The sequence below is a fragment of the Leptodactylus fuscus genome, chromosome 5, assembly GCF_031893055.1.
Source record: "Leptodactylus fuscus isolate aLepFus1 chromosome 5, aLepFus1.hap2, whole genome shotgun sequence".
Lineage (NCBI taxonomy): Eukaryota > Metazoa > Chordata > Amphibia > Anura > Leptodactylidae > Leptodactylus > Leptodactylus fuscus.
Genome location: NC_134269.1, coordinates 148,696,598 through 148,840,776, shown reverse-complemented (window position 1 = coordinate 148,840,776; position 144,179 = coordinate 148,696,598). Strand labels below are relative to the sequence as shown.

General features: G+C 41.5%; 3 protein-coding genes across 4 annotated transcripts; all 3 read right to left on the bottom strand.

Moving 5' to 3' along the window:
- Positions 1-29,144: 29,144 nt before the first annotated feature.
- NDUFA12 (NADH:ubiquinone oxidoreductase subunit A12) lies at positions 29,145-41,016 on the bottom strand. Its single transcript, XM_075276323.1, has 4 exons — positions 40,884-41,016; positions 34,719-34,801; positions 32,941-33,028; positions 29,145-29,377 (listed from the first exon to the last, which is right to left on the bottom strand). The coding sequence occupies exons 1-4, from the start codon at positions 40,970-40,972 to the stop codon at positions 29,197-29,199; spliced, it is 441 nt and encodes a 146-aa protein (XP_075132424.1). The 5' UTR covers positions 40,973-41,016; the 3' UTR covers positions 29,145-29,196.
- Positions 41,017-53,152: 12,136 nt separating this feature from the next.
- On the bottom strand, positions 53,153-77,016 carry NR2C1 (nuclear receptor subfamily 2 group C member 1). 2 transcript variants are annotated; one of them, XM_075274491.1, is made up of 15 exons: positions 76,816-77,016; positions 72,881-73,007; positions 71,618-71,713; positions 70,304-70,534; positions 70,050-70,134; positions 68,329-68,508; positions 68,060-68,207; positions 67,734-67,821; positions 66,554-66,741; positions 66,016-66,169; positions 63,922-64,043; positions 60,114-60,250; positions 56,536-56,673; positions 55,003-55,108; positions 53,153-53,718 (listed from the first exon to the last, which is right to left on the bottom strand). In XM_075274491.1, the coding sequence occupies exons 2-15, from the start codon at positions 72,935-72,937 to the stop codon at positions 53,544-53,546; spliced, it is 1,905 nt and encodes a 634-aa protein (XP_075130592.1). In that variant the 5' UTR covers positions 72,938-73,007; positions 76,816-77,016; the 3' UTR covers positions 53,153-53,543. The 2 variants fall into 2 exon arrangements, with proteins under 2 accessions (XP_075130592.1, XP_075130591.1); XM_075274490.1 differs by having other exon boundaries at positions 71,618-71,728; positions 76,816-77,015.
- A 4,920-nt stretch (positions 77,017-81,936) lies between these two features.
- FGD6 (FYVE, RhoGEF and PH domain containing 6) lies at positions 81,937-143,621 on the bottom strand. Its single transcript, XM_075274480.1, has 21 exons — positions 143,503-143,621; positions 122,860-124,954; positions 114,476-114,614; positions 112,544-112,611; positions 112,433-112,463; positions 105,296-105,447; positions 104,252-104,408; positions 102,831-102,918; positions 100,751-100,801; positions 99,835-99,893; positions 98,857-98,928; positions 94,717-94,785; positions 94,302-94,385; positions 94,131-94,210; positions 92,634-92,736; positions 91,630-91,773; positions 90,754-90,856; positions 88,908-89,032; positions 87,801-87,929; positions 83,527-83,675; positions 81,937-82,096 (listed from the first exon to the last, which is right to left on the bottom strand). The coding sequence occupies exons 1-21, from the start codon at positions 143,510-143,512 to the stop codon at positions 82,060-82,062; spliced, it is 3,945 nt and encodes a 1,314-aa protein (XP_075130581.1). The 5' UTR covers positions 143,513-143,621; the 3' UTR covers positions 81,937-82,059.
- Between the last annotated feature and the right edge of the window lie 558 nt (positions 143,622-144,179).

Genomic DNA, 144,179 nt, shown 5'->3' with positions numbered 1-144,179 from the left:
TCCAGGGTCTGTGGAGGAATCCAGAGGTAGGAACCTCCAACCTGAAGGAGCTAAAAGCAGTGTATCTGGCGCTGAAGTACTTCGCCCCCTTTCTCGAAGGGAAGGCAATCAAGGTCCGGTCAGACAATATGACGACGGTAATATACTTGAACAAACAGGGCGGCACCAGGGTTCCAGCCCTACTGAGAGAGGCGAACTTGATCTTCACGTGGGCAGAGAAGAATCTGACCCACCTATCCGCTGTTCACATCAAGGGCTCCCTGAACATAGTAGCGGATCAGTTGAGTCGGGGTATCCCTGTATCAGGAGAATGGTCTCTCAATCAAGACATATTCCATCAGATTGTCCAAACATGGGGCCTTCCGGATGTCGACCTCATGGCAACCCGACTCAACGCCAAGGTGGAAACCTTCTGCTCTCTGTACCAGGAGGACAATGCCTTGGCAGTGGATGCCCTGTCCATCCCATGGAGGTTCAGGCTGATATACATTTTCCCTCCAGTTTCCATCATACCCAAGGTATTGATGAAAATCAGACAGGACCAAGTCTCGGGAATTGCCATAATCCCGTTCTGGCCGAAAAGGACTTGGTTTGCCCAGCTCATGTGGATGAGTCAAGGCAGGTATTGGAGGCTTCCCCCCCTCCCAGATCTGGTGACACAAGGAGAGCTGAGACACCACGATCTGAGGAGATTCAATCTGACAGCCTGGAGGTTGACCAGTCCCTATTAAGGAATAGAGGACTGTCTCAAGGCGTCCTAAGGACTTTAGCCAGCGCCAGAGCCACCTCGACCAATAAGAATTACCGTAGGATCGGTAATATTTTCCAGGCCTGGTGCACGGAACACGAAGTGGACTCCTCCGATCCCCCTGTGAGGGCGATCCTGGATTTCCTTCAGGACGGCCTAGACAGAGGGCTTGCAGCTTCTACCCTGAAGGTACATGTAGCCGCTTTGTCCGCCTATCTGGGGAGGCGGTTGTCTCAGGATCCTTTAGTGAGCACCTTTATCAAAGGGGCAACTAGGCTGAGACCAGCAGTTTCTGCTCCTGTCCACCAATGGGACCTCAGCAAGGTCCTAACGGCACTTTGTGTTGCTCCATTCGAACCTCTGGAGGAGGTGGATCTAAAGTGGCTGACCTATAAGGTGTCTTTTCTCCTCGCTATCACCTTGGCAAAAAGAGTAGGGGAGCTTCAAGCACTCTCATCGGAAGCTCCTTACATTGCCTTCTTTGAAGACCGTGTTCAGTTGAGATTTCTGCCAGGATTCAGGCCGAAAGTTTCTTCTAGGGCGAATGTGAGTCAGCTCATTTGCTTGCCAACCTTTTTTCCCGTGCCCACTTCCCCTGAGGAGGAGAAGTGGCATACCCTAGATTTAGTCCGGAACCTGCAGATTTACCTTCAGCGCACACGCGCTTTCAGGAGATCTGAGAACTTGTTAATAAATTATGTAGGGGGCCATAAAGGCCGCAAGGCTTCTAAGGCCACCATCTCTCGCTGGGTGAAGGAAGCAATCAAGTTGGCGTTTGTGAGTCAGAACTTACCTCCGCCGACCGTCCTAAGGGCCCATTCGACGCGGGCAGTATCGACCTCTTGGGCAGAGGTCAAGGCTCTCACCTTGGACCAGATTTGTGCAGCAGCATCCTGGTCTTCAGAATTGACCTTTGTGAAGCACTACCGACTTGATCGGTATGGCTCAGAAGCTACTGCCTTCGGGCGTACTGTATTACATTCTGCTTGTGTTTAATCTCCCACCCTTATGGGGATTACTTGCTATTTCCCCACATTGTGCCGCTGGTAGGGACGACAGGGAACAAAGGATTATGTAGATAATCTTGTTTCCCTTAGTCCTAACAGCGGCACAAGGATTCCCCCCCTATTGTTGTTTATTTTGGAATGTATGTATTATTACTTGTTATTTACGCACAGGGGGGAGGTATCTGTGCCCTCTTAAAGGGAACAAGCCATGTGAAATTAATACATGGCTAATTAAAATTCCGCCTGTCCTACCAGCACACAGGGGCACGAAATACCCCACATTGTGCCGCTGTTAGGACTAAGGGAAACAAGATTATCTACATAATCCTTTGTTCATTTCAAGTATTTGACCGGTGGTTGCTCCCGAGCCCTTCCTAACTGGCTGTGGTATGTTGACCTGACGAGCGCTCTCGCTGGTTTCCTGACTGCTCACACTCACCCCTACCTACCCTTTCACCCTCTATGTTTAATCCTCTCCCCCACCCACCTGTCCCACTAACCCACTCCCTCCTCCCCCCCCCCTTTTTGTTTTGTTTTTTCTCTATGTTGCTTTCTTTGTTTTTATTTTTTCTTGTGTTGCACTGTGTGCTTTTTTGTTCGCAGGGCGGGTGTTCGCCTTGTTACTTGTAATTGTCTTTTCTTATTGTATAAAACTGAAAAATTTTTCAATAAAAATTTGAGTTACAAAAAAAAAAAAAAAAAACTACTGAAGACTCTCAAGCTTTTTGTTTTTTATATAGCTATTTAGGCATAGAAATGTCAATTTAGTATCTATTAGTATAAATTAGAGTAGGAAAATAAATTTAAAAAAATATATTTATGTATCGGATCTTGGGCCGGGATCGCTAAGTGACACCACGGGTCCCACAAATACTATCATTATACTCGGGGGTCTTTGCAGACCCCGAGTATATTGATCGGCGGACCAGAAGAGGTAGGGGAACATAACAAACACTGTTACTTACCTCTCCACGATCCTGCCAGGCCTCCTTCCTACTTGTCTGATGTCACATGAACCCGGCCTGCTTCCCGACGTCATAAAAGAAGGACAGCAGCGGAGAAGATAGCGTAGGAGCCGGGGGGACAGATAAGAAACAGTAATTTTTTTATGTTTTTATTCCCCCAGGTCTCCGATTATTATACTCTGGGGTCTTTTCAGACCCCAGAGTATAATAATTGTTTATGGGTGTCCACTATGGGCTATTATACTGTGTGCAGGGGGCACTCTGGGGGATAATACTGTGTGCAGGGGCCACTAAGGGACATAATACTGTGTGCAGGGGCCACTAAGGGACATAATACAGTGTGTAGGGGCCACTAATGGGCATAATACTGTGTGCAGGGGCCACTAATGGACATAATACTGTGTGCAGGGCTTACTAAGGGACATAATAGAGTGCGGAGGAGGGGGTCAGTTGAGGTCTTCGGTGTCGGTTGGTGGTGGGGGGGGGGGCATGTCAAAAGTTCGCCACGGGGCCCCGCCATTCCTAGTTACACCACTGCACAATAGTATATATATATAGCTCTGCACATACATTACAAATAATATATGGAATAAAACATACAAATAAAACTGTTAGGGTTAGTTCACACATAGTTTTTTTTGGTCTGGGTCTAAAAAAACGCCTCCCATTGAATTAAAAAAAGAAAGCGACCTGCCCTATCTTGACACAGATTCCGCAGTGGAAACTGCCGTGGCGCCCGCGTCAAGACAATCCCTCCGGATTAGGCCCATTCATTTGGGCCTAAACCGGAGCAGAAAGCCGCGACAGTCGCGGCCAGCTGTGGCAAGCTCATTTTGGTCCAGATTCTGACGCGACTTCCCCCATCAAAATCCGGACCAAAAAACTACGTGTGAACTAACCCTAACGTTAATATATAATTCTGCTCGTGAAGCATAAGTGCATTGCTCATGATAGTCAAAAATACATCACTTAACTGGACCATGTACTATGTAAAGCTACATACTAGATGGGCAAATAAGTGGATAGAACTTGCCACACAAAGGTGTATATATGCTCATCATGAAAATGGTGAGGATGGATGAAATGACTTATAAATCCAATACATCTTGTACTTCCTTAGTTTCCCAAAGCGGTCATTGGTGTTATTGGAGATTTGATCAATAGGCATTAATGTAAAGCCATTATAACTGGAGTGCTGATGTAACGGCGCATGTTTGGAGACACCGTGTATCAGATAACCTTTAAGAACATTAGACCAATGTTTATTGACTCTTTCACAAAAGGGTCTAATAGTTCTACCTATATATTGTAGGCCACATGGCATTCTAAAATATAAATAACATATGAAGAGGAACACTTAAAGAATTGTTTGGTAAAGAAATCCTGTAGTGCAGCTCGTAACACTATCCGTGCGATGGCAAATGGGTAGACTGTGCACTTGCTGTGGTTACAACAGAAAACACCCTTTATACCAGGGGTAGGGAACCTTTGGCTCTCCAGCTGCTGTGAAACTACAACTCCCAGCATGCTCCATTCACTTCCATGGGAGTTCCCAGAACAGCAGAGCCAGTATGCATGCTGGGAGTTGTAGTTTTGCAACAGCTGGAGAGCCGTACGTTCCCTACCCCTGCTTTATACCATTACTGGTACAGGTCAGAGTTGATATATTATGAGCATTTCTTAATCTACCAGGAGCTTAGATATATGTGAGGGATTGGCCCTTCTGAGTGTAACACCCGGTTGATGTGGTAGTACTGTTTTCAGAAGTGGATCATTCAGAAGGACGGGACGTTAAAGTAGGATACCTTGAATTTGATTATGGGTTGTGTTGAAACTGGTGAAAAATGGTGTCGAATGTTGGCATTGTCTCCTTTTTTCTCGAGGAGGAAGTAATCCTGCTGTTTAAGAGCGCCAACTTGTACCTGAGTTGTCTGGATGATTCTTTTCAGTAAACCGCTGTCCCAGGACATGGCTTTAGATGTTGAAATCTTCATTGTTTGTACAAGACCATTAGAAATGGATACATTTTTTTGCGTAACCCCCAGATGTATTTTAACAATTGCCAAGCAGATGCAAAGCCATTTTGACAGTCTTAAAAACAGCCTTCAATGGAGGCCGTACAGTCACTAAAACAGTCAAAGATAAGCTATGTCTGTTGTTTAATAGAGATGAGCGAACACTAAAATGTTCGAGGTTCGAAATTCGATTCGAACAGCCGCTCAATGTTCGTGTGTTCGAACGGGTTTCGAACCCCATTATAGTCTATGGGGAACAGATACTCGTTAAGGGGGAAACCCAAATCCGTGTCTGGAGGGTCACCAAGTCCACTATGACACCCCAGGAAATGATGCCAACACCTCTGGAATGACACTGGGACAGCAGGGGAAGCATGTCTGGGGGCATCTAACACACCAAAGACCCTCTATTACCCCAACATCACTGCCTAACAACTACACACTTTCCACATTCAAAAAAACCTCTATCAAAGTGGGAAAATACCTGGAAACCTTCTTTACTCCCCAAATGGATGGACACAAACCCCAATTTAAGCTCAACAAACAGTAACAACCACCCCTTTAAATCACGTTCCCCATGACAACCACAAATGGAATAGGCAATGGGAATTCCAAAAGCCCTCACCCTTAACTGTCATTTTGAGTGTGTGTGTGTGTGTGTGTGTGTGTGTGTGTGTGTGTGTGTGTGATGTGGTAAGACCTTCCAAAATTCACTTTTCTAGCCCTTAACATGAGCCCTTCCAAACAAAGTTACATGACCTTAAGCTGAGCTACCAGCAGAGATTGAGGCCCTTGGCATGAGTAGAGCCTTGCACCAGCAGTGTTTTTGGCACTTAGGGTGAGTTGAGCCTTGTACCAGCGTGTGTCCCTTAACATCAGGCGGGCCCTAAGTTCTGCGCTTTGCACAAAAGTTCCACATTAACTAGGCTGAATGGTACAAAGATTAGTAGGCCCGAGAACCAGGAACAGGTCTTGCAATGGCTGTCGGATAACGCTTAAAGCACATTGTCCACCAGCCAGTCAGCCTCTACCTCCTCTTACCCAACAGTCTTGTCCTCCTTCCACCCAAAATTCCCAATCTTCTCAGAACAATAACCCCAACTGTCCCTGCTCCCCAGAGCTGTTCTCCCTTCCTTTGACTGTACCGCAACCTGCCCCTCCATTTCGCGATTCCACGGACCTAACAGACGAGTATCTGTGTCCAGATGCTCAAACACTAGAGTCTCCTCCATTCCATCTCCGGTCGATTTGGTGGCGGATGACCAGCAACCCACCCTCATCGACGACGATGAGACGCAGTTGCTGTCAGGGCAGCCAGTTGACATGCGCATTGTGCAGGAGGAGGAGGCGAGACAGGAGTTGGAAGAGGAGGTGGTGGACGACGAGGACACCGACCCCACCTGGACAAGGCAGATGTCAAGCTGGGAAAGTAGTGTGGATGTTGAGGCAGGTGCAGCACCAAAAAGGGTAGCTAGAGGCAGAGACATGTCCAGAGGCAGAGGTCAGCTGCTTTGCCGAAGCCAGGCCAGACCCGGAATGTCCGAAGATGTTCCCTTTTGTACCCAGCCCAGAAAAACTCCCCCATCGAGGGCACGTTTCTTGAAGGTGTAGAGTTTTTTCAAGGAATGCGCCGAGGACAGATATAGTGTCGTCTACACAATTTGCCTCTCGAAATCGAGTAGGGGCCCTGAGAAGAGCAACCTGTCCACCACTTCAATGCACCGTCATTTGGAATCCAAGCAATGGAATCAGTGGCAGGCAGCAACGGCAGGACAAACGTCGCCCGCCGTTCATGCCACTGCCTCTGCTCACAGTGCTACCGATGCACTCCAGAGGACGAGCCAGGACATCACTTCATCTGCCTCCGCCACTTTGTTGACTTCTCCCTCATCCTCCCCTGTTTCTGTCTTATCTCCTTCTCCTGCACCATCAAAGGCACCATCAGGCGCTTCTTTACAACAACCCACCATCTCTCAGACATTGGAGCGCCGGCAGAAATACACCGCTAACCACCCACCCACGCAAGCCTAGAACGCCAACATCGCTAAACTGCTGGCCCAGGAGAGGTTGGCGTTCCGGCTTGTTGAAACTCCCGCCTTCCCGGACCTGATGGCAACTGTGGCACCTCACTATGCCGTCCCTAGCCGTCTCAACTTCTCCCGGTGTGGCGTCCCCGCCTTGCACCAGCACGTGTCACTCAACATCAGGTGGGCCCTTAGTTCCGCGCTTTGCTGCAAGGTCCACTTGACCACCGACACTTGGACAAGCGCCTGTGGTCAGGGATGCTGCAGTGCTTATCTTTAATGACAGGCAGGGTGAATGTGGTGGAGTCTGTTCCCCGGGTGCAAACTGGGGTGGCCTATCTCCTCTCCCAGGCCAAAATTCATGGCAGGAGTAGACTGAAACCCTACGACGCTGCAACCTCCACCACAGCTACTAGCGGCAAACGCTAAAACACTGGTGTGGGGAGACGTCAGCAGGCGGTGCTGAAGCTCATCAGCTTGGGGGACAGACAGCACAGTGCCTCCGAGGTCAGGGATGCCATCCTGGCTGAGATGGCATTTTGTTTTCCCTGCTACACCTGGGGCCTGGCATTTTTACGCCTGTGATAATGGCTGGAACCTGGTAGCGGCTCTGGAGCTTGCCAGCCTCCAACACGTTCCATGTTTGGCCCACGTCTAACCTAGTGGTGCAAAGTTTTTTAAAAACATACCCAAATGTACCGAAGCTACTGTTGAAAATGCGGCGCTTGTGCGCCCACTTTTGCAAGTGCACAGGAGTCGCTGCTAGCCTAAAAACACTCTAGCAAGGCCTACATCTGTCCAAACACAGGCTGTTGTCCGTCATTCACACACGCTGAAACCCTACAATACCATATCTTGAGCAGGGTGTGTGAGCTGCACAGACCTTTGATGGAGTTCCATCTACAAAACCCAAGGGTTCCTCAAAGTCAGCAACCAAAGTTTCTGCACCATGAGTTTCCAGGGGTGGCAGAGTTATGGCTAGGGGAAGAGGCATGGATAGGGATGATGTCTAGGGGCAAAAGCAGTGTGGATGTGGAGGCAAGCTAAGCAGGAAAAACTGGGGGTACAAGCTAAGGCATGGACTGGGGTGATGTCTAGGGGCAAAAGCAGTGTGGATGTGGAGGCAAGCTAAGCAGGAAAAACTGGGGATACAAGCTAAGGCATGGACTGGGGTGATGTCTAGGGGCAAAAGCAGTGTGGATGTGGAGGCAAGCTAAGCAGGAAAAACTGGGGGTACAAGCTAAGGCATGGACTGGGGTGATGTCTAGGGGCAAAAGCAGTGTGGATGTGGAGGCAAGCTAAGCAGGAAAAACTGGGGGTACAAGCTAAGGCATGGACTGGGGTGATGTCTAGGGGCAAAAGCAGTGTGGATGTGGAGGCAAGCTAAGCAGGAAAAACTGGGGGTACAAGCTAAGGCATGGACTGGGGTGATGTCTAGGGGCAAAAGCAGTGTGGATGTGGAGGCAAGCAAAGCAGGGAAAATGGTGGCTAGAGGCAAAGGGATGTCCATAGGCAGCAAGGGCAAAGATGCAAAACTCTCCCGTTTCAAGAATTTTCCTGACTTGTTTCCCCACAAAACATTCCTGGGAGGAGGGCTGAAACACCACCCTCCTCCTCCTCCGCTGTTAGATTTACCCCAGCTACGAGCTGAAAACGCTGCAACACTGGTGTGGGGAGACGTCAGCAGGCTGGGCTGAAGCTCATCAGCTTGGGAGACGGACAGCACACTGCCTCTGAGGTCAGGGATGCCATCCTGGATGAGATGGCAATTTGTTTATCCCCGCTGCCCCTGGGGCCAGGTTTTTTAGCTTGTTGGAGGGCTCTGGAGCTTGCCAGCCTCCAACACGTTCCATGCCTGGCCCACATGTTCAATGTAGTGGTGCAATGATTTTTAAAAACATACCCCAAATTAGCTGAGCTAAGGGTGAAAGTGCGGCACTTGGACACCCACTTTCCCAAGTCTACAGTACCTGGAGCTAGCCGCAATACACTCCAGCAAGGCCTACATCTGCCTGAAGCACCTACTGTTGTGCGAGGTCACCACACGCTCTAACCCTAGATACCGTATGTTCAGCAGGGTGTGTGAGCAGCAGAGACCTTTGATGGAGTACCAGCTACAAAACCCAAGGGTTCCTCAGAGTCAGCTCCCTCACTTTCTGCACCATGAGTTTCCATGGGTGGCAGACTTATGGCTAGAGGCACAGGCATGGATAGGGGTGATGTGTAGGGGCAAAAGCAGTGTGGATGTGGAGGCAAGCTAAGCAGCAAAAACTGGGGGTACAAGCAGCCGGTGACATCATCACTGACAAGCACAGCTGTCTGTCAGCTGACAGGCTGACTTTCACCAAAATGAACAGACAATGGATAGACTCATCATATACATGTCAGTTACATGACAAATTTAGTGCAATTTGCAAGTCCAAGATGGTTTGGAGATCTGCGGAGAGGAATCTCACCACCTCTTGCGGGTGCCATCATTTGGAAGGCAAGCCCTGGGCTCAGTGGGTGAGAGCAAGCGCAGGATAATCGTCGTTTGGCCTGGCGGCCACTGCCTCTTCCACTGTTGACAGGGCTGGCGCTGCAGTCCAGACCAGGAGCCAGGACACCTCCACATCTGCCTCTGACACTTTGGGGAGTTCACCCTTATCCTCACCTTTTCCTGCCATTTCTCCTTTTGCCCGCGCCATCATGCGCCTCTTCCCAGCAACTCCCCATCTCCCAAGCCTTTCATTTCATGCTAAAGTACAGCGCAACCCACCCACATGCCCAAGGCTTCAACGGCCTCATCTCAAGAAATCTGGCCCAGGAGATGTTGGAATCCCGGCTGGGGGACACTCTGCCCTTTTTGGGCAGAGTGTCTACTGCGCCACCGCACTGTGCCGTCCACACCAGCACTTTCCCCCAAACATGAGGCGGTCCCTAAATTCAGCGCTTAGCCCTAAAGTTCCATGTGACCAGTTACGAATGGACAAGTGCATGCGGACAGGGACGCTACCTTTCAATTTGGGCACAGTGGTTGAATGTAGTTGAGGCGTGGACCGGGTCGCAAAATGTGGTGGCCTGACTTGTCTCCCCACACAACATTCCTGGGAGGAGGGCTGAAACACCACCCTCCTCCGCTGTTAAATTGACCCCAGCTACGAGCTGGAAACGCTGCAACACTGGTGTGGGGAGACGTCAGCGGGCCGTGCTGAAGCTCATCAGCTTGGGGGCCAGACAGCACACTGCCTACAAAGTGAGTCATGCCATCCTCGATGAGACGGCAATGTGGTTTTTGCCACTGCACCTGGGCCCAGGCATGTTGTCATGTGTGATAATGGCCGTAACCTGGGATTGGCTCTGTAGCTTGGCAGCCTGCAACATATTCCATGCCTGGGCCACGTTTTTAACTCATTGCTGCTAATCTTTTGAAAAAGGTACCCCAATGTTCCTGAGCTACTGGTGAAAGTGTGGCGCTTGTGCGGATAGTTTTTAAAGTGTATAGTTGCCGCTGCTAGCCTCTATGCACTCCTACAACGCCTGTACCTGCTGGAACAACGGCTGTTGTGCGACGTCTCCACACTGCTGGCACTAAACATATCATGTGTTGAGCAGAGTGTGTGAGCAGCACAGACCTTTGATGTAGTTCCAACTCCAAAACCCTCGGGTTCGTCAAAGTCAACTCCCTCAGTTGCTCAACCATGAGTGGCCATGGGTGGCAGACTTATGTGAAATCCCATCCCATCCATTGCACTGGACACGAAACATTAGCATGCGCTCAGCACAACTTCGGATATGGCAGATGCGTTAAGCAGGGTGCAGGGTACAACACAGACCAGGCCCGAGCACCAGGAACAGGTGTTAGAAATACTGCAGCATCTGCCATTTCCTTCCAATTTTGGGGTTTTGGACCCGCCACCGACTTGTCTGGACCTAAGTGGGGATCATGAGACACAGTTGCCATCAAGGCAAGCTGTGGTCATGTGCGGTTTGCAGTAAGGGGGCAGTGCGCAATTGGAAGAGGAGTTGGTGGATGACGAGGCCACCGACCCCACATGGACAGGGGTGATGTCTAGGGGCTAAAGCAGTGTAGATGTAGAGGGAAGCTAAATCAACAAAAAACCTGGGTAGAAGCAAAGGCATAAACTGGGGTGATGTTTAGGGGTGAAAGCAGAGTAGATGTGGAGGGAAGCTAAGCAGCAAAAACAGTGGGTAGAAGCAAAGGCATGCAAAACTCTACCCTGTTGGAAGACTTATTCCTAGGTCTGGAACACGTTAATGGCCCCCCTGGACAAATTACTGCCACTCAGGGGCCTAGTGTCACCAGGAGGGACAAGTATAGGCGCATGTTGTGGGAATACCTGGCCGACACCAGCTCTGTCCTCTCCGATCCCTCTGTGCTCTACAGCCTAAACTTATTTTCTCATCTTTTTTTCTGAACTGCACATCTCTTGCCTGCTTCCTTTGGGATCTTAGAAATGGTGGTCCACTTCCACAGATGGTAACTTCAATAGACAGTGTAACGGGAGTAGCTGAGGGATCGCTGTCTTAACCACTTTTTGGCACAAAATTAACTTCCAAAGCCAAATATGGTGCAAGTATATGATGCAAGGACACCTACACACCTATCTCTGACACATTGGGGAGTTCACCCTCATGCGCCCTTTTGGCCTGCACCATCATGCGCCTCTTCCCAGCCACTCCACATTTCCCAAGCTTTTCATTGCAGGCAGAAGTACAATACAACCCACCCCCATGCCCAAGCCTGTAACAGCCTCATCGATAAACTGCTGGCCCTGGAGATGTTGGTGTTTGTTTATGCTTCTGGAGACCCAGGCCTTCCGTCAGCAGATGGCAGCTGGGGCACCTCCCTATGCTGGGCCTAGCCGTTACTACTTCTCTTGGTGTGCTGTCTCTGCCTTGCGCCTGCATGTGTCCCATAACATCAGTCGGGCCCAGAGCTCTGCGCTTTGCTGCAAGGTCCACTTGACCACCGACACATGGACAAGCGCCTGTGGTCAGGGATGCTGCAGTGCTTATCTTTAATGACAGGCAGGGTGAATGTGGTGGAGTCTGTTCCCCGGGTGCAAACTGGGGTGGCCTATCTCCTCTCCCAGGCCAAAATTCATGGCAGGAGTAGACTGAAACCCTACGAAGCTGCAACCTCCACCCCAGCTACTAGCGGAAAACACTGTAACACTGGCATGGGGAGATGTCAGTAGGCCGTGCTGAAACTGATCAGCTTGGGGGACAGACAGCACAGTGCCTCCGAGGTCAGGGATGCCATCCTGGCTGAGATGGCATTTTTTTTTCCCTGCTACACCTGGGGCCTGGCATTTTTGCGCCTGTGATAATGGCTGGAACCTGGTAGCAGATCTGGAGCTTGCCAGACTCAAACACGGTCCACGCATGGCCCACGTTTTCCAACTTGTTGGTGCCATGTTTCTTTGAAACCTACACCATTGTGCCTGATATACAGGTCAAAGTGGGGCCATTTTCGTAAGTGAGAACTAGCCTCTGCTAGGCAGAAAACATTCAGAGCACACTCCTCTCATCTTCGCACCGTTGGCTGGCGGAGGAAGACGAGGGGGTTGGAGTGGCATCTGATGTCCCTATCCCACACGAGGCTAGAGGGTGCACTTCAGTGCATCCCATTGCTTCACCACAAATGGTGTGAAGGGGAGTGGAAAATGGAGGAAATGGAGAGTGACCCTTACAGTTGGGGCCAGCAAAGGCATGCCAAGTAACACACTGGCACACATGGCTGACTTCATCTTGGGTTGCTTTTCAACACATATTTCACATCATGAAGAACAAATAATACTGGATTTTTTCAAGCCTCGAACCCCGGTCTAGGTCTAATGTCTGTTCCTTTCTTATATTAGGGGAGAGGGAAAAAAAATTACTTCAGTGATACGTTTAGCGTACATAGACTGACTATTAATGTGTATCCCACTTAGTGTTGTTAGGGTTACACACCGTCACAACCTGGCTAAAGCTTCTATAGCTGTTAATAAAGTCAACATAACTTTACGGTATCCAAAAAGACAGCTGGTACCGACAGAGAGCAAGACAAATGTCACCCAAAGTTGTGAGCTCTGAACACCCACAGTGACTTTGGCGTCATCATCATTATAAGGGAGCGGGTGGTAATAAATAACTTGGCAGTGCCTAAAACCCAAAAAGCTTATACAACTATATTTACATTAAGATACACAAATGAAACTTTTCAGTAGCATGTCATGAGACAAGCTGATAAGCTCTTCCTTTGTGCAGTGCTATTTGAAAGTTAAACGCTGCCTTTATTTTAATTCTGGAGAAGGTGCAGACATTAGATTTAGAACATGTTGTCTTCATTGTCCAAATCCTCTATATAGGTAACGTGTTTTTCGGGCCGAGCTGTCTGGGAACGAGCTGGTGCAGCACTGACAACCTGGGTGAATATGGCAAGAGCCTGAGATGTAGGGTGAATGAATCCCCAAATTATTTGTGGAATTCCCAGTGAGACAATGGCACTGTATACCAGTATTAAAAATTGTGGGTGCACATAACCCCCATATATTCTTTGAATTCCCAGTGAGACAATGGCACTGTATACCAGTATTAAAAATTGTGGGTGCACATAACCCCCATATATTCTTTGAATTCCCAGTGAGACAATGGCACTGTATACCAGTAGTAAAAATTGTGGATTCACATAACCCCCATATATTCTTTGAATTCCCAGTGAGACAATGGAACTGTATAGCAGTAGCAAAAATTGTGGGTGCACGTAACCCCCATATATTCTTTGAATTCCCAGTCAGACAATGGCACTGTATACCAGTAGTAAAAATTGTGGGTGCACATAACCCCCATATATTCTTTGAATTCCCAGTGAGACAAAGGAACTGTATAGCAGTATTAAAAATTGTGGGTGCACGTAACCCCCATATATTCTTTGAATTCCCAGTCAGACAATGGCACTGTATAGCAGTATTAAAAATTGTGGGTGCACGTAACCCCCATATATTCTTTGAATTCCCAGTCAGACAATGGCACTGTATACCAGTAGTAAAAATTGTGGGTGCACATAACCCCCATATATTCTTTGAATTCCCAGTCAGACAATGGCACTATATACCAGTAGTAAAAATTGTGGGTGCACATAACCCCCATATATTCTTTGAATTCCCAGTCAGACAATGGCACTATATACCAGTAGTAAAAATTGTGGGTGCACATAACCCCAATATATTCTTTGAATTCCCAGTCAGACAATGGCACTGTATACCAGTATTAAAAATTGTGGGTGCACATAACCCCCATATATTCTTTGAATTCCCAGTCAGACAATGGCACTATATACCAGTAGTAAAAATTGTGGGTGCACATAACCCCAATATATTCTTTGAATTCCCAGTCAGACAATGGAACTGTATAGCAGTATTAAAAATTGTGGGTGCACGTAACCCCCATATATTCTTTGAATTCCCAGTCAGACAATGGCACTGTATACCAGTAGTAAAAATTGTGGGTGCACATAACCCCCATATATTCTTTGAATTCCCAGTGAGACAAAGGAACTGTATAGCAGTATTAAAAATTGTGGGTGCACGTAACCCCCATATATTCTTTGAATTCCCAGTCAGACAATGGCACTGTATAGCAGTATTAAAAATTGTGGGTGCACGTAACCCCCATATATTCTTTGAATTCCCAGTCAGACAATGGCACTGTATACCAGTAGTAAAAATTGTGGGTGCACATAACCCCAATATATTCTTTGAATTCCCAGTCAGACAATGGCACTGTATACCAGTATTAAAAATTGTGGGTGCACATAACCCCCATATATTCTTTGAATTCCCAGTGAGACAATGGAACTGTATAGCAGTAGCAAAAATTGTGGGTGCACGTAACCCCCATATATTCTTTGAATTCCCAGTCAGACAATGGCACTATATACCAGTAGTAAAAATTGTGGGTGCACATAACCCCAATATATTCTTTGAATTCCCAGTCAGACAATGGCACTGTATACCAGTATTAAAAATTGTGGGTGCACATAACCCCCATATATTCTTTGAATTCCCAGTCAGACAATGGCACTATATACCAGTAGTAAAAATTGTGGGTGCACATAACCCCAATATATTCTTTGAATTCCCAGTCAGACAATGGAACTGTATAGCAGTATTAAAAATTGTGGGTGCACGTAACCCCCATATATTCTTTGAATTCCCAGTCAGACAATGGCACTGTATACCAGTAGTAAAAATTGTGGGTGCACATAACCCCAATATATTCTTTGAATTCCCAGTCAGACAATGGCACTGTATACCAGTATTAAAAATTGTGGGTGCACATAACCCCCATATATTCTTTGAATTCCCAGTCAGACAATGGCACTGTATACCAGTATTAAAAATTGTGGGTGCACATAACCCCCATATATTCTTTGAATTCCCAGTCAGACAATGGCACTGTATACCAGTATTAAAAATTGTGGGTGCACATAACCCCCATATATTCTTTGAATTCCCAGTCAGACAATGGCACTGTATACCAGTATTAAAAATTGTGGGTGCACATAACCCCCATATATTCTTTGAATTCCCAGTCAGACAATGGTACTGTATACCAGTAGTAAAAATTGTGGGTGCACATAACCCCCATATATTCTTTGAATTCCCAGTGAGACAAAGGAACTGTATAGCAGTATTAAAAATTGTGGGTGCACGTAACCCCCATATATTCTTTGAATTCCCAGTCAGACAATGGCACTGTATACCAGTATTAAAAATTGTGGGTGCACATAACCCCCATATATTCTTTGAATTCCCAGTCAGACAATGGCACTGTATACCAGTAGTAAAAATTGTGGGTGCACATAACCCCCATATATTCTTTGAATTCCCAGTCAGACAATGGCACTGTATACCAGTATTAAAAATTGTGGGTGCACATAACCCCCATATATTCTTTGAATTCCCAGTCAGACAATGGCACTGTATAGCAGTAGCAAAAATTGTGGGTGCACGTCACCCCAATATATTCTTTGAATTCCCAGTCAGACAATGGCACTGTATACCAGTAGTAAAAATTGTGGGTGCACATAACCCCCATATATTCTTTGAATTCCCAGTCAGACAATGGCACTGTATACCAGTATTAAAAATTGTGGGTGCACATAACCCCCATATATTCTTTGAATTCCCAGTCAGACAATGGCACTGTATACCAGTATTAAAAATTGTGGGTGCACATAACCCCCATATATTCTTTGAATTCCCAGTCAGACAATGGCACTGTATACCAGTAGTAAAAATTGTGGGTGCACATAACCCCCATATATTCTTTGAATTCCCAGTCAGACAATGGCACTGTATACCAGTATTAAAAATTGTGGGTGCACATAACCCCCATATATTCTTTGAATTCCCAGTCAGACAATGGCACTGTATACCAGTATTAAAAATTGTGGGTGCACATAACCCCCATATATTCTTTGAATTCCCAGTGAGACAAAGGAACTGTATAGCAGTATTAAAAATTGTGGGTGCACGTAACCCCCATATATTCTTTGAATTCCCAGTCAGACAATGGCACTGTATACCAGTATTAAAAATTGTGGGTGCACATAACCCCCATATATTCTTTGAATTCCCAGTGAGACAATGGCACTGTATAGCAGTAGCAAAAATTGTGGGTGCACGTCACCCCAATATATTCTTTGAATTCCCAGTCAGACAATGGCACTATATACCAGTAGCAAAAATTGTGGGTGTATATAGCCCCAATTCTATTGCTAGGGGACTTGCAGGGTATTTCTGAGGTGAAGGTGGGGGGGCACACCGTTGGAACGGGGATTTGGGGTGTATATATGGGGTATACGGGAATACACTGTCAGTGTGTTCCATTCAGGATCCTGGGAAAGCTGGGTTGCGGCGATTGAGCCCGTCAGTGCCACGTTACACTGACAAGCTTCTCCCTGGAATTGAAGTTATATGTAAGCCCAATATATTCTTTGAATTCCCAGTGAGACAATGGCACTATATGGCAGTAGCAAAAATAGTGGGTGTATATAGCCCCAATCCTATTGCTAGGGGACTTGCAGGGTATTTCTGGGGTGAAGGTGGGGGGGCACACCGTTGGAACGGGTATCGGGGGTATATATCGGGTATACGGGAATACACTGACAGTGTATTCCATTCAGGATCCTGGGAAAGCTGGGTTGCGGCGATTGAGCCCGTCAGTGCCACGTTACACTGACAAGCTTCTCCCTGGAATTTAGCTCTTATAAGAGCTGTTGGTTGTCTTCTCCTTCCTATCTAGCCTGTCCCTGCCTACCCAGAATCTAACCCCTAGCTAACTGGACGGAAACCTCCGTCCTCGGTGAATTGCAAGCTCAGAATGACGCGAACCTGGGCGTCGCTGTTCTTTTAAATTAGAGGTCACATGTTTTCGGCAGCCAATGGGTTTTGCCTACTTTTTTCAACGTCACCGGTGTCGTAGTTCCTGTCCCACCTACCCTGTGCTGTTATTGGAGCAAAAAAGGCGCCAGGGAAGGTGGGAGGGGAATCGAGTAATGGCGCACTTTACCACGCGGTGTTCGATTCGATTCGAACATGCCGAACAGCCTAATATCCGATCGAACATGAGTTCGATAGAACACTGTTCGCTCATCTCTATTGTTTAACAATTATTTTTTTATCATTTTTAAGACGGCTTTGTGGCGAGTGCACGGCCATTTTTTTGCTGGCTTGTGAATAAGACCTAGATATAGAAACTTTCAGAACTCCATCAGTATATAGAAAGGAGTTCTTCACTATTATAGTAGTAAGACTTTTAAATACCTTTCTATAAGGCTGGATATACACAAAAGTGGTGAAACCAGCTGTGAAAAACATCTATTTTTATGGCTGCTTTGCCAGTCCCTTGTTGGCATAATTTATGCCAGAAAATGGCATAAATGATGATAAATCTAGCGGACTGGCCCCATCCCACAACACCCCTTCTTTTTTTGTTTTTGCTGAGCACAAAACGTAAAAAGTAGCAATTTTTATGTAAAAATTCTGAATTGCAGCAAACATTGCAAATCTTTTTTATGGTTAGTACGCCATGGTGCCTCTTGTTTGGCCCTCTATTTATGGGTAGACATATATGTGAGGGCTAAGATGTTGAAGGTGTGTAAGGTTATGCATTCATATGAAGTCTATTCTACTACATCTGTCTCATGAACCCCCATTTGATAGGTGTAGGTAACCAGAAATAGAGATGTAGTATACTGGTAGATACAAGGTGGAGTCTCATGAAGAATATGTCCCCCTCTCCACCGTGTACCCCAGAATAACAACTGGCTCAGCTTAATAGATTGCGTCTTATCCTCAACCCCCAAGATGACAGGGAGAGAGGAGAGGTATACATAGAGGGCAAAGCCCACCAGCTGACCAAGTAAATTCCACCCAATAAAAAAGGGGAACTACCCCCAGTAGCTGAGGAGGGATACGCTGTAAGTGGTCGTCACCCTCTATGAATTTAGCCTCCTATATTTTGTTGTGTGATATTATCATACTAGCGCGTTGCATTTGGTTGTCCTTTAATGTCAGAAATGAGCATCGCAGGCAGTAATTAGCATAAGCAGCGCTTACAGGATCTAACAGAAGCTCTGACTCACATGTCAAGAGGTTTTTACTAACTGAATGTGCAAGAGGATATGCTTAGATATCAAATATAGAAATATGTCTGCACAGCTCTGTTGGAACCATCCAAGCTGAATATAAATGGAGGAAGTCATTTGCTTTGCTTACTAAGCCTAACTTTTCATGTCACACAAGGCAAACCCCTGCAAAATATGTCAATGCATATGAGTGCATCTCTCTCCTGAAAAGCACAGGGGGTATAAAATCAGAATATATCTCCATATGATGATATAGCTGCAAATATACTTCCCTGTTCTGAGAAGGCTTTACTTTAGATTGTAGTGTACGTTCATACCAAATGACCTCATATTGTGCAAGGGCACGCTGCCATCCTAAAACAAGGAAGACCCCTCTCCAAACAGCTGCCTCCATATTGTAAAGACATGCAGCATTTTTCTGAACCCCAAAGCTTCCCCACTAAGCTGCCTTGTCTGCTATAGTTCAGGTCAGGAATTTTGCTTACGGACAATGGAGCACTATAAATCACATGGAGAACATGTTTTGACTGATCCAAAATCCAAAAGGTGATTTATACAATTTCATTGAGGAGTCTTCAGTAGTTTTTTTTTAGATTTCATATCCACTGGCTAACACGGTACAAAGATATTTTTCCTTATACAATTTCAGTCATTGGAAGGTTATTTCATGTATGGATACAAGTTGATCGGTTATTTTGCTTTTGGAATGTGGTAGTGATGTTGCAACCACAGTTTTTCTTTACTGCCATATGTGTTCTGCTAATACATGTGTAAGGCAGCGTTGCTCCTATTTGCTGTCAAGAGTTTCTCATGTGGCGTCTTTCTTCAAGATTTGTTAAAATGGTTAAATCATTTTAGTGTTCAACGTACCCACTAAATGTGCACTTAAAGGGAGCCTGTCCTGTCCAAAAGCCTCCCAAACCAATAATCGGTTCATGTGTGGGTTAGTTAATTCAAAGATTATCATAAATCCATCATATGGATATACAAATAGGTCCTGCAAGCGTAGCAGGGGCGAGGCTTGATTTACCAGATATGCCTATAGACTAACTGCAATACAGACAGAGGCGGAAAATGTCAGTGACCGTTTAAGGGGAGACTCTGGACACTAATTTCAGGGGAGAGCTGAAGCATTTACACATCACTACTATCCATCCCAAATTCACAGACTTAGGCGACATGTACAATGACTGTGTGCATGTTGCCAGGCTGTGATTTAATGGCACTTGGATGACATCTGTGTGCCACCACAGCCAATTCATTGAGGCCAGTGAGCACGGTCCACAAAACGTACAAGAATAAGACCTGTCCTGAGTTTTACTCAATGCCCCATAAATCTGACTGTGAAGATACATGGTTGTGGATACGGGGCCATAGAAATTAATTGATCAGTGTGCTAGTCATGAGCAGGAGACCTTAATTTCTGCTTATGTATGTTAAAATACCAATAATTTTAGGAGTTAATGTATACTGTATACTGTATAATATAAAAATAATCAAATACAATATATAAAAGAGGCAAATCTATTCTCCAGGATGTAATTAGGAGAACAGTGCACTCTGCACGCCGTCCTCTAGAGGGCAGCATCCTTAACATCATGCATAACTCAGTTATAAAGCCTAATTAATCATGATGTGGATTTAATTGCCAAATTAGTATTTCTATTCCAAAAGGAACTGAGTCATGCATGATGTTAAGGATGCTGCCCTCTAGAGGACGGCGTACAGAGTGCACTGTTCTCCTAATTACATCCTGGAGAATAGATTTGCATATTTTTTTCCCAGAATCCCTAGCGGAGCAGGAATGACGTAAGTCTCCGTATGCCTGTGTAGGCAAACAATCTCCCTGATGTGTACGATTATCCCCTGACCCTGGAATATATAAAAGAGACATGCTCAGGGAGAGAGATCCTGCTCATGAGGCCTTACAATCTAAAAGAGAATGAAAGCTTTGCTATTTGTATGGATACCCTGTATGCATTATACTAGCAGCATATCATTCCTCTGTGCCGTTTAAACTTTTATGGGTTATTAGCAATTATATCAATTTAGCATAATGGAATCTAAACAAGGATAGCATTACAATAAATCCCTAATTTGCAAACTTGCCATATTAAGAGTGCCAGAATGTCTTCTATATTATTAGGAGTGAATTCCTTCCTAAGCACCTCAGTAACTCATTGTGGAGTGCCGTGATACCCTAATGTGAATTATCAATTACATATTCATCAGAATTTACAGTTCTATTTCAAGTGTGTGGGATGAATGTATTTGGAGAGCCTAAGAACACTCTACAGCCCCAGAACTTTTTACAATGGATGCTTCTACCTCCTAATATGTTAACAATCATGGGTAATACAGAAGATTCTAGACTTTTTCTAGCTAAATAAGTTAACCAATGTCCATATGCCTTATTATGGACATCCCAGAAGGGGTTCCCGGTCACTGTGGCAGACCCAGCCCATCCATACATCCCATGCAGGGGAACTTATTGGATTGGCATTTGTTACCTATCAACAATTATATATTGCAAAAGTGAATTTAGAATTTCCATTAACAAACATTACATTGTTAAAATGCCATGGAGTTCTCTTCCCTGAAAATGAAGATTATATATCAGCAGGCATGATTTATAAAATATACCATTAAATGAGTACTGTGGCACTCTCCATTGTATGCAGAGTCAGAAAGCCATTGCTGAACACAAAAGCATTCGCACTGTTTGTTTTGTGGAATAAGCGGAAACTGTGTGTGGTTCATTTCAGCTCTGTGCGCAGAGGGGTAATTAGATCCGTCACATACAGTGGGCTGTTGTGATTCACGCTGGCACATGGAACACAATGCCACTCTGCATCTGTCTCACACCAAGCCTTACCCCTAGAAGAAAAGCTTTACTCAGCACATTATACTTCAAGGCATTGGCCAGGATGACAAAAAATGTGCTAAAAGGTTAGGGAATGGTCTAAAATAAAGACAGTAACAAACTCTTCCCATTCAGTTCCCTGCAGCTCCTTAAGCAATAATGTCACTTACATCACTTATGACTGTTACTGCCAATCCCTGATCTCAGCAGTCGCAAGAATAATGTGCATGATATTATTGCTGCAGGATCAAAAACGAGAATCGGTGATGGCGGATTGATGGGATGAGTACGAGTATCATTTATTTTTTTTTTAATTCTGGGGCAGTTGTCCCCTCCCCCACACACTACCATAATTTGTTGCATTCAAAAAAAATAAAATTCAGCTATATTTAGCCTATTCTACATCCTCCTTCACACACAGTTCTGCTGCCTCTATGTTCTCCCCACACACAGGCCTGCCAAATTCATGTTCTCCAACACAAACAGCTCTGCTGCCTCCAAGTTTTCCCATTCCACACAAACACATAACACTACTGCCCACATTTTCCTCCCTGTAGCCATGACTAAACTACTTTAGAGTGTTTTCCTTTCCTATATACTGTCTACTACCTCTACTTTCCCTCCAAATACTCAGTTGTTACCCAGACCTTCTCCCCACCATTCAAATATGCTACCTCCATTCCCCCCCCCCCCACAGACACACAGTCCTGCTTCCTCTACTTTCCCCACACACTTAACTCTGTTACATCTATGTTCTTCCCCCTATAGGTAACCCTGCGAAGAATCTACTGTAGATCAAACTATGGTACAACAAGCTCCATTCCGTCATGTGACTAGTCACAAGACTGTGACATCATGAAAGTTCCTTTTGCAGTACTAGCAAAATACCAGCAATTAGTGTTGCTAGCAGAATAGATGCTAGAATGGATGGGGTAAAATCAAGTACTACCTGCTATGCAATGGATCCAGTAGGTGGCACTGCCTCCTGTGTGTTAGTATAAGACACCACCTGTTGCATACACATCAAACCCAGTGGGTTAGGGTTGCATATAGGAGAGACATAGTTATCATCTGCCTCAACAATGCCAACACCAGAAAATGATGAGGCTCTGGGTGTGTTAGTTGTGAGCTAACACATATGGGGTCAAGGAGGCAGCAGCACCACCAACTGGATCCACAACACAACTGATTTAAAAAAAACTCCATTCTAGCCTCAACCTTGCTTGCAGTTTGCAGTCCTGTTCACACTTACAATATCAAACCCAAAGCAATCTCAATACTAGATAAAAAACAGATACCCGCAAAAACTCAAAGCACCAACTAAGTATCAATGTATAAATAACACAAAAAATTCTTTTGATTTTAAATCTAAATTTATTGTTACAAAAATGTTTTTAATTGTAAAAAATATTGGTTTCAGGAAAACACAAACACACAACAAGAGTGGAGGTCGCACTGGACTGAGCAGCTCCAGCAGGTGTATAATCTGCTAGTGGTGTAGGGGATGAGAACAGCCACAATAAATGTGTGTATAGAGAGGCCCAGTATTTTGTATATATAAATGTAAATAGGCTCCTATTGCCCACAATATCACAAGATCAGGGCACTTAATTGAAAAAATATATCTGTAGCATTGCAAAGATCATACCCATATCACCACTATATAGTAAGAGCATATAAGGTAACAGAACCAATGTAAAGTTACACACACATGCCAGTATTACATAAGCCAACCTACATAGGACAAAATGTGAAGCATATACATAAATCACTGCTCACCAGGGGCTGAAGAAGCAGGGGCGAAACGGTCCATCGGGGCTCAGAGTGGAGGTCGCAGCTGGTGAGCAGTGATTTATGTATATGCTTCACATTTTGTCCTATGTAGGTTGGCATAGAGGCATCGTAGGTTGGCATTAGAGGCATCGTCTAATAGAAGTGCTGCGATTTTCCTATTCACTGCAATACTGTAGTATTGCAGTGAATAGTATGAGCGATCAGACTCCCTAGGTTTCAAGGTACCTAAGGGGTCTGATCATAAATGTAACAGAAGAAAAAAAAAAAGTTTTTAAAAGTATTAAAAAAATAAAAAAAATATAAAAGTTCAAATCACCCCCCTTTCCCTAGATCAGCTATAAAAGTAATTAAAGAACATTAAACATAAACATATTAGGTATCCCTGCGCTCCAAAATGCCTGAACTATTAGAATATTAAAACATTTATCCCGTACTGCGAACGGCGTAGCGGCAAAAAAAATAAAAACAGCCAAAAAGCGTTTTTTTCAACACTTTGCCTCCTATAAAAAATTGAATAAAAAGTGATCAAACCATCGGATCTTTCCCCAAATGGTATCAATAGAAACGTCATCTTGTCCCGCATAAAAAGACACCACAACCAGCTCCATACATGGAAATATGAAAAAGTTACAGGTGTTAGAACATGATGACACAAATTTTTTTTTCTATTTTGCAAAGTTTATCATTTTTTTAAAAGTATCAAAAAATTTCAAATACTATATAAATTTGGTATCACCGCGTTTGTACTGACACGTAGAACACAGGTAACATGTCATTTGTACCAAACAGTGAATGCTGTAAAAATTAAACCCATAAGAAAATGGCGCAAATGCATTTTTTCTCCAATTGCGCCTCATTCTGATTTTTTTTCCAGCTTCCCAGTACATTGCACAGCATATTGAATGGTGCCATTACAAAGTACAATTTGTCCCGCAAACAATAAGCTATCATATGACTCTGTGAACTGAAAAATGAAAAAGTTATGGCTCTTGAAATGTGAGGAGGGAAAAACGAAAATGCGAAACCAAAAAATGGCCTGGTCCTTAAGGGGTTAAAATCAAAAGAATTTTTTGTGTTATTTATACTGTTCACACTTACAGCTTTTGATACAATGTACTAGGCATTATGTAGCCTTGAAGTGAGTGCCATTGTAGAATGTCACTGTGAGCTCTGGGCACATCCTATACTGCTTTATTACACCATATTCAATATACTACTCTTGGTGGTCACACATGCACATGTATTTTATCTAGAGACTAAAAAAAAAAAGTTACATTTTAGAAAATCTGAATCCGTTCCCTCCTAGTTTACTTACCTCACACAAAGGTTTTGAAAGAGAGAGGAATCCAGCTCTCTCTGCATAGATTGTCGCTTTAGTTATTTATTTTTTTTTACTGTTACCTGTCTGTTTGTAACAGAATAAGAATGCAGAATTTCATGGTTAGTATAAGGAACAGGAACAAAACTCTGAAAATAAATTTGTCTTACACAGCAACCAGATATTGGCGCTATATTTTAGATTTCAATTTAATGGCTGGAATCAGATTTGTAGCTATGTACAACAGTATCACATAATACCAATATGCAGAGCTGACTCACATTTTCAGAACAAAATATTTCAATATGTTATGTTTTCCACAGATAAATGTTAAGATGCAAAAATATGGTAATTATGACAATGTTTAATGTGACACGGCTGAAAATAGCTTCAAATAAGAGTCTACACATTCATTTCCATGCAACCCATATTCCCTTCATTTACCACCCAGTCAAGCTCTAGCCAAACCCGTGTCATCCTGAAAATAGATGAGACGCAAGAGGCAATCTTGTGTAAATTAACTTCCAATCTTGGTTCACTGCATGCCATTTTGGAAATATATTCTGACCTGCCCAACCATAACTAAGTAGCAGAGAAATTACTTTGTAAGACGGAGTCATTAACAATTAACACTTTGTTCATGCTATGCAATAGGATATTATAGGATTAGCAGCAGTCGGTATGCATTACAGAATAATCCACTTAACAAATGTGTAGAAGTTACCTTTCATTTAACATATTCTACAATATTGTAATAGAGCTTACATGTAGCAAGCTCAATGTGAATATGACTTGTAACATCAGTACAGACAGCACATACTAGTTTGCCATTTGCTTTCTTCTGTACTCCACAAAACAAAATAAGTGTCTGTGAAGAACCAGTTACAGCAATGTAATAAGTAGAGTCACTGGGAGTCGGCCTCATTCCACACAAATAGATTCAGCCTATCAACCATAGGGCAATTTGCTGCTACATTTCAGCACTCGGGACAGCGTATGAGGAAATTTGTAGAAAGCTGCAAAAAATTTGAGACTGATAACAATCGGAGGCTTCTTTCATAAAATGTCGTAAATACCTTTCTCCACATCCTGGATGTAAACACAGCATGAAATGTGCAGGATCAGGGAAAGTTGTCTGCTGGCTGTGCTGATCTATACCGATGCACATGCGTGTGCTGCCAGATGTGCCCAAATACTCAATCTGGCTTTATTTTCTGTAAACACTGAGTCACAGCTCTTACAGGGCTTTCTGTACATGAGAAATTCATTTGGGGGGGGAATGGAAACAAAAAGAAAGAAAAGAGTAAGGACATTCAGAAAATCCACTATGAGCTCTGAAAGCTGTTAACATTCCAGTAGGGTGCACAGCAATAATACCAGCAATCTACAACACAGACAAAGATCTGGCCCTGATCCAACAAGTATTGGGATGATGGTCATGTAATATTAACATGTGCAGGCATATCCATCTATGGGAATTGATTTATATGTACATTTTAATGTACATTGCTGCATGTTTGTTTCTGATTATTAAAGTTTATGAAATGGGGTAAAAAGAATAATTTAAAGGGAACGTCGAAGCAATATGGACAAAATAAAAATAACAACGCTCGCCTAGCCCTAAACCTCCATCACTGCTAATATGCCACCGAAACCCATTTCCTGGCCTCAGTGATCAGATGAGCTGCCTCACTTACAGTGGGATGGAACAGAAAAAACAGGGATAGGGGAGTATGGCTTCTTTGTTTTAACTTACCACCCAACACACCTCCTTCCCACTGTTACACCTACATCAATATTTAGTGAGTAAATACAAATAATTCAGAGCTCAATTCATATAATCCAGGGATTCCCACCATTGCAATCAGGGGAACCCCCAACTCACATTTCTCACTTAAACATGCATGCGGTAGTACGTGTAGGTTTTAATCATTATTTGCTGACTGTCAAGGGTCTTTGAGCTGAAATCAATTTGCCATCCCTATGGTATAAGTAACAAGTCTTCCATGCTGTGTGCAGGAAAACACCTGGCCAGAAAATCCAGTTTGGAAACAATTCAATATATAAAGCAGAGCAGCTCATTTATAAGAGACATGCCCTGGCTCAGCAATGTTCAGTTTTTACAGTCCTGCTACACAGAGAACCAGGGAAGCTTGCATAAAGCCCTTCTACAACCCTAGATCACCAGAAAAACTTGCATTACACAATTCACTACCCTAGAAGCAGAGAACAACCCTTCACAAATCTCCTCCACGTCCTTTTCAGGTGACCTGAATTGTGTATTGTGACTGTTGCACACCACCTCATAAAAAGGTCACAACTTCCACGGGGTCCAATTGTCTTCAGTGAAATCTATGGCAGATCATAGCTGGTGTTGATTTCAGGTGTATTTTCTGCTATTCTTCTGGCATAATTGATGATAAATCTGACTGATCCCAGTACATCCTCTATTCAGAAAGTTTTAGCATTTAAAAAGTCACAAACCTAATGTAATATTTAATTTTTTTTAGCTTCCCAAAAGTAGCCCAATGTGTATTATCTGGCACAAGGCGTATTGATAAAAGCAGTCCAAATTCCTATAGCTATAAATATATTTTGCATAACTCTCTCGTCAAGAGCTCTAAAGGTACATTGTGCAGCTTTATTTAGATTGGTGTTTCCTATAACAGTCCTAATAAAGAGGAAGGGGGGAGGGGGACAAAAACAAAACACATCTTTGAAGTCAAACTTGGTCCTAGCTAGGTGATAAGGAGTTGGACTTTCACAGAATAGAAAGAAGGCCAGACTCCAAGAGTGTGCAGATGCCATCCAAAGTTTGGTTCATGTTTTCTACAGACTAGTATCATTTGGAAGTTTGCCAGGGGAGTCAGTGACTATGTTATATTGAGGATGCAGCTCCAACATATCCTATAACAGGCACTTCACTCGTGTTCAGGTAACAAGGAAAAAGACAGGACTATATACTGTATATATTATAGACAGAGAGAAGAATAAAGAAAATGATTTGGATATAAGGAGGAGAAGCCTGACCAAGAATATCAGACCTGTAGGACATTGAAGTTTATGAGACAGCGCTATAGTACCTAAAGCCACCACTATCCTTTTATGGCTCCCCACATGTACACAGCAGTATCCCAGAGCAGCTGTGTGTGGGCCCAAGGTGTTGGACCACACAGATCTAATATTGATGGACTATTCTGAGCAGCAGCCATCAATATTAGAAAGTGGATAACCAATTTAAGGGCTCGTTGACATCTGCGGCCCGGCACTCCGTAGTTCAGGTTTCCGTTTCCTGCCTAAAACAGATGCAGGAGATGGAAACCTGCAGGAGTCTTTCTCACCTATTCATTTGAATGGGTGAGAAAGCTGTCCGGTCGTGAGCGGCGGTGAGCGTTTTAGGCTCTCCGCCGCGAAACCGGGTTTTATAATCCGGACACAGAGTCGGACATGCAGTACTCTGTGTCCGGATTAAAAAATCCGGTTTCGCGGCGGAGAGCATAAAACGCTCACCGCCGCTCACGGCCGGACCCGGTCTGAGCTTTCCGACTTCTGGCATGCAGAAGACGGAAAGCTCAGAACGGACAGATGAACGCAGGTGTGAACCTAGCGTCAACAGTGAACTGAACAGATTTCTCATACTATACAATCTGCTCTCCTTTATTGCAAAGATCATTGTAGAAGTAAACAAATGTATCTAAAATGAAATCTGTCTCCTTTAGTTGTAGAGAGGGAAGCAATGCCCTGCAAAGAACAAGGTTGGTATAAGCGTTTTCTCACAGATTCGTCTCTGAGGTAATTACACCTCTAGTCTATGGTAACCATGGTGACAAATCTGGAGGCCATCACTGTTGTTGCTTTGATCGCTACTTTACATTCTTTAAATATTTATTTAACATTTTAAGTCCTATACATGTTCTCCTATAAGGAAAAACATACCGTACAGTAGGGCTGTACACAAAACACTGCCCTATGGTAGAAATGTCTGATGCCCAGTTCTGGGGCAGGTCCTGGAGCAAACACAGGTCAATGGTGGCATCACCTACACCAGTGCTGGGAATCACAGCAGCAGAATAATCCAAGCTGTGCATTAAATATTACATGGTGGTCAAGTCTTATTCTCTGTTACTATTTAGTTGCTAAAATTATCACAATGGAAAAATAATATGCAATTTGTTAAGTGAAAATATTGAAGATCCTCAGTAGTCAACACCCAGTATGTGAGAAGCCTCCAAGCAGGACTCTGCTTACTACCATCACTTTTACACATAGTAGCCCACATATATCTAGGCAGATGTGCCTCTACTTGCACATTTTGGGCACACTGTTGCACATCTCAACTTCTGTGCCTTGCTTGCCACTTTTTTAGACAGTGGGCAGAAATCTAGGCAGGCCAGGGGTGCCCTAGTTTGCCACATTTACTGTAGGGTCAAAAAAGTGGCATGTATGTTCTCTATGAGGAAACAATAAAAAGCACTGTATTCTGCCATAGACACTATTCTAGACTCTTAAAGGGTTTGATTGACCTTACAATGGTTGAATATTTAGACTCCCAGCATAGACATCAACCAGTTGTGGGAGAACAGAAAACAACTAGCATATTTGCTGAAAGAGTTAAATAGTAAATATCAACTCCTGACATTTGTCCACCACAGACATGTGTCAGCCAGGCTTCTACTGAGAGGCTTGAAAGAAATAGCCATACAGGGTTTATAAAGCAGATCTTTCCTTTAGACATGATCTTTTTCTTATAATTGAAGAGAAGTACTACATTAATGTTGAAAGGAGTTTTTTTTATTAAATACAGTAGGTCACTACAAAGTGTTAATTCTTAGAAGGTGCAGGAGGAACCCATTCCTCGATCTTCTTGCGAGTGGTAGAATATGGTACATACTGGCCGGGAGTGGCACTCAGATTGAATTGATGGTTCTGCCATACATACTTATGAACTGTAGGAGGATGAGTGCTTGGTGGATCTTCTGTCATGCAATGCAGCCAGCGATGCCTAGAATGATGTAAAGTCATAACATAACTCAAACAATACACAAATTTCTCATCGTTCCTTTTAAAGAAGCATTAATGGGGTTGTCTGGGTTAATTTGAAATCTCTACACTAATCTAAACACCCTCCCCCTCCTACTTTTTGAATAACATTAATATAAAAAAAAAATAATGTATATTTACCCATATCTCTGGGGTGGTCATGTGAACGCCCCACTGCCATTTTCTGATAATCCAGTGACTATCCATTTCCGCAAACGGATCGTTACTACTACTACCCCCATCCACTTCACTTATACTTACCCATCCAACGGCTTCTTACGGCGAAACGGGTCCTCCTTCTGTACTGGCAGGGTGTGCACTCTTCTCTTAGTAGTGTGCACGCACTGTTGCCAGTAAATCTACGCATGCGCAGTGGAGGTGACTCGTCGTCGGAGCACACACACAGTACAGGAGGAGAAGAGACCATCTCACAGGAAGAAGCCATGAAGGGTAAGTATGTACCGTATTTTTCGGACTATAAGACGCACCCAGGTTTTAGAGGAGAAAAATAGGGAAAAAAAATTTTCAGGCAAAAAATGGTAAAATATTTAATATATGGGAGTTGTAGTTTTGGAACAGCTGCAAGGCCACATTGACAGGTGACCCTGCAGCTGTACGGGGATGTATAGGGCGTTTTTTTTGTGGGGCCAGGTGTAGACCGGGCATTTTCAGACACAGGGATACCTAATGTATATGTTTCACAGTAATGTTATACTTTTATATGTATTCTAGGGAAAGGAGGTGAACTTTTATTTATTTTTTATTATATTTTTTTTTAAGTGTTTTTTTTTTTTTTTTTACTATTTTAATATCCCCCGCCTAGGGGGCTTGAACCTGCAATCATTTGATTGCAAGTCCCATAGACGGCAATACAAGTGTATTGCCGTCTATGGGAGATTCTATACATTACTATCGCGGAGGGTCATAGACCAGCCGCGATAGTAATATATAGCTATGACAGGCCTGCGAGCCTTCATTAGGCTCCCGGCTGTCATCGGAACAGGTCGGCTCCTGCGGCCTCGCCGTGCAGGTGCCGGCCTGCATCACTAAAGGTATGAGGCCGGGGGGGGGGGGGGGGGGGGCTAACTAACTGTCGGGACCTGCGGAGGAGCAGTGGGTTTGCAGCATGGCCGTGCTACTGCCACCGCTGGTTTTCTTCAGCGGCAGTAGCGCGGCAATCTGCAGGCCCCGGCAGCTAAGACAGTCCCCGGCATCTGCTGTAATAGACCGGCGGATGCCGAGGAGTGTCTTAGCTGCCGGGGCCTGCAGTATTGTCACACTTCTGCCGCTGAAGAAAACCAGCGGTGGCAGTAGCGCGGCAATCTGCAGGCCCCGGCAGCTAAGACACTCCCCGGCATCCGCCGGTCTATTACAGCAGATGCCGGGGACTGTCTTAGCTGCCGGGGCCTGCGGATTGCCGCGCTACTGCCGCTGAAGAAAACCAGCGGTGGCAGTAGCGCGGCCATGCTGCAAACCCACATTCAGACTATAAGACGCACCCTCATTTTCCTCTGAAATTTTGGGGAAAAAAAGTGCGTCTTATAGTCCGAAAAATACGGTAATATGGGTCGGGGGTTGGGCTGAGTAGGTAGGGTAGGACATATAGGATAGCTAGACAGGGAAGGGGGTAGTGAGGTGAGAGGGATTAGGAAGTTACATAGCAGGAAGCAGAAGAATGTAAACAAAAGTAGGAGACACTAAGAGCTTCCAGAGACACCCAGAAATCACTCAAAACACACTAAGAAGTATATAGGTACATTCAATAACCCATTTTTTTTTTTTTTATAAAACATTTTTTTGCCCAGAAAACCCCTTTAACACATTTTTTTTATATATATAATGCAAATCCAAGAGCCACGTCAGTCATATGTTAGAGCCAAATAGGACTACCCTTATGGATCACAACAAAACCCCATTTTGGTATTAAGTGGTTCTTGTCACCGGCAATGTGAATAAGTTCAATAAAAAGCATGCCACATCCTATGTATATGTTGGAGACATGTAGTAGAGGAATATCCCTGGCCCACTGACATAAAAAGTAAATGCTGAAGGGTGATGAAACAAATACACTCCTACAAAACATTGTTTGTTTTTTTTTATAATATCATTCATGTACTGTGCAAGTATTCATAGGAAATGGCAAACATTTAGTACATTATTGTTGGCTAGAATATCACCATATGGTTCCTGTATGGAACAGTGTCAAGAAGTGCTCAGTGACTGGCTATTGTTCTGGAAGAGCTGGTGAATATTGTGAGAAAACAAACTTGGCAGGGCAAAAACCATCTCCTCAGATATTTTCCAAAGAAAATAAAAAAATGTAACTTTGCCCTAGAAGTTGACAAAAACTTATGTCTTATATTAAATGCAATTTCCTGAAATGTTCAGGTTTTGTTGTTGTAGTTTTGAAGCCAAAACCAGGAGTGGATTGAAGAGAAGAATTATCTGTCCTTTATAGGTCAACCCCCTTTATAATCTACTCCTTGGCGTCAGAAACTGCATCAACAAAATCTGAACACACGTCCTTACCTTTACATGGAGAGTTAACTAACAGAAGACATATGCTTATTATCAGTCAGTTATGTATGCAAGCTATAGAGAAGACAAAACAATCGGTGATGATAAAAGATTGCATTATTTTCAGCAGCACGACCCCTCCTTACATGTCAATTTTAATTTTCACATAGAAGATGTGATTCACAAAAAAACCCAAATACCTTTATCAGCGTTTTGAATGATTTCTGGGTTTCTCTGGGAGCTCCTGGCAACCTCTACATTTGTTTACACGTGTAGTTTCCTGCTGTATTAGCCTACAATTACCATGATGCATTGCTGTTCACGCAGATCCCTCCTCTCATTCCCTCTCAGTGTTTGAGGGCAATGAGAAAATGTGCCTAGAGTGGTCACATGACTACCCCAGGAATATGGGTAAATATCGTAACTTGCTTTATGCTATGGCAAGCATAGAATCTTCCTCAACAGAGCGTAGACTTCAGGCTATTGAAATTCCGCAGTCTTATAGTAGACAGACATAAAACATCACATACCTTCACGAGTTGAGAATTAATCAGTAAAAAATGTAATTCTCCTGTAGAATTCCCACAAAAATGGTTATTCTCTGAGCCATTAGAAAGGCACATGATGTAAAATTATAGATAATTTTCTTAATAGCAGCTGCATCTGAGAGTTATACTCTCTCTTCTGGTTCTTACTTGTGTCCAGTTACGTGCAATTTGAGTCTCCAACTGATACCGCTTCTTATGTGTGGATAGGAAGTCAGCTTTTCCAATCATTCCTATAAGGGCCTTGATGCGAGTCTCATAAAAATGAATGCAGAAAGAGACTTGCTGTCCATACATGAGAAGCTGTGACAGTTGGGGAGTCTGATTGTTGGTCACAAGACCAGAAGAGTGGGTAAGAAGATTACCTGCAGATCAGAGAATAAAATAAAAAGTTTGTGGGAGTTCTCCTTCACTATACATTTACATAATGATCTGGCTAGCATTATAAATAAGTTGTACTCACCACTCAGGGGGTACCATACTTCCATCCAGTTCCCAGTAGGTGTATTTCCCATTCATCTCAACTGTATATTCTACCCATCGGTGACGTCCTGCACAAGAGACATGATATATAAACATACTTTGGATTTATTACGCCTCCCAACAAAATAATATTTCAAGCGCCAATTAACTTTTTTTTTTTCTTGGAAATCCGAAAATCTGATTGTCCCAGTGCTAGTAAACGTGTGAAAATAAAAGCAGCGAACCAGTTTTCTCACCAGCCAATTCAGGCTGTGTTCTAGTTCCTCCTGTTGGCGAGTGCTTACATGGATGCAAAGGTGAAATGCCGAAACAAACTATGTCACAATTGTGTCACCACTGCAATTTCTGCCCTTTGCAGACACATGATGTATACAGCAGAGGCCAGTGACATGGTGTATGCAGGCACATCAGTGCTGCAGCCAAGAACTTGTCTCTGCACAGTCAGAGCACAGTGCTAGAAGCAGTGGGAGATAAAACTAGTTAACCCTAGAACGCATGACGTTAAAAATACATAAATTTTAACGTATTGGGGGCCTTTTATCCCCCATGCAAATAATATAGAAAAACACACTTAAATTACTTTCACAAGTTTATTTCAAAATTGTAAATTGAAATCTGAATAGTGGGCAAAATTTTTATTATAATGGAGCAAAAAGTTAAGCATGCAGGCCTAAAAGGCCCCAGGTATGCGTTCTAGGGTTAAGGGCTCGTTCACATCTGCGCCCAGTCTCCGTTTATGCAGGTTTCCGTTTCCTGCCTGAAACTGGGCAGGAGACGGAAACCTGCAGTCAGTTTTCAAACCCATTCATGAGCGCCGGTGAGCTTTTTATGCTTTTTTTTTTTTTAACCGGACACAAAGTCAGACATGCAGGACTTTGTGTCCGGTTAAAAAAAAGAAAACGGATTCGCCACGGAGAGCATAAGACGCTCACGGCTGGACACGGTCTAACAGGTTTCCGTCTTCTGTCTGCAGAAGACAGAAACCTGAAAACAGAGATCGGGCGCTAGTGTGAACTCAGCGTAAGTATTGTTATTTTTATTTTATTGTATTTCCTAGCACTTGTAAAGTTTTTTTCTATAAATGGGAAAATCTGAAAACCCTTGCCCTGATTCAACTGTCAGGTAGGTAAAAAAAAAAATATTCCTTACGCTGGGTTCACACCTGCGTTCAGGGTCTCCGTACTATGGTTTCCGTCTTCTGCATGGCAGAAGACGGAAACCATAGACCGGGTCCGGCCGTGCGCGGCGGTGAGCGTTTTAGGCTCTCCGCCGCGAAACCGGATTTTTTTATCCGGACACAGAGTACTGCAAGTCCGACTCTGTGTCCGGATTAAAAAACCCGGTTTTGCGGCGGAGAGCGCAAAACGCTCACCGCCGGGCACGGCCGGACAGCTTTCTCACCCATTCAAATGAATGGGTGAGAGAGTCTCCTGCAGGCTTCCGTCTCCTGCATCTGTTTTATGCAGGAAACGGAAACCTGCAATAAGGACCGAACAACGCAGATGTGAACGAGCCCTTATTCTTATTAAATACCATCACTTAAAAAGCCAATTGTTGCTACATGTGGTTTCTCCTGATTATTCTTCTGTAACAAATTTAATGGGGCGGAAGGGGGGGGAAGTAAAGCTACAAAATACACTAAGACCTCCAGCACTGGTTATTATATAATTTATTAATACTAATACAAAACATGTTCAGCAAATTTGGGAACAGGGTATCTTGTATCTACATTAGTCTACATCTAAAGAGTAGTCTTACCAAAGAAGTAACGCTTATCTTCAAAATATTTGTTGCCATACTTGTCAATTCCAACAAGTGTGCCAGTTTTCAAGTCACCAGACCTACAAGACAAGAGAAAAAAAAAAAATGTAAAATACATTTCTTATTAAACTGTTGCCAGATCAGAGGTACTACAGTATACAGTATAGCTCCTATAGCTCTGCACTTATATTTACATCTGAGCCTGACATTCGTGTACGGACTGCTGACAAACGTAGCTGAAAAGCATTTGATTTCCTAACTGAATTCCATTCTCCTTTTCCCATGCTTAGACGGATGTATCTTTAACGGTGTAGTTAGAAGAAATAACCATCACATGTGGGGTCAGCCTTACAAACGCAGTCCCGTAAAAACACTGATTTCCACCCCTGCACTACTCCTCTTTAATATTCTGAACTTTTATGTACATTGCAGAAAATATCTCTGCACTTCCACATTGTCTAAGATCAAGCAAGTAATGGTGAGCCCACTGACAACATAGAATGACCTGTTATTCTCAGAGGATCATCATAATTAAATAAGGTAATTCTCACTGAAGATAAAGAAAAATATATAAAATACACACAAACACGTCATCCATGGGCGCACCATCAGATGTGTGACATATTGTTAAGGAGAAGGGGCAATAGTGATCATTTTGAAAGCTGTCATTTTGTAACCAAGTTGATTTTTTCAAATGAGACGTGTATATTATACAGAATTTGATGTAAAATCCTAATCTCTGTTCTGACCTTTTCTCGCATGTTAATCTCAAAGCCATATTTGTGTCTGTAACAAAGAGAAAATGAATAATAAAGGTCCAGCATCCAGAAGCCAGGTGTATACATACCAGGAGCCATGCTACTCACTCACCATATGATTTATAGTGCTGAGTTTTGGTACTGCAGCACTGGTACATTGAAGTCTATGGGAGCTGCAGTACCTACACCTATTGCTAAAGTTTATATGGCGAGTGAGCAGCATGTCTCCCAATATATAAATATTACCAGGAACAACACTGTTTAAGTACAGGTGATCTACAGGGAGTTCTGAGTGCCAGACCACTGCAAATCTAGTATTGATGGCCCAACCCCACAATCATAGGAGGTACTTGGAAAATAGCAGCGAATTTGGTGTACCCAATGTATGCTGCACAGCTTGCATATTCATTTTCACTATCCACTGTACATTCATGTTTGGGATACTAATGCTCACTGCACCCCTTTATAAATTATTTGATTTGAAGGATGCAGTTTTCAATCCCCTAGGGCCATGTTGGTGAACCTATGGCATGCGTGCCAGAAGGGGCAAATGGAGCCCACTTTGTAGACAAGCGCGGTGTTGCCCCAACCAGGCTTCTGGATAACTCACTAAGGCTGGTTTAGGAAACTGCAGAATGTCAATTATATCTACGGAAACACTGGCGGAGAATAACTCCACAAACTTCCTGTTTAAAGCGCTGCGGTAAGAACCGTGTCACGCTCCTGCTGCAGTTTTTCCCACAGCGCTTTATACCTGTGCATCATCTCTTGGGGCCTTAGCCTAATGGGGAATCTGGGACAGCTGCCCCAGATTTCCCAGTGAGCGATCGCTTCTTTCAGGTGTATGTGCAAATGTACATACACTGCCAGAAAATGGTAACCTCTTCCCCATCGCAGACGTGATGACATCATTCATTAACATCTGCTTTGTGGTGGAAGGAGGCCACTCAACTGCTGCTCATGGGGATGTAGGAAAGTACAGGAGCATGTTATACTGTGTGGGGGCCACTGTGGAGTATATTACACTGTGTTGGGGGCCCACTGTGGGGCAGACTATTCTGTGTGGGGGCCCTCCACTATATATCACACAGGATCTGTTTTATAGCAGACGTGATATTATTACAGGCTGTAATAACATTGCACGATCACTATAAAACAGATCCTGTGCGATGTAAATATATAGGCCTTTAAAAGCCTTCTAAAGTCCAAAATAAATTAAAGGACGATAAAAAGGATGAGCTATGGTAGATAATATTTATTAATATATTTGGAGGGTATGACTGTCTGAAAAGCACATTTGACATTTTGAAAATTGCAAATTTTTCCAAATTTCCATCAATTTCCTATAAATTTTTTATATAAATACAAAAATATTGATCAATATTTACCACTAAAATGAAGTACAATGTGTCACGAAAGCAGAATCTCAAAATCACTTGTGCAAGCATCTCAAAGTAATTGCCATATAAAGTGACATATTTTTGGAAAAAAATAATTTGTACAGAAAATATAGAATATGACGGTGCTGTATGAACAAATAATATAAGAACACATGCTCCCCCTAGTGGCAACTACATGCAACAAGAATGATTTAAAAGCTATGTCAACATAACACAGGTCATTTCCCTAACAATCCTCCCAATGATACCATCAATGACATAGGAACTGAATTTTTTATTTTTTTTTTACATATCTACATAACATTGATGCAAGAAAAATAAACCCAAACTCCTATCCTTTTGTACATAGTTGTGTATTTAGTATAAGACAAATAAACAACTATTTAGTCAATCAGAAACCAATCTTGCACAGCAGAAGCTCTTGAAGCATAAATAAGCTTTGGGATAACTTTTGATTTTCTGGCAGTATTTATGTCATTAATAAATGTTGTAATATAGTTTATTAATAGATGCTGGATCCTTTCTATGAAATCCTGCAATTTCACTCTTTCCCTTGCTTCTGTGTCGAGATCTGTTCCTGCCTCTCACCGAAAATTACTGTGTACAAGAGTAAGGGCTGTGTAACATGTAGAGAAAATTAGGGTGGGGTAGGGTCACTCCAAACAGTTATTTCTCGGACATTATAAAACATACAAACCTGCTTTCGGTGTCATATGTAAGAGGAGATTCTGGTCCTTCATAAGACACTGAGGTTGCAATGCTAAATTATTTCCAGATATCTCACTGGTTGAAAACACTGTCGGGATTAGGAATTTTATACCATATATTATACCAACTGCATAGAACGTATTTTTCAGACTATAGGATGCACTTTTGTTCCATCTAATTTGGGAGGAAAAAGGGTCTTATAGTTTGAATGCATTGCGCGGTTCATACAGTGGGGTTTCCTGAGTTGGCAGGAGTGGGGCATCCGGGCAGTGCGAACCCATACCAGCATCTGCTGTGCAATTATGGTGGATGCTGGGTCTGTATAGTTGATGACGACCGCTCTGCTGCAGAGCGGTCACCATAGCTACTGAGTCTCTGCTGTAATGTAGTTCACTGATCGTGGGCATTACTACCTGTAAGCCCCCACCCCCTGCCCTGGGCCTGTGCCTTGATCATTGCAGGCCAGTTCCTGTGCGGCGAGAACGCTGGAGCCAACCTGTTTATGTGACAGCCGGGAGCATTATAAAGAATCCCAGGCCTGTTATAGTAATATTACTGTTGAGGCTGATCGAAATATTTTTCCGTAGGGTGAATGTCGTGGCAGAAAAAAAAGAATCAAAAGTGCTGAACTGCCGTTTTTTTCAACGTTTCACCTCTGATTGGAACAAAAAGTGATGAAAGCAATAGACATTTCCCAAAATGGTATAACAAAGAAGAACACCTGGCCCAGCAAAAAAAAAAAAAAAAAAAAAAATCATATATAAAATTTAAGATATGGGGTGACAAAAGGTTAAGTGCTTGAACAATGTGTGACCAACAATATAATATGTTTGTGTGAATATGTGTTCAATACTCTTTTTAAAGCTTAATAGGGCTGCTATGGATCAAAGAACAAAAGAAAAACTTCACTCACCTCCTCTCCACTGTCCTCTTTTTACAGGTCTCAGGGTTGATTTCTGAAATTTGCCATTTGGAAGGAGGTCACCATGGAGGCCTATGATTGGCCATAGCGGTCACCTGGCACAAACAGTCCAGAGACATATAAACTGAAAACAGGACCTGCTGCAAATGAGGAACTGTGGAGAGGGGTTTTGTTTTTTAAACATTCATGGCCCTTTCTGCAGCCCTATTAAAGGGGTTGTGCAGTAATGGACACTTATCCCCTATCCACTGGAAAGGGAATAAGGTTCCATAACTGCACAAGCCCTTTAAAGATTTTAAAAAAAAAAAAAAAAGTTGGACAAACTCTATGGGAGTTTTCTGGGACTAAAAATGTGACGTCGCTGGTCTGTGACGTGCAAGTGACATTTACTGCATCACTGTTGCCAATTCAATCAGTGGGTCCCAGATATGGGAGTCCTACCAATCTGATGGCCTATTCTAAGGGTATGTCATCAGTATTTCTATCCTGAGAAACCCTTTTAGGCTACGGCCCCACGGGCTAGAAACACTATGCTAAACGCGTTGCGGTTAGAGATGAGCGAGTACTGTTCGGATCAGCCGATCCGAACAGCACGCTCGCATAGAAACGAATGGACGTAGCCGGCACGCGGTGCATCCATTCATTTCTATGGAGCGTGCTGTTCGGATCGGCTGATCCGAACAGTACTCGCTCATCTCTAGTTGCGGTTATTCCCGCAGCGCTTTGAACAGAAAGTTCACAGAGTTTTCCTCCACTTTCTGTTACCATTATATCCACGGGAAATCCACCAGCGTTTCCGTAGATATAATAGACATGCTGCAATTTCCAAACTGCACCGGTTTTGGAAATCGCAGCATGTCCATGCTGCGGTTTTTCCCGCAAAGTGGGCATGGGATTCGCATGAATCCCATCCACTTTGCAGATACTGTAAATCGCAGCGTTTTCGGCCATGGGGCCCCGGCCTCAAAAGCAATGTGTGATGAACACTGTATACTTCCAACAACAAATGTTAGGTCCTGTTTTTATTCTATTGTGGATCCATATGTGTGATGTTCTCTTTTTTAAGAATATGAAGTAAAAGCTAATTTTTAATAGGCATGCTGGAGAATCGTCTTTTCTAATTTTGCACTGTATACTTCCACCTCTGTTCAGTTTCCCCATCTAAATTCTGTCCACATGTGAGCGATACAGCCAAGAACACCATTAACTGGCTGCATCACTCACATTCAGCCCAAGGGTCATAAACACTGGGAGACCCAAACCGAGCCAAATAGAGAGTTGGGTCAGAATTACTAATAATGAAAAAGTCTGAAAATGCACCAGACTTATTACAGTGGCTGATGCTGGATCATAAATAGATTGTAAGCCCTTGCGGACAGGGCCCTCTACCCCACTGTGCCAGTCGGTCATTGTTAGTATTATATTTGTTTGTATATTTTGTGTACTGTATGTAACCCTCAAATGTAAAGCACCAGAGAATTAATGGTGCTATAGAAATAAACAATAAAATAGAGCATATCTTTACAATGACAAAGTTTATACAACCTTTTAATTTGCTTACTTTGAGCCAGAGTTTTAAAAATATTATCTTTTTGGCAATTCACCCTTTTCTTAGGAATTCACACCCCCATGTCTAGTGAGTCAAAGAATTTTAGCCCAAAATACACTCACAATGTGCCAAGTTTCTAGTTGTAATCACAATGGTTAGACCGGAGCACCATGTGATGAAAACACCGCAGAAAAAAACGCAGCGTTTTACAGTCACAGCAAAGTGGAATACTTTGCTATAAAATACATGCAGTGAGTTCCAAAACTGTTGCGGTTTGGAAATTACTGCAAGTCCATTATACCTATAGAAATACCGGTGTTTTCCCTATAGGTATCATTGTAGCAGAAAGTCCATAGAGGAAACCTATGGTGCTTTCTGTAAAAAGCGCTGCGGGAAGAACTGCGATGCGATGCCACCATGGTTTGTCCCACTACGCTTTTGCTGCGGGACGCCACGTGGGGCCTTATCCACAATCTGTTTGCTATTTTAAGGCTATGCAAGGATTACGAATATGAACTATAACATCCCTTTAACTTTCTGAAAACCCCATTAAACTGAAGAGTCACTCAGCAATGGTGGCACAATAAGGTATCCTGTATAGAAGTCGTCACTTCACGTCTGCTAACATGCCACATAACATGCCAGAGCTCAGCACTGATATCCGGGCTAAACCCCGCACCGTAGCCGTGTTACCGGCCAGCAGAGGTCAGGCACTGACAACTACACTACAAGGTGACAGCCAAGGTGGAAGGGACACAAAAGCCTGCTGCACCCCTCTGTGGGGGCCGAACACACCCGCACCGAATACGTATCTACAACGCTGACCTGAGCAATTGCCAGAAGGAGCCGGTAATTCCGCCCTGTGCCCGAACCTGCTGCAGCGCCCTCCGTACTAACTGCATGTACTCCGCCATATTGTGCCCGCCTGCTCCAGCACACTCCGCTTCAGCAAGCGCTCCGGCTGGAAACCGGCTCTAGGAAGAAGTAGTCCTACTGAACACAAGTTCCTACCCGCCCACAAACGCCACTCATTTCTCTTCATTATTCCTATCTAGACAGTTACATAGTACACATATAGTTACACATACATATAGTGCTAGAGTAAATGTGGTACTTACACTCAATAGTCATTTTTTCTTAATATTAGTATTGATATTATGCTAGTGTCTGTACATACCTGTATATTCGGTGATGAAGATGTGCTCCACTCCCATCTAAAACATTACCCAAAATCGAAGTTGCAAAAAAAACCCCCAAAACAAACAAAAGACCTGATAAACAAAAATAAGTTTTTGGTTGAGAACTCAATCTCGTTCCTTTAAGCTATGTCCACAGATTCTCACTTTGATTTTGGCATGTAGTGTACAGTAAATACCAAATCAATATCCATGTGAAATATCCCAGTCACATACATCAGAAGTATCGTGCGATTGTACAGAAATCTAATGGTTAGCCTTGGATTTCACATCTTCAGGTGCCGGCAGTTTTATATAGTTATGGAAAGCGCTTAATTCAAGTCACTGTCAGCTTTGATGGTATGAGCCTGGGTGGCAAAGCTATCAGTGCTGTTAGTTTAGTCACAGATACCCCTTCAACGTTAGAAGAGCAGGCTTTATTGCTCATCGTCATCTCTGGGCGATAAGGAATGCCCCCTCTGACAGTACAAAGCTATAGAAGAAAACTGTCGGTGGGGAGGTCAGGTTGGTGTTCCTTACTGCCCAGGCGTGCCAGTAGGCGCTGTCTTTCTGACAGTGGAGAGTTATCGGTCACAAAATGAACGGCCCCGATATCTCCAACACCTGGTGCATACTGGGAAAGCTGACGGTGCACAGAATTCAGCACACCATCAGCTTTCTAGCAGTATATAATACTACTGGTACCAGAGCGTGAACATGGCCTTTGCATAGGCATCCAACAGACCTTCATAAAATGGCCGACAGAGCATGAGCTGTCAGCTCTTCCCAAACCTGAAGTGGCAGAGCCGACTGCACGTGTGGGATTTCAATAGTTTATAGTGCAGTGTCGGATGCCGACTTAAGGCTGAGGACGAGAAGAGGAAGGGGAAAGTGAAAAGGAGGCACTAAGGGGGAGGCGAGAGGTGGCACTGGTGTGCTCGGAGCACAAGGGGAATGCCCCTATGCTCCCTGAGCATAATTTGCATCTCAGAAGAAACACTTTTTTTTACAGAAATGTCCGGGAGCACAAGAGAATGAGTGGTAGGAGTAGAATAGTCTTTTTAAAGTCTATTCCAGCGTGCCATTACTTCAAAATGTCATTTTTCTAATGATAGAATCCCTTTAAAAGTGTAGATTTGCACAGATTCTACATGTCTCTGCACTAACATTTACCTCTATTTCAATGTTGTGCTTATATGTTTCTTAAACAGCAACAAAAACAATATACCGTATTTTCCGGACTATAAGGCGCACATAAAAACCTACGATTTCCTCAGAAATCGTAAGTGCGGCTTATAGTCCGGGGCGCCTTATATATGGATGGAAGCGGCGGCAAAGTCTGCGTTCCGCTTCCATACATACATAAAAGGCACCGTAAGGGTGCATTCACAGTACGGAACGCCGGCGTGTATCACAGCAGTACACGCCGGCGTTACAGCAGGGCTGCCGGACACTTCCTTTTCATTTCTATGGGAGCCGGCATGCGAGCGCTCCCCATAGAAATGAATGGACAGACACTTCCCATTCATTTCTATGGGAGCCGGCATGCGAGCGCTCCCCATAGAAATGAATGGAAAAAAGCAGTCCATTCATTTCTATGGGGAGCGCTCGCATGCCGGCTCCCATAGAAATGAATGGGAAGTGTCCGGCAGCCCTGCTGTCACGCTGAAACAGAACGTGAAACTTACCGAGCGGTGCAGGGCGGGCATTCAGGCCTCCTCTTCCTCCGATGTCCTGACCACTTCCTCCGGCGCTCGCGAACTAATGGCCTGGGCGCATGCGCAATATCATAATGCTTCTACTACTGCGCATGCGCCCAGGCCATTATCAGCGAGCGGCGGAGGAGGAGGATGGAACATCGGAGGAAGAGGAGGCCTGAATGCCCGCCCACCCTGCACCGCTCGGTAAGTTTCACAACATTACGGTTGGGCTCTATCAGCATGATTTTGCTGATAGAGCCCCTCCTCGCCTGCCGAGCGCTTCCAATAGAAGCGGCTGGCACGCAGGGGGTTAAGCGGCCGCTGGCAAAGTCTGCCTGCCGCCGCTTTCAAGAACATATAATGCGCACCGGACTGCGGCTTATAGTCCGGTGCGCCTTATATATGAACCGAGACGGACTATAAGGCGCTCATGGGCAATGCGGCTTATAGTCCAGTGTGCCTTATAGTCCGTAAAATACGGTACACTTATTCACGGTTTAAGTAAACTTTATTCAATGTATTGATATTCTTTCCGTTTCAATTCCTCACAATTTTCACGACTAACTGTCAGTGAATGGAAACATGCTAGTTTAGATCCAGAGGTCAGAGCACTGTCCTAATCTATAGATGCGGGTGCACAGCTCCTTGGTATTAGTCTCACAAACTAGAGCTTAGTCATGGTGTAAAAATATTGTGCAATTTTCAATATATTTTCTCTATTAATTCCTTCAGGATGTCTGCTTGTAAACATTCGATAGATACCCTGATTTTTTTTTTACTTCCAAAAGATTAAAAAACAATAAACCGGTGAAATGATGGACACACATTGTTAATTATACATTCATGTAATTCCTTAAAGGGGTTTTCTGGGCAAAAAAAAAAAAAGTCTGTTAGTGCTATTAATGGGTTAATAAATGCTGCCATATACCTTTAGCCGTGTTTTGAGTGATTTCTGGGAGCTCCTGGTATCCCCTGCATTTGTTTGCGTGGCTTCCTGCCATGTAACTTACACACTAACCCCTCTCAGCTTACCACACCCCATACATCCTCTCCTTGTCTTTCTAACTATCCCAGCTACTCAGCCCAACTCCTGACCCCATTATATACTTACCTACCTGTGCTCTTCTCCAGCACTGGTCTGTTCTCTTCAGCGATGATCCACTTCTACTGCGCATTCATGGAAGATTATCGGCAGTGCACAGAGCAGCGCTTGAAGAAGAGGGCGCACCTGTTGAATCTGTAAAGAGGGAGAGCCAGCCCACAAGAAGAAGCGTGGAAGGGGTGGACATGGCAGTAAAATTGTCACCAGATAATCAGAAAATGTCCCTGGGGACAGTCACATGACCACCCTAGGGATATTGGTAAATATATACTTTTTGATGAATTATGTTATTTAGAAAGTAGTAGGGGGGATGGTGTTTATATTAATGTAGGGATTTCCGGCTAACCCAGACAACCCCTTTAATTTGATAGGAGAAATCAGCTACAATAATTGTAATAAAATAAACAGCAAAAACTGCAGATTTTATATAGAGAGTTACATTAGGTTCACACTAGCATTCGGATTTCTGTCCTTCAAGTCCCCTTGGGGACCCGAAAACTGGAAACCCTATCCTCTTAAAAAGTGGTTAGGCTATACTTACCTGGCAGGGGAAAAATCCATGATCTAAAAAGTGGTTAGGCTATAATGGGGTCCACCTTGTTTCTGCCAAAAATGGCGGAGAGAAAAGTCCTCCTTGCAGTTCGTAATTACAAGTGGACATATGGGAAAAAGAGCCTACTCTATCAAAACTGTGATGAGCTTACCAGCTTTCCTATCATCACATGACCAGGATATTTCTCTCTTGAAATTTGACACTGAACACGAATTTCACAACAGTTTTAGGTGGAAAACACATGACAAGAGTCATACATTTTAGTGCATGGGTGATTTTACAGCAAAATTTGTAGCTTCTGTGCATTTTCTTCTCGCTATTCCTATGAGTAGGGGCATTGCATAGCATGAGTAGGTGTGGCCTCCTAGCTGGCATAGATTCAGGTGCATGGAAGGTAGGAGATGCAACTAATTTATTAAGATGCATGAGCGTCTTAGGCTAAAGCCCCACGCTGCAGAAATGCAGCTTCTTTTGTTGCAGATTTTGCTGTGGTTTTTTTGAGCCAAAGTCAGGCAGGAATGGATTGAGCAGAAGGTAGAAGTATAACTACTTCCTATGTATTCCCTGTACCTTTTGTAGCTATTCCTAGTTTTGGCTCAACAAAAAGCAGCAAAAGCTGCAACATAAAAAAAAGGCTGTATTTCTGCAATGTGGAGCCTCAGACTTAGGCCCCATGTTTCGGAAACGTAGCTTTTTTTTTAATGAAGATTTTATTGCGTTTTTTTGAGCCAAAGCTAAGAACGGCTACAAAAGGAATGGGAACCCCTCCCCACTGACTTCATAATAACCTGGAACTCTAGAAACTTACCAAAGACAAAGCATAGTTGGTACATACATTAGTACAATAGGACAAAAAACATGGGAATTTTATTCTATCATAAAAAGTACAGTTTTTTTAAAAATACAGTGAAAATAGAATTTACAGTTGCCATTTAGAGTACATTTACATATTCCTTTACAATGAATATATTTATATCTATATACATACATACACACATAGAGCTTAGTTTATGAAAAGAATACATGATGTTCGTAAAAGTCAGCATACTAGGACATTTTATCTACAGGAGTACAATCTTTACACTTATTGGAACTAGATGTAGTAACTTGGAGAACTTTCTGGTTGTCTCAGATGTAACTTACCCTAGATTGACACGACCGTGAAACTGTCTGAGTGTTCGCCAGATTTACCAACCTGAACTTCATGCCAGGAGAGGCCATAGTTATCTAGGTTCAGGCCGGTGATAACTCAGTCGTGTGAATCTACGACCAAGGCCACGTGCACACATAGTAGATTTGTTGAATTATGATATTTATAGTATAATGAATGTGAATGGGGTTAGAAACTGGTGTAGTGAAAAATATCTGCATAAATTGGAGCATGCTCTGGATTTCTTCTACTGTTTTCATTCACCAGTATGAAAAGGGTAAAATCTTCTGCAAATTCCACATGTAACATTTTAGGACATTTCCACAGTAAATATTTTTAGCACGTCTGTAGGTCTTGTTTACTATGAGCTCTTTATTTTACTTTGTAGGAATCAGTGAAAAGTTAAATATTCGGTATACTTTCACTAGATTCAGATTTATTCAGATTATATAAGTAATACTTTCCTTTTTTTCAATAGAAAGCACATCTTTGACTTAATGCACATGACTGCATTCATGGGTAAGTTTGTAAAACACAGTACCGATGAGATCTGTGTGACGTGAGTGCTTTCCACACCGATACACTTCAATGAATGAGCCCAGATCACAAAATGGACAGGAAGAGGACGACCTGAGATTTGCAGTCTGGACTCACAGTTCCCACAAAGTCCCATAAAAATCCTAATCATGAGAGCATAGAAATGTAAAAAAAAAATGCTAAAAAAAAAATAATGTATAACACACTGAGCAAAAGCGCAGTCATGTGCATGCAGCCTTTTTCTGAGATGACCTATACATTCCATACATTTTAGTGTGCCAGAGTAGTAAGCTATAAAACATAATATCTTTAAAAGAAAAACTGTATCTGGACATAATCCTGATGTACACCATCTGGTGAGAACAGGCATGTAAATGTGACCGTACAATAACAAATACTCCTCAAATACTTCAGCAAATGGGGAATGTTACGAGCAATCTATAGAACATAAAACTTGAGGTTTCAGCAGACACATTTCTTTATATACCGGTAATATAGCAAACAAAGTTTAAATTCCATTTTATTTTTTGCAATTGTGTTGAGGGTTTGGTGAATATTTTTGTATAATAGTTCATTAACCTAACTTACTTGTAATAGAAAACAGAGGATTGTAGAATCTAACTGAGCTGTCACCACGTAAAGCCATACACATTCGTACTGCCTGAGCAGTAGCATTTGCCAAGAGGGGTCATTCAAATAGCTGTATCTCTAGTATTATAGAACATAGAAAAGCGGAGATTCTCAGTCTTCCTATACTGCAGTATTAGCTATAAACTACCGTATTTTACGGACTATAAGGCACACACATAAAATCCTACGATTTCCTCAGAAATCGAAAGTGCGCCTTATAGTCCGGTGCCCCTTATATATGGATGGAAGCGGCGGCACGCGAGGAGTTAAGCGGCGGCTGCCGGCAAAGTCTGCGTGCCGCTTCCACACATTGCAATGGGAGCGTGCTATTCAAATAGTATTCGCTCATCTCTAACTTCAATTGTAACTTCTTCTTAGATGAGCAAATACTATTCGAATAGCACGCTCCCATTGCAATGTATAGAAGAGGCACGCAGACTTTGCCGGCGGCCGCTGCTTCACTCCTCGCGTGCCGAGCGCTTCCATTCATTTCAATGGAAGCGTGCCATTGAAATGAATAGAAGCGGCTGGCACGCGGGGGGTTAAGCGGCCACCAGCAAAGTCTGCGTACCGCAGCTTTCAATCACATATAAGGCGCACCGGACAGTGCTGCGCCTTATAGTCCGGTGCGCCTTATATATGAACCTGGACAGGACTATACGGCGTTCATGGGTAATGCGCCTTATAGTCCAGTGCGCCTTATAGTCCGCAAATTACGGTAACCTGAAATATCACTAGTCAAAAACTGCTGCACATAAAAATAACGGTCCCGACTTTGTTTCTAAACTACTGGTAGTTTTTCTTCAGCAAATGCTACAGAGCTATATACTGCATTGCGTACAGGTGTATGGGAGAGTCTCTCCCTGGCAATAGTTACAGCATTGCTAGTGGGAACTCTACAGCCTGGTTTCTATTATAAGAATGACAGAAGTTAATTTTTAAAAAGTGTGTTTTTTTTTTGTTTGCGAATGAACCCCCGCGAGAACCAAAAAGGTTTAATTTCTAATTACTTCTAGTGCCACAATTTAAACTTTAATAAAATCTATAGAATACATCCACTTAGAATAGTTTCACTCAATGTAATATTCAATGGGAAATTTCATAATTTTTCACTGTCCCATGGTCCAATTCAGGTCTGTTCTGCAAAGCAATGAATTCAATTGGCTGCTAAGTTTGGCAATCAGGTATCATGTACTCTGTAGCTGTATTACAGGTCCATGTTGTACAGTTCTGCAACAGAGTGTCTGTAATGTTTTCATAAAAAATAGAGGCATGGCATAGGTCGTTCTAGATCACATAAGATGCATTGCTTCTAAGCAGATGAGGCAGCACATAAAGTGGATATTCAGGGGTAGATTTACTTACGTGTTTGGTTTATTTCAGGAGCACATCTAGTGCTAGGCCATTTTTCTGACTAGCTTCCCAAGGTGACATGGACTAGATTTACAACCTGAGCCACTGTGGTAAATCTGGAACACTTTCAGACTGCTTGCCTAAGTGTATGCTAACTATCAGGCCATAGAATATGTGGGACACAGTATACCGACCTTTATGTACTCCATGTATTGCAGTCCAGGAAGTTTGTGAATGCATCTTTGCTATGTGCATGACACCCTTTCCATTACATGGTGCCAGGGGATTCTTTCATTACAATGTATGTTTATTTCTGAATGAAAAATGACATGCTACAGTAGTTATAATAAAGCTTTATAACTTTATATGTTTGTTGAGTTATAAAACCTCCACCCATGCCACATGCTTCAGCTAGACACTGTAGATTTGTTGCACAAATTTCTGTATGGGTTTGAGGAACTTCACGCACATTCTGCAGAAACAAAGCTGGTCTGATGAATAAAAACAAGATTTGTAGGTGTGAAAATTTCTGCAACAAATCCTAATCTTTCAAACACTAGACAGCTATAGCGCATCTGTTTCCAGCATGTAAATTGAAATGTGCTGTGGGTTTAAAATTTGCCGTATGTAAATTTATGTTGCACATTTTGTCAGTGGAATTTCACCGTTTGTAATTCATAGGGTGAAATCCACAACAAAATTTGCAACACATATTCAGAAGCAAATTTACTATAGCTTTTTCCTGCACAGTTTGCATCCTGTGTAAACATACCTAAGACAGTACATCAGGGCAAAGCTAAGAGGCAGCAGCTGGGGAAACATCAACCTGCTACTAACTTACAGTGCGGATTGCCTAGAAAGAATTTAGGTCAACTCCCACCATAACAAAATGTGTCCAAATACTAACAAAAGAAGTTGTGAAATGTACATTAAGTGCAAATAATATGATTGCATCATGTGAGGAGGAAGTAGAGAACCTTCCCTGAAGTTTTTTGAGAAAAGATTTACCCACTTTGTCTGATGGGATCCAGTTCTGTTCTAAGCACTACGTATACATGGATACCCAAATAGCCTAATATAATGTTAATGTAACATATGGATGCAAGTATATGCTCATGCCAAGCAATCTAAGTGGTACAAAAGCCTTTGCTATATGTATATTTATGCAGGACAGGCCGTCACTCATTGGCTGAGAACACCTTCTGGAAATCTGTTGAAAAAAACTGTCCTATTTGCAAGCATCCTATTTTAGCACAAGCTGAGCTGAGCAAAAGGAAAAAAAAATCACTATGACTAGTCATGATTGAAAAAGCAGCTTGCTCTAGGCTTATCTGCCCAATGGGCGGATTGATAGCCATTCTACTGTAAGTGTTCATATAGAAATAGGGGTCAATTGATGTGTAGGACTGCTCCCTGGAGCCGCCATTAGCTGTCACCAAGTTTACATTTCCATATTTGATAGCAGAATAAAATAGTGACAGGAGATCCAGATTCCAGCACAGGGTCACTTACTGGATGTCTTTCCGTAATATTCATAAAATCACTGGAGGAAATTTCTCTTTCCGTCTATGCCAATTTTCTGATAATATTGTGGCACACGTTTAGCACAAGTTCCTTTCTTGCACCAAACGTATGCCACAACCCCTGTTCTACACCTCATTCGCCACATTGTACAAATCTTGGTAGAGCAGGGCAGTATGGAAACACCTTGGTCCGAAATATATGTATAATATCTGGTGCCAGTTTTCTGACGAGAGTTATAAAGGAAATCTACAACGGTTGTTAACTTGTGTAGATCTCCATTCTGGCACATTGGGCCTTTAAATCTGCCCTATTGTTTTTCAACTGCAGCCATGTCTTGCACAGAATCCTTGTACTCAAAAGCAAAAAATAAAACAGACACAGAAAGTGTTTTACAGTGCAGAAACTACCATACAAAGATTGAAATGGAAATAAATAAGCTCACAAGACAGACTATGAAGGATGTTTAACAGCATCCTTTCTACATTCCAGTCTGCAGGTGGCTACAAAACAGGATCTCAAAGAAATATTCAACATAGCACAAACTGAAGGATCTAAGGGGTACTGTCACTCCACTAATGTGGTTAAACTTACGGTAAGAAGTAATATGCAATTCTGAACTCGTCTGACATCTTTCTTTGACTGGATCTCTTAACATCTACATTTTACAACAAATATTTTAGCAAACACTACTACAGTGGTTTCAAATGACTAGTGGCAGCTCCCGTTGGATCCTACATTTTGTGCTTTGGTTGATATTTGTGCTCATTGGTGTAAGGCTCTTCTGCCATTGTGCATAATGAGGGTGCTGGTGACTTCAGCACCTGCATCCTGCCACAGCTAATAAACAGAAATTTTAAGAAAACTACCGCAAAACATTCAGTAAGTGATGCAATGCCCGAACCAGGGTCTCCACCGCTTCATTCTTCACGCCACTCCCCAAATAGGGCATCATGTCTCCTAGTGATATTCCTTTTAAATCAACAAATTAGAAGCTACATTGGGAAAGCGTCAGTGTAACTATATATCAATCATTTTAGAACATGCTATAGGACATCTTTAAGAGATTCATTGGCATGTTCAGTGACTATGTCAGATCTTCTATGTTATCCTATATTGGACAGCATAGGAGACAAGGGAACAAATGGATTTCTATCATATCATTCTGCATTTCTATGTAAAAACTTCTTTAATGCCAGTGCCCCATGTTGGAAAAACTCAGTGTTTTGGCCGCAGCCTAAATGCCATGGTAAACAATACTGCGTTTTACATTACCGTATTTTCCAGACTATAAGGCGCACATAAAAACCTACGATTTCCTCAGAAATCGTAAGTGCGGCTTATAGTCCGGTGCGGCTTATATATGGATGGAAGCGGCGGCAAAGACTGCGTGCCGCTTCCATACATACATAAAAGGCACCGTAAGGGTGCATTCACACTACCGAACGCCGGCGTGTATCACAGCCGTACACGCCGGCGTTATAGCAGGGCTGCCGGACACTTCCTATTCATTTCTATGGGAGCAGGCATGCGAGCGCTCCCCATAGAAATGAATGGACAGACACTTCCCATTCATTTCTATGGGAGCCGGCATGCGAGCGCTCCCTATAGAAATGAATGGAAAAAAGCAGTCCATTCATTTCTATGGGGAGCGCTCGCATGCCTGCTCCCATAGAAATGAATAGGAAGTGTCCGGCAGCCCTGCTGTCACGCCGGCCTGAAACAGAACGTGAAACTTACCCAGCGGTGCAGGGCGGGCGGGCGGGCATTCAGGCCTCCTCTGCCTCCGATGTTCCGTCCTTCTCCTCCGGCGCTCGCTGATAATGGCCGGGGCGCATGCGCAATATCATAATGCTTCTACTGCGCATGTGCCCTGGCCATTATCAGCTTGCGAGCGCCGGAGGAGGACGGAACATCGGAGGAAGAGGAGGCCTGAATGCCCGCCCACCCTGCACCGCTCGGTAAGTTTCACATTCTGTTTCAGGCTTTTATTTTAAAACGGGGGGGGTAGTTTAATCTAACGTTTACGGTTGGGCTCTATCAGCATGATTTTGCTGATAGAGCCCCTCCTCGCCTGCCGAGCGCTTCCAATAGAAGCGGCTGGCACGCGGGGGGTTAAGCGGCCGCTGGCAAAGTCTGCCTGCCGCCGCTTTCAGTAAGATATAATGCGCACCGGACTGCGGCTTATAGTCCGGTGCGCCTTATATATGAACCGAGACGGACTATAAGGCGCTCATGGGCAATGCGGCTTATAGTCCAGTGCGCCTTATAGTCCGTAAAATACGGTACTTGCAAAGCGGATGGGATTCTGGCAAATCTAATCCACACAGTGCAGAAAAAAATCCACACCAGTAATGCTGTGATTTCAAAAATGCAGCATGTCCATTATACCTATGGAAACACTGGTGTTTTCTGTATAGGAATAATATAGGAAAACCGCTGCAGGAAAAAAAGCGTGATGCTTTTCTGTAGTATTTTTTGCCTGTAGCTCACTACGTGGTGACTTAGACTAAATGAGAAATTTGGAAAAATTTGAGTTCTATGCCTTCTTGCCCACATACTAGTGGTTTATAGCTTTTTTTTTTTTTTTTTTTTTTTTTTAATGGAAATTTATAGAGGATGAGTTGTCAATCATTTTCCATGGTCAGGATTCACAGGTTCAATCTATGCGTCCTGGCAATATTCTAACAGCTTTTTACATGAAAATATGAAATAAAGTAATAGAAAACTGTATACCCCAAAGCTAAGCAATCGCACCACTACTATATGCTGCATATAGTTAGGCTGAAAATTGTTTGTCATGCAGTGAAAGTAACCTCAAGAGAGAATATCTTGACAGAGGTTATAGAACATAATAAAAACAGACGGTGCTTGATACGACCGAGCATTATCAATGTTACATATATCCTACTTTAGGCAACTTGCAAATAGAAAGAATAGCAGCTAGATACTAACACTATTAATGTGTAAAACCTCTGCTGCTTTACTACAGGGAGCATTCTTTTATTACCAAAAGAAAAAGAAGTCTGTAGTACTGTAGTACATCCTCCAGAGTCCTGCAGCTTATATTCACAATTCAAATAGCTTGTCAATATTAACAAATTAATATTAATACAATCTTTAGATATATTACAATTTGAGCCTTTAACAACCAATGCCACAAAGACAATAAAATAAGAAAATGCATTTTTATTCCATGCAGGAACAAGGAGAAATTCTTTAAAATGAAAATTATTTCTTTTAAGTTAGTACAGTGATTCTTAGAGAATACGTACAAGGTGTTCAATAAAGTTAATAAAAAAAAAAAAAAAAAAAAAAAAGTTCTAGTTTAGAATACTCAGATAGTCTAAATGAATTTAAACAAAAAAAAAAAAAAAAGCTTATGTCTCTTGCAAACCTGCTGCGACAGCTCAGTAAAGCACCCAGGCAAGGCACGGAACACTAAACAATAAAAACACAAATTATATTGCAGTGTACCATATCATGATACTTTGGGGGAGGATAAAAGCACTGCTTTCAGTATATCCGACTAGGTAGCCATAGGCCATTCACAACAATATAAACATGTCTATACACACATATATATATTTAATATATACACCGTGCCAAAAAGGCACAATTAAGCTATTGACAGAAAAGACAAGATGCTTGAAGATACTTCAAGCAAAGTTTTACACATACTTCAATGCCTTGTGCATGTTATTTCTAAAAAGGAATCAGTAACAAAATGCTTCCCAAGTCCTGGTCTGTACCTTACATATATACTATACAGTGACTCCAACAATCTGGCTGGTGTAGTCAGTGTTTTCCATACGTAAAATATATGGAATGATACTATCAATTTGCACATTCCCAATTAGGCCTGCAAAGAAGAGTTCCTCCATAATTGCAGCGCTCATTAGTCTCAGGGCTGGCAACCGCAGTAAGAGCCGTGAAAGCCTAAGAACAGAAACAAATTTAGTATGTACAAAAATCTTAATATCAATATTAATATTTACAATATTTACTGTTGAGAGAAAAAGAAACACCCTCAGCATCTTCAAATGGTGAAGCAATTTATTGGAGCCCTAACCATATACCACATATCAGATCAAGCAGGGCCTTTTCCAAGTGGGCTGGTAAGATGCGTATGGTCTAAGCTCCAATTGCTCCATCATTTGAAGATGCTACTAGGGGAGGATTTTCTTTTCTTGCCAAGTATACAGCCAGGTTGGGAGACTGGGCTTCTGCCTTGTCCCTCAAGGTGCATGGCAGAAAACCCAGTCTCAGTATATATACACACACACTCCAATTAGACATAACATTAAAACCACCTACCTATGTACCGCTAAAACAGCTCTGAACTATTATGTTGTGGACTGCATAAAACAGACATCAAGACATGACAGTGTCATGGCCACTGTAACTTAGGGGTTGCAATGCAACACCATGCACATGCAGTGATTTTTGGACATTTGATGGCTGTCACAGTAAAAATTGACATGTAGCCTCAAGCACTGGCGAATATCATTTCTTTTAAAGACATGTACTTGGTCTGCAGCAAAGTTAAGGTAAGTGGTATATACATCTACATAAATACACGACCCAAAGTTTCAGACCTCAGACAATCACACACTGCCTCTACTGCTTGTTTTCCATAGCACATCTCCTCTCCAGGTAAGTGATGCAAATGCATGTGTCCATCCCCAAGAAGTAAACGAAAGCATGACTCAATATACCAAGCTACCTTCTTTAATCCAAGGACTAGTTCTGATGCTTATGTCCCATATTAAACACTTTTGCTCTGGACAAAGGTCTGCCTGGGTACTTTGACCAGATGCACTGAGTTTTCTAACGCTTATCAAAGTCAGTAGCTGTTCTATGGAATTTGACAAGATAGGCTGGCTTTCACTCCCAAAATGCATTAATGATCTTTGGGGACCCATTTCCCTTCTGCCACTTTACTTTGTTGTAATTCTTTGGACCACTTTAGTTAAGTACTAACTACTGTATACTGGGAAAACTCCTCAACCTACCTTTTACTAGATACGTTGACTCAGTTATCCAGCCATCACAATTTGGCCTGCAGATACCTTCGCTTGCCTGTTTTTCCTGGTTCACATGCTCCCCAAAATGTCCCACCCCTTGATAGGAGCCATTGCCATGAGATAGACAAAGTTATTCCCTCCACTTGTTAATGGTTTTAATGTTATGTCTGATCAGTAGATATATTTTATATCTCACCGGTAAGTATCATCTGGATATGTTTTGGTGACATAGTCTTGGAATTCCATATAGGCTTTTTCTTGGAGTTTTTCAATGTTAGATGCATTTTCCAATCCAGGGTGATCTGTAAATATATTTAGTGTACAATTTAATATAAGAGTTTGCAGTAACACAACATCATGTCAGAATTCACAGAGATCAAAAAGCTGAAATATAAGAATTGGGTTACATTGGTTCACACTAGTAATGACCAGTGATTTTCATTTTGGACTAAAACAAGGTCTGCAAGGGAAGTGGGATATTGGGGCTAAGTGCATCAACATATGAATATTCATGATTTAAGTCATGTAAAGATTTAGGCAGCACCCAAAAAATTGTGGGGCAGATGGAAAAAAAACACAACAACAATATATATTAAATGGCACATAACGATAAAGAATAAGCCCACTGAATTCTAGGGGAGTGTACATAAAGCCTTCTTTTAAAAACACCAGAATTGTCCTTAAAGAGAGTCTGTCAGAAGGAAATTGACATGAAATTAATTACATCTCCTCTACACATCTTATCCATCAGAGAGCATACCTGTTCTCTCATTTTCAGATAATGGGTTTCTTATTTTTGGAGTTATTAGAGGAACACTTCATTTAATCACTGTTTTGCACCTAGCTAGGCTGTTTGTTGCCTCTACAGCTTGGCCATTTAACCCACATATATGCTATGAGCAATGCTGAGGGTCAGTTCACACGTGAAAACCGCCTAGCTTATTTGTGCGAGGTAAAAAACCTCGAGGAGTTTTTTTGACGCTGTTTTTTGTATTCCACGCGGTTTTTGACGAGGTTTTTGACGCGGTTTTCGCTAGGGTTTTTTTTCCTATATGTGCTATAGAAACTGCAGGCGAAAACCGCGCGGTTTTTTGCAAAAAAACGCGCGGTTTTTTACCGCGCGGTTTTCGCCTCCCATTCACTTCTATGCAATTCTTCAGGCGTTTTCCGCCTGAAGAAAGGTCATGTCGCTTCTTCAGGCGGAAAACGCTAGGAGGAAAAAAAAAGCTAGTGGTCTACATAGACCACCATGTTAAAGGAGAGGTTTTTGAAGCGAATTCCGCTGTCAAAAACCTCCCCTTTGCCCACGTGTGAACTAGCCCTGACTACGGCACCTAAAAGGTTTCACATAAAAAGGTAAAAAAATAAAATAAAATTTAACTTATGGAGAAAAAACAAAAACACACATTTGGCGTCACCACATCTGTTATGACCCATGAAATAAAATTAGCAGGTTATCCATCAATCAATAAGTCATATCCACCCCCATTTTGTACATTGTATCTGTATAAGAAGAGTTCCTCTCTACACAGCTTATAGGGAGCCTACTTGGCTTACTTCACCATCAGGACAAGAGAACCAGGCTCAGGATTGGTGGAGGTACCATTAGTCACAGCCCCACCAATCATGAAATGATCCCCTATCCTATTGATAGAGTATTACTACAAGATGTGGTATAATCCCTTTAAGTACAATCAATTCTTAGCAATAGAACTCTGTACGTACATACCTGGACTAAATAGGACAATTGCTTTCAGGTAGGCATACTCGTAACCATCAAGACCAAGTTTAACCATACTGTTGCAGAAGTCTTGAAGTTTAAAGATGTGGTCCATCACCAACTTCAATTTGTCTCCAGAAAGTTTATCTGTGAGAAGAGATCACATACTCTTTAAATAAACATTCTGCCTGTTATATACTCCTGCTACTGAAACAGGTCATACACCTAAGATAATGATCGGCTGTAATGCAACCAATCAATTGTCCATGGAATAGTTTGTACAACCCTTTCCACCTGCAATAGGAGAGAAAAAAACTCCAAGAAAGCAAAAAACAAAAACAATACAAATAAAATAAAAAAACTGACTTTCTTAGGCTGGTGCAAAGTGGTATGGGTCATGAGAATTACACATTTTTCAGCTGACTTACTATTCATACTCAATATTCAATATTGAATATTGGACCCTAAGGATATGTTCACATTACTGTTATTAATGGCCATTGTCCTCATCCATCACAGGATGAGAGCAACGGCCATTAATTGTAGAATGAAGACGAGAAGACGGAGCCCCCTCTATTTGGCGTCCATCTGCATTCACTCATATTATCAAGTTTTTATACTTTTCTGACAGAAAAAAAAGTCCTGCATGCACAAAGGAAGCTCAGTCTGGGTCAGTCACTCTATTGCTGTAAAAGTCCATTGCTCTAATCCTATGACGGATGGTAGCAACAGTAGTGCAGAACATACCTTAACACAGAAACTCTCCAAGTCTCACAAAAGATGTGCAAATAAAATGCAATTAAAAAAAAACTACTAAAATAACTAAATAATTCAAATTCTTGCATAAAATGTGTTTTATGCAAATTGTGATGTGAATTTCACTCATTACATTACAATGGGTAAAATTCACAGAAACAATTTTAATCTAGATTGTGCTGCGGATATTTTTATGCTACTTGAGAGTTGTTAACCCCTTCCCGCCGATGGCATTTTTTGATTTTCGTTTTTCGATTTTGACTCCCCTCCTTCTAAACCCCATAACTTTTTTATTTCTCCGCTCCCAGAGTCATATGAGGTCTTAATTTTTGCGGGACAATTTTTTCTTCATAATGCCACCATTAATTATTCTATATAATGTACTGGGAAGCAGGAAAAAAATTCAGAATGGGGTGGATTTGAAGAAAAAATGCATTTCTGCGACTTTCTTACGGGCTTTGGTTTTACGGCGTTCACTGTGCAGCCAAAATGACATGTCCCCTATATTCTGTGTTTCGGTACGGTTCCAGGGATACCAAATTTATATGATTTTATTTACATTTTGACCCCTAAAAAAAATTCCAAAACGGTGTTAAAATTTTTTTTTTTCTAAAAGTCGCCATATTCCGACGGCCGTAACTTTTTTATACATAGGTGTACGGGGATGCATAGGGCGTCTTTTTTTGCGGGGCCGGGTGTACTTTTTAGTTCTACCATTTTCGGGAAATGTTATTGCTTTGATCACTTTTTATTCAAATTTTTATCAGAATTAAAACAGTGAAAAAACGGCGGTTTGGCACTTTTGACTATTTTTCCTGCTACGGCGTTTACCGAACAGGAAAAATATTTGTATAGATTTGTAGAGCGGGCGATTTCGGACGCGGGGATACCTAACATGTATGTGTTTCACAGTTTTTAACTACTTTTATATCTGTTCTAGGGAAAGGGGGGTGATTTGAACTTTTAATACTTTTTATATTTTTTTATATTTTTTTTTTACTTTTTTTTATTTTTTTTTGCATTTATTAGACCCCCTAGGGGTGTTGAACCCCAGGGGGTCTGATCACTAATGCAATGCATTACAATGCTAATGCATTGCAATGCATTGCAAAAAAGTATCATCTCTTTTGCAGGCTGTATACACCAGCCTGCAAAAGAGAGAATTTGCAGACCGGCTGGGAGCCTTTAACAGCAATCTGAAGAATCTTAGAGAGGATAAGCATACTCATGAGGTGCATAACTTCTACATTTTCCTGTTTCAGATAACCTAAAAGAAGACTGTTGATCAATGTCTTTTTTTGAATTGGGTCCAACTGACAATGGCAGATAGAAGCAATGGCAACCCACTTAAGAAAGTGGAGAAGGAAAAACCAACCAAGTATACTAGCCTTTATACAGGTCATTGTATATTATATAAAACTGGCCGATTGGTTCAGAGAAATGTCCCCTTTCTACGCAGAATAATAAAAAGCTACTAGTTAAAACATATACTACAGATAATACAGTGCTCAAAAAAATAAAGGGAACACTCAAATAAAACATCCTAGATCTGAATGAATGAAATATTCTCAATGAATACTTTGTTCTGTACAAAGTTGAATGTGATGACAACAAAATCGCACAAAAATTATCAATGGAAATCAAATTTATTAACCTATGGAGGCCTGGATTTAGAGTCCTCCCCCAAAATTAAACTGGTAAAAGAAACTACAGGCTGATCCAACTTTGATGTAATGTCCTTAAAACATGTCAAAATGAGGCTCAGTAGTGTGTATGACCTCCCTACAATGCCTGTGCATGCTCCTGATGAGGCTGAGGATGTCTCCTGAGGGATCTCCTCCCAGACCTGGACTAAAGCATCTGCCAACTTCTGGACAGTCTGTGGTGCAACGTGACACGCTAAAGGCGCTACAAGGAGACGTGGAGGGGACCGTAGGAGGGAAACAAACCAGCAGCAGGACTGCTACCTCCGCCTTTGTGCAAGGAGAAACATGAAGAGCACTGCCAGAGCCCTGCAAAATGACCTCCAGCAGGCCACAAATGTGTATTTGTCTGCACAAATGGTTAGAAACCGACTCCATGGAGTATTCAATTCGAGTATTTCATTCATTCAGATCTAGGATGTGTTATTTGAGTGATCCCTTTATTTTTATGAGCAGTGTACTTAAGGAGTAAATGCAACAAGAACCACAGACTAGCAGCTGCGACTACTTTACACAGTCACATAAATAGTAGGAGTGGCAAATAGGGAACATGGTACCCCCTTTCTCATGATTGGTATGGTTACCTGATGTTAGAACTAAAATTGTTCAGACATTTATTCCCTAAGCTGTGGATAAGGGAGGGGGGAGAAAACCCTCATTTAATGTGAGAATACTACCCCCGCCTGTCTCTACTTTCTTTCACCTCTAACTTGTCTGTTGTCTTGTCCTTTCCTTTCGTCTTCCCCTCGCTTCTGGCCCTGCCTTTGTCCTCACTTCTTGGTTTTTCTGTTTTGCGGCCTCTTGTGCGGCCTTGATTTTCATATTTGGGTTGTATCCCTTTCTTCTCATTTTGCGTTGCGGCCCTGCGTGGCCCGCTTGTTGTTATTTGGGATGTGTTGTCCCCTTTATCTGTTTGTTCTTCCTGCTTATGTTTATTACTTTGTTGTATTTAAAACCTTTAATAAAAATTGATTACACCTAATGTGAGAATACTACAAAAAGATAGTTGCAGTGATTGCAGAATGATGCAGTGATGAGACCGGCACAATATGAAAAGTCTCCATAGCAAACAAAGTTTTTGTTGTAAGCTGACTCTCTCATTGTGGGAATATAAGCAAAGGATCTTACCATGCTGCATGCCGTGTAGGTGATTAACAAACGCTGTTAGTATAGTTGATACATTCATCACTTGAGAGCACTGGGCAAGACCGAGTGAAAACAGTTCATTCCAGCAAGCTTTCACTAGAGAGATGCTGACCTCTTGCCTAATATGAAAGATAAAAATTTTATAATCTTAGTGAGCAGGCTGCACAGGATTATTGCTTTGTATAAACTGTGCAATAGGATAAAAGAATTATCTTATTAATAATTAAAAGGTCAAATTGAATGGTCATAATATTAGTATGATTGCAATTGCAATATTAAGCGTCCCTGAGCATTTCCTAGCTGTGAAGAGTGCTGGGCTCTCTGTAGACAATTCACAAACCCTCCTCTTTGTTCTTGAGTGACAGCTCTAGACAAAAAAATAAAAATAAGGGGGTTAATTCAGACTTCTAGAGCAATCGTTCAAGAGCAGAGGGGTGCATTTACTGCAAACAGGCTAAGACACTTCACAGTTGGGAGGCCTCCCAGAGACATCCGCTATTGAAGTAGCCTTTTTCATGGTCCCACAACCATTCACCTAGGTCTATTTTAACTGCTTTAGACTCCCTTAAATATGTATGCTCTGGATTTACCTGTAGAATGGTCATTTGTAATGATTTCCTTTGCAAACAACCATCAGTGCCAGTATTTTTTTTTTTTTTTAAAAGACTCTTTCTTTAAATTAAAAAAAGAAAAGAGTACTCTGTCTCCTAGAAGACATAATATTCGTTCTGACTCACATCTATAACCTCTCACGTAGCCAACCAAACTGTTTCACACCTAACCTCAGACAGCTTTTCGGGGGTTCTGTTCCTTTTAGAGAAAATATTCTGGTTCGGCTTTAATCTCAGATCATGCCACTCTGTTTCAGGAAAAGCAGGAAAAGGCATTGAGCTACCTAAGAAAAGGTAGAGCTAGAGCAATTTCACCTTTTTCCACCAAGGGGAATTAGTTGCATATCCTTTTCCTATAAAAAAAAAAAAAGAAACTTCCCAATTGGGTATATATATAAAATAGTAAATCTTTATTAATTGACCTATTAATTGTATAGTGCATTGTACTCGCTACACTGCACTCAAAAACACGGGAGTAGAATACAAAAATGAAACTAGCGCACTTGAGATGTGATAAGAGGTGAACTACAATTTATACAGAGCAGCTCTATTTCACATACATCAAGTCAGAAGCAAATGCCTAGTAATAGTAAATGCTAAGAGTGCCAATGCTCCCATAATTATTGAAATGTGAGCATTGGTAGAAAATATTTTTTTGTCACTCATAGGCCAATAATATTAACGCTAAACAAAGAACCCTAAACAATCAGGCATGTTAAAGGGGTTGTCCCATCTTAAGGATCCTATCTATACTGGTAGCTTACGTAAATTGAAGCCTTTTTCTAAATATATTGCTTTAGAAATTCTGCTAAATTCTGGTATGTGAATTTATACATTCCATTGTTTACACTGCATTGCTATAACCGCTGACTTGGGAGATAGGGCAAGTGACATCACTTATTCAGTGCCGTAGGACAATCCCTTCAGCTAATTGCAGTTTGCTGATGAAGCTGAGTCTGTTATCTCTCAATGTAAACACACAGATAACACTGACTCTGTTCTGTACAAGAATCTGCAGATTTCTAACCTGCAGAAGTGTTGTTTGTATCGTTCACCAGGAGGAAGAGAATTACAGGAAGTGAGAAGCAGACACTGCCTGCAGCCAGGCTGAAAGGCTGAGATGGGAGAACCCCTTGAATAACAACGCATATATAGTATGCTTGAAGCAATTGTGCATAATAATGACGAAAATATAGCCCACTGCTAATCTCAGCATATGTAGGCTAGCTATGCAGGGTCTGTTTGCGCTTAGAAAGGGAGATGGCTGGAGTAACTAGCGATGTTTACTTCGACACCATCAACACTAACAAAAAAAAGCCAATGCTTTAAATACAGTTAGGGCCAGAAACATTTGGACAGTGACACAATTTTCGCGAGTTGGGCTCTGCATGCCACCACATTGGTTTTGAAATGAAACCTCTACAACAGAATTCAAGTGCAGATTGTAACGTTTAATTTGAAGGGTTGAACAAAAATATCTGATAGAAAATGTAGGAATTGTACACATTTCTTTACAAACACTCCACATTTTAGGAGCTCAAAAGTAATTGGACAAATAAACATAACCCAAACAAAATATTTGTATTTTCAATATTTTGTTGCGAATCCTTTGGAGGCAATCACTGCCTTAAGTCTGGAACCCATGGACATCACCAAACGCTGGGTTTCCTCCTTCTTAATGCTTTGCCAGGCCTTTACAGCCGCAGCCTTCAGGTCTTGCTTGTTTGTGGGTCTTTCCGCCTTAAGTCTGGATTTGAGCAAGTGAAATGCATGCTCAATTGGGTTAAGATCTGGTGATTGACTTGGCCATTGCAGAATGTTCCACTTTTTTGCACTCATGAACTCCTGGGTAGCTTTGGCTGTATGCTTGGGGTCATTGTCCATCTGTACTATGAAGCGCCGTCCGATCAACTTGGCAGCATTTGGCTGAATCTGGGCTGAAAGTATATCCCGGTACACTTCAGAATTCATCCGGCTACTCTTGTCTGCTGTTATGTCATCAATAAACACAAGTGACCCAGTGCCATTGAAAGCCATGCATGCCCATGCCATCACGTTGCCTCCACCATGTTTTACAGAGGATGTGGTGTGCCTTGGATCATGTGCCGTTCCCTTTCTTCTCCAAACTTTTTTCTTCCCATCATTCTGGTACAGGTTGATCTTTGTCTCATCTGTCCATAGAATACTTTTCCAGAACTGAGCTGGCTTCTTGAGGTGTTTTTCAGCAAATTTAACTCTGGCCTGTCTATTTTTGGAATTGATGAATGGTTTGCATCTAGATGTGAACCCTTTGTATTTACTTTCATGGAGTCTTCTCTTTACTGTTGACTTAGAGACAGATACACCTACTTCACTGAGAGTGTTCTGGACTTCAGTTGATGTTGTGAACGGGTTCTTCTTGACCAAAGAAAGTATGCGGCGATCATCCACCACTGTTGTCATCTGTGGATGCCCAGGCCTTTTTGAGTTCCCAAGCTCACCAGTCAATTCCTTTTTTCTTAGAATGTACCCGACTGTTGATTTTGCTACTCCAAGCATGTCTGCTATCTCTCTGATGGATTTTTTCTTTTTTTTCAGCCTCAGGATGTTCTGCTTCACCTCAATTGAGAGTTCCTTTGACCGCATGTTGTCTGGTCACAGCAACAGCTTCCAAATGCAAAACCACACACCTGGAATCAACCCCAGACCTTTTAACTACTTCATTGATTACAGGTTTACGAGGGAGACGCCTTCAGAGTTAATTGCAGCCCTTAGAGTCCATTGTCCAATTACTTTTGGTCCCTTGAAAAAGAGGAGGACTATGCATTACAGAGCTATGATTCCTAAACCCTTTCTCCGATTTGGATGTGGAAACTCTCATATTGCAGCTGGGAGTGTGCACTTTCAGCCCATATTATATATATATATATAATTGTATTTCTGAACATGTTTTAGTAAACAGCTAAAATAACAAAACTTGTGTCACTGTCCAAATATTTCTGGCCCTAACTGTAACTCCTCTTAGCTATTCATCTGTTGTGTGCGTAGTGTTAATATTAATAAAGATTAACGATTATATATATATATATATATATATATATATATATTTATATTTGCGCAATTGGGAAGTGACTGTTCCACACATTTTCTATATTTCTGATTTACTTGGGTACACTCCCATAAGATTATCATATACTCACCCAAGAGCTTGGAAGGAAGGAATGGAGCGGGCCCAGTGCATGGATAGGAATAACAGCCGAGACGCCGATTCACAAATATAGTGCACATTCAAGTATTCAGGCATTGGGGAAGGCATTGTGAGCTGGAAAGAATGACAAGAGGGGTATATACTTGTATTTATGCATAACAAAAAGAATAAAAATAAATGACATTCTGACATGCCAGATGAAAGTCTGTTATAAATAATATACTCTTTTTTCCAAATATCAATATTACACTAATTTTTAAAGCTAAAATTGGCTTGTCATAAAGAAGTTGGAGGAAAGACTGAATATGACATTTTTACTATACCAATATTCAACATGCTTCTTAGCACAAGATACAGGAGCATGTCAATAAATTAGAAGACCTTTGAAAAGTTACTTCATTACAGGAATTCAATTAAAGAAGTGACCTCCTTTATTTCATCAATTCTATTCTAATAGTGATCTACTTCAAGTGTTCATTTCTTTGAATGTTGCAGATTATTGCCTAAACCTAAAGGAAACCCAAAAGTTAGCATGTCAGAGAATTAGAATATTGAGAAAAAGTTCACTAATGCAGACTAATGGTGTTACACTCTAATCAGATAGTCAATGTAAAACACTTGCCAAGGTTTCCTACGCCTTTAAATGGTCCCCTACAGTCTGGTTCAGTAGGCTATACAATCATGGGGAAGACTGAAATAGATCACCCTGTCAGTAATGAATCTAGAAAGATACTCTAAATTTATTGAGATGCATCCTTAACCCCTTCCCGCCGATGGCATTTTTTGATTTTCGTTTTTGACTCCCCTCCTTCTAAACCCCATAACTTTTTTATTTCTCCGCTCCCAGAGTCATATGAGGTCTTAATTTTTGCGGGACAATTTTTTCTTCATGATGCCACCATTAATTATTCTATATAATGTACTGGGAAGCAGGAAAAAAATTCAGAATGGGGTGGATTTGAAGAAAAAATGCATTTCTGCGACTTTCTTACGGGCTTTGGTTTTACGGCGTTCACTGTGCAGCCAAAATGACATGTCCCCTATATTCTGTGTTTCGATACGGTTCCAGGGATACCAAATTTATATGGTTTTATTTACATTTTGACCCCTAAAAAAAATTCCAAAACGGTGTTAAAAATTTTTTTTTCTAAAAGTCGCCATAATCCGAGGGCCGTAACTTTTTTATACATAGGTGTACGGGGATGCATAGGGCGTCTTTTTTTGCGGGGCCGGGTGTACTTTTTAGTTCTACCATTTTCGGGAAATGTTATTGCTTTGATCACTTTTTATTCAAATTTTTAGCAGAATTAAAACAGTGAAAAAACGGCGGTTTGGCACTTTTGACTATTTTTCCTGCTACGGCGTTTACCGAACAGGAAAAATATTTTTATAGATTTGTAGAGCGGGCGATTTCGGACGCGGGGATACCTAACATGTATATGTTTCACAGTTTTTAACTACTTTTATATCTGTTCTAGGGAAAGGGGGGTGATTTGAACTTTTAATACTTTTTATATTTTTTTATATTTTTTTTTAAATTTTTTTTTTGCATTTATTAGACCCCCTAGGGGTGTTGAACCCCAGGGGGTCTGATCACTAATGCAATGCATTACAATGCTAATGCATTGCAATGCATTGCAAAAAAGCATCATCTCTTTTGCAGGCTGTATACACCAGCCTGCAAAAGAGACAATTTGCAGACTGGCTGGGAGCCCTTAACAAGGCTCCCGGCTGTCATGGCAACGGGGGGTCGGCCCTGGAGCATGCTCCAGGAGCCGGCGATCCCTGCCAAAATGGCGGCGCCCATGCGCCGCCGGGAAGATGGCGCCTCCGGCGCCTTTGACAGCAGCGCCGGAGGGGTTAATGCCTCCGATCGGTCCAGGGACCGATCGGAGGCATTAGAGCCGGTTGTCTACTGCTTGAAGCAGTAGACACCCGGCGGCTATGACGGTCGCCATAGTTACAGACCCGACACGCGCCGTACTATTACGGCGCATGTCGGGAAGGGGTTAAACAACACCTTCATAACATGGTGCCCAAGATTTGCAATAAAGCAACAGATCAGGGAATGACTTTCAACCCCTACCTTGAAGGATATGTGGGACTCGCTAAGAAGAGGTCCTTCCATTTCAACTACTCCAATGTCTTGGAAGAGGTTGGAACTAGAATCTATGTTTTCTGATGAGTCCTGTGAAGAGCTTTCAGATGGGTTGAGAGCTTTTGCCAGTGTATCAAAGGCTCTGAAATAAAAATAAAAAAAATGATGCCAAGAAAAAAACAGTTTACTATCTGATATCACCCTTCAACATTTTAAGTAGCTTAATGTTCTTCCTACCAAAACAAGTGGCACAGCAGGGAAAGATTTTATTTTTTTTCACACTACACAACCACTGTTTTGTGACAGTCCACTGTAAAGATCCCGTCTGTCCACAGCAAAGACCTCTATACTTTGGCACAAGTGTCTCTCCAAGCATACAGCCTTATCTGGCAACGGGTGTGGAAACCAAGCGGGTTTAGTGGTTGCTTATGTCTTCCCCAAATTGCATTCTTGTTCAGCTAAGCCAAATGCATATCTGATTTTACTGCACATGTTCATTACAAAAGTAAAAAAAAGTATCTAGTACCTGGTGACTTCATTGCTGGATTGGTTATCCTGTGGAAGTTCTGAGAGTGATGTATCGCCATTACTTAAACTTTCAACAATAGACAATTCTGTGCTTGACTGGGACATTTCTTTTGACTTGTTAAAATTTGCAAGTGATGTGACAACATTGGCCAAAGTGCTTAAATCTCCTTGACACGCTTCAACCTGCTAAAAACAAAGGGAAGAAAAAACGAAATTGTGAGTTACAAAATAATAACGTGTATTGCTCATCATTTTGAGTCTAGATTTGTGACAGTAGTAAAGTACATTTCTCTATAGTCTGGCATAAAGGTTGCAGTCATTCCACAGACTAATGCAAAAATATTTCCTATTTTCCATGAAATCATGTTAATTTTTAAACTTGTTGGCCTAAGTATATTGTCTGGCACCTAAATGTTTTGAGTACACAATTTCATCTAAATACATACATGACACAGATGAGGGCAAGTAATCCTGTCATACACAGTTAAGACCTTGCTGCAATGACAACTATCAGAGGTAACCAACATGCCATGTATGTAAGCATGAGGCATTTCTTAAAGGGAACCTGTCGCCACTTCCACCAACTCCAACTCGGCCTTTTTTTTAATAGGCATCACTCCGCCAATTCCAGTACAGATTGAATTTATTCCTCTAGCTCCCACCATCCCCAAGCTATCATTTTTGTTAGTTTCAGCATCCATTGTAATGCTAGTTGGGCTCTCTATTGTCAGGTGGGTGGATCCCTAACTGTCTGCTCTAGCCTAGGAGCACCCACTTAGTAGCAGAGCCCACTTAGCATATTGGGTGCTGAAACTAACAAAATTGATTGCTCAGAATTGGTAGGGGCTAGAGAACAAAATTCCAAATGCGGCAAAATCAGTGGAGTGTTACCTTTTGAGGGATACAAAGAGTTTTGTGGTCACATAAGCGAACAGCTGTCCAAGGACAGCCAGAAGAGACCAATTTTCTAACATTAGAACCTGTAGGTCTGCCAAGAGGATACATTTTTATAGTGGTTTGTTTTATAAAAACATGATCTGAATGCAGAAATGCGAAATGAACACAAAAATAATTCAGACCAAGAATAAACTTTACTCTGTTGCTGAGTGAGCGGTGGTCTACATTTACCTCAGTCTTTGGGATATTTTTATCTTTTGCTTCTTGACAAGAAGATTTACCTTTTCATGGGTTATTAGCATTGGCTCAGTTTTAATTCCAGATGACTGTATGTTCACTAACATTCCAGAATCCAACAGATTGTTTGATCTGAAAAGAAAGGATATGGTTTACATGACTGCTGTAGTGGAGATAAGGGGGAGGATAGGAGAACATGCTTTGGAAACTGTATGGCACTACACATTCCAACAAAATCTAAACCAAATATGGCAAAATCCCATTAATATGATATATAAAAATAAAACTAAACACACAAAGGAAGGCATGCACACAACTTTTACCAAAACCATACAGGTCATCTAGCAATAAACTTTGACGCAAAGTTTACCTTATGGGTTTGTTATCAGTTACAAAAGTTGTTGTTGCAGCAAGAGGACTTCGCAAGTCTTTTCGAATGTAGATTTTTTCTGTGGACGCTGCACAATTTGATGATTTTTCTCTAGTAACTTCTATTGGTTTTCTTTCACATTGCACAGCTGAAAAGGTTCAGATGTTAAATAGGGATTAAATAATACAATTGTAAACTACTACAAAAAAAAATATCATAAAAATGCATCGTCTGACAAGTACAGTAAATTAGTGTGAACAGATACTTACAATCTTGCTTCATTCCAAGCGCAATACACCTTTGTAGCCGGCAGTACTGACATCTGTTGCGGTAATGTTTGTTAATTACACAATCTTTTGATCCCCGGCATGTATAAACCAAGTTTTTCCTAATACTTCTTTTAAAGAAACCTTTGCAGCCCTCACATGTTACTGCTCCATAATGACGCCCTGAAAGAGTTTCAGAAGAAAGCATGAATGACAGTACTATGTAACTATTGCATAGACTTTGTGTATCATTTGGAAGTGGTGGTAAGGAAGACAAGGTGCTGCTAGACATTTGTAACAGTGGCTTACCTGCAAGCTTGTCTGCAGAATTTTTATTCCCACTAAGGAGCAGCCACCTGTTACATTTTAGTGAATGCGATTTTATCAGGTTTTCACAGAATGCATAGGAAAACAATGGGGAAGATTTATTAACACCAGTCTGCATAACCCCTTTGTCGGCAGTGGGATGTTGAGGGAATTTATGCAAGCTCACAGATGGCATACATTTCCCATACATTTATTTTAGGTATTTGACATAAATGATAATAAATCTGCACACCCTGGCCATGCACCTTTTTTTTTTTGGTAAAGCGGCAATAAAATAGCATGACATACTGTCTATGGTGTCTGGATCGGCAGCAAAGATTCCAGGATGCAGGTGTGAACACAGACTCAATTTATTCTGGTATGCAGACTGGGCTTTCTAAAGAAATATATACATCAAACATCTAAACAAGGGGTTCAAACGTAAAAAGAAGTGATATGCATTATCTCCAATCCCCTGCATCTCCGGTTCAAACACTGTCCAGGTCCCCACTGATCTTCTCTTTCTAATGTCTCACCAAACACAGGACATGCCCGGAGACACCCACTCAACCAATCAGTGTCAAAAATAACAAAAATTCTCAATATACTCTAAATACACCATACCCCCCATTTATTTCAAGGCTGCTGTCTTTACACTTCAGAAAGGTAACATTTTGTCCAGGGACGAAAAAATCCCTTACTGTTATGTGTTGTATCATGGGACTAAATTGTGTTATTGTGCTTTACAGACAGACATTCTCAGTCAATACATATACAGATACGATGGAAGTGCAGTGGGCAGATGCTGGGAAGGGCTGCCTGGAAAAACTCTGACACTCCAAGAACTAGGAACTAAAAAGCCAGGAAGTATTGCATGAGCCTGAAAATATGAGGGATGGTAAAAATGGTCCAAACACACATGAAAGGTAGAAAGGTACTCAGTTATGTTTAATCATTCATATGATGAGCATTTGCTGCCTTTAGTCTAATTTTCTTAGCCCCAGAAAACCCCTTTAACACCTTGGTCTCTAAAGGTTTAATCATATTAAGTTGATGTAAGGGTGCATTCACACTGAGTATACGCTGATTGATTCTGAACGTTAAAACACGTTCAGAATGAGCGCGTACAAAGCAGATCCCATTCATTTCAATGGGAGCCGACATATGCGCTCCCTATTGAAATGAATGGGCTGCTTTTTTTCCCCATTCCTTTCAATGTGATACGCACATATCACATTGAAACCAATAGGGAAAAAAGCAGCCCATTCATTTCAATGGGGAGCGCACATATGCCGGCTCCCATTGAAATGAATGGGATCTGCTTTGTACGCGCTGATTCTGAAAGTGTTTTAACGTTCAGAATCAGTCAGCATATACTCAGTGTGAATGTACCCTAATATCGGAAAAATCACACATACCTGAAGCTTTATCCCCGCAGACGACACAAAGATCCACTACTGGTTTATTTAAATTCTGGTCCATGCACTGGGCATCTGACAAAATCTAAAGTAATACATACATAAATAAATAAAACATGCAAGGAAAAAGGGGCTAAATATCTCGTACTACATAAAAAAATCAACACAAATGCAGTTTTTTTTTAATTGTACTACCACAAAATAGATGTTTAATGAGAAGAAACACATGCAACACTTGAAACGCAGGCTTTCACCTGAATGTGCTGTGTAGATACATCAGGGCTTGAGATGAATAGCTGGTTGACACCAGCAGCATCAGGAGTTGTTAAGTAAACCTTGCCTTGACTGCTATCTTGCCTTGCAAGGATCACTTTACTTGGAGTTGAGCCATCATTATTAGTCAAGATAAACCTTTTGCTTGTTCCACTTTGATCAACCGCTGTAAGAAGTTGGATTTTCTGACCTGTCTGCTGATCTGTGACGAACTAAAGACACACATCAAAAATAAATAACTCTGATTGCCAAAAGCTCTACACCAGTCATACGATAAATAATGGAGAGTAAAGACGTGAAATAACTTTTTGCTTGATGTTACATTTCAGTTCCACAAAATATCTTGGGATCAATTAGAAATTCAGTGCACTTTCAGCTTTGCCGGTATCTTACCCCATTGCAGAGAGATTGGTGCCATTCGTTTTGGCTACCAATATCACTGCACTGGCAGAGGGACCAGCCTCACCACTCAGCGTGGGCAGTGAGGCACGCCTCCCTTGATGGTACACTTCCATACTGTCAAGGGGAACGTTCCTCACCACCCAGCATGACACTGAGCTTTGAGGCTAGGCCCTTCTGACAGTGCTGCAATATCGGTAGCAGAAACTAACAGAACCAATATCTATGCAACGTGGAAGATACCAATAAAGCTGAAAGTGCGCTGAATTCACTCCCTAGCTTAGGGCAATAACTCTCCATACCGTAGAGACCATGAAAGGTCCTCTTTAAATTAGGCAAGGAGTCACATGACAATCTCTGGTCAGGAATAGCTGGTTGACACAAACCAGGGTCAAAGTTGCTGTTAAGTATTAACCTAAAGGAGTATTCCGGTTATTTCAAATTACCCCTATCCATACAATAGGGAATAACTAGCTGGGAGTGAGACTCAATGGAAGGCTGATCATAGGAAACATCATCGATCGGAGGAGGGTCAGAGAGTTCAGACGTTATTATATCTAGGGTGGATACATGGGGCAGGACAAGTAGGAAGTCGGAGAGGTGTTGCTTCAACAGCTGTAGAGCAGGAATTTGCAATTTTCCTGTATAGCACAGTAACATTCAGCAGAAACTTTAGGGGAACAAAATGAAAGAATTAAAGAGGTTGTCTGACTTGATAGAAATCAAATAAAGACAGACAAACATGAAATTACACAACATTGGGAAAAAATAAAGCTATCTTGCATTTATACAGGTCACATTTAATATAAAATTGTGATTCAAACAATTGGTCATTTTCTATGGACTCTGCTGTCTCAGATTATTTTAAGAAACTAACCAGACACTACTAAACAAACCTGTATACGGTGAGGGATAGAAACACTTGACTCTGAGGGAATAAGCTGTATCCTCTGGGTATTTCCATCCACCAGTGTTGTATGAGTTACTTCTGTCTGTGTGCGAGAAAGCTAATAATACAATAAAACAGTTACAATTTCATTTAAGACAATTCCACAAAAACTGAAAGAAACCGCTTACAAATTAAAAAATGCGGCTCACAAAAAAAATTCCTTTTACACGTTATTTGTATTAATTGACATTCTCAAAGAATAATTCACTAATATAATAAACTAATAATACACACAATAAGATGTTTTTACACTTCTCAACACTGAAAATGCAACACCAAGAAGGACAAGCTGTAAGAAAAAGCAGGTCATGCTAAGATCTGCAAATTATCACATATTCAAGCGTCTAACTCCAACTTGTGGCATGTGCAAGGGGAATAATAGTTCCTTTACAAAAAAGAAAGTTTTTTGGCTACATGTAACCTTAAGGGTGCATTCACACGGAGTTTTGTGGCGCTGTTTTTGCCACAAAACTCATGTAAAGAAGCTGTAAAACAGAATCCCATTGAGTTCAATGGGTTCCGTCTTACGCAATGTGTCACGCGTAACACATTGAGGTTGTGTTTTCTGTGCATGGTGATCATAGTCAATACTGAAGAAATCGAGATCTTTTTATATATTTTGTTCCCATGTTTTATCATTTGCATATCATTAACATGTCTATAAATCATTTCAATAGTTCCAAGACTTTTCCTTCTTGGTGTTGCAATTTTGAACTTAGTTTTGTGTAGCTGATTCTTCTGCTAAAGGAAAAAATAAAGTATCAAGACCTATCATCAGGGAGATTCCACTTTGCAAACCTCATTGAAATGAATGGAAAGCAAAAAAAAATGCTAGTAGTTTTTCTACGGGGTTTACAAGGCAGAATCCACCTGAAGATCGGTCATTAGAGATGAGAAAGTAGTATTCGATCGAATACGACTATTCGATTGAATACTTGTATCGGTCGAATATCACGCGGGAAAAATCCATTGAATTCAATGCAAAAACCTCCTCGTGCTCCTCATCCTGCTACTTCCGGAACTTGGAGGATCCAAGGTGTCGAACTTCGGTTTTCATGGAAACTGGAACAACATTCCCGTTTTTTCCCATAGACTATAATAGGACTCGATATTCGAACGAATACTACTCGCTCATCTCTATCAGTCATGAATTCATCTACAAAAAACGCCATATGAACCTAGTATAATGATAACATTCTGAAACTGATACCTCTCCCATTTGCTGTTCAATAATTTGGTGGGCTATTTCTTCTATAGAAGCCATCATTTGTCTTCACTGAAAAGCCTTTGGAAAGAATGAAGATCTTTAGGGCATCCAGTTTTGTGCCACGTAAAGCCTGTTAAGACCAATGCAATAGACAAACTGTTAATTTTAAAGTGTCACTCTATGGAAAATCTCAACAGAAAGGAAAAGTTACATTTGGAAACAACAAAGTGGTTGTGCAGACACTGGACAAAACACAGAGGGGTGTGGGGCAAGTGCGTCCCAAGTGAACACTGGGACCAAATAGCGGCCTCAGCTGTCTGTGGAGAGAGATCAATGATTTATGCGATGGGATCAAGGCATGGTGCATGACCAACTGGTGGACACCACATGGATGATGTTTGTGTGCCATCAGCGCCATCCATGGGCGCATTCAGCAGTGACATGAGCAGTAAGACAAACAGGAACAGGACCTGGCCTGAGGTCAAGGAAATATCAGTGCTGTTAGTTTCAACACGGATATCTATCCACTGTCAGAAGGGCCGGGCCTTACTGCCTAACTCAGTGCACTGTCAGCTTTCCAGCAGTATATAAAACCACCGCTGCCAGAGGATGTGAAAGGTCCTCTTTAAACAGACCTATGGTAATACATAGATGCGCTTACAGCGCCATAGAAAATAATGGGTCAGTGTGCTAGCTGTTAAAAACACAGCACACATCCGTGTACAGTACATGGAGGATTATATTATAACTATAGTCCTTACTTACAGCCAAAATCTGCATCTATATATAACTAATTTATCAACACATGGCACCCCCAGAGTGTACTGCATTAGAAATAGTTAAAGGAGTCTCCTTAATAAGCAGGGGGGGGATAATATCACTCAAGTAACAAAGAGAGTCTGCCACTTCCACCCAGCATATTCAACAGCTACCACCTCATTACAGAGCATAGAACAGTCATAAACAGCATATCTTTGGCACTTTTGTAAATTTGTAGAAAAATTTGGAAGTGTTATGCAAATGAATCAGTAGGTGCATTGGGGATGATCAAAAGCCTGATTCACAAAGTCACACTCCCTTTTATAGTACTAAAAGCCAAATCTGCTGAAGCTAGACGGGTAATTAATGTTACATCATTTGGTGCCAAAACTCAATGCCAAGTTTAAACAGTGACTCAAGGGACATTGTAAGGGACTGTTGGGAGTGTCTGTTGCTAGGATACGTTACAAAATGTTAACTGACATTAACAATTCAGTCATACATCCTTTACAAAACCCATTGATGTAAATGGAATTTGATCTATATTCCGTTAGATTGTTTTCACCAAATCCATCACATGTTCGTTATTATAGTGGACATAATTACATGGGGTCAAGGACTTTTGAGTCCATTCAAAATAACGGACTTATGATGGCCATTAAGCATCCATATTTTATTTATTTATTTAACATTACTGTCTGTGACGGTCATCCGGGGGGACGGGACATTAAACTGAGGGCAACTGGAGGACATTAAACTGGGGGCAACTAGAGGGGGACAATAAGCTGAGGGCAGCTGGAGGGGGACCTTAAACTAAATGCAGCTGGATGGAGACATTAATGTCCCCCTCTAGTTGCCCCCCCCCGTTTAATGTCCCCCTCCAGCTGCCCTCATGGGTTTGCAGTGCTATTTATATCACTTCCAGAAATATCACTGGTTGAAAATAGTCCGGATCGGGTTTTCAACCAGTGATATCCCCTAAACAATATAGATAGCACTGCAAACTTAGTGTCATATGACAGAAGAAAATCTACGTCGTTGATGATGTCGGAGACATAACTGTTTGAAATGACCCACAGCCCCTACCCTCATTTTCTCTGCATTTTACACAGCTCCATGCTCTAAGCTACTTCTCCATAGAGTTACTCAGTGAAAAGCAGAGAAAGAATAGATATAGGATTTCACAGAAAGGATCCAAAATGTGTTAATAAAGTATATTATAAAATTTATTATTAATACAAATGCTGCCAGAAAATCTAAATTTTGTCTGAAAATTTAGTTGTGCTTTAAGGCCATACTAGACAGGGTAATTTAACAGCCAATATTAGGTAACAAACAATTATTCCTGACCATTGGCCTAATAACGTCGACAATCACACGACAAACGAATGTTTGTTCATTCATTGGGTGATCACCTGATTTCAGCAGGGCAGAAAATCATCAGCAGCATCACATGCAAACGTCTAATAAAAGCTGCCAACAGACAAGGAAAGTACATGCTGGGGGAACGATCGCTTTAGCAACTGTTCCCTCTGGATCAGCCTGTATAATCAGGTCAGTGGAGAACAAGCGCCGATCAGTGCTCGCTCAGAAATAACTTTAGGTCTAATAGGACCTTTAGATGCTTCTCCGCTTCCACTGATCTGTACAACCTTCTTGCTGAACCTGCTATCTCTAAAGGCCGCACTCTGCACATCAGCAGACAAAAGGATTTTTTTTTCATCTTTTTATTTTTTTTTTTAAATTGAGGACTATTCAGAAAGTTGTTTTAGGAAGTGAATGAACAATAAACAAACTGTACAAATATGTCCATAATCACAGCAACCAGAGCTTTGTCTTGTAAGGAGCCGTGCACCTGTGTGTCCATCACAAGAAATGCGTGAATATGCTCGATCGAATACCTCGGCCGCATAGCTCCCAGCAGTAAAAAATCGATGCCCCCGAAGTGTTTTTGCACCGGGAGCTATGCGGCCGAGGTATTTAATCAAGCATATTCGCTCATCTCTATCCATCACATGACCATAGCCTTATTTGTATGTAGAAAAATCCAAAAAACGTATACAGAAAGTATATTGGAAAATTGTACAACTTTTTATTATACAAAATAACATGGACAAGCCCTTTTAGATATTTGCCTGAACAGCGAATAAAACAATCCCCACTTATCTCTTACGCTAAATTCACACCAGAGTTCAGGTTTCTGTTCATGGCTGAATTTCTGACAAGTGCCAGACCTTAGACTGTTACTGCATTCAAGGTCATATCCACTAGCAACCAATCAAGACAAAGACTGTCACCAATGATGGTAGGTTCACACTTGCGCCTGGGTTTCCGTTCTTCGGGTCCACTTGGGAGACCGGAAGAAGGGAAACCTAATCTGTTTACAAAAGCAGATACCTGCAGACCCCATAGAATATAATGGGCTCTGCTGGGTTTCCAGCCGAAAAAAGCACTTTTCTCTCTGCATTTTTAGATCAGGATGGAGAATGTAATACCAGAGCAGAGAGCCAGAACCTAAGGATAGGTCATCAACAAGAATTAGTAGAGGTCAAGCCCTTTAATGGGGGAGTACTTATTATTTCACATGGAAGCTTTGCAAGAATAAAAACATTGTGAAGAACCCCCAGATCTTGAGCACTGGGAATGGAGGCTCCAGGTCTTCTGGTTCACAGGGTTAGGAGACACTGGCGGCCCTTGTTGGATTTCTCCTGCACCTTATGCATTGTGTTTCGCATGCCCAATGTTTATTAAACCGATCAGGTTGCTTTTTATCATCCTATGTAAATCCAAGGCTGCTGTAGCGATCTCTGAGCTAACGGTATGTCTCCTCACCCATACATGTCTGTCAGACAGTATAATAGCGCCGCCTGTGTACATGTATGTGGGTGCAGTGACAGGTCACACATGCCGGGCTCCCCTCTCTCCTGCCTATCAGTACAGTGCGCGCACAGAGGGAGGGCAGTGCACAGCGCGTGCCGGGAGGAAGCAGCGTCTCCGGGAAGCTGTTCCTGTCGGGTGGAGGTCAGAGGTCACAGTGAGGAAGGTGAAGCGTCACACGGGCACGACAATCCGGCGTATTCATGCCCAGGAGCGGAACAGCCCCAATCCTCCAGCTCTCATATTACACAGCCTGAGTCACTTCCTTTGTGTCTCCTAATAACTGCCCGCGCCCGCCTTACCTGCGCCCGGGTACACAGACGAGCGCGCTCCTGCCAGGTGACGTAAACACCGTTATGCGCTTCACCCGGTTCCCGGCGGGTCAGAGTTCGTGACCCTCCCTCAGCTCCACCGAGCACACAGCTCCTCCCCGTGACCGAAGCGTAGTTGGAACCGTGATGACGTCACCAGCGCATCGTGCGGAATGACGTACTCGGGAACTGAGGAGAGACCGCGCGGGAATAACGGGAAACCAGTGTGGAGACTGGGGAGAAGTGGCCGGAGATTGGGCTTCTGTAATGGACGTGACCGCGGGGTTTCTGTTACAGTGTGGCAGAATTTTATTCTAATAAATGTGTAGGAGATTCTCTCAGGAACATACACATACATCTGTGGCCAAATAAAACGCCAGTATTGTTACTGATTTTAGGGCTAGTTCACACGTGGGCAAAGGGGAGGTTTTTGACAGCGGAATTCGCTTCAAAAACCGCTCCTTTAACATGGTGGTCTATGTAGACCACTAGCTTTTTTTTTCCTCCTAGCGTTTTCCGCCTGAAAAAGCGACATGACCTTTCTTCAGGCGGAAAACGCCTGAAGAATTGCATAGAAGTGAATGGGAGGCGAAAACCGCGCGGTAAAAAACTGCGCGTTTTTTTGCACACAAAACCGCGCAGTTTTTTGCAAAAAAACGCGCGGTTTTCGCCTGCAGTTTCTATAGCACATATAGGAAAAAAAAAACCTAGCGAAAACCGCGTCAAAAACCGCATGGAATGCAAAAAACAGCGTCAAAAAAACTCCCCGAGGTTTTTTACCTCGCACAAATAAGCTAAGCGGTTTTCACGTGTGAACTGACCCTTATACTGATTAAAGGGGCTTTAGCACTGGCAAAAGTCATTTTTAACTAATCACATCCTTGCATAGCCTATAGAAAGTCTATTCCACACCTACCTTTAGTATGTAAATTGCCTCAGTAGTCTTTGAATAAGTTAATTTTTATTCATATGCTAATTAGCCTCCAGCATGCATCAGACGTCTCAGTGAGGCTTCCTGACAAAGTGCAGAATGCATGAAACGATCGTTGCTTCGTTTTTTCATCTGACTCTATCTCTGATTGAAATATCGATTGTTTTAAGAAGATGAAATAAAAGTTCGCTGTTTTATTTATCCCGTGGTTGGTGAGTGCCCTGTTTTTTCTTATAATTTTTTTTTACGGCACTTGTTGCAGTGAGCACCACCCGGGATCAGCTAAAATCCATGGTTTATTCCTCGTATAGGCTCGATTACGATGAGGTGATATTATTTGACTGCCGCCCCAATCGCAGTAGTGCCGCTTTTTTGATTCTATAGTGCTATATAAGTATGTGCTTAGTTAAATATGAGTTTTCCCAATGATAGAGCCGTATTGCACCGTGTAACAGGTTTCCTCTAGGTATATAGGGATACAACTCAACTCAATGGTGTGAATGTAGGGTCCCAATCCTTATTGCATATATGAAGGCAGACGTCACACTTGTATGTGCCAATCAAATATGTTTATTAAACACCAGTAGTGCATATAGTAGAGCTCAAATATGTTTATTAAACATATCTGATTGGCACATACAAGTGTGAGGTTTCCTCTGAGGGTCCATTCACACGGAGGAAAATGGCGCTCTATTTGGCGCTGAATTTTCAGCACTGAAAAAAAGCCTCACATTAAGTTCAATGGGTACCGCTAGCAAGCACTGCACAATTTATAATGTCCCCTCAATGCCCCCACATAGTATAATGCCTCTTAGTGGCTCTCACACAATATAATTATTATAATAATATATAATGCCTCCCTAATTGACCCCATACAATGTAATTCTTCTCATAATGTACCTTTCCAGGTTGCCGCCACATTTTCATGTCCTCCTCCAGGTTACCCTCCCTGATTCATGTCCCCCCCACCCCATGTGGTTGCCCCCACAGTGTCATGTGTGCCCCCCAAGTTGCTCCCACACTATTGTCTCCCCTCCTCCTAGGTTGCCCCTATAGTGTCATGCCCCTCCAGGTTTCCCCCCACAGTTTCATGTCCCCATCAAGTTGCTCCCTTAGTTTCATGTCCCCGGATCCTCCAGGTTGCCCCCACAGTATCATGCCCCAACTGTATAAGGCTGGAGGATCTGATGGGATAAGCGCAAAAGTCCTTAACATGTCCGGAGACCAGCTGGGTGGTGTTATTACACACGTACAATATGAGCCTGAAGCAGGGAGTTGTACTACATAGTGGAAAACATCTTGTGTGCTACCAGTCCAAAGACACCTCATCTGACGGACCTCAACGGCTACAGACCTGTAGCACTGACATCCCACTTGATGAAGGCCCTAGAGAGACTGGTCCTGGCACATCTCCAACCGCTAGTGAGCTCTGCCACGGACCCCCTTCAGTTTGCCTATCGGCCGAGCATTGGGGTAGATGACGCAATCATCCACCTTCTTCACAGAGCTCTTTCTCACCTGGAGAAACCCGGGAACACTGAGAATAATGTTCTTTGATTTATCTAGTGCTTTAAACACTTCAGCCAGGAATACTGAGGGACAAGCTGGACCTTGTTGGAGTGGACCATCACTTGTCCAACTGAATACTAGACTACCTGACCTCAGTATGTGAGATCCCAGGACTGTGTATCTGACACTGATCTGTAGTGGCACCACAAGGTACAGTTCTTGCCCCTTTCCTCTTCACACTGTACACTGTTGACTTTAGGTGCAATGCATCTAGCTGTTGCTTGCAAAAGTACTCCGATGATCCTCTGGATGCCAGTGAGTTGTTGTAGCAAGAACCTACTACCCTGGACAGGAAATGCGGGGCTGTCACACAGTCCAAAAGGGGCCCCTGCTACCATAGGGCCCAATGCAAGTGCACCATTGACTCTATGGTTAAAGCATCCCTGTTTCAGACCTCCTAGGGACCTTGAACCTTAAGGGTTCTGATTACACTTACTGTACACTGCAATACTAATATATCAAATTTAGATAGTGTTTTTATGTTTGACATATTTTATACACAATAAGGCTGGAGCCCCTCGTGGAATAAACGCTGTGGTTTTCACAGTGGAAACACTAGCGTTTTACAAAGCAGTTGGGAATACCATACACACATTGCAGAATAATATGCGCAGTGGAAATGCTGCAGTTTTGGAACTCGCGGCATGTCAATTATACTTACAGAAACGCTGGTGGTTTCACTATAGAGATCATGGAAGCAGAAAGTCCACAAAGGAAACCTGCAGAATTTCTGTAAAAAAACGCTCCTGGAAAAACTGTAATGTGTTTACTTCTTTTCACAGGAAAAACTTTGGTGGAATTTTGACATTGTTTTTTTATTTGCAGTGTCTACTGTGCAGGATAAACCAACTGACAATTTTATAGTTTGAGTTAGGGGAAATTGGCAAATTATGTCTTGAAGGGGGGGGGGGTGTCGCATTTTCTGATGGCACTGCAACTGTAAAACAGCCTGCCACGCTTCTGTTTCCCCTTTAGGGCTCTTCAACATGAAAGATCTTTCCATTCAAGTGTTGGCCATAAAAAAACCAAAATGAACAGTACTGAGAAATTTGCATGAACTACCATGTTTTCTCATTTTTATCCTTATCTCAGCTATGCAAGCCTAAGGGGTCCAGTAAAAAACAGACACTACAAGGTATCAACCATATTTCAAAGATTCATCTCTAGGTGATAAGAGTGTAAGTTTTTATCTTTAGACCCAAAATAAAGCAGATGATGCCCAGGTCAATCAATGATAAATGCCACAGCTAATGCTGATCTTCCTCAGTAGAAAGGCTATGTCCAGCCTACATGATATCCCTTTTTTCACTGTGGATACAACAGAAGCTGTACTGTATTCCTCTGGGCATGCAAGACTAAGCCTCACTAAAATGACATTTTTTCCATTATAGGGGTGCTATTATAATTACAGTATTTCTATGATAAAACTTATTTTTAATAATAATACCTTAGAAAGGTTCTGTAAAATGCATATTCAGTTTACATTTCTATTGATGGCACAACCCTTTTAAGTATGTCTGGCTATTAAGTCCACGGTTCACTTGCTTTATAGTTAGAAAGTAGAGCAGCAAATAAAGGATAAAAGCTGCATTTTTTGGCACCAAACAGTTGTGCTTTTTTGACACCATTTTTTTTTTTATAAATGTGCCCCAAGGTATGCTTAAATTTCGAAGTCTGTCAGTGCTTGTGAAGAACATTGCTGTTAGTACTATGTAGAAGTCTATAAGTTCATGGAAGTGTAGATAAAGGTGAATTATACTTGTACTATTCTTCTTTCTGAGCAGCCACAGAGACTAAAGGGTTAATTTCCCTGGTACTGGTAGGACAGGTGACACATATCAAAGTTAAGTTCAGACATATATGTACCCATATTGTCTGTCCATATATTGGTATACTACCTTTTCTACTCCGCACCATTCAGTTTGACACAGAACTTTCACTGTCCTGTCCTGCAACAGTGACTGGAAATTAATCAGAGTCCTTGACACCTTCTTCAACTCCCTGACGTTGGAGGAGAGCTTCATCTCTTGAGGGGTCCACCAATTCTGCATCTTCTGACTTAATATGTAAGCACCCCATTCTGTCCCCAACGCATCTGTGTTCAATATCGTTCACATCTGAGGTCTTAGTAGCTCAGTTCCCGTGAGAACTACACGAGTATGCTGCGCATGCACAGTACGATTGTGCAGTTCTCTACAACAAAATGGCGCTCGGGCATGCGCAGTACTGCTCAGAACGGAGCGTTACTGCGTATGCACGGGATTTCAACTGCCTGGAGCGAGACTACAGAAGATAGAGGCAGTACAGGATGTCTAGAGGAAGAGGTCATATGGAGTAAAAGCAACGGAGGGGCGTTTCTGAGGTATGACGTGGGGAGTGCTCGCTGACCCTTCGGAACGCTCAGGGCGCTAGGTGTTTGATGTTATCATTGCACAAAAACACAGTATACTTAAGTTCTTCAAACATTTATGTAAAATATAGTATGTATAAAAACATGGACAATCCAATAAAATATTTCTATATATGTACAAATAATGTCAGTCTCTGGTGTATCTATTGGTAAACCTAAAACGGGTGATTTAATAAATAATATGTACACAAGGTCCAACAAACTAATATACAAACATGTAGAAGACTGCAAAAACGGGCTATGAAGAATTGTAGAAATGTACAAAATAATCCAAAATATTATGTCCGTAGTGTTCTTGTCACAAGAGGCTTGTCACAGACTGTTATTATAATATTGTTCCCTCTTGAAAAGCTTCAATCCACCTGGGGAAATGACAAAAAAAAAAAGTCACATCATTTCATGCTGCTTAACATTTCCCATAGTTCCAGAATCCAGTGCTTGTATGAAAATCACTTAGTGCAGCATCTGGATTATAGAACATACAGACGTGAATTCATGTATCAGATATAGTGCACAATTTAAGGCTGCTTTCACAAAGTCAATATTTGACATCAGTACTTGTGATCCAATAATGCGTAGAAATACAACACAGAAGGTGCAATATTTCCATGATATTTTTTGGAGGATGCACTCCAGGTTTACCTTACAAATCCTTATTCAAAGTATTGCCATGTGAATGTTAGTATACAGTAAATCTTAGGCCCGGGCCCCATTGTCATTTCAAATGGCTAGATCTCCAGTTTTAAAACCTAAAAAATAGGTTCCAACCCCCCTTTGGCAAATGCTACAGCTCTACATACTGCATTGAGTATAGTGCAGATTTCCCTCTTATTCGTGCCTTTCAATATTGAAAAAGGCAGAAACTCAGAGACACATACAAATGCTTTTAGCATACTGCCCTTTGCTTCCGTATGATCTTGGAACTTGTTGGTGACCACTAAGGCCTGGTTCACATCAGCATTTGGGGAGTCCGCTTGGAACTGGAATGGAAAACTATACTCATTAAAAAGCGGTTACCTAAGAAACCAAATGAACCCCATAATAGTCTATGGGGTCCATGTGGATTCTTACGTAACCACTTTTTAATGTGCATAGGTTTCTGTTCGGGGGGTCCCCAAGCTGACTCTCCGAACGGAGTCACCAAATGCTAATGTGAACCGGGCCTTAGTCTTAAGGTTTAAACTAGAATTTCCAGAATCATGTATATGTTTTAAAACAATTGGAGGCTCCTTAGTTGCAATTTCCGAAGTAACAAAATTAAAGGGGTTGTGTCAGGTCCATGTGGGACGCTAAAACACCCATAGGTCCTAAAGAACCAGTGGTTTAGTGTCTGAAATAGCCCTATTGTGTCCCGTAAAGTGAGACACAAACCTATATAATTACCAAGAGACAAGTCCAAGAAGTCTCAGACTCCCCTCTAGTGTTCCCGGCCACTGCGCAGTTCAGTGAAGCAAGGAAGAATACCTTGGTTGCACAGCAGGCATAGGCAGGGTTACAATTGGGCCATGTGGGACACTAAACCACTGGTCCATTACGATTGGTGGATGGATTAGTTTCCCAAATAGACCTGACATATTCTCTTGCATACAAATATTTCTAGAACAATACTGATCTAAGCTTTTCTACATGCTCCCTATAAAGTAGCACATACATTGGAACAGTTTAGACCAAAGAAAAGCCTTGACTTGGTAATGTAAACTTGTATATAAAAAGAAAAAATCAGCACAGACCAGCTCTATGCAAGAATGTATGAACAGGGCCTAAAAGTTAGGGATTCAAAGGAACAACATACCGTTCAGTAGTATGCACATCATCACCTCGGAAAGCATAAAATAAAGTGTTTTTGTGTAGTAGATGAATGATTTTATTTTCACTGCCATCTTCCTTTACTACTTGAACTGTGAATCCTAGAAGTGGTTGGCTCTCCAATGCTGCAATGTCCTACAATGATATAAAAGCATCTCCATTTAAGAACACGAATCTAGCCAGTGATCCCTCAAATTACAATATTACTTGTTTCTCGAACTAAATTGAAAAAGGGAACTTCATATATCTCCATGGGAAACGTGTTACGTAATCCAAAGCCCCACAAACTAAATAATAAGAGCTCAGGGCTCGTTCACATCTGCGGCCCGGCACTCCGTACTTAGGTTTCCGTTTCCTGCCTAAAACACAGGCAGGAGACGGAAACCTACAGGAGTCTCTCTCACCCATTCATTTGAATGGGTGAGAGAGATGTCCGGCCGTGCGCGGCGGTGAGCGTTTTAGGCTCTCCGCCGCGAAACCGGGTTTTATAATCCGGACACAGAGTCGGACATGCAGTACTCTGTGTCCGGATAAAAAAATCCGGTTTCGCGGCGGAGAGCCTAAAACGCTCACCGCCACTCACGGCCGGACCCAGTCTATGGTTTCCGTCTTCTGGCATGCAGAAGACGGAAACCATAGAACGGAGACCCCAAACGCAGGTGTGAACCCAGCGTCATTCAGATATCGGAAAATTTTGTGTTCTGAACAGTAGAATGCTGACACAGGCCTTCAGCACTCAGTCATGGCTTTCTGATTGCCAAATAGGCCTGTATAAATGTGTACCAAAAAAAAAATAGAAGAAAAACGTTGCCAAAGCAGAAATACAGAAAATATATAAAAAATATTAAAGTTTTATTTGAAAATACACATAAAAAATATAAATCACATCAAAAGACATACTTTAGAAGGGAAAAGAAAAAAAGGGGGAGCCAATGCCGCCAAATTACATAACACATGGAAGGAAGTAATGTATAGAAGGGCCACAAACAATACATCACATAGGGCAATGTGTCAGTATAAGTTGACGCGCATTTCGCCATTACAGCTTCGTGTGACCTCCCTGACGAAGCTGAACTGGCGAAACGCGCGTCGGGGCGTGTTTGTTCATGGTAAGGAGATTTCTTGGATTCTCTTGGGATTATCTTGTGCACCCCTCTTTCCTCATGTCTTTTAGTATAGTGATGTAGCTTTTCACTTTAACCCTTTGCTATTATATGACTATGTGGTCTTGTCAATACAACTACTCTGTGTTTATATTGCATCTACTTATACTGACACATTGTCTTATGTGACGTACATTGTTTGTGGCCCTTTTATACATCACTCCCTTCCATGTATTATGTAATGTGAGAACTCTGAGAACTCACTTAAATATAAGGAACTTTTCCCTGACTATACAGGAGGCTGGCTACCAGACTCCCACCTTGGCAACAACAATGGGTGGCACAGTACCTGCTCTGTAGATTTGGTCTGGACAGGTCACACTTCCCAGACTTCATACACAGACTATTATCAGGCCTTGATTAGTCAGCAGACCTCCCTGGTGTGAGTCTTTACTGGGTTCACACCAGCGTTCGGCACTCCATTCTCAGGTTTCCGTCTTCTGCATGCAGAAGACGGAAACCTGTCATGCAGAGTTCAGCCGTGAGCGCCGGTGAGCATCTTATGCTCTCCGTGGCGAAACCAGTTTTTTTTTAAACCGTACAGTACTGCATGTCCGACTCTGTGTCCGGTTTAAAAAAAAAAAACGTTTTTGCCGCAGAAAGCATAAAACGCTCACTAGCGCACACGGCTGGACACTTTTCAAACCCATTCAAATGAAAGATGCCGGCAGGTTTCCGTCTCCTGTCCAGTTTTGTGCAGGAAACGGAAACCTGCAGAACGGACTCCTGGGCACAGATGTGAACGAGCCTTTAGCTGCCTGGCTATGACATACCGTATTTTACGGACTATAAGGCGCACTGGACTATAAGGCGCATTGCCCATGAGCGCCTTATAGTCCGTCTCAGTTCATACATAAGGCGTACCGGACTATAAGGCGCAGTCCGGTGCGCATTAGATGTTATTGAAAGCGGCGGCACGCAGACTTTGCCAGCGGCCGCTTAACCCCCCGCGTGCCAGCCGCTTCTATTGTAAGCGCTCGGCAGGCGAGGAGGGGCTCTCAGCAAAATCATGCTGATAGAGCCTAACCGTAAAAGTTATATTAAACTACCCCCCCCCCGTTTTAAAATAAAACCCTGAAACAGAATGTGAAACTTACCGAGCGGTGCAGGGTGGGCGGGCATTCAGGCCTCCTCTTCCTCCGATGTTCCGTCCTCCTCCTCCGGCGCTCGCTAACTGATAATGGCCTGGGCGCATGCGCAGTAGCCGTAGTAGAAGCATTATGATATTGCGCATGCGCCCAGGCCATTATCAGTTCGCGAGCGCCGGAGGAAGTGGTCAGGACATCGGAGGAAGAGGAGGCCTGAATGCCCGCCCGCCCACCCTGCACTGCTCGGTAAGTTTCACATTCTGTTTCAGGGTTTTATTTTAAACCGGGGGGGTAGTTTAATATAACTTTTAAGGGTACATTCACACTACAGAACGCCAGCGTGTATCACAGCCGTACACGCCGGCGTTACAGCAGGGCTGCCGTACACTTCCCATTCATTTCTATGGGAGCCGGCATGCGAGCGCTCCCCATAGAAATGAATGGACTGCTTTTTTCCATTCATTTCTATGGGGAGCACTCGCATGCCGGCTCCCATAGAAATGAATGGGAAGTGTCTGTCCATTCATTTCTATGGGGAGCACTCGCATGCCGGCTCCCATAGAAATGAATAGGAAGTGTCCGGCAGCCCTGCTGTAACGCCGGCGTGTACGGCTGTGATACACGCCGGCGTTCCGTAGTGTGAATGCACCCTTACGGTGCCTTTTATGTACGTCTGGAAGCGGCACGCAGACTTTGCCGCCGCTTCCATCCATATATAAGGCGCACCGGACTATAAGGCGCACTTACGATTTCTGAGGAAATCGTAGGTTTTTATGTGCGCCTTATAGTCCGGAAAATACGGTACCTGTCTTCTCAGACCACACACTTCACTCTCTCACAGTAATTTGGCAGCATTGGCTCCCACTTTTTTTCTTTTCCTTTCTAAATTATGTCTTTTGATGTGATTATATGTTTATGTATTTTCAAATAAAACCTTTTCATATTTTTTACACATTTGGTGTTTCTGATTTGGCAACGTTTTTCTTATATACTTAGAATTCACCATGGTATTTAAAATGCCCTAGTTTTTATGTGTGTACAGAAAAAAAAATAATAGTAAGAGTTTCTAGAGGACATCAATCTGACATAGGTAAAGAGCAATACAGAAAATGTAGTTCTGGGCTACTGAAATATGGGTCTTTTACCACTAAATGCTTATACTGAATGTCAATGTTTGAGACATTGAACATATATTAAGCCAAGGATACTGGTCATAGCCTGGTGATGTTCCTCTATACACTGTCTCTGATAGTGGTTAAAGGGTTACTTCTAGGTGGCACAGAGCAGTAAACTGCAAATCTAACAATGCTATTTGGATGTCATAAGGTCATGCAGGGGAATAAACTAATGTATTATGAATATATATATATATATATATATATATATATATATGTATGTGTGTGGGGGGGGGTTATACTGAAAACAGTGGAGAGAAAAGCTCTCCGTGCAGGACTTTTCTTTCCACCAATTTTGGGCAAAATCTGCAGTGGAGTCTCCTACAGAAACTCCAACACAGATGAAAACTTTGCTTTAGTTGTTGTTATTTATTTTATTTTGGAGCCTTTGCAGCTTCTCTTCTTTTTTTTTTCCCTAAAATTCTTGTACGGCCCCTTTAAAAGCAGCATTGCATTGCTTTCCAAATAATGAGTGAACTCTTGGTTTGTTTTTGTTTTTTTCTTACAGTCATGTTTAAGGTATGTTCACACTATCATTATTACAATCCATTGCTCTCATCCTATGACGGCCATTAATGGTGGTGGAGTAATGGACACAGATAGAGGCCCCTTCCTCTCTGTGCATATGGAGGGGACTCAGTTTTCATCTCTTGTTTAATGTTTGTTGCTCTCATGCTTTGACAGTAGTGTGAACCCGCCTTTAGATTGTGAGCCCTGCTTGAGAGGGAGTCAGGCCAATTGTTTGTAAAGTATTGCTGAATACATTGTGCTATAAATGAAAATGAAATAAGTAACTGGTGAGACAAGGATATATGAAAAGATACAGAATCTTACCTCGCTAGCCGCATATGTATATAGGACTTTATTCTTTATGACAAACCACAGTTGTTTCCAAGGTTTTTTACTGCCCTTTGATCTATGTAAGTAACCACTCATTGTGGAATCTTCTGTGCTGGCTGACACCTGAAAAAATATGTTAGATTTAGAACAGCCCAGAGCTATCAATTTCTACATTACATATAGAGTTACGTTCAACTCTGTGTATGGCATAGGAACTGTTTAAGTATGATGGCTGAGACTACAGAGTAAATCTCAGCTCTATACATTAAAGGGGATTTAAAAAAAAAAAAAAAAGAAAAAAAAAAAAAGACACGGCTGTTTTCTATCAGATACAGTACCACACATGCAAATGGGTTGTGTCTGGTGTTTCAGTTTAGCTCTACTGAAGTGAATGATGCCCAAAATCTCAAAGCTAAAATATTTCTTGCAACCTGTGTAACCGTCTAGCACTGTTTCTGGAGTAACGTAGCTGTGTTTTGCTAAATCTGGACAACACATTTATAGGCAAAGTCCCCTATGTTGCAGAAACACAGCATTTTTGGCTGCTGCAGTACTAGCAAAGTGAATGAGATTTTTCTAAATCTCATCTACACATTGCAGAAAAAAAAGCTGCATATTAACACACAATGTTAATTTGAAATGCAGAATTGCATATAGCATATCGCATTAATACTGTAGGGTAAGGAAAAAACAAAGCAAAAACTCAATGCAAAACACTGCAGAAAAAAGCACAATGCATTTTTGATACATTTTTTTTAACTACATTTTCCTAACTGGGCCTTAGCAAAAGTTATTCAGTAATATTACATTACACACATACTGGAGGAATGCCCCCTTCTGACAGTACAAGCCTATAAAAGTGTCATGGTGGCAGAGGTCTGCTGAACTGTGAGGTCAATGTCCCTGATGGTGTAGTGATATCAGTATCAAAACTAACCACATCGGTATCTCTGCAACCATGGCAGATACCCAGCAAACCGGATAGCTTTGCAGTGGTAAACAACTCTCAAAATGTTAGAGGACATGAAAGTTCCACTTTAAAAATGGAGGGGGGGGGGGGGTTGAGTTCATATTGTATTACTGAAGTATAAACAAACTTACTTTAAGAGCTGCAGGGATTTTCTTATGTTTCCTCCCAGATGGAATACTATGGAGCACTGAGGAAAGTGCACTAGAAGGGGACTTGTGGTTTGCAGGTGAGCCTGTCTTGGCCATGCATTGGCTGTCTATGTAAAAACGAATAAAAAAAAAAGAAAAAACATTATGCGTGCATCATCAGCTAGAAAGTCTAGATTTTTCCTATTTTATTACAAAACATAAAATTACCAAGACAAGTGAATACACATCAAACAGATGAAATACAGATTTTATGACCATTTATGGTTAAGTATTTTGTGGCAAGACTTATACAGGATATAACAATCTATTAGTATGAATGTCACATTAGTCAAAGTCCCTTAAAAATATAATTATGCTTTTGTGTTTTGAACACACACCCACAAACACTGACCAAAATATGCAAATGTGAAAGTGGCCTAAACTGAGATAGTGAAAACTGCTAGTAAAAAAAAAAATTGGTTTTCCCATCTCATGGTTCCACCTGCCCTTCCTATCTCCTTTCCCTCCACTTCCTGGTTTCAGCTCAGACCAGCAGTGTACTCCATCCTTCTTCTAAGGCTGATCTTACACGACCATAATACTTTTACGGTCCGCAAAATATAGCAAAAAAAAAAACAACAAAAAACGGCTGATATATATATATATTTTTTTTAATAATATAAGACTAGGTTCACATCTGCATTGGACTGTGCCATAGATTCTGCGTAAAATACCCCTTGCAGGACTTTTCTCTCTATTCTACGGGGTCCACAGGTGTCCTTGGATAACTTCTTTTTAAGCGGACAGGCTCTCTTTCTTTTGGGTCCCCATGCGGCCCCGAACTACGGAGAGCAGAACCTCCATCAAGTGAAAGGACTATCTGCTGTCAGTGGAGAACAGTGGCAGCACACAGCCATTAAAAAATAGATGTCTGAATTAAGCAGAAATAAAGGTTTACAAGGCTGTACTGGTATACGTCCATAATAAAGGTCCAGAATATGAACATATAATGAAAGAGATTGCTTGAATATTCCTCCAATATTCCATCACTCATTCATCAGTATTATATCTGTAATTGCAATCGGATTTATTGACTAATAGAAACAGACATGTGACTAGCAATATGACAAACGTGAAGAAACTCACATTAAACATCATACATTCATTCCTAGAGAACTAAAACCTTATTCAAACACAAGTGTGAATTTTTTGTTTTGTTTTGTTTTTTTAACACTTTGCATAAGGGATTGTGAGCAAAAACCGAGAGTGGAGATTTCACAGAGATAAGGAAAGATCTCAGCCTGTTGTGAGTTTTTATCAGCTCATAGCTTTTGGCTCAAAATTAATGATGCAAAACACTGACATGTGAATAAGGCCTAGAATGGGCTGCTCCAACTGCATCATGGACACTGCATTCTGTGGTTGTGCTTTTTAAGACTTTTCACCTTCTCCACTAAATCCGAATCTTTGCAACCCTTAATAGGCACTGCAACATTCATTCTAGTACATTCAGATTTTTTTGCACCATTCTAGAGCCATCGGTGCCGTTAATTTCTGTACCTGATATGTTAATAAGGCTCTTTACTGTCAAGTATGTAGTCTCAGGCAGGTTTCATAGTCCCCTGAAACCAGGAATAGCCAAATACTCTAGCAACCACATGCAGTCTAATTTTCCCGTGGCGGCTAATGACAACTTGAGTTTGAAAGCAATTACTCAGTGTTATCAGCAACCTTATACAGTCATTGGGCATGTCAGACAGCTGGAGATTCAGCTGCACACTGTTATTGGCATGGATGTCTGTTTCCTTCGAAAAGACCACAATTAGTAATGACTGCAATGCTAAAATACCTTGCTTCTGGAGTTCTTGAAAGCAGTGATCACACACACGGGCTAAATGATTCTTCAGATATTCCAGACTGTACTTGTTTGTTGAGCAGGCCTGACAAACAATCTAGAAGCCAAGTATATAACATGATACTTAGGTACAATGGCCCTGTGACCACTTAATTAATATAAGTGAATGCGGTTGCACTGTGACCCTAAGGATTGCTGCATTTTTATTTTGAATCTCAAATTTGCAGTCACATCATTCTCATGGGTCACAAAGCAACGCCATTGATATACATTATTGAAGGTGTCTCAGGACAAAATCATGATCTTTGGTTACAATTAGGGGAGCTGTGTCCAATATCACTATGTATACCCAACCTTAGAGTCATGAGCTTAATCAGATATACCCTATTATACAAGGTTGTAAAGAGTAGTTAGTTAGATCTGTATAAGTTTACAGGACTAAGTATTATCAATAACCAGTTCCTTGCAAATCATATATAGAATAATAGGATAAGGACACCTGTTGGGGTTTTGTTGATGCTGTATTTGAGGCCAAAACCATGAGTGGATCACAAAAGGATGAGAATTAATATTTCTGGACAACTCATTTAAAGGTTAGATCAATTTTTTTTTAAATTCACTCCTTTTGGCTTCAAAAATTGCATAAAATAACATTCTCAAATTTTTTTTTTGTAATTTTAGCCATATGGTAAAAAGTGTTTTCTCATAACACAGCCTGCACAGCAAGTTAATTTACTTCCTATAGAACTCACCCCAATACGTTAGTGAAATTTAATTGTGAGCCCCACTGGGGACAGGGACCGAAGTGGAATTTACTTAATAGTTTAAACAGTCCAGCATAACAGGACATAGCCTAACATAAGGACAGACCTTTCCACATGCTCTACAGTGATGTCTTCTCCAGGTCAGAGTAAATTCGCTAGTACAGATCATGCACATTGTGGCTCTGCCATCAGGGATCCAGATTGGTGCCTTTGATCCAATAGTATTATCTCCTTCCTCTTCAGGATCAGCCTGAAAAAATAAAAAATAATATGTTTTTGTATTGGTTCTTATATATTTTATACACAGACAGAAGCATTTCTCTGGTTTTTATACAATTCAGTTGCGCTTTCCACCTGACCAAAGATCTTGGAAATCCCACTTTTGCATTGTCTATGTCCTGAGGCATTAGGGCTAGTTCACACGTGGGCAAAGGGGAGGTTTTTGACAGCGGAATTCGCTTCAAAAACCTCTCCTTTAACATGGTGGTCTATGTAGACCACTAGCTTTTTTTTTCCTCCTAGCGTTTTCCGCCTGAAGAAGGGACATGACCTTTCTTCAGGCGGAAAACGCCTGAAGAATTGCATAGAAGTGAATGGGAGGCGAAAACCGCGTGGTAAAAAACCGCGCGGTTTTTTGCACACAAAACCGCGCGGTTTTTTGCAAAAAACCGCGCGGTTTTCGCCTGCAGTTTCTATAGCACATATAGGAAAAAAAAACCCTAGCGAAAACCGCTAGCGAAAACCGCGTCAAAAACCGCGTGGAATGCAAAAAACAGCGTCAAAAAAACTCCTCGAGGTTTTTTACCTCGCACAAATAAGCTAGGCGGTTTTCACGTGTGAACTGACCCTTAAAGGCTATGTCCTAGTTTGATACAGCAGCAATCATCCAGATTTCTACTTGCCCACCACATAACATTCTGTGCACGAATATAGAATCACACTCAGCAGAAAATATTATAGAAGCCATTATATCCAATGAGTGTGAAGTTTAGTTAATAAACATATTGTAGCATATTCTTATCTTGATTTATAATAATAATAATATTGTTAAAAAGAAAAGAAAACCGCTGAGTAATCACAAATTGTTTATTCTTATTAGACATATAGTACCTCTTCCTGACTTTTTGTGGGATTGAAGGTAATTTTCTTCTTTGCATAAGCCTCTATTGCTGTAGAAATTGCATCAAGCCAATCATCTCTCTCAGTGGCTGAGCTGTTAAAAAGAAGAAAAAGCTTAATTACATTTCTTATTGACAAAAAACAAATCTTCTGAGTTTGAGATGTATGCTATTTTGCCTATAAAAAAAAACCCAAAAACAACTATCTGCCTATATTGCTACGCCACCCATGCTTGAATGGCAAGAACTGTTAGCATAGTCTCGTTCAGTCTGTTACCTTTTCTCTTCGTACTATATCTGTAAACCGCATAGCTTATTTTTATCTTTTTGGAATCTGAGATAGCCATCTATCTTCAATAGTAATTTTATTTAGAAAACCCACTTTCCTATACCCTATTAGGGAATACTGAGTTAATACAGGGGAATCTTTTCTCAGGATCCTCATCTGCTAGCCACAGTGGAGCAGAGTGTCTCAAGCTGTGGATGATTTGTCTCAATCTGTCCTGCATTACAACTTGTTCACACTTTTGTTTTTCATGGCCCTTGATTTTAAAAGAGTATATGTATAAGAGATTCTTTAATTTGGCCCAGTTTGCAGACGAAAATCACGTACAGCCCCTGAGCCAATTCTGTTTAAAAGAAAACGGTTGATCCTTTTTTTTTTACCAATGTCAAAAATGGATAACCATGGACAAAACATAGCCATGACAATAACAGGACAGTGTGTCGTCCATGAAAAAGGGAAGTTTGAATATGGACATCCCAAAGATGCACTGTGTAACTATTAAAGTGTACCTTCAATTACGAAACAACTTTTCATAAATGAATATAAGAAACTTTGTAATATGTCTTATTAAAGAAATATATTTCCTTCTCATTTATTGGGCACTGCAAAATCTTTCAAGATAGAGTCTACCACTGCACAGAATGAGGCATTTCTGACCGTCCCAACTTTTGAAAAGGACACTTGAAAATAAGTTGCATAGCACCATTGTAAGTGAGCAGAATAAATATTAAATAGGCATAAGTTACAGAAGAGAACTGAACATTAAGGGTGAATTCACACTGAGTAAACGCTAGCTTATTCTGAACGTAAAACACGTTCAGAATAAGCGGCGTCTAAAGCAGCTCCATTCATTTCTATGGGAGCGGGGATACGAGCGCTCCCCATAGAAATGAATGGGCTGCTTCTTTCACTCCGTGCAGTCCCATTGAAGTGAATGGGGAGTGCCGGCGTATACGGCAAGCTCTGCTCATGCCGGAGCGTACACGCCGGCACTCCCCATTCACTTCAATGGGACTGCACGGAGTGAAAGAAGCAGCCCATTCATTTCTATGGGGAGCGCTTGTATCCCCGCTCCCATAGAAATGAATGGAGCTGCTTTAGACGCCGCTTATTCTGAACGTGTTTTACGTTCAGAATAAGCTAGCGTTTACTCAGTGTGAATGCACCCTAACACAAGCTATGATTAATATACTAGCATCATACCTGGCAGACAAAATGAATGATCTTGCCACACTTTCTATATTTAGCTCATTCTGATAGGCTTCTTGGGTTGGCTTCCTCACCTGGACGGGCAAAACAAAAAGTAATAAAATATAGTGCCCCACTATGTGTATGAAAGTGTATTCCATAACATTACTCTATATACAAACCTACCTTCATCCCAGCCAAAGAGAGCATATTGTTAAGTTTGTACATTCCTGACTGGACAGGGGTGGTATATAACAAAGTATCATTGAACTAAAGAAAGAAAAAAAAAAAAGTTATATTAGTGCATTGCATAAAGTAATATAATGTCTCCACTGCTAATGTAATCACATACGTAGGCAAGTTCTGTTTAGTGCAACTGGTATAATATTACTGTCAGTTACGTACTTTAAGCTTACATTACTAAAGCTTTGAATGTAGAAAATAATTACTTGCAGTACCTTTAATTCAACATGTGGAGGAAGTGCAGGTATAGTCACCCATATAAAATAGTAAAAAGGGTGAATAAACACAATACAAAATGCATAAGATTTCTGTTTGCCTATGTTTCCTCAAGCATGTTTTCACTACTCTGGCATCTTACCAAAAAAAACATTCGTGGTTGCATAACCTTCCTGGAAAGCTTCATCAAAGTCCCTTCTTTCAGAAAGACCTGAGCAAGCAAAATAAAACAATAAGAATAAAAGGGAAAAAAGAGATGATGTAGAGCCGTCACAAGATTCACTAACACAGACTTCAATTTAAAGGGAACCTGTCAGGTATAAAATTTCTGCAGCAGGTATAGTTATGGTGCCCCTCACTAAGCTTTCTGTTGCTTATAAGCTTTTAATACATTAGACTGTAATATGCAAATTTACCTTAAAAGGGGTTTTCCACAAGATGGGTCAACAGTATGTGGATCTGTCAGGGTCTGACACATGGACCCCACACACCAGCTGTTCTAGAGGTGCCAAGAGATGCTTTTTAACAGAAAACACTTGTAGCACCGCTCCTATTACTTGAATAGGAGCGGTGCTGCAATTCCTAAGAAGCAGGGCAGGGCAATACAAGAATAACTCAAGCAAATCACTTCCATATGGGTAAGTAGATGCATTTACCCCTCGCTTTAACCTGTCATAGTTAATAGTGTTTATCACTTACAGGGTTCTGGATGAGTCACTCAAGGACAGGCACAGAGTTCTCCCTAAGTCCTGTCTCAATTATGTTCTAAGGGTCACGGTCTTGATGGAATGAGATTCTTATATAAACGGGTGTTTTTTACTAAATTATATCCAAAGAAACTGAATTTACCACTGTATTCAAGGTATGGGAATAAATCAAAGATGGTGAAGAGAAATGACATGTCCCTAGAACTAGTTCAAGCTGAAGTTCTAGGTTTGAATCCAACCAAGGACAACATTTGAAAGGAGCTTATACGTGCTCCCTGTTTCCTCTGGTTTCCTCCCACACTCTAAAGACATACTGATAGGGAATTTAAATTGTGAGCCGTATATGGACAGTGTTTAAAAATGTCTGCAGAATATGTTAGTCTATACAAGTAGGCAAAATAAATCATAGCTAATTAAAGGGTTTGTCCAGCCCCTATTCAAGTGCATGAAACACCAGCAACGTTTTCCATTGAATAGCTTTGGTTCTGGGGATTTGCAGTGTCACATTACTTAAACAGGAGCACTTCTGCACACACTCCCAGTATATAAGCAACTTCTGGTACCTGGAGGCTGCTAGAACAAACCTGATCTGTGCAGTGTCAGACCAGGACAGATGACATAATGACTGACAAATCCTGTGGATAGGTCGTCAGTATGATAACTAAGTTTTAAAAAGTGAAAAGGGGCAGGGAAGAACTTAATCCAATCATGCAGTCGAGCATTAAATCACAACCTGTTGGGCTGGCAGTTAGGTAGGGTATCAGGCTGCATCAGACACGCCAACTGCGCTTCACAGGGTCATTAAAGCATTACCTGATGCTGCACATTCTGAGGTCGGTTTAATGTGGGAAAAACACCTGACAAGTTCCCTTTAAGAACCTGCTGCAGATTTTGAAATAGTAAGCTACAATTTGAAAACTGTGCTAGATTGAATGCTTATCTCTAGTTATACCTGAACTGCTAACGCAAGAAAATCTCAACCAGATCTCTTCCATATGCGAAGGTAGATGAATTCTCTCCTCGGTTTAACCTGTCACAGTTATTACTGCTAAACACACGCAAGCTGTTTTCACAGCTGATTCTATGCAGCTCCATCAGAACTGGTTGTTGTCATAAACCTGCTATAATCTGAGTTACTAAAGTTCTATTCACTATGATAAGAGGTCATATGGATCAACAAGACCAGACCTGGGCAATGTACGGCCACGGGCCATATCCGGCCCCCTGACTGATTCAGTCCGGCCCGCATTGCTTGATTAGGGAGGAGTGTCTTAGTGCTGGCAGGACACATAGTGTGTGTGTGTGTGTGTGTGTGTCTCAGTAACCTAGAGGCAGAGATGGAGGGGGAATGTTATACTGGGGGCAGAAATGAAGGGGAAATGCTATACTGGGGGCAGAAATGAAGGGGAAATGCTATACTGGGGGCAGAAATGGAGGGGGAATGTTATACTGGGGGCAGAGATGGAGGGGGAATGTTATACTGGGGGCAGAAATGGAGGGGGAATGTTATACTGGGGGCAGAAATGGAGGGGGAATGTTATACTGGGGGCAGAAATGGAGGGGGAATGTTATACTGGGGGCAGAAATGAAGGGGAAATGTTATACTGGGGGCAGAAATGAAGGGGAAATGCTATACTGGGGGCAGAAATGGAGGGGGAATGTTATACTGGGGGCAGAAATGAAGGGGGAATGTTATACTGGGGGCAGAGATGGAGGGGGAATGTTATACTGGGGGCAGAAATGGAGGGGGAATGTTATACTGGGGGCAGAAATGGAGGGGGAATGTTATACTGGGGGCAGAGATGGAGGGGGAATGTTATACTGGGGGAAGAGATGGAGGGGGAATGTTATACTGGGGGCAGAGATGGAGGGGGAATGTTATACTGGGGGCAGAAATGGCGGGGGAATGCTATACTGGGGGCAGAAATGGCGGGGGAATGTTATACTGGGGGCAGAGATGGAGGGGGAATGTTATACTGGGGGCAGAGATGGAGGGGGAATGTTATACTGGGGGCAGAGATGGAGGGGGAATGTTATACTGGGGGCAGAGATGGAGGGGGAATGTTATACTGGGGGCAGAGATGGAGGGGGAATGTTATACTGGGGGCAGAGATGGAGGGGGAATGTTATACTGGGGGCAGAGATGGAGGGGGAATGCTATACTGGGGGCAGAAATGGAGGGGAATGTTATACTGGGGGCAGAGATGGAGGGGGAATGCTATACTGGGGGCAGAAATGGCGGGGGAATGTTATACTGGGGGCAGAGATGGAGGGGGAATGTTATACTGGGGGCAGAGATGGAGGGGGAATGCTATACTGGGGGCAGAAATGGAGGGGGAATGTTATACTGGGGGCAGAGATGGAGGGGGAATGTTATACTGGGGGCAGAGATGGAGGGGGAATGTTATACTGGGGCAGAGATGGAGGGGGAATGTTATACTGGGGGCAGAGATGGAGGGGGAATGTTATACTGGGGGCAGAGATGGAGGGGGAATGCTATACTGGGGGCAGAAATGGAGGGGGAATGTTATACTGGGGGCAGAAATGGAGGGGGAATGTTATACTGGGGGCAGAGATAGAGGGGGAATGTTATACTGGGGAAGGGATGGAAGGGGAATGTTATACTGGGGCAGATATGGAGGGAAAATGTTATACTGGGGACAGATATGGAGGGGGGACATGAAAGTGGGTGAGAGATGGAGGGGGTACATGAAGTGGGGCAGATGAAGGGGGATATGAAACTCGTAGAGAAATGGAGGGGGGGGGGGCATGAAACTGAGCGTAGATGAAGGGGGCACTAAACTGGGGGGACATTAAACTGGGGACAACTGGAGGGGGCATTAAACCGTGCAAGTAGCTGGAGGGGGACCTGTCTGCCTCTAGTTGCCCCCAGTTTAATGTCACCTTCCAGCTACCCCTACGGTTTAATTGTTGCTTCCAGCTGCCCGAGTTTAATGTCCCCCTCTAGTTTCCACCAGTTTAAACTGCAGCACTAAAAGAGGGACTTAATACTGTGGGGCAGTTGGAAGGGAACATTATAATGTGGGGGCATATAATGTACGGGTGATTGTAGGAGGATTATACTTTGTGGGGGCACATAAAAAGATGATTGGGAATGGGCGGAGTCAACATAGAAGTGGGTGGGGCTAAATTTGCCACGGCGCACATGGCCTTCTAGAATAGTTTAAATTTCTTATGCGGCCTCATGGGAAAATTAATTGCCCACCCCAGAATAAGACAATCATCATAAATTAATAGCAGACATGTTTTCTTTGCACTAGTAGTCAATGGATGACACTAATATAAAAGGCCACATACTGCAGAAAAGCAGCTTTTTTTCTTGCAGATTTTGCAGCGGTTTCTTGAGCCAAATCTAGGAATGGATTGAGCAAAAGGGAGAAATATAAGAGCTTCCTTGAGATTTCCCATTCCTTCAAAAAAAAAATGCAGCAAAATCTGCAAAAAAAAAAAACCCCACATATTTTCAGCAATGTGGGACTTTAGCTTAAAAAAGTAATGGATGAATAAATAGTTTATCAAATAATAAACTGTGTGTGAAATAATGTTATACATACCCGTCCTGGCTGGACAATTTCATGGTGACCATTCAGGCTATACTGAATCTGCATAAGCTTTTGAAAATTGTCCTTACAAATGAATGAAAAAAAAAACAGCAGCTGATCACGCTGATCTTACAGCAGATTCATCAAATGCAACATTTTAAAAATAAAGTTGGCAGAATTTCTCTCCAAACAGGAGAGTTACACAGAAGGTGCAATGACATATAGGCAAAGAAGTGCTAAACATAAAGTTGTACCAAATTCCAGTCTTAGTTGCCCATAGCAATCGCTCACAGTTTTCATGTTTTAAGCCGGGGCCTCACATTGCAAAATTGCAGTGTCTGCAGACAAAAAATTGCTGCATTTTACACTGCCTGCATAGTGGATGGGATTCTGGCTAATCCCATCCACACATTGAAGAAAAAATCTGCAGCGGAAATGCTGAGATTTTAAAAACGCATTCTCAATTATACTAACGGAAACTATAGCGTTTTCTGTATGATAGAAGCAGAAAGTCCACACAAAAAAAAAAAAAGTTGTGTTTCTGTAAAGTAGGGCCAGGGAATTAAAGGGATTATATCCCAAAAAGTATTCATCCTCTATCTATAGGATAAATGTTAAAACCTAGCGAATCCCATCGCCACAGTCCGGGAAATACCACCGTTCCAAAACCACCATCATGGTTTTCGAAATTGCAACATGTCAATTATACCCACAGAAATGACGGTGATTTCCCTATAGGCATAATTGAAACAGAAAGTCTGTGAAAAGCTATGCAGGAAAAACGGCAATGAGTTGCGGCTGCAGGTTTTTCCCACTGCGCTTTTTTGCAGCAGGACATTATGTGAGGCCTTAGCGCAAGACAGTTTTTGTAAATATGCCCCATTGTGCAACATTTTATAGCTATGGCGCAAATTACGGCTAAGGAGACTTTAAAAATTCTCTTCATAATAAATCTCTCCCAAGGCTAATGTAATAACGTGGCGTCCTTACCCCATGCTTCAAGATGTCGTTGGCATGATTAGCAACTTCTATGACAACACTCAAGGCAGCTATAAAAAGAGACAATAAAAACACTAACTAGTAACTGGAAAATGCCAACAGACGCTGCACAAAGAGTTAGCACAAGCAGTAGTTACCTGCCATGACCAGCTGAGGAAGAGTAGACATTTTTGTGTGGCCTCAATAACACATTTATTGACAATTTATATGTCAGACAACATTAGGAAACCCTAAATATGAAAATTAGGTACATGCCTTTTCTAAGCTAATGGTGACATGGCATGTACAGAACAGAATAAGGGTATGTTTCCATTACCATTGGACGTCCGTTACGATAAGGTTTACACCAATGGGATGAACATGGGGGAAATCCTACGGCCATGGTTTTCTCTATAATATTTGATTAGGTTTTGTAAAACCTCATTCATTTGCTCTATACTTTACTACAGACTGTGTAAATAGAAATATCTGTTACTGATGCTTTGTGAACATTCACACACTGCATAACTTATACGCAATGAAATTTTAAAGAGGCAATCACAAGAATCTGACACCAAGTGCAAAATACTATATGACATACATCTTTTGATTGTCGCTGAGCCTTTGGTCAACTTGGCATTTTTATTTTTAAAAAAAATCTGTCCATCCAGTCAAAAGATTTGGTCCCTGGAATATTATACGTAATTTAGCTTATTCACAAAGTGGGTGGAAACCTTTTGTTTTTGTCACCCAGGATACCACCCACTTGGTGAATAAGAGCTAATTTACATCTATTCCTGCAGGGGCCAGATCTATTGAACAGGAGGACGGATCTTAAGATTAAGAAAACCAAACTGATTAGGGATATAGCAAGAATCACATGATGTACCTATAACAACATAGATATATATGTCTATGCATGCATTACCCTGTGTGTCACTGTAGTCAGAGGATTCTTGTGAGAGATTCTGGAGGTAATCTGAAGAAAAACAAAAAAAAAAAAATTATTTCAGAAAGCCATACATTAGAACACAAACTGGCAACAATTCATTATTAATTCAAAATGTGTCATTATCCTTAATACAACAAAAAACAAATACTGCACACATAATTTTACAAAAGACACTGAAGTGAATAAATACCTATACCCTTTATCACCACTAGGTGGCTACTTTAACAAAAGAAAACAGAATCCATTTCAGTTCTGATTGTACGTGCTCTATAACATGCATTACATTTATAACCGAGTAAGAACTAGTCTATAGTCAAGACCCTACTGCTCAATACAAGGAGATAATATCTTTATGGTATATTAGATAACATGAACACCAAATCTAAATATATTCAGTAAAACAAACAGAACAGATCGCTGTTACTCATAAAGAGATGGACGTCAACATCTTTATATAAAATGTCTACAAATGCTTGAAATCTCTTGGAGAGATGCCAGTTCCTGCTCAGTCACCTCTCTGCAGAGGAAATGCCAAGAAATATACAGTAGGAGACAGACAATAAATCCATCATCACTTAAACAGAAGAAAACAAAGCAGAGGAGACTTTCATTAATATGAAATGCATGTCTTTCGTGAACCCGCCTGCTTTGATGTGGCACAGAGGTGATATACAAAGAGTAGAAAAGCTCTATAGTCTGCAGCTAGCCGGGAGGCCCCTCTCCAGCAGGCACTGAAATGCTTCCCTTTGATGTGGAGCACTGGATGTAATATTTCACAATGAGCCTAAAAAATAACTAATCTCTTATTTCACAGACAATAATAAACATACATCTCTGAGGTGTCACAAAAGCAACAAAGGGAGGGGGGGGAAAGGCTGTAACCCTTGTTCCATATACTCGGTGCTTGAAAGTGACAGCTACATTGTCATCAACATTTACTCATTCACTGCACAGCATCAACACCAAATCAATCCCAGTCCCCAAGGAACGGACATGCATAGATGATCCTAGGCCTCCTATCTACTATCCACTGCATACGAGAAACATCTCATAAGACCTGACATTTTGTAGATGTCATGGCCCAGTCATTTAATGGAGCAGCTCAATCTACAGCAGTTCAAAACTGCAAACCAGGATTTTTTTTCGAACACAGAATTAAATATTCCTTAACAGTAAAAATGTATAAAAGTGTATATGTTACTAGCAATGTATGAAATCCGGTACTCAATAGAATGCCTAGGCATTGTATAGAATGCCGAAACTAGCCAGCAATGTATGAAACGATTCGCCATTTCACACATTGCATAGGCATTCTATAGAATGCCAAATGAGAAAGCGGCAAAGCATGAAATAGGTGACATCTCTGATCGCTTTGTTCGTTCCGGCAAGGTACTAGTACATTTCCGATCGCGCTTAGTTCGTTCCGGCAAGGCACTAACACAACTCCAATCGTGCTTTGTTCGTTCCAGCAAAGCCCTAGCACATCTCCGATCGCGCTTCGTTCATTCCAGCAAGGCACTAGCACATCTCCTATCGCTCTTCATTCCGGCAAATAAGGCACGTGACTTTGAACCTGACGGCCCGTGTGTGCGATACGACGGTCAATGCCTTTAGACTTTGAAATGTGTGTGCTGCCTCAGGCTTAGAATTAGTTGTTTGTTTGTAAGTGTCCATGAAAATGGAGGGGGAGGAGGAGCAAACTGTAGTGTTGGAGAAGGACATGAAACAACCTTCAACCAAATACAAAACCATTACACGTCATGATATTGGCTATTGGACACAGAGGAGGAGGACATGATAGAATGTTGAAAGAACTTTCAACCAAATACAAAACACACCGTTACACGTCATCTTATTGAACTGTACATCCACCTTTGTGAACCTTTCTTGCCAGAAAAACACCAGCAGTAAGGTACTCTCATTCTATTTTTGTTTTTCATACTATTCCTAAAATAGCATTTACTACTTAAAAATTATTACAGTAATAGAAAATCAAATCAATGGAGGTTTCCTTTGAATTAGTATTACTATGTTTTACAGAAACTTATTTGTATACCTGTTAAAAGTAACCTGTACTGAGGAATCCTTTGAACCGGTTTGAGTAAATAATGCTTCAGAGCCAAGTTAGCACACCGAGGGCTCATCTGCAAGAAACCAAGTGTAACGCATTAAAACAGTGTTATATCACACATTCCCAAAGCACAGATGTCAACAAAGACCAATGGAAAGTGTTTTTACAGCTTCTATGTTTTAGCTTACAAATACTGAAACAAATAGGGAAGTGTGAATAAGACCTTACAATGATACATCAGTATCATACATCAGATACATCAGTATCATAATACAGTGTACAACAGCAGCAAAAATGTATTACTTTCTATATGATGAGTTATGACTGGTCCATATGAGCATAACATGTAAAAATTAGTCTGTACATACTATAGCATACTACAGACTGCTTCACTTGTATTAAAGAATCTACACAATTCTGCACTGATTTGATGGCTTTGGTGGTCACTGCCTATCTGACCACCAGCGGTCACATAGGCAGTTTCATTGCACTCCATGCCCATGTCGCCCACTGAGGCCCAATCATGGGCCTCAGAGGTGACCCCAGGCGCATGACGTCACCAAAGAGGTGGAGAGAGAGCACCGGATGCCACAAAGAAGGCCCAAAAGAGATAAGGGAAGCTGAGTATGAATGTTTTGTTTTCTGTTTTTTTATCTCCACCTATTATACTCTGGGTTTTCTTCAGACCTCAGAGTGTAATAATGTCACTTTCACTTTGGCATAACCTCAGCTGTAGAAACGAGCGAGTACTGTTCGGATCAGCCGATCCGAACAGCACGCTCGCATAGAAATGAATGGACGTAGCCGGCACGCGGGGGGTTAAGCGGCCGGCCGCCATCACAGCGGAAGTACCAGGTGCATCCATTCACTTCTATGGAGCGTGATGTTCGGATCAGCTGATCCGAACAGTACTCGATCATCTCTACTCAGCTGTATTTGCCTTAGAGAGCTAGAAACTGGATAGATTGGTAACCAGGAGCCCTGACCGGTATTATACACTACAATGGGATCTGATGGGTGTCCATTCTTTGAAACTGAAGCTGACTGACACAAAAAGTCAGACTTGCAGGACTTTTTTGTCTGGCAATTTTGTACACATACTGGGATGGACTTTCCAAACAGAGACTGCAATGCAGATGTGACTGTAGTCTACAGAAGTATTCTTTTTCCAACATGTTTTTATTGTATTTCTTTTATGCAATTTAAACAATAACATGCTTTGAAAGCCCACAACCAACAAGAAGGAGAACTAAGGGGGTAGGGAAGAAGAGGAACAGAAGAGCTTTTTCTGCAGCGTTTACGCCACGTGGGGCCCTGGCCTAATACAATATACCCCATTACTGTCACATTCATCCGTTGTGATCTAAGTGGACTAATGTAACATAAAGCACTAGGAATTCTATTACCTCAAAGTCTTTAACTACTCCAGCAAAAGCAGCATTTTTCTTGCACTGTTCATCCAGCAAAGCCACATTTCGATCAAATTCACGAATATATGTAGAATACATTTTGAGGTATGGACCTTTCTTCACAAAAATATCAGCAATTTTCTGTTGCTCACTCCTACAAAGTAAAGAAAAAAAAATTAAAAAACAAAACAAACACGTGTGCGTTACAAAAAAAAAACACAACATGGACAATTTCATACAGTTAGGACATATTCACTGGATATGCTACAGATGGTCCCATCTATCTCAATTACTGCAAAAATGGAGAGTTCCCTGCAGCTTTGTCCATTCAGTTATATGGGAGTTCTGAAAATAGTCAAGCAGACAGCTTCAGCTATTCTTGGATCCCAAATAGACATAAAAATAGAGAGAGCTGAACATCAGCAGCAAAACCTCAATTCTTAGGAGATCAGGGACTCATGTTTAAATGTGCGAGATGGGAATACTCTTTTAAGATACCAGGATGACCGTAGGTGGTAACAGATTGTAAACTGGATTGCAAATTTGATCATTTTTATTTTCTTACATTGCAATAAGACTCAAAAAGTGTAAAAAAAAAATAAAAAAAATACAACGACTCAATACTGTGTAAGGCCAGGGCCCCAAGTAGCGAAAATGCCATGATTTGGCCGCAGTGAAAACCACAGCATTTTATAGTACCCACAAAGTGAATGGGATTCTGGCTAATTCCATCCACACATTGCAGAAAAATGCTGCAATTTCAAAAAACATTGCGTTTTTTTTTCTTTGTAAATCACAGAATGACAATTATACTTACAGAAACACTAGTGTTTTCCATATAGGTATAACAGAGACAAAAAGTCCACAGAGGAAAAGTCTGCGGACTTTCTTTGAAAAGCTCTGCGGACAAAAAAGTGATGCGTTTGCACTGCGGTGTTTCCCGCAGCGCTTTTTGGCTGCAGCTCGCTACACGGGACCTTAGCCTTAATGACATCTGACAAATTATCTGTGTGTACATGCAATACAAAAATTAAAAAGTACCATTGAGACATCCTCTCCCGTAGCTCTCTCAGCACATCTCTGTTCAGTTCATACAGCTGTGGCAGGTAGTACAGGATCTGATTTAGGATCTTGTCCTCAATCACTGGTTTCCCGAGATGTTTGGAAGCTTGAGCCACAGCATAGCGGAAATCCTGCCAAAGTAAGGATAACAAACCCTGGTCTGAGCAAAGTCGTTTCCTCTACATACAAACTGTACATGCTAAATATTAAAAGAATTACTAGAGCACTATGAGACTAGTATAGGGTGAGGAATAAAAAGTATGAAATACAGGAGTGTGTTTGTATGTGTAAAGAAATACGTTTATGCATTGACTAACCGTACATCTAGATGCAAAAATGTGTTAATACAACAGTTTTCTCAGTTGTTTTCCCCTATTTTTATAGGTACATCTGGCTCAGCAGTTTTGAAAAGTGTCTCCCAAAAGAGAAGTGACTAAGAAGAGTTGCAAAATGCACTAAAAGTATAAAATTTATGATCCCAAAATATTGGTCTATAAGGATAGCAGCCATGAGGTGGCATAAGATACGTTAAATTGTGAGCCCTATATGAGACAGTGTTGACAATATATCTGTAAAGCGCTGCAGAATATCATGGCACTATATACCGTAAGTAAATAAATAAATGCGTTTAACATGTATAGTGAGTTCACAATATTTATCAAGCCAGAATTGATTTAATCTCACCTTCTTTAACCATGTATGTATACTACTACTCTTTATAAATCTCCTCTAATATAAAATAATTTGCGCTGTTCAGTAACTCATATACAGTGTTGGCCAAAAGTATTGGCTCCCCTGCAATTCTGTCAGATAATACTCATTTTCTTCCAGAAAATGATTGCAAGCACAAACTCTTTGGTATTAATATCTTCATTTATTTTGCTTGCAATGAAAAAACACAAAAGAGAATGAAAAAAAGTCAAATCATTGATCATTTTACACAAAACTCCAAAAATGGGCCGGACAAAAATATTGGCACCCTCAGCCTAATACTTGGTAGCACAACCTTTAGACAAAATAACTGCGAACAACCGCTTCTGGTAACCATCAATGAGTTTCTTACAATGCTCTGCTGGGATTTTAGACCATTCTTCTTTGGCAAACTGCTCCAGGTCCCTGAGATGTGAAGGGGGCCTTCTCCAAACTGCCATTTTGAGATCTCTCCACAGGTGTTCTATGGGATTCAGGTCTGGACTCATTGCTGGCCACTTTAGAAGTCTCCAGTGCTTTCTCTCAAACCATTTTCTAGTGCTTTTTGAAGTGTGTTTTGGGTCATTGTCCTGCTGGAAGACCCATGACCTCTGAGGGAGACCCAGCTTTCTCACACTGGGCCCTACATTATGCTGCAAAATTTGTTGGTAGTCTTCAGACTTCATAATGCCATGCACACAGTCAAGCAGTCCAGTGCCATAGGCAGCAAAACAACCCCAAAACATCAGGAACCTCTGCCATGTTTGACTGTAAAGACCGTGTTCTTTTCTTTGAAGGCCTCTTTTTTTCCTGTAAACTCTATGTTGATGCCTTTTCCCAAAAAGCTCTAGTTTTGTCTCATCTGACCAGAGAACATTCTTCCAGAACGTTTTTGGCTTTCTCAGGGAAGTTTTGGCAGACTCCAGCCTGGCTTTTTTATGTCTCTGGGTAAGAAGTGGGGTCTTCCTGGGTATCCTACCATACAGTCCCTTTTCATTCAGACGCCGATGGATAGTACGAGTTGACACTGTTGTACCCTCAGACTGCAGGGCAGCTTGGACTTGTCTGGATGTTAGTCGAGGTTCTTTATCCACCATCCGCACAATCTTGCGTTGAAATCTCTCGTCAATTTTTCTTCCCGTACACATCTAGGGAGGTTAACCACAGTGCCATGGGCTTTAAACTTCTTGATGACACTGCGCACGGTAGACACAGGAACATTCAGGTCTTTGGAGATGGACTTGTAGCCTTGAGATTGCTCAGGCTTCCTCACAATTTTGCTTATCAAGTCATCAGACAGTTATTTGGTCTTCTTTCTTTTCTCCATGCTCAATGTGATACACACAAGGACACAGGACAGCGGTTGAGTCAACTTTAATCCATTTCAACTGGCTGCAAGTATGATTTCGTTATTGCCACCACCTGTTAGGTGCCTCAGGTAAGTAACAGGTGCTGTTAATTACACAAATTAGAGAAGCATCACATGATTTTTCAAACAGTGCCAATACTTTGGTCCACCCCCTTTTTTATGTTTAGTGTTGAATTATATCCAATTTGGCTTTTTGACAATTCTTTTTGTGGTTTTCCATTGAAGACAAATTAAATGAAGATAATAATACCAAAGAATTTGTGATTGCAATCATTTTGTGGAAGAAAATGAGTATTCTCTGACAGGATTGCAGGGGTGCCAATACTTTTGGCCAACACTGTATACAGGTATTCTATGGATTATCAGTTCATTAAAATACATAAATAAACCAACATATTTCCATCAGTGTTCATTTTAGATAACTCTCCATCTCTATTTTTAACTGACACGTATAAGGTGAATCCGATTTAGATGGGAAGTAAAATACTCGAATATTGGTATAGATTGTCTTACTAGGTAATATCCCCTCCACTCCAATGAGAACCAGTGACTGACCAGCCACATTCTTTCTAAAACAGATACCGAATCTTAAACACCGCACAAGAGAAGACCTACTTTTTGTGTTGACAACATCAGTTGATGTACAAAGAAAGCCCTGTGCTGTGACTATTCAGACACAAATTTCATTACTAGACATTTCCGCACTGATTTTTATTGTGGACATTTAAGGACAACCATGATGTAGCCATTTTCCCCTCAGGCTGTTCATGAGTTTATGGGCAGCTGGCAATCCTAGTGTATGCAGATACTTTGTTACTCAACAGATATAAATGTCCCAAACATGGATACCCCTATAGAACCCTATAGAAGTAATTAAAAGTGTTAAAGATGGTATACAGATTCTCACTGTGAACAATAGCTTATTGTATGACTCAGAGATCCTCTATTTCTGGAATAGCAGGTTGTGGAATGAGTTTGATCATTTTAAGTCAAGTACATTGTATCATGTGAGAACCCAGTGCTGTGGCTATACTGGAAAGTGCAGAAATCTTTGCAATATAGGAAGGTGTCTGATGCATAGTCTTTACAAAAGAAAAAGTCTACTAGTCTTTAGAAGGATATTAACTATATATGGAAATAAATGATCCTGAGAAAGCTACTATAAAACCCAATAGCACCACTCATACACAAAGCATATCATCTGATGTAATACCGAAACATATGGTAATGGTAAAGAAATAGAACACTGCATAAATAAATAATGTTTTTTGGAAAACCTTAAATTTGTGTCAAGTGTGCATTCCTACCTACTGCATACAAAAGGAGTTCCTATTAGTCACAATTACAGCCTGCCAATGATCTGACTTGGTAGCCTTTCTGATGTAACATGACTCCAGGAAACAAAATACCAGTGACTAATGGGACTCCTCATTCTAGATAGCAAATATCTCAGTGCATTTTCCTTTAAGGCTTGGGCTTAAGGCTATAAACCTAGGGAATTTCTCAACTGTGCACAATTGTCCTTCAGACATACCTGTCACTCCTCAGCTCCAACCAGTCACTAGCATCAAAGGGAACGCTGATGTGTATCACAGTCCACCACAGTGTCATGAAGTGGATAGCAATATTATCAGACTTGCTCTCTATCAAGTGGCAGTATTCCAATAGTAATCCTTCAAGACCTTGGAATATTTAACATTCCACATCATCCCCATTAAGTGGGCTGTATGCTTCTTAAAGTAAAGGCAGTAGCATACTATGTGAAATTTTCTGCAGCCCTACGGGGCTGAATTATTACATTGGCCTGGCTTGTAAGGGAATCACTTCCAATTTTGCCTTTGTTAGGGAATTGCTGAACCATTGACACAACAAGACCATTAAATAAAAACGGCCATGTGTTGTCAGTTCAAGACAGTGATGATTACATAATAAAACAGATGAATGAATAAGGTCTCAGTCCATCTGTCAATCAAACTATTATTGCTTTTTTGTGTTTGTCCCCTTATGCCGGTAGATAAATAGCGGAAAAATATTCTTGGATTCTATGTACTGAAGCCTGTAGCTCCTCGTGAAAAGAAAACATGTGATTATTGGAACGCCTGCTAGATAAGGTTATTTTTTTTTTCTGTTTCTCCCAAGAGAAAATGGGGGCAGTGTTGATAAATTCTAATAGTTTCCTGTTTGACCTCTTGTAGCTTTTATCATTGTGTTTTTTGAATGTAAATTTGTAAAGAAAAAAAACTAAAACAAACTCTTCGGCCCAACTGAAGGGGTTACATACACAAAATTATAATATTTGTTGCATTTGTTGTTGGTTTTTTTCCAAGCAGTATGCCTTTAGCATGGTATATTTTCTAGCACCTTTCCTATAGAGTTATCTGTAGGACTTCAATAACAAATGAGAAACAGCATGTACAAAATGACCAAAAAAGAAAAAAATGCACTAAAAACAAGTTGTTTTTTTTAAACAAGCATTTAAGGCTAGATTCACATCTGCATTTGGGTTTCTGTTCGAGGGTCCTCTTGGGGAACCCTTGAACAGAAACCTAATCCACTTAAAAGGCAGTTACCTGCAAAAAAAAAACACAGACCCCCATAGACTATAATGGGGTCTGCTTGGTTTCCAACTGAAAAGGGCGAAAAATGTTTGTTTCTGCATTTTTCAAGCAGTGAGGGGAACAGAATCCCCATATGGAGAGCCAATGCTGGTGTGAACCCAGCCTTACAATGCTGAAGAAATAGTGTGTGTGAAAGAGGGTTATCAACTTTCCATATGCCTACCTGTATATTTGAACATAACATAGAAGGGCACTTCATGCCCTTCTCCATTAGCCAGCACCATGGGTGGCCCACCAATTTTAGTTGGTGTCATGTACAGCCTTGTTTCTGTGAGAAAAACTGGGGATGGACTCATTGCAAGAGCTAAGGCGATCCCTTTCATTGTCACTTTCCCCTTTAAAATACTACATTTTAGAAGTTATGAAGCTAGGAATCATACATGTAGATTTTTGCTACACTTTCCTGTGTAAAAACAGATGTGGATAAAAGATTTCCAAGTAAAGCAGGTCATCTGCGTGCCTTGACTCGCCTACACTCTGCTGTATAGCATCCATCCTCAGAAAACTTATTACACAACACTAGCGCCTTTATTGTATGCTTTTCCTACAGCTCACTCGTATTTCACAATATGCATAAACATGTATTCCACCATGTTTTCTTTCATTTTAATAGAGACTTTGGGGGATTAAAAAATAAGATTGTTCTGTTTGTAGTTTCAGCAGGGGAAGAAAAATTAAAATCTCCAGCGTTTCCTGAAAAACAGGAAAGGTGAATAGCTAACCTCTCATTAGTACTTGTTTCCTGCAAGAATTTATGGCTGCAGCATGAAGTATCGAACACTACAAAGCTATTGAACAGCTATACTGCTACACCTATAGTGTTAGCAAAATGACCTATCAATGTATATTTTCTTTACAGCTTTATGTATGTATTTTGTAATATGTGAAAAGATTACTGGATTATGTATTTGGATATTTAACATGTGAGTAATATAGTACCAGTCAAAAGTGTAGAAAAACATTTTAATTCCTTGGGATTTTTTTTTGGTAGATTCATATCGAAGACATGGCAAATCTATAAAGGTATATATATGGAATAAAATATCTACCCATCTACAATCGTTCTGAATTAACAGCTATGCCTTGTCACAAGCTAAGTGGTTGAAGTTTTTGCCTTCATAATGTGTCTAAGATCATCAGTTGTGTTGTACAAAGGTAGGGTTATACACAGTTTAATACAGTGTTTAGCGCTACTCACATAATGTTCCAATTCACATTATGGCAAAAAACACTCAAGTAAGTAGAGTAAGAGAAACAACAATCCATCATTACTTTAACCATTTGGTTAATTTTGAGAACTTCAAGAACTTTGAAAGTATCCTCAAGAAGAGTCATGAAAACCATCTAATGCTAATTCAACTGGCTCTAATGAGGCCTGACCCAAGAAAGGAAGACCAAGAGTTACCTCTGCTGCAGAGGATACGTTCATTAGAGTTTCTAGCCTCAGAAACATCACCTCTAAGTTCAGCCACTGTCGGCTTCTCCGTTATGTGCCCCTAACTGGAGATATCATTGCCATTATAATGGCACTGATCTCTGCCCATTGTCAGAAGGGCGTTCCTGACAGTCTGGCTATATATCAGTTTTCAATCTGTCCTGGCCTACATTGTAAATAAATACAACACATTATTTTTTTTTTTACATTACAGTCACAGTGATAAATGAAACAGATAAAAAGAGATGTGATTACAGAGCCTGTGAACCGTCCCAATACTGAGTAATTGTATATTACATCAACACTTAAAACTCAATTAAATATATAAGATTCACTGATGGAACGCGCTTTTAATAAAACCAGGTGATAACAAATGTGCGCCAGACTGACTGAATGCAAAGTTGTATGTAGAGTTAGTTGCTGGTCTGTATTTCAGTATTACACCTTTTGCAGCTGCTGCGCAGGATTTAAAGATTTATATAAACTGTATTATATTTACAAGCAGTCGACTTCCTTAGCAGTTCTGGATTTCCTCCTGATGTAATACTAGTGATAAGCCAACAGTCTCAGCAATCTCAACAACAGCTGTCTCCTCACACAGTGCAAAGCTGGCTGAAACAACTACTTTTATACAGTCTTTTTATAATTCTCAGAGGTTTTATGTAACGTTTCATGATATGAGACACTTAATAACAAATTTGTTCTTCTTTGCTTAAAACCAAAGTATGTCATTGTCCTGGTACCCCAGTTGTACTTGAGGGCATTGAAGTTGAATGTCTAATAAACTAAATAATAAGCAGTAAATGGCTTATAGCTGGGCCTTTAGTAAGGACGACAAGACACAGCTTACACACCTTTCCTTAGCTACCAGAACTTATAAAGAATCACTTCTGTGAGTAATAAAGAAAATATAATGAAATTGAATATGGGTGTAAAAGTGGTTTGTGGCCATTGGTAGGGGAGTTTTGGTTCACTGAGGAACATGACATGAATTATACACTTACTATATGCAGGAGCTTAAGGACATCGACAAACCTGTTGAACAGAAAGTAGAATTAAACTTGGAAAATAGAAAAATTAAACTAAGCAAATAAATGTCTACAAGTTACACTTACACCTTTTCTGAGCTCATTATTTCCTTGGCAATGTAATAAATCTTGGTCTTCTGTCTTGGCTTCTTTTCCTGTTTGTGAATATAGTGACAATTTGTTAAAAAGTTACTTTTGCCGTTTTCTGGGGAACTCTCATAAAAGTGACAGACAGCCATGACTCTCACAAATTCCAGAGGGGGTACCTGCCTCAATAACCATACTGTATCTTGCAGATATATTACAAGTGTCTGAAATAGTTGCTTTGTGCCACTGATGACCATTAACACATTAGAGGATAAATGCCGGATTCCTGTGGGTCCCTCTTCTGAGACTCCCAATGATCAGGAGAACGTACGGGAAGCCAAAAGTTCCCCTGAATGCTTTAAGTAAATGGAGTGGTATTGTGCATGTATGGCCACAACTCCATTAAAAAGTATTCCATTCTCAGCTGAACATGGTACTCCCATCTTACACATTTATGGCATGACCACAACATATGCTATAAGTATGCAATAGATGTGTGTCTCATCTCTGAGACCAGCATCTATCTTAAGAATGGCAGTCCTCCTTAATCCCTACAAAAATATTGTCATGTTCCAACAAAGCAAACCAATGTGTGGTCCTTAGTGGTACACCAAATGAGATACTAGGTGCTTTTCTTTGGCACCATCAATGGATATTATAATCTCAATAATTTATTTTCACTGAGAAAATCATCTCTGTGTACTACGACTAGCGGTACCACATGTACTATACATACAACCATAACACAAATCTGTGCATTCATTTAGTGAAAGGAAATGTTTCTGTCATTTTTGCACATATCTCTAGTAAAGTTTACATAAAGCTTCAAGCAATTCCTGCACTTAATGATAAAAAAGGGAAGGGACCTTGGCAAAGTCATTGTAAATGTTTTCTGGGCCCGAGCCAGTGGTATGGATAACACAGCTGTCAGCTGTGCTATTATTTGTCAGCTTCAAATGGAATATTCCTACTAATTTGTATTTAGTCTCCTGGATGTATGTGCATGGAGCAAAGAAGCCAGCACTAAATATTCCATGCAATAAAAACAGGCGCATTTACAAAGGATTTATTAGAAATATAGTCACATTGTTTTATTTTAATATGCACTAAAAAGTGAACTAAAAATATGGACTGTTTGTGCTGTATGGGGATTCAGCCATAACAGCCTCCTTGAGTCTTAGGTTCAAAATGTCCACTGCAACTTGGGAGTGTGGCCTACTTAGCACATGACAAACTGTGGCAATATTTACAATAAATCCTTTGTAAGGCTAAGGCCCCATGTAGCGAGCTGCACCAAAAAAAACGCTGTAGGAAAAAACATGGCGGAAACACATTGCGTTTTTTTCCTGCAGTGCTCTTCACAGAAAGACCACATAGTTTTTCTCTGCAAACTTTCTGCTTAAATTATATCTAGAATCCAGCATTTCTGTAGTTAAACGCAATGGCTTTGGAAATCACAGCATTTCCACTGTGGAATAAATTCTGTGATGTGTGGATGGGATTAACAGAATCCATACTCTTTGCAGTGATGGCTGATACCACATGGGGCTTCAGTCTAAATGAAGAATAAAAGACCATGTTCTTTACACACACACAATTAGTTTAGAATTAGGTTACATTACTAGTCAAGGACAGATCACTACAAAATAAGGTGCACAAAGAACCTGAGCACTTTAGCCATACAAATCAGTAAGAATATCAGAGGAGATCCGGTTATTCAATGGATCAGCTACACTCAGTGCAGTTTCCACCACTACACATTAGTGTACTCAGTACTGGTAGTATGAGGACAAGCACATCCTACGGTGTCACAGAGGACACAGGAAGTTCTATGTTACTCATAAGAGCTCCTGACAGCATACTACACTTTTAGTCACACATGACTATTCTGATGTCACCAAAAGTTGTTTCCTATTAATCACATTTACACACCATTTTCTCTTCCAGGTTATCAATATCAGTTTTGCTCGAGTCTGAACTGAAATCATCTTCATCTGAGCTATTGAGAATTTCCTCTTCATCAGAGTGAACAAGGCCCAAGTTATCATCAACATCTTCCTGTGATGCTTCACTGCAAATGACAAAATACAGAGAAAAAAATATATAGAAATGTAATTGTAGCATACTCACCGAAAAAATCATTTTGTTTTTCTCTCAAATGATAATCAGGCAGAATTAACCAAAATGATGACACATATGATTCAGTAGTCAGGAAGACAATGCATCTAGAAATTTGTTATAGGCGGCGATTCTATTGATATTTATGAAGCTCTGAAAAGGGAACCTGTCACGTCCCCACTGCCTGATATTACAAAGGAGATGTCAGTCATGCCCAGGAAGGTGATGCAAGGGGAGAACCTGACAAGGCTGAATCTGCCCCGCTCCTATGTCTACTGAGGGTAATTTGCATATGACGTTTTATACTTTTAGGCTAAGGTTCCACGTTGCAGAAACACAGCTTTTTTTTTTTTTTTTTTTTTTTTGAGCTAAAACCAGGGGTTTCTTGAGCAGAAGCTAGAAGTGTAAGAACTTTTTATATTCATCCTATTCCTTTTATAGCCATTCTTGGCTTTGGCTCAAAATAATACAGCAAAATCTGGAACAAAAAAAAAAAGCTGCGTTTCCGAAAACGTGGGGCCTCAGCCTTAAACCTTTATAACTTCACTTTGCAGCAACACATAGATTACAGAGGGGCAGTAATTGAAAGGGAATGACTTCATCTTACATACAATGGGGCTAGTTTATGGTGGAAAAACTACCTGGCAGGTTCCCCTTAAAGAGGACCTTTCACCATTTTGCACACAGGCAGTTCTATATACTGCCGGAAAGCTGACAGTGCGCTGAGTTCAGCGCACTGTCGGCTTTCCCGATGTGGGCCCAGTGTGAAGAGCTTACGGTCCGGTACCATAGCTCTTCTATGGTCAGAAGAGCATTTTTGACAGTTAGCCAGAGACGTCCTTCTTCACAGCACAGCCAATCGTCTATGGACGAGTACTGCGAGCAGAGGGAGGGGGGAGTTCCTCCCGGCTCTCACAGCACAGCGCGATAGGCTGTGCTGTGAAGAAGGACGTCTCTGGCTAAGTGTCAGAAACGCCCTTCTGACCATAGAAGAGCTATGGTACCGGACCATAAGCTCTTCACACTGGGCCCACATCGGGAAAGCCAACAGTGTGCTGAACTCAGGGCACTGTCAGCTTTCCGGCAGTATACAGAACTGCCTGTGGGCAAAATGGTGAAATTTTTCTTCATGATGCTACCATTAATTATTCTATATAATGTACTGGGAAGCAGGAAAAAAATTCAGAATGGGGTGGATTTGAAGAAAAAATGCATTTCTGCGACTTTCTTATGGGCTTTGGTTTTACGGCGTTCACTGTGCAGCCAAAATGACATGTCCCCTATATTCTGTGTTTCGGTACGGTTCCAGGGATACCAAATTTATATGGTTTTATTTACATTTTGACCCCTAAAAAAAATTCCAAAACTGTGTTAAAAAAATTTTTTTCTAAAAGTCGCCATATTCCGACAGCCGTAACTTTTTTATACGTAAGTGTACGGGGATGCATAGGGCGTCTTTTTTTGCGGGGCCGGGTGTACTTTTTAGTTCTACCATTTTCGGGAAATGTTATTGCTTTGATCACTTTTTATTCAAATTTTTATCAGAATCAAAACAGTGAAAAAACGGCAGTTTGACACTTTCGACTATTTTTCCCGCTACGGCGTTTACCGAACAGGAAAAATATTTTTATAGATTTGTAGAGCGGGCGATTTCGGACGCGGGGATACGTAACATGTATAGGTTTCACAGTTTTTCACTACTTTTATATGTGTTCTAGGGAAAGGGGGGTGATTTGAACTTTTAATTCTTTTTATATTTTTTTTAACTTTTTTTTTTTTTTGCATTTATTAGACCCCCTAGGGGTGTTGAACCCCAGGGGGTCTGATCACTAATGCAATGCATTACAATGCTAATGCATTGAAATGCATTGCAAAAAAGCATCCTTTCTTTTGCAGGCTGCATAGACCAGCCTGCAAAAGAGAGGATTTGCAGACAAGCCTGGGAGCCTGTACAAGGCTCCCGGCTGTCATGACAACAGGACGTCAGCCCTGGAGCATGCTCCAGGAGCCAGCGATCCCGGCCAAAATGGCGGCGCCCATGCGCCGCCGGGAAAATGGCGCCTCCGGCGCCTTTGACCACGGCGCCGGAGGGGTTAATGCCTTAAAGTAGTAGACACCCGGCGGCTATGGCGGCCGCCCGGCTCCCGGGCGGTCGCCATAGTTACAGACCCGACATGCGCCGTACTATTACGGCGCATGTCGGGAAGGGGTTAAGGGTAAGATCGCACACAGTTTTTTGGTCAGGGTTTTGAGGCCGCATCTGCCTCAAAACCCTGACCAAAAAGACGGCTCTCATTGAAATCAATGGGACCACTCAGGTCTTTTTTCCAGGAGCCGTTTCTTCCAGCTCCCGGAAAGAAGAAGCAAGATGTTCATTCTCGTTCATTCTCATTCGCCTCGTGATTCGGCCTGAAGAAATTCCCTCCTCCGGACTAGGCTCATTCATTGCAAAGTGACTGCCTGTGTGCATCTTGTGCCTCTCCACGGTGAAACCGTTTTTTTGTTTGTTTTTTTTTAATCGGACACAAAGTCCTGCATGTCCGGCTTTGTGTCCGGATAAAAAAATGGTTTTGCCACGGACAGGCACAAAACGCTCACAGGTGGTCACTTTGCAAACCAATTCAAGTGAATGGGTTTCAAAACTGCATATGAATAAAAATGGACTTATTAAAAAACTACTGAGGCAATTTACATACAAAAGGTATGTGTGGAACAGCCTTTCTAAAGGCTATGCAAGTATGTGCTTAGCTAAAAATTACTTTTCCCAATGATAGAGCCCCTTTAAGTGAGGTGAAGTTATAAAACACATAAATAAATAAACTAAAAAGATGGAATTGTTTTTTGTTTTTTTTTCAATTTATCCCACCACATGTTCCTGAAAACACCATAGAAATACACAGCTTCTCCACTAACCTATGCAACTCTTTGCGGATTTAATGCATGTAGAAGAAAAATAAAAAGTCTGCTGATCCATAAGGGATTATGTTTTATGTATAGGTAACTGAAGCACCTCTTTAGGTTAGAGACACCCATGGCGTTTTGTTGCTTTTTTAGGATATGCAATTACGAAATCTGCAGCAAATCTTTAAAGATCTGCATACAAATCTGTAAGCATATTTGTGTAATGTATCATTTTCACTGATAAAATACAATAGAGAATGCTGGGAACTGAGCAAGCACTAAAGTATGCTCAGATCTTTCCGGAGTGTAAACATGCCTTTATAGCACAGTTATCGGAACATTTGCTTCTTATAAGTAAGGTATCCACTTGTGTGATTACCATCTGACCAGATCAGATTCCCATGCCCTGAAAGCAAACGCTACGGCCTTATTTACTCGGACAGCACAATCAATCATGTCATGACTGGTTTTAAAACATTGATTTCAATTGAACTATTCACTTGTCCATTTTATCAGACTGTCAAAAAATAGGACATGTCCTTATTCTACCCCTTTTTTTCACGGATCCCTATCCTTGATAGGGGATCCCTACTGTTTATTTTTCAAGACCATTTTTTTAGAATGGTCTTATGAAGATAGCCTAAAAATTCCCAAATAATGACTACAAGCAGATTAATACAAAGAATAAACTTTATATGCTGAAATTCCTATAGCTATTTAACTAGATGTCATTGCAAAATGTTTGCCTGATATGTTGAGAATACCAGTTCTAACACCAGAACATTTCCAACCCTGCCAGAGATACAAAAGCCTTCTGTGTCCCAACAATTTGGAATCACTAATGTATTTGCCTAATTAGATTTGCTACACATAACGAGGTTACAATGCGGAAACTCTATGTACGTACATCTAATAAGGAACTGTTACCAGTCCCAAAAATAATTAGTTCACCATCAGCAGGACAAAACCATTGGTAAACTGCACAGCACAGCTGAAAATTCGCAGATGTTTCCTTTGACTTGACCAATGCAAAACCATGAACTTAGGTCATTAACGGATTACCAAATTTGATTTTTCCCCAGGCACAAATGTTAGAGAAAAAGAACAGTGATATAGACCAAAGTGTACAAAACATGTAGCAGACTGTATAAGACAAACATCACATAAAAGAACAAGCTCTAAACAGAAAACTGTTTAAACACAAGCATAAAACATAACAGCTTGGCTACTATTCACATCAATGCACAATAAAATGGAGGGGCGAGCAGTGAGGGGGCGAAGCAAAGCACCGGTAAGGTTTGGCTATCTAAGGCAGAGGGCGACGTCCCCTTTCAGTTAATTTTCATAAGAATAAAACACTGATTTTCATGAAAATGGAGCTGCAATGCAGAATAAAAAAAATACATCTTTGGTAAGTGTAGAAGCCGTCCTACAAGGTATTGCCATTATGCCATTAGTTTTGTTTGATACTGATTTTCTACTTGACAGACTCCCTATAAAGGAGGGAATCTGCCAAGAATTAGTTAGTATTGCAATTGGTATTGGAGTTGCTGTATTTTGGAGCCAACATCTGTATCTCTGCAGTTATAAAATGTTGTACTTTATCACAGTATGATATACTTGAAGTACTACTTTATGCAGAAGCTTGCAGGAAAAAAACAAAAAAAATGCCCTGTGGAAAACCTAGTTATCTTTGGAATAATGTCAGCTGACACAACTTCCTGGATGGCACAGCAGAGCAAAACTGCGAATGGACTGAGGAAACTTACAGTACACAAAATGCATGTGTCTGAAGTCAAGAACAGGAAAGCGGAGCAGGCCAGACGGGGCGGAGTTAACCACACTAGTCGAGTGGAAGTATTTTATGGCCAAGAAGAAAACCCACACTAGAATATTGTCAAATTGTAACCAGAAAAGACTAATTTCCTTTTACAGGTCTTTAGTTGTTAGTATGATAACGTACCACAAAACCAAACAACAACTACCGGTATATAGATTTGTTTGCAACAAACACACATGAAAATCATATATAGGTTATAGATATACATTTCTCATGTTACATACATTGCTAATGCACTTGAAATGTCTTCAGACCATTTACACTTTTTCACATTTTGTAATGCTGCAGCCTATGCTAAAATAAAATAAAAAAAATTCTCTCATCATTCTGCACTCAATACCAATGGCATTACTGACAAAGTGAAAGCAGAATTTATTGAAAAAAGGAAAAACTAAAATATTGCACTATCATAAGATTTCAGACCCTTCAGCATTCAGTTGAAGCACCATTGGCAGCGATTTCAGCTTCCAGTCTTCTTAGGTTTGATGCCACAATGTTTGCACACCTGGATTTGGCAATTTTCCGACATTTTTCTTTGCAAATCCTCTCAAGCTCTATAAGGTTGTATGGGGACAGTTGGTGTAGAGCCCGAGCACTCTGGATAAGCTTTTCATTAAGAATATCTCTATACTTTCTTCCATTCAGCTTCTCCTCAACCCTGATCAGTCTCCCTGTCCCAGTCACTGAAAAACACCCTACAACATGATGCTGCCACCACTATGCTTCACTGTAGGGATGGTATTGAGCAGCTGATGTGCAGTGCCTGGTTTTCTCCAGAAAGAACGCTGAAAACCAAGGCCAAAAAGTTCAATCCTTGTTTCATCAGACCAGAGAACCTTGTTTCTCACAGTCAAATGATCCACCCCAGGTGGGCTATCCTGTGTCTTTTACCAAGGAGAGGCTACATTCTGGACACTCTACCATAAAGCCCATATTGGTGGAGTTATGCAGAGACAGGTGACCTTCTTGAAGTTACTCCCATCTGCATATGGGTTACTTGGCACTCAGCCATGGTGACCATTGAATCTTGGTCACCCCACCAAGGCCCCTTTCTTCCATTTACTTTGTTTTGTTGGGCTACAGTCCTGGTTTTCCAAACTTCTTCTATGTTAGGGCTCGTTCACACGGGGGGCGATGGGGCGGATTTTGGCACCGAGAGTGACGCGGGGAGCCACGCAACCTCGGGTCACAACCCGCCTGCCACGACCATCGCGGCTTCCCCCTCCGGAGTCGGCTCAAATGAATGGGCTGACCCGGGAGGTTGCTGCCGCCAGCGAGCCGCAGAATCCGCCTGAAGAAAGGGCAGCTTGTATGGAGGCGGATCTTGAGGCGAAATCCGCTGTCAAAATCCGCCTCCTTGCCCCCGTGTGCACTAGCCCTAAGAATTAAGGAGGCCACAGTGCAGCAGAAATTATTATAATTCTTCCCCAGATCTACCGCCACATTCTCATTATGAGGTATTCAGTACAAGAACTCAACATAATGTGAAAAAATGAAGGGTCTAAAATCTCTGAGTGTATTGTGTGTATACATGTGTGAGCGAATAGATCTAGTATATTTTAGTTGGTACCATTTCCTGTGCAGTTTCCTCAAAACGATATTATATGCTACCTAAAGGTTTGTCCAGTCCCAAATTGATTTTTCATAATGATTATCTATCCACAGAATGGGTAATTAGTATGGGATCTATGGGGTCCAACACCCAGACTTTGCACAGATCAGCTCTTTCAGCTGACAGACGGAAACTGCTAGTGGACAGGGAGCGCATGCAGCACTTGATTAGCAGCAACACAATCCACTACATAGCATAGAACTAGTATTTTATTTGAATAGGAGTGGAACGGCATGTCCTCCTGTCCACTAGAAGCTTCCGTCACCCAGAGGCTAGTGGAACAGCTGATCTGTGCGGGGTTCAGGTGTCAGACTCCCATAGATCACATACTGGTCACCTATCCTGTGGATAGGTCATCAGTATAAAAAAAAAAGAAGAAAAGACACGTCTTGTGAGTCGCTGAGATGTTCTGGCATCGCTTGACAGCCTCTCAGCCAGTAGTCAATGGAAGGTGGACACATTACAGTGGTGGCTGAAACATGAGGCATTTTAGTGATGGTTGAAGTAAAGGATGGATGTGTTATTCATCCCTGCATGATACATAGTACCAAGTGCTGCAAAGTTTGAAATAGAGCTGGATAATCTTAGGAGTAGGAGAATTACAACATAGTTTAGTCATCATAGATAGGAGTGAGGGATAATATCTGTGCGGTCTGCAGCAGTAATACAGGCAGACAATGAACAGTTAAACCCTTCCATTGGCAATAATTAATTTTGCCTAAATCTATTGTATTAATCCACACTTTACCTTCTGCCACAGCTACCGCCACTGCCTTGTCCATGCTATACTGCCACTCATGTTGCCACAGCAACATTAAATGTTTAAAATGTTAAAAAGCGTAAAGGTGAGAGGCAGCGCCATGTTTGGTTAAACTCAAAGTTTGTATCCAATGCTTACCATACAATTTCTATAGAAAAACACAACACTTTTACTTTGATATAACTTCAGCTGAGTTTGCCTGAGAAACATAGGAATTGGATAGATAGGTTCCTAGGACCACTGACAGTATTATACACCATGTTTTAAGCTAATTTAGGCTGTGGTTCATCCCAAACTTGTTTGACCTGAAACAAATCTTGGTCCTGAACCCAAAACAAATCTTGAGAGGTTCCCCCATCTCTAAATTATAAAAAGTGTAGTCTGTAGTCAAAATCACATCTCAGCAAAAGTTTGTTGCAGATTCTTGATACTGAAAAAAAATGTTGTTCTTAACTTATCATCTATGCACTGAATAAGAGGTGAGATTGTTGGTGGTCCAATCCACCAATCATGAGAACAGAAAAAATAAAAAAATCAATACATGCACGTGGCTGATCATGCACACTGCCACGCCAAACATCACTATGGTACAGCCAAAGTGAAGGTCCTTACAGTTAGAAGGCAGCATAACTGCTACTTTCACAAAGGGAACATGGGACCCCCATTCTCATAATTGATGGCTAGGACAGCGCTCAAAACCCCATTGATCAGATCCTTCTCGTGTGAATATATGATCAGTTTAAAACTTGATTCAACCCTTTAAGTAGAGCTTCAGACTTATGTCAGAGGATTCATTACAAAGAAAAAAAAAGCTACACAGCCTGCTGCCTTATGAGGGTCCCCAAAAGAGAAACTTATTGGACACCACTATAGACACTGGAGTCTATCAGGAGCTGCTGGTATCCATCATGTGACAGATCTGTAACTGCCGTCATCTTGATTTTTCTGTTCATATGATAGTGAGTACGCTAGCACTGTACAAGCTTAATGTGCCTAAGGTAACCCCTATTACAGTACTTTCTACAAATATGTTTTCGGCACCTAGAGAAGAATAAACATGGGTAGCAGACTGGGTAGAATCATACCTGTTGACGACATGCAGGAGAACAGAAGAACTAGCTTCATTTGGGTCCTCCACTTCATAAACTGTTGCATCACAATCATTTACATGTGAAACTAGAGTAAACGGCAAGTTTTCGTATTCCGGGATTTCTTCATAGTGACAAATATTTTCGTATTCAGGTATATCAGGATCTGACTTGTCCAAAGAAGATGCTTCCTGAGGTCTATGTGATAAAAGTAGATTATCATCTAAAGACACTGTGGCTGGGTTGCTTCCAATGTTAGACTCATTCTTATGTTTCTGCCTCTTCCTCGATAAAGGGCTAAAAGAATCAGCAGATTGAGCTTTTGTAGGTTTCATCTTTTTTTCTAAAGTGGGGGATGTAGAGTGGCCAGTACATGAAAATATATCAGATGTCACATTGTCTGCCAGCAGATTGCCTCGAGAAAGAAATTTTTGAAAATCGCTTTTTATAATACATACAGATAACTTGAGATTTAGCAACCTCTTTAAGGAGTTTTTTTTAGGACTGTCAGGTAAGGGTTTTTCTATTCTATCCATATCAACGGCAGACAAAGATTTAGCCCTAGGCTTCGTAAGGGGGCTTGGAACTTCATTACTTGAAGAACTCTTTAATGTCTCTGGACTACCTACGAAAGGTAAAATCGGGTGCTGCAATTTCCATACTGGTTTCTCAGAGCTTGGTAACTGTTGCGAGTATGATCCGTCATATCCTGTGATGCCATCTGAAGGACCCTCGCTACTGGAGCCCAAGAGTTTCTCCTCAGAAACAGCTTTCTTGAGCAGGCCAGCTGCAGGTAAGCTGTATCTTTGTGGCTTCTTAGGGGCAACTCTTAGTGAACTTACATTTAGTGCATCTTTTACATGATTTTTCGCTGTGGCAGTATTATTTACAGGCAACTGCTGCTCATAAATAAGTTTCAGCTGCTTCGGTAAGCTCATTGAGAGAGTACTACACCTTTTAAAGTTGCTGTTTTCTTTAGCATGTGTTACTTCTTCAATGCATTTCCCAGTATTTTCTGTATCATTGGGAGTCATATCTGAACTTAGATGCAAATCTTCATTTTGATCTATACTGCAGTTATGATAACTACTTTTGGAGTGTGGTTGGTCTTCGCTGTCTACAGCGGGTTTACCGGAATGAACACTGTGTACTATGGAATGGCCAACTACATTTTGTACCTTTTCAAGGTTTGTTTGAAGACAATTCTCACTGTTTTCTGCTGTTTTGTCCACACAATCTTGTCGCACTAAATATGGGGTGCGTGGTTTCCTTGGTTTTGGAACAGGAAGTTTTTTATGTGGAGGGGGAGTCCGTGCTAGAAGGCTGGGCTTTGTATTGCCTTCTGTATTTAATGGTTCTTTGTCAAGTAATAAACCATTGCTTTTTATTGCATTATCCATGGATTCAGAATCAGAATGAATCTGTGAAGCACCATTGGAAACAGAAGTAGTAGGTTGATGATGTGACTTGCTACAGTTTTCTATGTTGCCATCAGGAACACTGCCACTGACAACCTTGATGTCCTCTTTAGAATTTTCTTGCTTGCAGGTATAACCATTGACAATGACATTATGTGTTAATACATCCTTGAACTTTTCTTCTATAATGCTGGCCTTTAAACTAACTTGGTTTATCCTTGAAGGTTGACTACAGGGTTTTCGTTTTGCTCTTACACATGGGACAGGCTGAGAACACATCTTTTTATTTTCCAAATTCTCCAGCTGCTCAATTGCTTTCTGACTTTTCTGTGAATATTCCCCGTTCCCAAGTTTGTGACTGCAATCACTATTACAGGAGCACGGTGAAATAATAAATGTGGCACTTTCATTACTGGCTGACGTTTCTAGCCTACAAATGAGGTTTTCAGAGATCTTATGCTCCTCCTTGCTTCCAATACTTGATTTGATGACACTTTGTTGTTTGTTGTCCGATGAACTTTGAATGACTTTTGGTTTTGGAGCAATTGTTGGCTTTGATTTGTTTGGTACCACTTTAGGCTGGACTATATCAGGCTTGGGTGCAATGGGTGGTGGGCTAGGCTTCTGACCCACAGCATTTTTAGGTTTAGGGGCTACTGGAGGCTTCCTAATATCTGTTGGTTCAAAAGAGTATAAAAATAATTAATAACTTCTAATCACATTAATATTGATTTTATTCTTATACATACAACATGAAGTATTAAAGTAATACTAAAACATTTTAAAAAGAGAGAAAAATAAGTTGGACAAGTGAACTTCCTAATGTACTTTTCACAAATCTCAAAATGCTATATTTTCATTTATGCGGTTGTTTCTTTAACCTAAATACATCTGAGCCGAGACAGACTGAGGCCGGGTTTCCACATAGCAGTATTGTGTCATGCATCCAATAACCACATGGCAAAAGCACATTTAAAAATTGTCCGGCCAATAAGGGTAAGTTCACATGGGGTTTTTTGGTCCAGAACCTTGGTTTCGGACCAAAAAACGGGTAGCCACGACTGAATGCCGATGCACTACGCCCGCATCCAGTCGCGCACTCTGCTCCGGATTAGGCTCAATGAATGGGCCTAGTCCGTAGGAGGGAGTGTCTTCAGGCCGAATTGCGAGGAGACTCAGCCTGAAGTATGAGCACCTCGCTTCTTTTTCCCGGGAGCCGGAAGAAACGGCTCCCGGAAAAAAGACCTGAGCGGCTCCCATTGATTTCAATGGGAGCCGTCTTTATGGTCAGGATTTTGAGGAGGATACGGCCTCAAAATCCTGACCAAAAAACCCTGTGTGAACTCAGTCTAACTGTGGTAAAATACAAGTGAAGTACATGGCTTAAAAAAGCGCGAGTGAAAGCGCAAAACGGTCGTAGCCCGGCCACTGTTTATTGTGCAGTCACTCTCTCCCACTTTTTTTTTTTTTTTTTTTTACGTCTCTACGAAATAAACGACTGATTTTACTAAATGTACTTGGGTGAGTGCCACCTGTTTATTACACCTCTCTTTTTTGATACACTTTTAAAAAAACAGCTACAACACTGTAAAAACTATAGTATAATGCATAGGGTTGTGCCATGTGGCAGACTACTACTGCTAGGTGAAAAACTCAGCCATAGGCCTCCTTCCCTCACAGTTCTTTTCACTAAAAACATAGGTTAGACAAAAAAAAGAAGTGTTTCAAGAATTTTTCATGTTTTTTTTCAGAGTGTTTTTGGTTATGTTTTTATTTAGACTCATTTGCTACATGCATCTTTCCTGGTGTTCTTGAAGTGTCACAGAGAAGCTTTTAGAAAAGTTTAGTAGAGCTACATTATGTATTAGACCTTAGAGCTGAATACACAGTTCTGTTGGTTGGTCTGGTAACAGCCAAGACCAGTAAGGAATGCTGAAGAAGATCAGTCCTGAGGCCTGCAGAATTGTGAATGCAGCTCTGAACTACAGGTTACAATGATAATAATAATGTTAATAACTTTATTTATATACTGGAAACATAATCTGCAGCACTTTACAAATTAGAGGACACATGAACAGGCATTATGAGACATTACAATGTGACAAAGAAATAAACATATTGCAATGTATTTATTGGAGTAACTTTGATTGATTAGAAGGTTCTATGGGACACAACCTATCAGTATTTGGTTGCAAAGACCATTAATTTTACATACTGTATGTCCTGTACTGTACTGTGTGTACTTTTATATGGTATAATTAGAGCTATGTGGCAGTTTTTCGTAGAAACCTCTACAGAAATGAATAGTAAATAAATATACCTTTATATACATCAGCTAACAAAACTCCCAACATTGTGTAAAGATCATACCAGCGTTTTTACAAAACTAGTAAATATTACGGATTATTTAGATTATATTCACATTTTGAAGCCTCTGTTGCAGATTAAGTCAAACATGCTGCACAAACTAGAACATTGTGATGTGTGACATTACTATGACAGAAATCTGACAGACCCTAAAGTCATATGACAGATCATACAATGCAGTTATTTTCTTTTTACTGTCCCTTTAATGAAAGACATGATAATAGTACAGATAGCTACAGTCCAGCTTCCATACAGCACAAAATCAGAGCTAAGAGGTAAGAGTAACCCCAGTAACAACTTTTCAGAAATACATAGTACACTGAGTATAAATATTGCTTCTACCATTGTACACCATATAGGGCTTACACACACAGATTTATGGCTAGTCAGACCAATGTTACAGATGATGAGTTGGCCATTTACACACAAAGATAGTTAGGATTTGTCCAATTTTTATCTGTCTCATCGGTTATGACTGCCCTAAAACAAAAGTCTATTCCCCATGGAACTGCCTGTAAAATAATCCTTCAGTAGTAGTACCAAAAGTGATATCTCACTCACTAAGTGTAGCAGAACTTAGCAGCAGCATGTCAACATTTTTCAGCAACTTCATCTTCCCCCCTCCTCTCTCCATAGACTTCTATGTTAGAATTAACTCTAACGGTCCATTCACACAGAAGAAAATGGTGAGGAATTTGGTGTGGAATTTCAGCACTAAAAAAAGCCTCCCATTAACTTCAATGGCTTTCTTTTTCTGAAGATTCCTTTTTCTGTAGGAACCCATTGAAGTTAATGGGAGGCTTTTTTTCCAACGCTGAAATTCCACACCAAATTCAGCGCCATTTTCCTCCGTGTGAATGGACCCTAAAAGTATGAAAGAGAAAACTAGCCTGATAAATGGAGTAAGCATTTTCTTCTATTATATTTATGAAAAGTTGTTTTATAATAGGAGGTACGCTTTAATCAATTTGTTTCCTTGAGCTTTTGCACTATTAATCTTTCTCTACACGTTTTCTTTTTCTTAAATGCTGGATCACATTTTAGTCTAGTTTAAGACCATGGTTTTAATATCTGTTGTTTAGATCTGTCAGAAGATTAAAATTGCTGGAATACAGAGGGATACAAATAGAACACTCTCCATTTCTATCCGTCATGATTGACACCAATGTTAAAACATATAAATTAAAATTGAAGGCTGCTTCCATCTGCCTTCTTTTTTCGTTATGCAGAGAAAAAGGATGGCATACTGTATTCCATTTGTACCCTTCATTCTGTCTTTTAATAAATCAGGACAATGGACATGAAAACAGTACTGTGATTGTAGCCTAACGTATAAGAAAACTAAATGCATATACTAAAACCACAAGGCATCATGGCAGAGCATTACGGGCATAGTAAAAAATTATAATTAAATTAAGTAATGCCTGTCATGTATTTATTGAAATGTTGAACATCTCATGAAAAAGGTCAATAATAGTAAAGATGGCTTTTAGCTAAATATATCCTCTCTGAATAGTATTTAATAGGGTTCACCCAAATAGACAATCCCTGTCCATCTGCCCCATTACAAATATGGTCATCTTTTGGTTGGAGCCCTTCCTTGGGACCCCTGTTTGTTAATCAGAGCAGAGTGTCTTCACAATAGCTTTTCCCTTTGTGATGTACACAACAAGACTGGATTTGTACACCAGTTACACAATTTATGTTTGGATACATTAGCGTTTCATATATCTATACAAAGCAACTGAAAAATAAACAGAAACTATGATTTGCACTAAAAGTGAAAATCCTCGTTCACAATGTGAGTAGAAAAAGCTTTACAGATACTTAACAGTAGGCGGATAAGTAGAAAGGATATGAGTCAAAGTATCCCCCCAAGTGACTGTAATAAAAATAGCACTTGTGTGTTGTGAATAGGCATGGATAACTAGTCTTCCTGTGCAGCTTTTATGCAAGCACTTACATATTGTAAAATAGCTTCTATATAATTCTTACCACACTTTTAGTATAAGACATCATACATTTGGATAGTTCAAAGAAGCATATTCATGTACATATAATGGCTGTATTAGAGATCGCTGCCCAATAGCGTTATAATAGACTTCATTTTTACAACTCACTAGATCAGATTGAATAGCAATAATAATGATTTTGTCATTGAAATGAGTCTATCACAGAATACAGTATACCAATCCAGTCCAGCAGCTAGATAGGGTAGGGTCACCTGAGTCAAATGATGTTATCTTTTTGGGAATCAGTGGCTGCATTCACATGATATCGCTGGTTTTGACAATATGGAAATAAACACTTTGGAGCAATGACTGCATAGCCTTACACAACAAGCTAGCCAGAACACACGATACCCCCAACCAAGCATCAGCCATCTGCCAAGCCAAAACCCCCAACATGCCCTGAACAAGGCTCAAATAAAAGGAGTCATTGAGAGAGACAGAGAGCGGTACATCGAGGAATGGAGAAGCGCAATAAATAACTCCAAGAAACTCAATGTGTACCAGTCACTGCAAAGGGAATACACCATGGCCACCTACATGGAGAGAATATGCCACCCCAAACACAGACAGACCCTGAGCCGGTATAGACTGAGCACCCACAACCTGGAGATGGAGACGAGCCGACACAGGCAAACGTACAAGTCAGGGGAGAACAGACTATGCCAGCACTGTGACCAGGGGGCCCTAGAAGACGAGACCCACTTCCTGCTACACTGCACCAAATACTCAGCTGTGAGGGCCGTCTACTACCAAAGACTCTCTGCCCACATCCCAGACTTCATATCTGCAGATGAGAAGAGGAAACTCTACATCCTACTGGGAGAAGAAGGGGCCACTGTGGAGATCGCTGCCCAATACGTGTCCAGCTGTCACCAAACCAGAGGAAGATGAGACTCCACGGACTATTATAGCCAAAATCAGCCCTCCCCACACACTCTCCCCCTCGACTCCAACCCCCCCCCCCTTTACTAGCTTTAGAAATGCCAAATATCCATTTGGACGTGTCAATAAAGCCTATTTGATTTGATTTGACCACAGGAGTCATGAACAAGAAGGCACATTCATTCAAGACCTATAAAGGAAGTGGCCATATAACATGGAAGGAGGAACTAAGCAGAATGATGGATCCGTTTGTGGAGAAAGTAATCAAGGAGTTGGTCCTATCTGTGACTGACCGCTATGTCTTAATGCACAGTCAGATAGGGGAGGTTGTGAGTCACCGATAGGACCTCCTCCTTGATATCTCAACATATAAAGGACAAAGATTTCAACAGATAAATTACAAGTTCTACTTTTTCCAAAACATACTATGCTGGTTTCCCTATAGGTAAAATTGAAGCAGAAAGTCCGCAGAGGAAAATTCTGTGAACTTTTTGTGCAAAGCGTTGCAGTAAGAACTGTGATGCGTTGCATACACTAGCACTTTTCTGCTGTGGGACACCACATGGAGCCTTATCTTAAAGACTTTTTTTTTTTTTTTTGGGGGGGGGGATAAATTAAAAACTCGCTGGAGGTGGAGTAAAAATAAATAAAAAAATTGAATGATACTCACCTAGCCCCAGTACTTGGTTAGGGTGGTACATTCCATTTCATCCACTGTACAGACTGCCCTGGCCAGTCACTGGCCTCAGTGGTCACACGTTGGGGACATCACTACTGACTTGTTTATTTTATTATATATTTTTTTTTTTTTACATTGCACAATGAACTAAGTTTAATTTTAAAAAAAAATCACTACAGTGCATCAGCTGGTCAGTGCAGTCCTTTACATCAATGCTTCAAACCTTACTCCACAAGAAAATTAGGTGTTGATGGTTTCCACTACAAGCTACATTTGTAGGATATGATATTATGACATGACAATGATTTTTGCAGGCATCACTTAGTGGTTAGAAGTGGGTGTGCAGAATTTTCCACAAAGCACAAAATAGAGGGTGCAGTAGATAAGAATTCTCTGAGAAGGATAGTTTTATTCTTACATAGTAACAAAATATAAACCAAACTATTTAGACAACAAAATAATCAGTATCAGAAACACAGAATCATCACATAAAGGAACAAACTGTCCTTGAGTGCCCTTCTGCTATCCATCAATTTCTGCACCTTCTCATTCATCCTCCAGTTTCCTTTTGGGATATCCCATGCACTTTAAACTCCTATAAAAATGACCCTGAACCTTTAGGAAAAGAGACAAAATTGTCTCTCAGCTGTTAAGGTCCTGCACTCCCCAGCAGGGGTGGGTTATTGAGGCATCTGCTCTGTGCAGCATGTTAAATACAGGGTTAGATTGGGAGTTCATGCATTACTAATTTTATCACACTTCCCTCTAAGAAGCTGTAAGTAATAAAATAGATGTAAATCTCTTTCCTAAGATCTGAAGTAGTAAGAAGGGTTAACTATATGTAATAACTAGCCTCTGCCTCGTCTGCGTGTTGTTGGCATCTATGATCCGCTTATATTCAGCAAATTGCTTCCATTGATGATATGCCTGCTCCGGCATTTTGGCAGCTCTTAAGCTGTCCTGCTGCTGAACTTGTTCCTCGCAGCGTGCCTGTCATTGTTCCGGCATCTCAGTAGCTCGCTGGGAAGCCATATAATGAGCGTGTTGTTGGCATTGATGATCCGCATACTCTGGCGCTTCGGTAGCTCTCAAGCTAACCTGCCACTGAACTCACTCCTTGCGCTGTGCCCTTGATTGTTCCAGCATCTCAGCAGCTCGCTGGGACGCCATATAATGAGCTGCTGCAGGAGCAGTGTAATATATTATGTGAACATAAATTCATAACAGTTGTGAAGCCATGTCACATACCGGTTAAGAAGTAGCCTCTGTTTTAATCAAGGTTACAGTCTATTTATGTGTCGAACTTCATTCAAATCCATTTAGCCGTTTTTGCGTGATTGAGGAACAAACATCCAAAAACACAAACATCCAAATTTTCACATTTATAATATTAGTAGGATAGGATTAGTTGGATTCACATTTATAATATTAGTAGGATTAGTAGGATAGGATTAGTAGGATAGGATAGGATAGAGTTTTTGCTGTGATTTTCCTCTGCTTTATTTATTCCACTATTCAAAATATAGGGAAACAATTAAAATTCCACATCTAACATTAAAGGGGCTCTATCATTGGGAAAAGTCATTTTTAACTAATCACATCCTTGCATAGGCTTTAGAAAGTCTATTCCACACCTACCTTTAGTATGTAGATTGCCTCCAAGGTTTCTGAATAAGTCCGTTTTTATTCATATGCTAATTAGACTGATGCACAATACATCGTGCACCCCCTTTGCTATTGTTTCCTATGGGAGGCTGCAGCTGCTGCTGATGACTCAGCTTCCTGTTTGCACACAGACATAGGAGATAATAGCAGAGACAAGTGCTGCGAACTTCCTGTGCTGGCTGGAAGCTCATTAGCATATAAATAAAAATGGACTTATTCAGAAACCACTGAAACAATCTACATACTAAAGGTAGGTGTGAAATAGCATTTCTAAAGCCTATGCAAGGATGTGATTAGTTAAAAATGACTTCCCAGTGATAGAGCCCCTTTAACCCCTTCCCGACATGCGCCGTAATAGTACGGCACATGTCGGGTCTGTAACTATGGCGACCGCCCGGGAGGCCGCCATAGCCGCCGGGTGTCTACTGCTTTAAGCAGTAGACAACTGGCTTTAATGCCTCCGATCGGTCCCCGGACCGATCGGAGGCATTAACCCCTCCGGCGCTGCGATCAAAGGCGCCGGAGGCGCCATTTTCCCGGCGGCGCATGGGCGCCGCCATTTTGGCCGGGATCGCCGGCTCCTGGAGCATGCTCCAGGGCTGACGTCCCGTTGCCATGACAGCCGGGAGCCTTGTACAGGCTCCCAGGCTTGTCTGCAAATCCTCTCTTTTGCAGGCTGGTCTATGCAGCCTGCAAAAGAAAGGATGCTTTTTTTGCAATGCATTGCAATGCATTAGCATTGTAATGCATTGCATTAGTGATCAGACCCCCTGGAGTTCAACACCCCTAGGGGGTCTAATAAATGCAAAAAAAAAATAAATAAATAAAAAAAAGGTAAAAAAAAATATAAAAAAATATAAAAAGAATTAAAAGTTCAAATCACTCCCCTTTCCCTAGAACACATATAAAAATAGTTAAAAACTGTGAAACATATACATGTTAGGTATCCCCGCGTCCGAAATCACCCGCTCTACAAATCTATAAAAATATTTTTCCTGTACGGTAAACGCCGTAGCGGGAAAAATAGTCGAAAGTGCCAAACCGCCGTTTTTTCACTGTTTTGATTCTGATAAAAATTTGAATAAAAAGTGATCAAAGCAATAACATTTCCCGAAAATGGTAGAACTAAAAAGTACACCCGGCCCCGCAAAAAAAGACACCCTATGCATCCCCGTACACTTACGTATAAAAAAAGTTACGGCCGTCGGATTATGGCGACTTTTAGAAAAAAAATTTTTTAACACAGTTTTGGAATTTTTTTTAGGGGTCAAAATGTAAATAAAACCATAAAAATTTGGTATCCCTGGAACCGTACCGAAACACAGAATATAGGGGACATGTCATTTTGGCTGCACAGTGAACGCCGTAAAACCAAAGCCCGTAAGAAAGTCGCAGAAATGCATTTTTTCTTCAAATCCCCCCCATTCTGAATTTTTTTCCTACTTCCCAGTACATTATATAGAATAATTAATGGTAGCATCATGAAGAAAAATTTGTCCCGCAAAAATTAAGACCTCATATGGCTCTGGGAGCGGAGAAATAAAAAAGTTATGGGGTTTTGAAGGAGTGGAGTCAAAAACGAAAAACGAAAATCAAAAAATGCCATCGGCGGGAAGGGGTTAACATGCTGTGGTTTTGAAAAGGCAGCCTTTCCAAAGCATATTTTTCTCACAATGTGTGGATGAGATTAACCAAAACTTAATTTAGGCTAAGGCCCCACGTAGCGTCCACGCATCATGATTTTTCCTGCAGCACTTTTCACAGAAAGTTTGGAGAGTTTTATAGTACCAAATTGTGATTCTAGGTCATGATGACTACATGTTGTAATATGAAAATACAGACACACTGCACATACTAGCACAAGCTAGAACAGTATTACAGGACAAGACTACACTGATCTAAAATGACTCACAATGATAACTATGTCTACAACCACATACAAAATACAAGGAATTTGTCTAGTCAGATCTTTACTGTAACATAGTGCTTTGCTTTCATTTTTTAGATTAAATAATAATAATTAAAAAGATATTAATTAATAATGGTAAGCACAAGGTTATTCTGATAGATGGGCAGATAGTGAAAGAAGACTTTTCATCATCTCCCCCAAATCCATTTCTCAACATATATTAATAGTTGCTTCTCTACTAATGCCGGCGTAGTATCTTTGTCCCAACCAAGAGTCAACCTGAGAGTAAAAATGAGTCTTAAAGGATCCATGAAGACTCCGGCATAGGTGTGAATGTGAACTATACTTACAAGCAGAGCTGTCTTCCACTATAACACCTCTACATAATACTACTAATAATGATATTACTATTATTATTCTATTAGTTTTTATATTCATATATGTAATTAAAAAAGCAAATATCCATTGACAAATGCACCTTAACGGAAAAAAAAATCTTAAAAGATAGTGATTTACATGGACATGACAATAAAGAAAGGCTACAGTCAGACTCTCCCTGCCATAGTCTGTCTGCCTTAGGGCTGTAAAACTGAGTATTCAACTGTTCATCGATTTCAAAGGAAACAATTACGTCTACAGGAAATTACACTAAATTATCAACTTTATTTTTTCTTCAAGAACTCTAATTCTTACTTTAAGAATCACATCTTTTGACGCTCTCTGACGGCCGTGGGTGGTGCTCCAGGAGACCTCAGAATTCTGCCCCCCCCCCTGTCCCTATCGTGTCCGGTGTTTGTTGTGTCCCCCATCCCCTTTGTCGTGTTGTGTGTGTGTAGCCTGTGTGTTGTTTGCTTTTCTCCCCATGTTAATCTGTTGGGGGCGGTGCCCCTGTGGTTTTCCATGTTCTTGTTTCGGTTCCTAGCATACTCCCCTTCGTGTTGGGGGTCCTCCCCCGGATTAGGTTCTACTGTGTGGTCCTGTGAGACCTTTTTTCTATGAAACCTAGGGCCTTCGGCCCTCTCATTCTGTGCTTACAGTTCATTTTATATTTCTGTTTTGTTTGTTTTACTGAAAATTCAATAAAAACCTGATTACACCTAAGAATCACATCTTTGGACTATGGACCTATTTTATATGGGTATACATCAAGACCTCAACAGTGTCACTAGCCTAAGCTAAAAGTATTCAGAAAAGAAGAGACATTGCAGTAAGGTTGGTGGTCCTAAAGAAAAGTTAGGCACATCCTATAGAAAAAGAAGACTAGTCATCCACACCTTTGTTTGCATGAGACACACACAATCATTTGGTAAGAACTTGCCAACCTGAATGTAGATTTCTTTGAAGTTTCGTTATTCTAATACTACCAAGCAAGTATCATATCCATAGATTTGCTGAATGTTTTCAGGATGCCTTGGGCACTTTATACAGCTAACCATATGGAGAGATGAAAGTGTGTCCATCTATAGTTTTATATTTACAGATAACATTAATAGTAGTAAATCTGTTACATCATTTTACTCTCTACTGAAACCCCACGTCATTAGAAATCCTGTTATTTTTAGAAACATTCGGAAGTAGCCTACATCCACTATGAAAATAGCCTGATCCTTTGATGAACTCTTGTAACTAAAGAGAACAATGGCTTTCTTTTACCCAGATACAATAGCCTCAAGGAAACTTTTGATGATGATGGTGATGATGATGATGATAAACTGCTTTTTCTACATCAAAACACAAGCACCAGCAAAAGGGTTGAGTGTCAAGATTCTGGTACCAATAAATTCTAGTTTTCACTTCATTTTTTTAAGGACTCTCCTCCATAATATTATATTCTATATGGCAGTTACTGCAAATTTATTTCTACTATCGAGTACAAAATATGCAGTTTATTCCCCTCTGTTTGTCATTAGAGATCAATAAATTAAACTGCTTAAAGGACTCGCCCTGTCTGGATGAGGAGGTCACCAGTGAGTGGTCAATTCTAGAGATGAGCGAACAGCGAAATATTCGAGATCCGATATTTGTTTCGAATAGCCCCCTCAATATTTGACTATTTGAACGAATATCGAATCCCATTATAGTCTATGGGGAAAAAAATGCTCGTTTCAGGGGAAACCACTATTCGACTAAAGGAGAGACACCAAGTCAACGAATAGCAGGAGGAGAGCGTTTAGGAGGAGCGCTGTGCAGTTAATGCGCACGGACCCCATTATAGTCTATGGGGTCCGTGCGCTTTAACTGCACAGCGCTTGCAGTTGCGCTGATAAAAAGTCAGCTCCCTCATAACCGCAAGTTGCCAGCTCTCCCAACTAGCAAAGACAAGCCTGCGGCAAATCAACGCTGGTTCTGCAGCAGGCTCATCCTTGCTAGTCAGGAGAGCTGGCAGCTTGCTGTTATGAGGGAGCTTACTTTTTCTCATAGGAATGAATTGACCAGCGTTGATTGGCCAGTGTACAGCATTCGGCCAATCAACACTGGTTCTGCCGGAGGCTCGTCTGTGAGGATGCAGAGTCTAAGATTGGACCATAGCAGTCTCCATTGTGGTCCGATTTTAGACTCCGCCTTCTCACAGACGAGCCTCCAGCAGAACCAGCGTTGGGGTTTTTGGTTTGGAGGCGGTGGCTGCGTCAGGTTCCAGACCAAAATACGGGTAGCTGCGACTGAATGCCATGTGTAGTGTACCGGCATCTAGTTGCGCACTCCGCTCCGGATTAGGCCCAAATGAATGGGCTTAGTCAGGAAAGAGCATCTTCAGGCGAAGAAACAGCTCCCGTAAAAAAAAAAAAAAAAAAGAACTAACCGGCTCTTATTGATTTTAATGGGGGCTGTCTTTTTGGTCAGGATTTTGATGCCATATCAAAAAACCCTGTATGAACTTACCTTAAGTGAAACTAAGCGTCTACTGAATTCATACAATGATAATGGTGAGTTAGGTAGGTTAGCTCTTTAAAGGGAGTCTGTCAGCAGGAAAATTGGTATCAAACTAATGCCCTATTCACATCTGCATTCAGGTTTCCGTTCTATAGGTATCTTCCATAAAGTGTAATTGGTGGAAAAACGGTCACTGAAAAAAAATAATATTCTTTAAAGAGTAAGGGTTTTCTCAAAAGGAGTAGTCTTCGGGAGAGGCTTCACTTTGCTTTTTTGTATGCATTCATATCCTGCGGATTCCAAGTGCATTTTCAAAATTACTTTGCTTCCTTGAAATGAAATATGCACAAAAAAGGCAATACTCTATCAATGGATTAAGATGTCAGTCTGGGGATATAAGTGTCCCTGGAAGTACAACATCTTTGAACAGCTGGCAGAAGGCAAAGGGTCAGTTTATATTTTTAGCTGTTGCAAGAGTCACAAGGAGTCCACTGCCTATGGCAGAAATCATCAACTTTCAGTACTCCTGCTGTTGTGAACTACAACTCCCAGCATGCATAGTAAGTGATTTGGACCATGACGAAGTTGCAGTTGCTAGAGTGCTAAAGGCAGTTGATCCCTAGTGCTGTACCCCCTAAAGCTATGCCCTGCATTCAGAGGGTCGGGTTGGGTGCAGGTAGAACTGCATGTTTCATCTTTCAAATTTGAAAACTGCATTTCTTGTTTTGATGCAATTTTAACATAAGTCACCCTGTCTGAATTCACCCTTATTAATTTCTCAGGTTATATTAAAGGTTTATTTTGAGCAGTGAAATAACTAAACTATATTTGCATATAGCGCCAAGATTCTCTAACTAGACCATCTCAGCTGTAGCAGGGTTCAGTAAACAACCAGCTCTGCTACATCTGGCTGTGCGCTGAACTCTGCTACATCTGAGATCAGACCACAATGGAGACTGCTTTGGACCGATCTTAGACTCCGCCTCCTCCGGCAGAACCAGCGTTGATTAGCCGAATGCTGTACACTGTGTGGCCAATCAACGCTGGTCAATGGGAGAAAGTCAGCTCCCGCTGTGCGCTCATTAGTGGCGTAATACAGTGACTTGGGCGTGTTAGATGCACCCAGGCATGCTTCCCCTGCTGTCCCAGTTACATTCCAGGGTGTTGGCATCATTTCCTGAGGTGTCATAATGGACTTGGTGACTCTCCTGAGTCGAATAGTGGTTTCCCCTGAAACAAAGCTTTTTTCCCCATAGACTATAATGGGATTTGATATTCGTTCAAATAGTCGACTATTGAGGGGCTATTCGAAACGAATATCGAATATTTCACTGTTCGCTCATCTCTAGTTTAGACCTTTAAAGTCCATATTAGTTTCCTTTATTAACATGTTCATGATATAAGATCCACTATAAAACCTATCTTAAAAGACCACATTGACATATTATCATTTTTTCAAAAGAGTATAGCTCAGCAGACTACAAAACACAATGGAAACCGGACCCAGACCATACAGGAACATTAATGGCAACAAAACCACATGGTCAGTGTGCTTTCTGCAGTAAAAACGGTTACAGCTCTATAGGGAACAGAGGAGCAGTCTGCGTCCAAGCTGTTAAATGTCACTAAATAGGTTGCTTTGACTTTTCATGGGCCGGTCTGTACACAATGAGCCGCTCTGCTATCCAATACAAAGTGATAAAGAACCTGATTGCTAAGACCCACTTACAGCTCTAGTAATCCTCCAGTATGGCTGAATGACATCTATTTACAAGCAGACTCCTTCTTTCTAACTGACAATATAGACTTGTGAGCCATGAGGAGAAATACCCTGAAAGGAATATCATTGTTTGAGCCAAAATCTCTCCCATTTCCTTTTAGTTTGCTTCAGTGAAATTCTATGGTTTTACATGTGGTTTTGTAATCCCCAGTTGTTACTTATTGAAAACAATGGTTTTGCAAAATAGAAAAATGCCCTAAAATTGATTATTTTTTTGCAGCTGCCTCTTCTAAACAGGATTTTCCTATAATCCACTCAATGATTGCAGTGAAATGAGATCCTATACAACTATAAATAGGGGTAAAATGTGATAATCTCTGTAGTCTCCTTGCTTTTCCTTCATGATCCAGAGCAGAGCAGCCGCCGATAGACGGAGCCTGTCCATGTGTAACCAGAACAGATCCTATTTAAAGAGGAATTGTCTTGGGACACGTTTGAAAGGGAAATTCCGATTTGAGACATGTTGCGTAGATGCATGTTGCAACTTTTCTTTGATAATCTAGGAAACCTCATAGAAATGGATGGGGATAGCCATACATGTGTTGAATAATCTCCACACACTGAAGCTACAAGATGGAGAATATTTATAGACCATCCACAGGATGTGACATAAATGTCCCATATGGGGATCCCCATTTCAGGCTAAGGCTACATGGTAGCATGCAGCTGTGTGACATCACGCCATACTACTACATTGCTCCTAATGATAGTGGATGAAGGAGAGGGGGGAGGTCACAAAGTTCCAACCCAACATTTAGCAAAAACCTAAAGTTAGCCATACAGATGAGATAGCTCTCGACTCCCCTATACACCATTTAATGTGTGCTGAATAGAAGAGGGGAGAAAGCCGTGGTTAGACATGTCTGACAGCAGATAATCTTTCCATTTAAAAAATGTTAGGGCATTTAAAGTCCATCTGCCATTTATTTATCAGAGGCTAAATACATATCAGATCAATTGAACCAGTTGAAATTGGTGGATTCAGCTAATATGTATGGCCTGCCTTACTCCGCTGGATTTCTTCCTGACTGCATTCACTATCATCAGCTTCATCTGCCTGCGAGACATTTGCAATCTTAATGTTATACAGTCAAAAGTCGATGTTTAGTTTTGTAAGAACTAAAACTGAAAAATTAAATTTCTCATAGTGTTTGAAGGCTTATTTCACAATGCTCTTTGATTTCTCAGCCATCTGCTATACTGATGTACAGTAAGTATGGTGCACATTTTTTCAATGTTTTGCAGGAACATGTGGAAATGACTGTAGTTGGAGCAGCAAACTACAGTCTGGAATACGTAAAATAAACATCCTGTTAGTAGAGGACAAGCCTACACACAAGGGGAAGCACTTCACCTCTTCAAAGTGTCACCCCTATAGCCATGATATAGACAGACAGTAATACTAAACATTTCCTTCCTGAAGACACTGGATTGCTTGTAATGCATCTCACTGATTTCCAATAGGACATGGCAACTTACATGGTAAAAGAATGCTAACTACTATGACAAGGGAAAGCACAATATATTGTTTGTTTCTGATACAAGATATGATATCAATCGAAAGATATCCAGGATCCACATTCTACTGAAATGGATTAGATACAATCATATCCCGTCTGCTAATACAGAGTATCAGAAAGATGGGCGATAAACCATGATAAACGTTAACTGAATTTATAACAACTTTACAGAAGTGAACAATGCAAGGATGCTGCCATTTTATTTCAGTGTATTTAGTAAATGGGTTTTCTGGAACTGGGATATATATTATCTATCCTTAGTATAGGTCATCAGTATCAGAGCGGAACTGCGGATAAGTGGGGCTCAGCCAGTCAGTCGTGGCCGCACAGCCGCTATACAAAGCATGGCTCTGCTTGTTAAGCAGTGAAAACATCAGAGCACTCTTCCAAAAACTGCAGATTGATCAGTGGGGGTGAGGGGTTTATGACCTCCCCACCAATCTTACATTGATTACATATCCTAATGGTACATCAACTTTATCAGAGTCCTAGAAAAACCTTATAAGGCTGAGGCTGCACATTGTGGTAAAACTGCGATTTTTGTTGCAGATTGTGCTGTAGTTTTGAGCTAAAGGAAAAAATGGCTTCCAAAGAAATGGGAAACATAAATTAAAGAGGACCTCTCACTGATTTGGGCACAGGCAGTTCTATATACTGTTGGAAAGCTGACAGTGCGCTGAATTCAGCGCACTGTCGGCTTTCCCGATCTGTGCCCCGGGTAAAGAGCTTTTGGTCCCGATACCCATAGCTCTTTACAGTCAGAAGGGCGTTTCTGTCAGTCTGTCAGGAACGTCCTTCTCCACAGCAGCGCCTACAGCGCTGTAGTGTGTGAGCGGGGAGGAACGCCCCCTCCCTCTGCTCACAGTACTCGTCCATAGACGAATATTTTCAGGAGGGGGGGGGGCGTTCCTCCCCGCTCACACTGTGCAGCGCAATAGGTGAAGAAGGACGTACCTGACTGACTGTCAGGAACTGCCTTCTGACTGTAAAGAGCTACAGGTACTGGGACGGAAAGCTCTTTACCCGGGGCACAGATCGGGAAAGCCGACAGTGCGCTGAATTCATCGCACTGTCAGCTTTCCAGCAGTATATAGAACTGCCTGTGCCCAAATTGGTGAAAGGTCCTCTTAAGCTGTAATATTTTCCCCTTCTGCTAAGGCCCCTTGCAGACTACCATAGTGTGTGTTAGTGTGCTATCTGTGTATTTCATGGAGAGTACACCGAACCATTCTTTTCTATGGGCTTGTACACGTGACCCTGATTTTCACAGTTCCGTGTGCGGGCCAACAGTGCTTCCAGTTCTTCCATGACTCCTATTCACTTAAAAAGGAAGGAGCCGCGGAAGCATGGCCCACGCACAGACGGCACACGGGGACATCCTCGCCAATTTCTGGCAGTTTCTGTACTGGAGTCTCCAAGAAAGATTCTGGCGCATATGTGAACTTAGCCTCAGGCTACAGCCCACGCTGGTGAAACGCAGAGTTTTTGCCTGCTATAAAAACACTGCAGGAAAAAAACGCTGCATTTTACAGTAGCAGCAAGTGAATAAAATTCTGGTTAATGTCTTTCCCGCACTGTGGAAAAAAGTGCTGTGGAAAAGCTGCATTTTCACAGCATGTCGATAACGCCAGCATATTCCCTAAAGATTTAATAACGAAAGAAAAATGCAGAAAAAATGCAGTGAAAAATACTGTCGAAAAAAAAAAATGCCTTAGACTTGTTTGACATGAGCATTTCTTTTTTAAAGATTTTTCAGGTATTTTTCACTGTGCATTTTTTTTAATAAATGGGAAAACATCCTTGATGTTTTAAATGGAACCAGTTACGAGGAAAGCGCATTGCAAAGTGTAAGTACCATGTTATAGAGCAGGAGGACTGACATGCTATGCTCTATGACTGTGCACACAGAGATAGGTGCCAAACACTGTATAACAAAGAAAATGCAGAGACTTTGATGAATTAAAGCTGAATCTTTACCCACAAAAATATATATTAATCTGCTCTGCTCCTCCTGCTCTATAATATGCTGCCTATAGATTGCACTAAAGTTTCCTAGTGACCGATTCTCTTTGCAGATTAGTCAATAGGAAATTATGTCTAACTTTTTATAGATAGCAATTTTGTTTCTTGGCTTTTTTTCCCCAATTTCATAGTTTTATTTGCCTCTGGATTATTTTATTTTTTTATAACCCTACATACTGGGTATGGTATTTTCCTATTGATTTTACTATAGGAAAAAAAAAACACATGCAGAATGCTGTGTGAATACAAAATGCCAAGGTGAAAAACACTAAAAAACACCATTGAAATCAGCTAAACCATTCTTAGGCTGAGGCCCTTAGGGCTAGTTCACAAGTAGTTATTTGGTCCGGATTTTGACACGGATTTCTGGGTCAAAGAATAGCCTCCCATTGAAAGAAGCAACATGCAGCATCCGCGTTAAGACAATCCCTCCGGATTAGGCCCATTCATTTGGGCTTAGTACGGAGCGGAAAGCCGCAACAGTCGCAGCTAGCCGCATTTTGGTCCAGATTCTGACACAGCTTTCCACGTCAAAATCCTGGCCAAATAACTATGTATGAACTAGCCCTTACAGGCATTGTCCAGGAGTTGTAGCAATCCGTGGTGTGGTCTGGGAAGGTGTAAAATTGAAAAAATTGCCCTTTCAGTCTTGTACCATTGCCGCTTTGCTGGAAGGCTCATGTCACCACTGAGACCAACCAGTGGGCTCAGTGGTCACTGGTAAAGAACCAGTCATGTATGTGAGTGAAGTCACTGGTCCCTCTATAGCAACTAATGAGGCTCAGAACTTCTAACTCAGCAGGAGACAGGTGAGAGTGGGTTTTGGTTTTTTTAACACTTTCCTTGGCCACCCTTTAAGTGGTTGTCAAATTTGGACAACTCTTTGTTTATATGCCCCATATACACGGTATATAGACATCATAGAGTGGGGAGGAGCTATGTTAGGAACCCCCCATCTATTAGCCAGAGCAAAACTAAGCCTATGCAAAAGACAAAACCAGTAGAGAAATGTAGAATGAAATACTTTTACAAGGCCCAGTCTCCCAATGTGTGTAAACTCTCTGCTTGCTGTCAGTAAACACACACAATTGTATTCATTGTGCGCAGACTGATATAACCTTGTACACATTATCACACTGATAGCCTGGCGCTGTTGCTTTAGATTAGATACAATTGTACCAAACATTCAGCTGTAAACGCTCTGCACAACCTTCATCCTCTGAATGGAAGCCACGATGTCTCTTGAAGATAGTGAGAGACTGAAACGAAGGCTGTATGAAGAAGTCCTAGAACTGGTGTCTCTGACCTGATTAACCTGCACTGCCCCCAACCCGGTGTGTGCTGACCCGCGCACCTTATTGCGCCCCCTGCATGTAGCCGTGTAACCTGTAGGACTGCTCTCTCAGCACAGGGACCCGTCCGGCCGGCCAGTGCCTGCACACACATTGTACATCCCGAGCAGTGCTGTAACCTCCCACATCCCGGAGAGAACTTCTCTCCAGCGCCACAACTCACCAGAACTCATGTTCTTCCATGGAGTGTCGCCTTTATTCCATAATACCGAGTGGTCGCCGCATTACTCCTAAGGGCGCTCCGGGCAGCAAACTACAGAGTGCCCCACTGTCCGGACAAGGGGCCGCCTGGCGGAGCTGGAAGATGCCGCTTCCCACTATGGTAAAGAGGGAGGTGGAGGGAGTGCCTGCGTGACGTCACAGGCAAACACTGCTCACCCTCCTCGAGTCAGGACTGACAGATTGACTGCCGCTAGCACAGTGTATACTACTGTATATGAAGTATACACAGGCTAGGACTGGCCCACACGGGAGTATGGCAGCGCACCAGGGAATCCCTGCCTCTAGAGAGTGGTGCAGGGCACAGGACACTCACTGCTCCAAATACAGATAGCCCACAGCATCTCCAACTACCAGGGATGTTTTTACACATTGGTGGGTCCAGTGGTGTAACTAGGAATGGCGGTCCCCGTGCTGAACTTTTGACATTGGGGAACTTCTGACTGCCGCCGAAGAACACGACCGAATGCTACCACCCCTGTGCATTCCTTTACACACTATTATGCCCCATAATGGCCCCTGCACACACTATTATTTCCCCATAGTGGCGCCTGCACACACTATTATTGCCCCATAGTGGACATTAATTTCCCCAGACCCCAGAGTATAATAATCGGGGAC

What these genes read in the sequence shown, in the direction of transcription:
- NDUFA12 (XM_075276323.1), bottom strand. Translation starts at nt 40,972, where the DNA reads ATGGCGGAGTACATGCAGTTAGTACGGAGGGCGCTGCAGCAGGTTCGG. An exon ending in TCCTTCTGGCAATTGCTCAG is followed by an intron (nt 34,802 to 40,883) that starts GTCAGCGTTGTA and finishes CTTGTCTTGTAG; the next exon opens with GTCTGGTGACTTGAAAACTG. An exon ending in AGATAAGCGTTACTTCTTTG is followed by an intron (nt 33,029 to 34,718) that starts GTAAGACTACTC and finishes TCTCTTGTGCAG; the next exon opens with GACGTCACCGATGGGTAGAA.
- NR2C1 (XM_075274490.1), bottom strand. Translation starts at nt 72,937, where the DNA reads ATGATGGCTTCTATAGAAGAAATAGCCCACCAAATTATTGAACAGCAA. An exon ending in TGCTAATAACCCATGAAAAG is followed by an intron (nt 66,742 to 67,733) that starts GTAAATCTTCTT and finishes CTTTGTTTTTAG; the next exon opens with CAGGTTGAAGCGTGTCAAGG. An exon ending in TCCAGCAATGAAGTCACCAG is followed by an intron (nt 66,170 to 66,553) that starts GTACTAGATACT and finishes TTTTTATTTCAG; the next exon opens with AGCCTTTGATACACTGGCAA.
- FGD6 (XM_075274480.1), bottom strand. An exon ending in TCTCTTTGGCTGGGATGAAG is followed by an intron (nt 94,211 to 94,301) that starts GTAGGTTTGTAT and finishes TTGCCCGTCCAG; the next exon opens with GTGAGGAAGCCAACCCAAGA. An exon ending in AAATCCCTGCAGCTCTTAAA is followed by an intron (nt 87,930 to 88,907) that starts GTAAGTTTGTTT and finishes ATATTTTTTCAG; the next exon opens with GTGTCAGCCAGCACAGAAGA.